At 39.1% G+C, this 144,179-nt stretch overlaps 1 protein-coding gene and 1 long non-coding RNA gene across 4 annotated transcripts; one reads left to right on the forward strand and one right to left on the reverse strand.

The window, feature by feature from the left end:
* Positions 1–1,084: 1,084 nt before the first annotated feature.
* MID1IP1 (MID1 interacting protein 1) lies at positions 1,085–3,585 on the forward strand. Its single transcript, XM_084870040.1, has 2 exons — positions 1,085–1,336; positions 1,575–3,585. The coding sequence occupies exon 2, from the start codon at positions 1,792–1,794 to the stop codon at positions 2,341–2,343; it is 552 nt and encodes a 183-aa protein (XP_084726166.1). The 5' UTR covers positions 1,085–1,336; positions 1,575–1,791; the 3' UTR covers positions 2,344–3,585.
* Positions 3,586–25,010: 21,425 nt separating this feature from the next.
* LOC311615613 lies at positions 25,011–97,964 on the reverse strand. 3 transcript variants are annotated; one of them, XR_014793774.1, is made up of 4 exons: positions 97,704–97,964; positions 73,042–73,164; positions 31,063–31,130; positions 25,011–25,293 (listed from the first exon to the last, which is right to left on the reverse strand). It is a non-coding gene; the product is annotated as an uncharacterized lncRNA (long non-coding RNA). The 3 variants fall into 3 exon arrangements; XR_014793773.1 differs by lacking the exon at positions 31,063–31,130; XR_014793775.1 differs by lacking the exons at positions 25,011–25,293; positions 31,063–31,130 and adding an exon at positions 63,847–63,971.
* Between the last annotated feature and the right edge of the window lie 46,215 nt (positions 97,965–144,179).

Genomic DNA, 144,179 nt, shown 5'->3' on the forward strand with positions numbered 1-144,179 from the left:
TTTTGTCCTGCAAGGAAATACTGTACTAAAACTACTCTTGGAAGGTTTTAGAGAAAAATGATTTAAAGTTAGAAACGAGTCTTGTTGAATTATTTGTAGGACTGTAGGAGAAGACTGGTAGATGAAGGATGTGACAAGGGAAGTGAGATTATAAAAAAACAAAAATGAAAACGGGCTGTGGTTTGGAATATCAAAGTGAAAAATTAAGGTTTGAGGCCCTTAAAAGTTAATCCAGTGATATGGTGCATAGCTTATTAAGGCCCTATTAAATGGCTTTGCATTTTAAGAGGTATCTTTGGAAAGAAATACTTCAAACACCACCACCACCCCCATTAACACATTATTGGAAATCTTCCTACTTTTCTGTTAAATGTTGAAAGATGCAACACCAGGCCTAACTACTGTCACCCTCTCCTGGCTCTCTGCATTGGGGCTGTCCAGCATCACTGAGTAGGGGGATTTGGACAATAGCCAGAAATTTAGTTACTTCTTCTAATTTCCATGTTTGATCTTTTGGGAAAAAATGAGCAGATTTGATGGTGGGTCACTCTATCCCTGGCAGCAACTATTACAAGAAAGACTGAGAGTCCCCAGCAACTGGCCAAGGACAGGGCCACAGTGGAAGCACTAAGAGTCCACGTGCACCCCGACCGTGCCCAGCCACCCTTCTTATGTAAGAGTCCCGGGATAGAGTTGCGGGTCGCTATTTCCCAACAGCTAATAATAAACCAGGACAGTAGTTTCCCGGTTGAAGCCACTATTGGTGAGTGGTTTAGAGGCTCATTTTGCAACCAGAGCGCGTGCATTTCGGTCATCCTATTCCAGGAGCACCGGCAAGGCCCACCCAACCCTGGCACTGCAGCCCGCCCTCTTGCCAGCCAGGATGCTGGCATTTTCTTTACCCGCGCAGTTCCTCGCCCTCCCTCAACTGGACTGCTTAGCTCTCGCGCTGGTGGGGTGCGGTTGTTCCAGCCCAACCCGGGAGCTGCGCCCTCCCTCCACCCCGGCATCAGGCGAGAGGCGGAGCTGGCCTGGCCGGCCCCGCCCTCGCTGTAGAAAGGGCCAGGGAGTGTTACTCCCGGTCATCCTGACTCGGGACTTTTATCTCGGCGCAGTTGGGAGGCGGGAGGAGGAGACACCGGGGGTGGCCCTGATCGCTGGCGACACCTTTCTGGGGCTCTATAAATTGAGCACCTGGGATGGGTAGGGGGCCGACGCCACCACCACCAATCCAGTCACAGTCCGGTCACTGACCACAGCAGTGCCCACAGGCAGCGGCCATCAGCTGCGAGAGGCTGAGCTACTCAGCGACAGGGATCCTCCAGGCCAGGACGAGGTGGGTGCCCCGGCCCCATCTCTGCTCCAGTCCACGTGTGTACTTGGACTCCGCTTTACCGGGGTGGGGAGCGACCCTTCCTCCTTTCCGGGGCCCTGGGCTGGTGAGGGGCGGGATAGCCCGGCTACACCTGGGCGAAGTCCCAGGGGAGCAGTGATCGCGGAGGGGGGAGTGTGCGGGCGGGGACGCCGGGTTCCCTGGTAGAGTGAATAATCTTCTCTTCGCCCCCCTCTCCCAGCCAGGTCAGGGCTCGACCCACAGACCACGCGCCGCCATCGCTAGCTACTGGACGCCGCAGCCGCACATCCCGCAGGGCGGGTCTGGGAGAGGGCGGAGGAGGAGCCGGAGTCCCGCCCGGACCCCGGCGAGGCTGTCCCAGAGCCCCCGAAGGCGGGCACCCCCTCGCCTCAGCCGGCCGTCCCGCGCTCCTGGGCTTCAGCATCAGCGAGGTCACCATGATGCAAATCTGCGACACCTACAACCAGAAGCACTCGCTCTTTAACGCCATGAACCGCTTCATCGGCGCCGTAAACAACATGGACCAGACGGTGATGGTGCCCAGCCTGCTGCGCGACGTGCCCCTGGCCGAGCCCGGGCTGGATAACGACGTCGGCGTGGAGGTAGGCGGCGGTGGCAGCTGTCTGGAGGGGCGCACGTCTCCGGCCGCTGGCGAGGGCAGCGCCAATGGCAGCTTCTTCGCGCCCTCCCGGGACATGTACAGCCACTACATGCTGCTCAAGTCCATCCGCAACGACATCGAGTGGGGGGTCCTGCACCAGCCGCCACAGCCTGCGGGGAGCGAGGAGGGCGGCACCTGGAAGCCCAAGGACATCCTGGTGGACTTGAGCCACTTGGAGGGCGCGGACACCTCCGAGGAGGACCTGGAACAGCAGTTTCATTACCACCTGCGCGGGCTGCACACTGTGCTCTCCAAACTCACGCGCAAAGCCAACATCCTCACCAACAGATACAAGCAGGAGATTGGCTTCAGCAATTGGGGCCACTGAGGAGGTTCGCCCACCGCTGACCAGCACCCTTCCCTGCCCCATCTCTTACCCTCTCTTTTCTCAAAGCTGTTTTCTTTTTGGCTGTAGGGCGTGATGGGCCTAAGGCAAATTTGGGGGGCTGAGTATGTGAAAGGTGTGCAGCAGGGCTGCAAGGAGGAGGGGGCCTCTTTTGGGAGAAGAGACCAGAAGAGAAAGAAGGTAAAAGAGAAGAGAGGAGAGGAGAGGAGGGGAGTCGAGGGGAGAGGAGAGGAGAAGAGAGGAGAGGAGGGGAGAGGAGGAGGGGAGAGGAGAGGAGAGGAGAGGAGAGGAGGGGAGAGGAGGGGAGGGGAGGGGAGAGGAGGGGAGGGGAGGGGAGGAGAAGGGAGGGGAGGGGAGGAGAAGGGAGGGGAGGAGAGAGGAGGGGAGAGGAGGGGAGAAGAGGAGAAGGAGAGGAGTGGTGACTGAGAGGGCGGTTGCTCAAGGACCTCATTGCCTCCTGTGGGACTGTGAGGGGAGGAGAAGTCTGTTCTACCTTGGTGGGAATGCAACTGGGCTGACGCCCTGCATTCAGCCTGTGCCTTTCCTGGAATTTCTTTACTGTTCTTTCCGGTGGAAGAGGGCCGAGAAGGGGCCAAGCCAGGGCGCGGCTCTGGGTTGCCACACTTGGGAGCGCCGCCCAGAAGAGCTGGGCGCTGGGGAAGGCGGGGCACGCAGCAGCTTCCCTCCTCCCCCGCGCTTGGGCGCTTGGGCGCTTGGGCTGTTGGAGGCTGCAGCAGTTGCTAGGATTGCATCAGTCTTCCTGTTTGCACTATTTCTTTTTGTAACCTTGGCCCTTTCTTAAGTATTTCAAACCTCCTCCTTGCTCTGAAACTTCGGTGATTCCATTGTGATAAGCGCACAAACAGCACTGTCTGTGGGTAATATTGGTACTACTTTGTTTTAATTATTTTCTTTTCCACACTATAGTCGTCCTGTGGCACTCTACCCGTGCCTTTCTGGCCACCCCTGTCCCCATCCTAGTGAGTTTAAGTTGGCACTGTGCCAGTTTGTATGAAGCTTGCCATTCAGCCAGTGGAAATAATATTATTATGAGAAAGTGGACTTGTCTGAAATGGAACCAACTGATGTTCTATCAGTGTTGTACATAGAATGATGAAGAGTTCCACTGTTGTTATATGTCTTAAATTTATTTAAAACTTTTTTAATCCAGATGTAGACTATATTCTAAAAATAAAAAAGCCAAATGTGTTAATAAAACTCCACAAAAGTTTGTTGCTCTTTAATCCATCAATGAATGACTTAGTAGTTAAATGAAAATAAATTATTTTTAGCAAATTTTATTTTCCTTCTGATATTTTAAGATAGTGGATAATCATCTCTGTAAGTATTCAGTTTTATTTGCGAAGCAGCTCTGGACAAAATTTACTTCCAAACTTTTTATTTCTAATTCAGTACCAAGATAGGCCCATAAACCTCAACAAAAAGTTCATAAGTATTCAAAGTATTTAGAAAGGTACAAATATAGTACTTCTGAACAAAGTTGACCAGTTTATTGGAATGTTTAATTAACATTTTGATGTTTTTTAAGAACCTTAACCACAAACAAGTTTTGAGGCATAAAAACTTACCTTAAGGTGCAAATCTCTCTTGACTACTAAGTAGTGAAGAATTAGAAAAGAAATACAAGGTAAATTAGTGCATACACCTTGCAAGTCTTTATTTACGAATGTCTTATGTTGGTCTTAAGAGTTTCTTAAATGTGTGATAACACGTGCTCTGGTCTCTCAGCAGTTCCCAGTGAATTGCTACAGTTTGTCAGGCAGTGTCCGCAATGCTTCCAGTTTTTCAGTGGACACTATGCAATTGTGGATAGCTGATGTGGTCAAGGCTGCAGTAGGACTCTTGGGAAGGGAAAACTTAGATGCCATTCTGATGCTTTCCCAGGATGGTGGGATGGGTGAAATCCATTGCTCTGTGTTTTCTTTTTATTTCATTATGGGGAATACGTGGGGAATATGTGTTACATCAACTTCAGTTTCTAAACTAGCAGTCATGAGACCTCTCTAAGCTTATAGACCTTGAATTTAATATACATATAACTGTTGCAGTTTTTTAAAGCAAATGTCTGTCTGGTATGGACAATTCAAGTGTATTACCAACTTTTAGCAGCAGTGACAAAATGGGAAAGTGTTGAGACAAGGTGCTTGCTGATGTCAGAGAAAGTCAATTGTTAAATATAAAGATAAGCTGAGCAGCACAAAAAGTAAGATATAGAGCTTATTGCTTTGTATTCCTATAAACATCAAAGTGCAAGCCCCCCCCCCCAAAAAAAAATACAAAGAAAAGAAATTACAGAAGCCACCAAGAAAGGAACACGGAGACTTTGAAACCTGAAAGTGTATGCTCAGATCCTCTTGTTCCTACTTCATAATTACAAGTATTTTAGCATCCAAGCTTGTTGCTGCATTTGAAATTAGGTATAACAATAATTATAATGCTTACTTCATGGAATTACAGTGAGAATTAAATGAGATGATATATAGTCTGTCAAAGATTTATAGAGCTCAAAGTTTCTTTGAGAACTACTCAAGGATTTTACATGTTTCTTTCTTCCTGTCTTAATGTTGGCTCATGTCTTTGTTGACCCCCTTGACTTCTCCAGGGATATACAAAATGTCCATTTTAGGGAAAACTAACATTTCAATTACAGACATAAAACAACAGGTAAACTATTTATTTTCTCAAAGTCTAAAAGAAGAGCCTGAATTAAAACAAAAAGTCAAAGTTTAAGCAATTAGAAGAATTTTATGAGATGCTAACTGCAAGCTGTTTTCAGAATATTCCTGTGGTATGTAGAATACAGTAAAGTACATGTTGATAGCAAACATAAACTACAAGTAAAAAGTTATCCATGTTAACTTTATTTCTGAAAATGTCACACTATGTAAGAATATTTTTAAATATATTTTATTCTAACCTAGAAGTAATGATGATCACTGTTGAAAAGGATTTTTTTTTTTTTAATGAACCAATGAGGTTTTCCAGGCCCAATAAGCTATTCTACTGATAGTGAAATAAAACTGGAAATTCCCCAACAGACTCACCAGTTAGAACTTTTCAGGCAATTTAAAATTTTGCTTGATATCTGAGGGAGGTAAAGTGATAAGGGACTTTATTTTCAGAAGGCCTTTTCTGGGTGAGCTCAAAGTACCATATAGATTAAAAAGGTACAAACAGGAACAAAATAGGTCCAGAGGCATGGATGCCTAGAACCCAGGGACAGATCTCAGAGGGGAGGGGTGTGGGAGGCAGGAAGAGATTAACCAAAGAATTTGTATGCATAGCCCAGGGATGCAGATGATAGTGTGGGGAAGGTCTGGGGTTGAGCAGGGCTGGTGGAGGGAGGGAAGTTCCCGGAAGGGAGGCGAGGGGAATAAGGGACATCTGTAATACTGTCAAAAATAAAAATAAACTTAAAAAAGTTACAAACATTGTGTGGCACCTCCCTAAAGAGCTCTTAGAGATCCTAGTCACCTGACAGTGCTCATCCCAGAGGCAGTTTGTGACTAAAGAGAAGGCACAGATAGATGAACTAGGCAAAAATTAACAACTTAGAATGCATATAATTACCACAGGGATATTTACATTTGATAAGAATTTCCTACATAAAAATCTCACACCAAAGCCTCTGAGAAGATCTGTTTTGGCCCCTAAAATAGCTTTCTGCTTTGCTCACATTGGCTTTTTCATGTTTTACATTCACAGTGGTCTGGCCTAATTTACTCTTTCTCTGAACCTGAACCTAATTGTTAAAGAGCACCTCATGGCAGCTGGGATTATTATTCTTTGGACCAACTTGAAAACTACTCTAGTTAGTTTTTTTTTAAAAAATTTTTTTTTAAAAAATGAAAGTTATTGTCAGTTCATATGCTTCATAATTTTCCCTTACTTTAGTTGCTGAACAAAATTATTTTGGAAAGAGTGTTTCCCTTTCTTTCTCCACCCTTTGCCCCTTACCCTACCCCCCTCCCTTTCTTCTGTGATTCTCAGATGTTCGAAAATTGGATATAGCTCTGGTGGAGGGAGGGCTCCAATCTTATACACCCTTTTTAAAAAATAATGTTTTAGCCAAAACTGGTTTGGCTCAGTGGATAGAGCGTCGGCCTGCGGACTGAAAGGTGCCAGGTTTGATTCTGGTCAGAGGCATGTACCTTGGTTTCTAAGGGCACATCCCTAGTGGGGGGTGTGCAAGAGGCAACTGATCAATATTTCTCTCTCATTGATGTTTCTAACTCTCTATCCCTCTCTCTTCCTCTCTGTAAAAAAAAAAAAAATCAATAAAATATATTTTAAAAAATAAAAATAATGTTTTAAGGGGACACCTAGTACATTTATACCATTACAACCTTGTGTGCTTTATTTTTAAGAGTTTTCTAGTAAAAAAGACAAAAACAAAGTTTTCATTGAAATTGTGGACGCAATTTTTAACCCCAATAAAAAAATGTTACCCTAAATCAAAAAAATCTGAGTCAGGAGCTTATGAAAACTTTAATCATGTAGACTATTGGATGGGTATCTTAAAATGATTAGTCTTTTTAAAATTTCAAACTTTATGTAGTTTCTGATCAGACTAAATGTTTTAATTAGCAACATAATTTAAACTTAAAATTCTTTATTTTTTTCTTTATGTTGTGTCCATCTTTTTTTTTTTAATAATTCAGAGAAATTTAAAGGTTGTTCTTGAGTTACTCTAAGTACTTTATTAGGTCTCCAGTTGGTTCATTTTGAACTATGTAGAACTTTCTTTAAGTGGTAGAAATTATGATGATCTACTACCAATAACCATTTTTTAAAATGTAGAAGCCAATACCAACCTTTGCCTCATACAACCAAGGCTCCTTCACTGCTCCTCCACACTTTACAGGCCCCCCCCCAATGTTAACTCTTGTAAGGCTTTGTGACTCCCTATAGTTCAAAAAATCTTCATAGCCAAGGGAAGGCCCAGAGCTTGAGCCCCTACTTATAGAGCACACTTGGTACCTGGGTCCTCAGAGTTCCCTATCTATATGCCCCTGAGCCCATTCCAAAGACTTCATAGGCATTTATCCTGAGATTATCCTCCTGGTGGTGGACATGCTTGGATGGTGGAAAGGGCTTGAAAAAGCAAGCTGAGTTGCCCAAGTATGGAGATTGGGTAGAGAGATAAGGGGCCATAAGGGGACAGAGCAGAGCGTAGGCTGGAGGAACCCCTGGGTTTTAGAATGAACAAAGGGTTTGAAAGCCAGTAGAAAGGACATGAGAGGTGAAAGCAGATCAATATTTATTTTAAGGTCTTGTCCAGTATTGGCAAATGAGGATTCTATGGGTTTTCTCCCTATTTCCCACAGTCCTGAAGAGTCTCCATGCTCCACTGAAAGTATGTCAATTAATTAATGAAGTATTGGCTAAAGAAAAGGAAAAACACATCTCTACACAGAGCTTTTCCAGCTGTTTGATATTCAGTGAGTGCTTCAATGGTGGCAATGATAATGAAGACTCAAGGAATACATCTTCCATAAAACCATGATGATTTTACCTCCTCAAATTTTCTTTCCTTTAAAAAAAAAATTGTTGGCTATTTTCTTTTTAGCATCAAAATTCAAGTTGGGATATAATAATAATAGTTGTTCATCTGTTTAAATAAAGCCTCCTAAAGCCACAACTATCTCCTCAACCCTTCCTGTTTGGGCATTCTCTATTTTTAAGAGAAGCATTTTTCCCCCATAACTTTCTATTCTTGTTATAATATTTTATTAGTTCTTTGTTTGTTACTTCAGAACACTTTGTTGAGCAGTTTTGAAAATTTATCTGTTGGTGTACCCAACTTCAATAATCTCAAACTAGTAAGAATTTTAATTGGATTCAACAATAAAAATTTTAAAATAAAATAAAATGTTTACCATTAATGAATATTCCTCCTATTGCAATAGCTTGATTAATATTATATCTTTAAAAATAGTTTGTCACCTTCAAAAATTTTTGATTGGAGAAAGTCCTTATAATTTAATTGAGAACAAGAAAATAGAAGGTAGTCTTTTGACCTTGAACTGTCTAGAAAAAGTGCCTTCTAACACAGATATGAAGACTGAGAAAATACTAGGGAGACATAGATCCCAGTTTTTTATTTTAGCAAGCCAAGTAAGCAATGTTGGGGGGTGGGGTGATTTTTAGACTCTGTTTTACTCTTAAATACCAACCATATTAGTGTTGATATGTGCACTTTTATCAAGCAGCATTCAGTTAACAGGATGAAACTGGACATGATTCATTTGATGTTTTCAAAGGTAGAAACCAACTTTGTAGTTTTTTTTTTCCCTTTTGAATACCACACTGCTGAGGTAAAGAATGTTATAGCTTGTGGGTGAGCTCAATAGGACCAATTAAAACCTGACTACTCTTCCACCATGTTGAAATACCTCACAGAACTTGCTGTGTCCTTGGATGATGGCATTTTTTCTTCTTCTTAGCAGACATATAATTGAGGAGAGTTCCTGTTTGGTAGTCAAGGAAATATGAAAATGAAAGTACTACATTGTTGGTTCTGACCAAAGTCTTTAACATTTTCCAGTTGATTACAATGTGATATTAATTTTAATACCTGCTTTAAAAAAAAACATACACATTGTGAAAGAACACCCATATGTTCTGTAGTAGCCAAACTATGTGTAGAATGCAAGGAGTGTAGTTAGTGTACTTTAGTCATTCAAAACAAGGTGTAGTATTTTGTGGCATGCAATTGACATTGCAGCTTATAACTCATGGATGCTTTGGGGGTATAATTTAATTTCTGTTGTGATATGTAATTGTTGATAATTTCTTCATAGCTTAAATGCTTGGAAGAGGAAGTGCCAGAAATTTAGATGTTTAACTCAGATGTTGAGGGCTAAGAAGAATCTCAGAAAACTATAGCTATTTCCCTTTAGTTGGTTTGGCAGCAGAGGAAAAGGCTCACTCCCTGCAGCCAAAATGGGCCTATTTGGGAAAAGGAAGGTGCTGAGAGAGCCCAGCATAATTTAGTCTTTCCAAATTTATAAAATGTCACCCCACTGTCCCTGGTTCTTCGTGATAAGGGGAGTGGTGGAGAAAGGTAAAGTATGTTTTGGGACACTCCCAGGAGTGAAGAGGTAATCATTCTCTTCTGATAGCAGGTTGTGGTGCCTTTTTCTCTGACTAGAAAGGCAGAAAATATTAAGTTGAAGCATGATATTGTCATTTTTGTCAGTCCAAGATGGTTGAATAATTCCCGAGTCCAGCAATTAGATGTTCCTCTATGTGCATATTATAGTCTTTTCCCCTCACCTTATGAAAGTATTATTTGCCAACTCAGGATTAACCTGGTTTTGAGGTAGAAGTAGTATGGGACAAAGAAAGATGAAGGGAGCAACTATATAAGAATAGAAAAAAGAGGTGACTTAAAATGAAAAGAAGAAATTGAAATTTTACAGAGGAGCTTTGGTAAACATTGCCACCTTTAATCAAGAGGTAGAATATGTCTTTTAAGATGCCTGTCCTTGGAATACAGATGCAATGCTGTGAGGAAGTCTAGCAGCCAGCCTCAATTCCAAAAATGTAAGAGAGTTTTTAAGCCACTATAGCTGACACCGAGTGAAGCAGACACAAGTTATTCCCATCAAGCCCTGACCAACTTTCAGGTTTGTGTGCAAAATTTTTTATTCGTGTAAGCCACTGAGTGGTTTGTTATACAGTAATGGATAATTAAAAGAGGCTTCTCTCCATATTTCAGAAGATTGAAGAACTAAATGAAAACAATTGAAAGTAGAATGTAATCTATGGGACTGGATCTATTTTAACACATTTACCTGAGTAACAAATAGCTTATAATAGACCTGAAACCTTTGGAAACATTCATGTGATGGCTGGTGTAGAGAAGATAAGAGTTAGAAGTGATGGATGATTAGACATATGCTATAAGTAACATTTTACTGCTTTGTTAAAGCTCAGCATTTAGGCAGAATAATGACCCTCCAAAGATGTCTGTCTTAATCCATGGAACCTGTGGATATATCACCTTACAAGGCAAAGGGTAATTAAGGTTGCAGCTGTAATTAAGGTTGCTAATCATCTGACCTCCAAATGGAAAAAATTATCCAGATTATCTGGATAGGCCCAATAAAATCACAAGGGTCTTTAAAAATAGAAGTAGGAGGCAGAAGAGTCAGAGTGATGCAGCATGAGGAAGACTCAGTTTGGCTTTGAAGATGACGATAAAAATGAAGATGAAGGTGGCAGTGAACAACAAACAAACCAACAAACAAACAAAGAAACAAACAAGGCAGCCTCTAAAAGCTGGGGAAAGCAAGGAAACATTTTCCCTGGAGCCTCCAGAAGGTATGCAGCCCTGCAGACATCTTAATTTTAGCCCAGTGAGACACATTTTAGACATTTGACTTCCAAAAACTGTAAGATAATAATTTTACATTGTTTTAAGCCACCAAGATTGTGGACATTTGTTAAAGAAACAATAGCAAACTAAACTACTTGGCCTCTCACATGTAGCACTTAATCAGTTCATTATCTTTGAACTGACTAAAATACAGAATTTCATGCACAACAACTTGTTGAAAACAGTTTTAAAAAATCTTCTTTTGTGAAAGAGACTTATTTTTCTTTTAAGTTCCAGTCTTGGTGACAGTAGCCCTGCATAAACAGACACTATGCATACAAGTCCTTTGGTTGATCTCTTACCACCTCAACCCCACCTTCCCTTTTAAGTTATTGACAATATGTTCCATGCTTCTATATTTCTGGTACTATTTTTGTTTCTGGTTTATGTTGTTCATTATATTCCACAAATGAGTGAGATCATGTGATATTTATCTTTCTCCAACTGGCTTATTTCGCTTAGCATAATGTTCTCCAGGTCCATCCATGCTGTTGCAAATGGTAAGATTTCTTCCATTTTCACAGCAGCATAGCATTCCATTGTGTAGATGTACCACAGCTTTTTAATACAATCATCTGCTGATGGGCCATCACGCTGTTTCCAAATCTTAACTACTGTAAATAACGCTGCTATGAAAGTAGGGGTGCATATATCCTTTCTGTTTGGTGTTTCTAGTTTCTTGGGATATATTCCTAAGAGTGGGATTACTGAGTCAAATGGGAGTTCCATTTTTAGTTTTTTGAGGAAACTCCATACTATTCTCCACAGTGGCTGCACTAGTCTGCATTCCCACCAGCAGTGCATGAGGGTTCCTTTTTCTCCACATCTTCACCAGCACTTGTTGTTTGTTGATTTGTTGATGATAGCCATTCTGAAAGGTGTCAGATGGTACCTCATTGTCATTTTGATTTTCATCTCTGGGATAATTAGTGACTTTGAGCATGTTTTCATATGTCTCTTGGCCTTCCTTCTGTCTTCTTTCAAAAAGTGTCTATTTAAGTCCATTGCCCATTTTTTGATTGGGTTTTTTATCTTTCCTTTGTTAAGTTGTAGGAGTTCCCTGTAAATGTTGGAGATTAAACCTTTATTAGTGATGACATTGGCAAATATGTTCTCCCATGCAGTGGGTTTTCTTGTTTGTTTGTTTGTTTGTTTATTTATTATTAATGGATCTTTTGCTTTGTCGAAGCTTTTTATTTTGATATAGTCGCATTTGTTTATTTTCTCTTTAGTTTCCATTGCCCTAGGAACTGGGTAGGTGAAGAAATTGCTTTGGCATATGTCTAAGATTTTCTGCCTATGGATGCTTCTAAGATTTTTAGGTTTCCCATCTTACGTTTATGTCCTTTGTCCATTTTGAGCTTATTTTTGTTTATGGTATAAATTGGTGGTCTTGTTTCATTTATTTTGCATGTATCTGTCAAATTTTCCCAACACCATTTATTAAAGAGACTGTTTTGACTCCATTGTATGCTCTTGCCTCCTTTGTCAAATTTAGTTGAGTATAATGACTTGGGTCATTTTCTGGGTTCTCTATTCTGTTCCATTGGTCTATATGTTTGTTCTTGTGCCAGTACTAGGCAGTTTTGAGAACAGTGTTTGTGTAATATAGCTTGATATCTGGTATTATGATCCCTCCAACTTTGTTCTTTCTCATAAAGACTTTTTAAAAACATAATTCAACATCAAAGCAATCATTCCTTAATTGGAGCTGACATTGGAAGGCAGCTAAAGGAACAGCATCTCTATCTATATATACATCTCTTTTGATATAAAGGACATAATTTGCTCAATTGGAAAAATCTGAGTGAAGTTTGTATATTAGATATTTGTTTTGTAGCAGTGTTAATTCTATGAATTATGAAAATTGTATTATAGTTATATATGTTGTTCTAATTCTTAGGAAATATACACTGAGGTGTTTAAAAGTAAAGGGGTATTATGTTTGCAATTGATTATCAAATGAGAGAGAGATAGTAAAATGGGATGTCTTGATGAGAAGTATATGGAAACTTTCTGTAAGCCAGAAATTATTTAAAACAAAAATTTTTAATATTTTAAATTTATTAGAGAGAGAGAGGGAGAGAGAGGGAGAGAAAGAGAGAGAGAGAGAGAGAGAGAGAGAGAGAGAGAGAGAGAGAGAGAGAGGGAGACATTAACATGAAAGCAAAACTTCGATTGGCTGCTTCCTGCTTGCACCATACTGGGGATCAACCCTGAAACTCAGACATGTTCCCTGACCAAGAATCAAACTAACAATGCTTTGGTGCATAGGATGACACCCAACCAACTGAGCCACACAAGCCAGGACAACTAAATTAAAAAATATATATCCATACTTAGCACTTTCGACTTATTCTGAGGATAAAAAGAAATGTGTTTTACAATGATGTCTTATTCTGCAGTGTAATGAATGGTTCAATCTGGTTGGACTCATCACCAGTTCATAGGCTCTTGTAATAATCCAGGTGGTGATGACGGTGGCCTCAAATAAAGATTGGCAATGGAGTAGAGAAGTAGATAGAAAAATGAGATACCTAGGAAGTAAAAATCAGAGGACATGATGGGATGTTATAGAGGTTATAGGGAGGGAGGAGTCAGGGGTGACCTTTGGGATTCTTCCTGAAATGTTTGAGTAGATGTTCATTGAATTTGTGAGTTAAGCACCAGAGGCAAAGGAGCACATTTTAGTGGTAAGGACGATTTTAGTTTTAGACCTTTCCAGCAAACTAGCTCTAGCTGTTGCCTTCCCCGTTTAAATTGATAGTAATGCCTTCCTTCCAATTGCTCAGGTCCAAAACTTTGGAAATACACTTGACACTTCTCATTTTCTCATATCTGACATCCCATTTACTAGGCAACCTTGTTGGCTCTGTTTTCACAAAATACCAAATATCTTACCACTTTCACAACTTTCGCTGGTACTGGAATTTTTCACAGCTTCTTAACAGGTCTCCTGCATCTACATTTTCTCTATACAGTATCCAGTTGGAAATTGTTCAAACACAGGTAATGCCACCCCTCTGATCTAAACTCTTCAATGACTTCAAATATCTCTCAGTATAAAAGTCAATGTGCTTCCAAAGGCCTTTAAGATTCTGCATGGAATGACTTCTAGTACTGCTTTGATCACATCTCACACTCTCCCCCTTGTTCATTCTGTTCCAGCCACAGCAACTACTTTGATTCTCCTTAAACTTGCAAGGTATACTCCAGCCTTGGGCCCCTTGCTCTTGTCCTCTCTTCTGGAATGCTCTTTCCTCAGATAACAATATAACAGAAAACTCTGAAATGATAAGGCCTTAAACAAAGTAAAACTATTTCTCTATATAGTATAAAGAAAATATACAAATAAGGTGTGAAAGGAAGCTATTGTGTCCCCACTGTGTGTCATTAAGCCTCAGGCTCAGACATTTTTGTTTCTATAGCTTCAACACCCTTCCCTAAGGGTACTTCATGACACAGGGTGCATACTGGAGTCCCAGATATCATGTTCATATTTGACACTGCCACCAGGATGGTAGACAGAAAGAAACTCTCAACTGAGTCAGTTCCATCATAAGAAGCAAATCCAGCCGAAGCCGGTTTGGCTCAGCGGTAGAGCGTCGGTCTGCTGACTGAAGGCTCTCAGGTTCGATTCTGGTCGGGGCATGTGCATTGGTTGTGGGCACATCCCTAGTAGGGGGTGTGCAAGAGGCAGCTGGTCGATGTTTCTCTCTCATCGACGTTTCTAGCTCTCTATCTCTCTCCCTTCCTCTCTGTAAGAAAATCAATAAAATATATTTAAAAAAATTAAAAAAAAATAAAAAAGAAGCAAATCTAGCCCTTCCACAAATAAATATTTGTATAGTTCTTTGATTATATCTTACTCACAACTTACCTTTAAAAGCCTTTGAAGGACTTTGGATTTCAGGTTGAAAAATCATATTTAGGTGCTAGGAAGGCTGGAAATGCAGTTGTTTATTTTAGGTGTCAACATGCTCAGCTAAAAAATAGAGTTCTTTTACTAAGGAGAAAGGGGTGAATGAATATTGGCAAAGTGAGATAGCAGGTTTTGCTGCAGATATCTTATTTCTAATGTCTATGAATTAATCATTACCTTGTCCTCTGAGAGCACAGCCATAGGGCCTGTTGCCACATTACCCATCTTCATTGTGGGAGGTGGGCAGTGAAGAGCATGGCTTTTAAGCCATACTAGTGAGGTGGTAAGAAGGAAGGACAGATTAGAAGAAATGGTATGATAGCCCTGGACATCCAGGAAAATGGAGTATTGGTCTTTGATGAGTCTATGACTAAAGTAAAGTTTGAGTCTTACTGTTAATTTTTATCCTTGTTTTTCTTTCCTCTGTAATCATTTGCACTCAGGGTTGTTTATATGTGATTTGGCATGAGATGTAAGTGTTCTGCTGGGCCTGGGTGTGAAATATGTCCATGTTCAGAGTTTCTCATATTTCCTATTACTTTTTCATTTTCATTTCTGTATAGGGCATTGGTAAAGCTTTTTAACCACATGCAATATTATCAAGTACAACTTGAACAAAAAGATGCAAGTATGAGTGAAGCTTTGCTACAGAGATAGATAGGACTTAAAGTTACAATAATATATTTTCTAAGGTGTAAACTTCTTTGTGAAAAGAATGTGTATATAAATTTAGCTGTTTTAATAAACTAGCAGAATTGAGGGTTTGCTAGAGTTTAAAATAAATAATTAAATACCAGGATATTATTTTTTAAGATTTGACAATATTAGAAATATCTTTTAAAAACAAGTTAGACAAAATATACATATTATAATATATTCCATAAAAAAGTATTTAGGAATATCCATTATTCTCCAGCTACTGGTTATCTCTGCCTGAGTGATGGGGGGGAGGCAGATTGTATTTTTCATTATCTCTTTTTATGATTGGTTTGTATACTTTTTATTGTTCATAAACCCTCACCCTCAACCCCAAGGCAAGACAAATAGCTTAGGAGTGATGCAGATTACTCAGTGAGGAGGTAGTCAACATATGAAGTTCCCATGTGACATAAGTGATACAATCTATGGCACTGCAGAGGTGGTACATGGGTTGGAGGTGGGGACAGCTCCTACTTATGCCAACTTCTGAGTTACCAAGAAACTGTTCTAACCACACAAATGAAAGTTCCTTTTGTGAGGTATATTGTAGTTTGGTAGTTTCCCTTCTTTTGTAAGGATAATGACTAAGCAAGAAGTCCCTGGGTTTGCTCTGTTCAGAAACCCAGGGTACAGTAATCAGACAATAGCCAACACAAGTGATTTATTCTAAAATCTCCAATTCATATCAAGATTTACCATGTTGTATATTTCCAGGTGGATATTGAAAATGCTACAGAAATTATTTGGTAAAATATATGATTGTCTAACCACTATCTGTACAAGTGAAACATATAAAATAATATTGATTGTAAAATGTAATTAAAAAATAAGATTTTTAAAAAGGAAAAAGATTTACCATGCAAATATCTATCTGTTTTGGGGAATGTTGGAGAAAAGATCTTTTATGTGTGAAATACTGGGAAATACAGGTTATTTAAACTTTTCAGCAAATAGTGGTATGGATACTTGGAAAAACATTCAAATGTATGTTGCATATACAGCAAAGGGGAAGGAAGGGATGGGGGCTTAACAGTGGAGGAGTGGAGCCAAAAAAGATGAGATAGTATGATCAATATGGAGGGCAACTCTGATGGTGACAAGGAAACTATTGATAAGAGGAGCGTGGCACAGCTGGGCAGGACAAGCCAGCTATTGAGGAGAGAGTGAGTTCACATGCAAGGTCAGAGTCAAAAGTCTATGAGAAGAGAAGGCAGGAGGAGTCAATCAATATTTTTTCCTCTGTAAAATGCCTCAGAAAGATAGAAATAAGTATATTATTATCTGTGTTTTATAATATGAAATGAATTTCCACATCAGCAAGCTAATTTCCCCCCAAAATGTATCTGTAAATCTGTAGAAACAGCTTAATTCTCTAATATAAAGCCTGTAAGAATTCTAGCCTCTTTTCTATAAAGCTCAATTTCTTCCTAATGACTCATTTCTCGTGGAAACACAGTATTGTCTAAGATTAGTTACAGAGATCTAATGATTATTCCAAAAGAAAATAAGTGTCTACATTTTAAAAAATAAATCTTTATTGTTCAGATTATTACAGTTGTTCCTCTATTTTCTCCCTATAGCTCCCCTGCACCTGGTTCCCACATCCCCTGTCCTTATTGCGCCCCCCCCCCACTGTCGTCATCCATAGGTGTAAGATTTTTGTCCAGTCTCTTCCCACACCCTCACACCCTCTTCCCCCCAAGAATTGTCGGTCCACTCCCTTTATATGCCCCTGATTCTATTATATTCACCAGTTTATTCTGTTCCTCAGATTTTTAATTCACTTGATTTTTAGATTCACTTGTTGATAGATATGTATCTGTTGTCACTTTGTTGTTCATAATTTTTATCTTTACCTTTTTCTTCTTCTTACTCTTCTTAAAGAATACCCTTCAGCATTTCATATAATACTGGTTTGGTGGTGATGAACTCCTTTAGCTTTTTCTTGTCTGTGAAGCTTTTTATCTTCCCTTCAATTCTAAATGATAGCTTTGCTGGGTAATCTTGGTTGTAGGTCCTTGCTATTCATCACTTTGAATATTTCTTGCCACTCCCTTCTGGCTTGCATAGTTTCTGTTGAGAAACCAGCTGACAGTCCTATAGGTACTCCCTTGTAGGAAACTAACTGTTTTTCTCTTGCTGCTTTTAATATCTTCTCTTTGTCTTTTGCCCTTGTCATTTTAATTATGATGTGTCTTGGTGTGGTGCTCTTTGGATTTCTTTTGTTTGGGGTTCTCTGCACTTCCTGGACTTGTAGGTCTATTTCTTTCACCAGGTAGGGGAAGTTTTTGTCATTATTTCTTCAAATAGGTTTTCAATATCTTGCTCTCTCTTTTCTTCTGGAACCCCTATAATTCAGATGTTGGTACACTTTAAGTTGTCCCAGAGGCTCCTTGCACGATCTTCATATTTTTGGATTCTTTTTTTCTTTTTGCTTTTCTGGTTGGGTGTTTTTTGCTTCTTCATATTTCAAATCTTTGACTTGATTGTTGGGATCCTCTAGTCTGCTGTTAGATCTCTGTATATTATTCTTTATTTGAGTCAGTGTATGCTTAACTTCTAATTGGTCCCTTTTCATATCCTTGAGGGTCTCACTATATTTCTCAGAGGTTTCTTAAATGTTCTTGAGTAACCTTATAACTGTGGTTTTGAACTCTATATCCAGTAGTTTGCTTTCCTCCATTTTTTTCATTTGTGACCTGTTTCTTTGTCTCCGCATTTTGGCTGCTTCCCTGTGTTGATAGAGTGGCTTTGTGTGCTAGGTGTCATATAGGGCCCAGTGACTCAGCCTCCCCAATTACCTGAGGTGGACCCTCTTGGTGCACCCCTTTGTGGGCTTTGTGCACAGTCTTGTTGTAGTTAAGCCTTGATTGCTGTTGGTATCACTGGGAGGAATTGACCTCCAGGCCAATTGGCTGTGAGGACCAGTTGTGTCTACAATGGGAGAACTTCTGTGCTGGAACACCCTTATGAGGCAAAACTTGCTTCAGTGGGGCTTTGGTGCTCACTGAGTCTTCCCTCTGAGTGTGTCTCTTATGGATATGTAGAGTTGTAATCTGGATGGTCTCACTCTGACCACTGGGTACACTGGCTCTTGAATCTCCAAGGAGATGCAAAGTCAGCCACTTCCTAAGCAGGAGCTATAGAGAGATCTGCAGATTCCTCCTCTTTGTTTGGGGTTTGGAGATGCCCAGATGAGGCCCATCTGTGAAGCAATGCAAGCTTCTATGGAGCTCTTGGCCTTCTTTTGGAAACTATGGGGCTCTTTCACCCAGCTGCAGTTTGTTTGGTTTTAGATTGCAAAAGGCCAGTCCATTCATATGCAAAAGCTTCTGCATATAGCTTGGGTGGGGTTGTAAATTAGGTAGGGTGAGGTCTCAGGGAATCATCAGTATGGAGCAAACAGCAATTGGTGCCTGTCAGCCCTACCCCGAAGAGGCCCCCAGGCCTATGTGTCCCCAGGCACCAGGTAGGCACAATGATCACTGCAAGCACCTCTGAGAGAAAGCTGCCCTCGCATTCCTGCCCAATGCCAGACAGTCCAGTTTTTCACCATATAAGTCTGGGTCTCCAGAGTCTCACCTGGAACTGGAGTTCAGAGCAATTGGGAGCTTGTTTCTCCTTCCTGGTTGAAAAAAACAAAACAAAACAAAACAACAACAACAAAAACAAAAACAAAACAAAAAACAGAGCACCCAGTTGCCAGCCTCTTTTGTGTGTGCCTCCTTACCTCCACACTTCCACACCTCCGCACCTCCTACTTGACTCAATGCATTTTTCTCTTTCCTTCTAGTTGTAGAACTTCCACTCAGCCAGCCTTCATGTAGTTCTGGATGATATTCGTTTTGTCTTTTAGTTGTAGTTTTGATGTGGTTGTGTGTGGCAGCAAGTCCAGGTGTTTACCTATGCTGCATCTTGGTTGTCCCCTACATTTGTTGATTTAAACCTTTTGCCAAAAGAAACCATTTCTTCTCTTAATTGAGTAAATAATCTTATCTAAAAAGAGTAAGTTCTTATTTATGGTAGAAATTCACTATTCAAGTTGAGCCTATGATTCTATGTATTCATGGTGTCCAATGCATTATAAGCATCACTGTTAAAATGTAATAGTGGGTAAATTTTACTTCTTGACCCAGGTTACCTTGATAATGTTACCTTTATATCAATGTCAGGGTAATTTATTTATTTTGGTCATTTAAACAATATATCTCTACTCATTATGAACATCATGGTTTTCAAAATATGGTTCATTCACATATGCTTGCTGCTATTGTATTTGGATTTTGTTAAACTTGAAAGGACAGTGCCTTTTGTTTTTAAATCATATATATTAAAATGCAGAACATAAGCCACTGTGATACTCAATATGATATTTTAATCATCCAAGTCAAAGGAAACAAGGTTCCATTTTCATGGCAAATATAATTTGCAGATGACCTTATTGTTCATTTGCATTTGTCCCTCAGGTGAATAAAGTGTCTTACAGAAGTCTTCACATCAAGAGAGTTACTGAGGCTAATACTAGTAGCTTAACACCAGAAGTGTCCCTTACAATAGGTTTTAGCCTAGTTGAAAGCAGACGATTTTATGACCTGAAAACAATCATCTGAATAAGGATAACTCACTGAGGGATATTGTGTGGGAAGAGAAATGTCAAGTACTGAAAGCCCAGATATAAAAAGAGTAATGTGATTCATGAAAAAGTTGCAAAATGGTAATCCTGATTACATAAAAAGGAAACACCTAAGAGATGACCTTAATTGTTCCTTAAAAATAGCTTTGGTGTACTCTACTGAAAGCTTGCTCTGACAACAGTTGAACATCTCAGCTCCTCATGATGGTTTCAGATTAAGGTGGCATGTATTTCCTTTAAAGTTAACACCATCTGTACGTACCTTCTTCCCAAAGCAATTTCTTTCCGTTTAAATAACCCAGGCTGCCTTTAAGAAGTTTCTCATGAGAATTAACTTGCATATGATACTAAACTAGTTAGTAAACCTGAAAGTGTCAAATGAATGCTTAGTCTTACACCAGGGAGGCATAAATATACCTCAAAATAGAGTTGTAAAGGCAATGCAAAATTTTCATCAGATTGTAATTTACTAAATTAATGAAGACATTTTGGTATTATAATTCTTGTAAGGTAAATGTAACTCTATAAGAAAATAATTTAACAAGTGCCTCTAATCTAATGCTCCACCTTTCCAGCGTTACTATGAAGTGAGTTAAAACACTCTAATGAAAAGGTTACTTATACAAATGCATGTCTATTATTTATGTATGTATTGAATACTAGACAATGAAATTCATAAAAGGTTAGAGCTGAAATGAACCTTAGGGATCATCTAGTATATTTTTTATTAACTAGTTTTTGACAGAGGCAAAACTAGAATTTTGGCCTTTCAACCTTTAGTCTTTGTTCCTTTCATTACACTGAGTTCTTTACTGCTCTCATTTAAATTACTTATTTTTTTTGAGAAAATTAATAACTTCACCAATGCTCTTCAAAATTTTATGTTTAGATATGAATTTCTAAAATTTGAAGTATGCCCTTAGCTTTTGTGGAAAAGATTATTTGGTAATGTATATTATAAATAATTTTTAAACCTAAGACGTAGCTTTCTCTACCTCAAACATGGGTTAGGAATGCTGATTAGCAAAATAAGTCTTTACTTTCAACCTTGAAAAGACTTCATTTCTCTTTCATGAATTCTGTAACTTTTTCTTCTTTGATAGTCATATTGAGCTGCTATATAAATCATAGTTTAAATTCCCAAACTCATTGTAGGAAAGCAAACATTCAAAGTTTTGGCAGAAAAATTTAAGGAAAATTTAAAGTCCTTGCTTTGTCGTTATCTCATTCAGAGCATCATAAATATTTCATTCCTAATCTAATGGATTTGGCTTGGAGTTACCTTACATAGCCATATTGTGATGTTAGGGTTTGGTTTGTTTTAAAAATTTATAGCAGTTCCAAGCTGAAGTTAGAGCTATTCTCACAACTGCCAATAGTGCAGGCCATTTCCTATAAACATCTTTTTAAATAAAAATCAAACACACATTATCCAAAGAACCTAAGACACAGCTGTTTCTGGTTCTGATCTTAAGAGACATCAACTTTTGCTTGACAAAGTGTAAGTGAGCAGGGAATTGATGAAGTCTGATCACCTATTCCAAGGAATTCTGCCTGGGGATGGAAAGAATGGAAGAGGATGTCATTGACATCATTTTCCTGTTTAACTAAAAAATTATTTCCTAGCTGAGATGAGAAAGTAAAAGTAATGAGAGATCCATATAGTCCAAAATGAGGTATTAATCATTTATTTTGTCTTTTTTTAATTTAAAATTTTTTAACTCATTCGAGTTAAAGTGTACTTACTATATGACCTAGCAATTCCATTCCTAGGTATTCATCCAAGAGAACTAAAATCATATGTTCACACAATGACTTCTACATAGTTTTCTTTTTACTTCTAAAATCCTCAAACTGAAACCAACCCAAATGCCCATTGATAAAGTATAGTATAGTCATACCAAGGAATACTATTCAATAAAAGAAACAAACTCTGGCTACATAAAACAACATGAATTAATGTCAACATTTTGCTGAACAAAGGAAGCTAGAGACAAAAAAGAAGTAAAGTCTTATTCCATCTATATAAAGCTCAAGAACAAGCAAACTACTATATGGTAGAAAAACATCAGAAGAGTAGTTTCCAAGGATGGGTAGTGTGGGATTGACTGCAAAGAAACACAAAAGACTTTTGGAGTGCTGCTATGACTTTATTGGGAACAGTCTTTATATAAGTGTACATCAAGGTTTTGCAATCTTGTTATTATTGGTATTTTTGGGCTAGATAATCTTTCTTAAGGAGGGATGCTTTGTTTATTATAGATTATTTAACAGTGTCCCTGGCTTCCATTTTCTATATGCCAGTAACACCTCCACTTATGTCAGATGTGACAACCCAAAGTGTCTCCAAACATTGTCAAATGTCTTCTATGTGACAAAATTAACCCTAGTTCAGAATCACTATTGTGGTTCAGCAATTATTATCAAACTTTATACTTGAAATGAGTGTACTAATTTTGCTATATAAACACATTATGTCTCAGTAAAGTAAATAAAAATAACCCCTTTGAGAAAAAAGAATAACTTTACAGTGCAGAAACATGACAAACACTACATCAACTAAGTAGTCAAGGTCAACATCAACAATGATAAGTCATGTTGATAGTATGAACTCTAGGTATAAATGTAATGAGGATTGGTCTTTCTTCCAAAAACACATGACCCCAATGCAATCATGAGAAAGACATCATACAAATTCCAATAAGAGGAACAATCTATAAAACCAGTATTCCTCAAAATTATAAAAAAAAAAAAAAGAAATCTGAGAAATTTCACAGCCTAGAGTAGCCTAAGGGGAAATTATAATGAATGTAATGTAGGATCATGGATGGGATCCTGCAACAGAAAAAGGGCAATAGGTAAAAACTAAGGAAATCAGAATAAAGTATGGACTTTAGTTACTAATAATGTAACAATATTGGTTCATTAATTATGACAAATATACCACACTAATGTAAGATGTTTATAATAGGGAAAACTGTGTGTGGGATATATGAGAACTGTTTGTACATTGATGCATTTTTCTATAAATCTCAGTCTTTTCTAAAATAAAGCACTTATTTAAAAACTAGGGGCCCAGTGCATGAATTCGTGCACCTTGAAAGGTACTGTGGGCTGCCAGGCTGCGGTGGGCACAGGGGCGGGTCTCAGCCCATCCTCCATGCCCCTTCCCAGGCCTCTTGCCACGCCCCTCTTGCCACGCCCCCTCTTGCCACGTCCTCTATCCCCCCTCTGCTGGCAGCCACACTCCATCTTCTCCCATGTGCTGACTGCACAGGCCTCACTCATATCCACTGATGGCGCAGAGTGAGTGGGGCCAGTGTCAGCAGTGGGTACAAGTGGGGCCAGTGCTGGCAGCGGGTGCAAGCAGTGGCTCCGGCACCGGTAGTAGATGCGAGAGGCGGCTGCCACCCTGATCACCCCTCAGGAGCAGGGGAGCAGGGGGAGGTGGTGATGCCCTGACGGGTGATTGGGGCCAGCAACTGCTGCTTGCACCTGCTGACAGTGCTGAGTGATTGAAACCGGCGCTGGGCGCCAGCAGCAGGTGCAAGTGGTGGCGCTGGCAGCAGGTGTGAGTGGAGCCAGCGCCAGCAACAGGTGTGAGCATAGGGTGAGACCACGGCGTGTGGGAGCAAAGAATTTTTAGTAACCATTAGAGGCTTGCACATATGATAGCAACCAGTGCTTTGCCTTGGTCTGGCGCCCCTGCTCACCTGCTCCACCATCCAGCCACAGCAGATACCTGCCATGTTCTGCGCTCTGCCACCAGCTGCTGACTCCAGCCATGTTCCAAACGCTCCCCCTGATGGTCAGTGCACTTCATAGCGACCAGTTGTTCAGTTGTTAGGCCTTTAGTTCTACTTGTATTTTAGGGTTTTATATATAACTTAGTATTGACACTAAGCTTATAGGGCACAAAAATCTACTTATGTTTTTTGTTGATTTTTTGGATTTAATACTGTTAACCACAAACATGCCAAAGACATTTTATTAACTCACTGCCATCTACCTCTAGACCTTTGATCTTATAAGTGACCTTAAAATCTGCTTGGGACATGTTGGGGCCAAGTAAGATTTAATTAAATAAAAAATATTTGAGCACTTTCTATATGCCACACATTGAACTAGTTATTGGGAACGGGAAGATGGATGAGATTTGGTCCCTGCTCTCCAGGAACTCAAAGTCTTGAAAGAGGGCACCATCTGGTGTAATGGTGGAGTTATTTATTACAGGAACATCAAGGTGGAAAAGATTATTTTATAGTGGCAGAGCCTTTTTCTCTCCCACAAAACAGATTGTAGTGATTCTGTCCTAGGGAGGGCCCAAGCCTGGATTAAGATGTTAAAGGGCTATTTTTAAGAAGAGGGGAATATCAGTCAATAAGAGGTAGGAATATTTCTTTAACATGCTTCACCATCCTCACTACTCTTTCAATGTTGGTTTGTTGAAACAGTTTTGAGAATTTTGTGAGCCATGATATTTGCATTCTGTATTAATAACAGCAGAACAATTGAATTCTGCCAGATAGGCTTTTCTGCCTGATTGTGGACTGACCTCTAAGTCTTCCTATGGATGTGCTTATGCCCGAGTTTCCACATCTGGACAGATCTGAGGAAGGTTTAGGCCAGATGTTGGATAAATTATGGAAAGTTTCTGCATCTCCATTTTCTTATCCGCAAAGAAAAGAAACCCCAAACCTCATGGGATGGTTGGGGTAGGATAAATGAAAATTCTTTATAAATGGTTAGGTGCTTCCCAGATGTTGGTGGTTTTTACTATCCAGATCTCTATCTTGACCTGGAACTTATATAGACACTTTTATCTTGGGTTCCTTTGCAGTTTAGAAAATTATGGTATGTCACATGAGGGAGATGGTGTAGCATAGTAATTAAGAACACAGACTTTAGAGTCAATGAGATCCTGCTTTTGAATCTCAGTTTGGCAATTTACCAGCTGTGTGATAGAACTATGCTACCACTGGAGGTTCTTATGAAGATTAGAAGAAATAACGTACAGTTAAGTACCAATTGTTGTGCCTGATGTGCAGCAAGCACCTGATACTAACGTTGTTATTTTTATCCCATTTTTTAATCTATGTTTCACCAAAATGTAAACTCAATGAAGCAAAGAATTTTTTTTTAATTTACTGATATACCCCAAATACCTGAAATAGTGGCTATCATATGGGAGGTGCTTAGTAAATACTTATTAAATAAATGAACAAATCTGAGCTTCACTCCAGGCTCTGTCTGCCACACAGTATTAAAGACATTCTGAAAAAAAAGACATTCTGGTAGGAACAGAAAACTCTGTAGCTCAAGAATATCTTTGTAATTTTCTAATTTTTAAAATTTATTTATTGATTGATTAAGGTATAACATATTTGTCCGCAACCCCCCATTCCAATCCCCCACCCCTCCCTACTCATGCCCCCTCCCCCCTATTGTCCTTGACCACTGGTTACGCTCATATGTATGCACACAAGTCCCTTGGTTGATCTCTCCCTTTTATCTCCACCTCCCTTTGAGGTTCAACAGTCTGACTGCAATTTTCTAATATACTAATAGTTCCATTGTTTCAGGCAGGCAGATGATCCACTCAAAATCCAGCTATGGTGAACTGAAGATGACCACTTTTTTTTATACTCCTCCCATGGTGAGATAGGGTCCATGTTCTTGCATTTTGAATCTGGGCAGGCTCAGAGTCAATAGAATATTACAGAAATAAGGTTGTGTCAGTTTTCATGCCCAGACCTTCAGATGTAGCCTCTTCTAATCCAGCTAGCATTTAAGAAGTGTGATTACCCTGTGACCATCGTGCTATGAGAAGCTTAAGCTACATGGAAAGACCTTGAAGAATGATGTACCATGTGGAGGGAATCAATAAGTGGGACACTCACTATAGAGAAATATTTTATCTATGAAGACAATAAAACTTAGAATCAGAGAGATCAATTGCTAATTTTCACCTTTACCTCCCTTTGTTCCCAGAAATAAAATTAATGGCCTGATTACTTTGAGCAGAGAAGAGAAAGGGGCAACTTGCCTCATCAATAAACACAACAATTTTTTCTTTGGGATGACATTATTAAACAGGTAGGCCTATAAGGTTATCATAATACCTTTGATGGCCACTGTAGTATCCAACCACCAAGGTACTCCAATGATCCTCATCTGCTAGTATTCACATACTTCTATAGTCTTTTCAAAAAATGAGTAGGGCTGAGTAAACTAATAAGATAGTATGAGAATGATGGAGTGTAATTCCTGAGGTTAGGTCATAACGTTGCTTCTTCCATCTTGCTTCTTTTGGTTAACTTGCTCTCATAGAAATAAACTATCATGTTTTAAAGACACTAAAAAAGTCCTATGGAGAGGTCCACGTAGTGAGAAACTGAGGATTCTTACCAACAACCAGCCTTAACATGACAGCTAAGTGAACCATATTAGCAGTGGATCCTCCAGCCTCATTCAAGCCTTCATATGAATGCAACCCTAGTTGTTGACATTTTGACTGCAACTTCATCAAAGATCATGACTCTCAATAACCTAACCAAAATGCCTACATGTTTCTGACCAACAAAACCTGTAAGATAATATTATTTAAAAATTTTTAGGAACTGTGTTAGACAGCAATAAATAATGTAGCCACTCTCCTCATCCATGCTGCATTTATTTTTATTTGCTAGTTTGTTACTATGTTCACTCAGATTTAGCTGGTATTTGAAATTCAGAGCTTAAACACAAAATTGCTTTCTAGTTCTATGGTATCTGAGGAAATTTATTATCTTCTTTAATAGTAGGCACACTCCATCTTGTCATGTGCCTTACAAAAGCTCAATTCTTAGAGGTAGTGACACTTAAAAACCAGCCCAAAGTTGCCTAATGGGCCCATGTTTTTTGAACCATATTACTGTTATTTTCATATAATTCTAATTATGAAAAAATATTATTTATATGGGAAAATTAATGCTGAGACCCAATTAGGCATATTTTAGGGCGTGTCTCTCCCCAGCACATGCATACAAAGAAAAGAGGTGATGGAGAAGTAAGAAAACTAAGACATATCCTTAGTTACTAGCAGTAGAAATTCATAATATTGTGACTTAGGCCCTGTTTTCCCTACCTTCTTCCCCAACAGTATTTGACAGTGAAACCGGAACTTATCACTTAGGTTTTCTTATAAGTTACTTTTCTAGATGAATGGTTCTCTAAAGGTCCAGAATTAATTAATTAGAGCAGGGTTAGTTGTCTATACCATAGGGAGGGGGATGTTCATGTGGACTTTCTCACTCCCCATCTGCCCATCTGGCTGTGCTTTCAAAACTTGATGACTGTCTTGATATAAAGTGATCAGGGAGTAATAGAGAGGAGTCCTGAAAAGTTCTACTCCCTAGCTCTAGAAAGACAAGAAATAATTGACTTTGATAAGGCAGAGGATAATTTCATCAAGTCTAAGGGCTTTTTGTCAACTAGAGCCAGAGAACCTAAGAATGGGTTTCTGAGCTAAGAGTATGTTGTTACGTTACCACTCCAAAATAATTTTAAAAGGAGAGCTGGCAGTTATTCTACCTGAATGATTTATACTCCCTGCCCTATAAGTAGGACCCTGGATCATACAACCTCAAAATTATTTTGGTCCAACTCTAAAATATCACGAAGAGTCCACCTGGTATAGTTTCTTCTCCAGATGCCAAACTACATTCCCATTTATATGAGAGCTAGAAGCTTTAATAGTTACTGTCTTTTTCCTTGTTTAGTGTGGATGTTGTTATAGTAATGCAAGTTGTTTGTTTTTCTACATCTTCTCCCTCTTCATGGGATTTAATAAAGCAGGTTTATGCTCAACTTTAATATCTCATGAATATGTAGCGGAAAAGTAGTTAATTGCGTTTGCATCAAAATATGTTCAATAATGCTGAGCAGGAACAGCAATAGAGGTTAAAAGTAACTCCAATTCATGGACTAGAAACAGGATGAGAAGGGAGATAATTTATAGCCAACTGGCAGCTGCAAGGTAGTGAATTGATAAGGCCACAGTCACAGACCTTTAATTGATGGTTCTACCATCTGTAAAGAAACCATGTGTAAATAAGAATGAACAGTTTGGGTGCAGAGCTCAGTGTGACTGTGATTGTGTCATGGAAAAAGATGGAAAAAAAATTTAATCCTCATAGTTTATGTTGCTCAGTCTCCTACTAGTTGAGAATATTTTACCAGAAAGTGTGTGACACCTCCTAGTTTGAAGGAATGGGGAGGAGAAAGCATTAGGTCACCTCTCACAACCATGCTAAGTGCTATGCAGTCAGATACCAATTCTGGTCCTGATTCTTTCGGCTTCTAGTGTGTGAATGGGCAAATGGCCTCAGTTTTACCATTAATAATATGGGGATAACATTAACTACTTAATATGATTTATAAAAGGCCTAAATAAGATAATATATGCAAAGCAATGGCATAATTTCTGTAGATAATAAATGTGAAATATATATTACCTACTGCTGAATCATTGCTCAGTTGTTGTAATGGACCCTAACTGAAATATTTTTGCTCTTTAAAATATTGTCATATTTACCTACACTCAAAATTATTTATTTAGGATAAATTCCTAGCAGTGGGATAAAGGGCATAAACATTTTAAAGGCTTGATTTAGATGCTTTTCTAGACTGGTTATATTTATTTGCACCCACACTAATGTTGCAGAGTACTGGTCATTTGGCTTCATCCTTGAGAGCACTGTGTATCATCTTTTATAATTGTGCTAAGGCAAATAATACTTCATTTAAATGTGGATTTCGTTGGTTACCACATTGAATATTTGTTCATATGTTTGTTTTCTTTTGTGAATTGTCTGCCCATCAATCAACACATCATGTTCCACTTGTGTGCCAGACACTGCTAGATATATTATGGAAACAAATTTGTGTCAAGAAAGATATAATCCAAACTATGATAGCACACTATTTATTAAAGGTGTTCCTCATGTTAATGCACTGGGCTAAATACTTTATGATAATGTAAAATCCTTTGCATTTCCTGGTTAAAAGTTAAACTCCTCTGGTTAATCTGAAGTCTGTTTTGCAATTTACTTATTTTGACCACATTTTTCAGAGTTGAGTATGCTATGCTTACATCTTCTGCACAGGTAAACGGCTGTAGTATGAATTTAAATTTCACACACATACATACATAAAACAGAGATGGGGGATGAAATCACTGTAAAATGTGTAGAGAAGTGATGAATCAATAACATTTGGGTTGCCAGAAAAAGCTGAAGAATATATAAGCCATATAAAACAAACTAAACAATTTTAGCACATGTAAAGCCGGTGCAATTAAGATGGTGTTCTTTGAATCCTCAGGTTGAAAAGCCTGTCCTACATTTGACAATTTGAGTGGAAACATCTTGTGGTAGGCACCCACCCATCTGCACACCCATTGTTTAGTTATATCCTATATTAAAAGATCAACTTTGGCTTGACAACTGCACAGTGGCATATTTCTTGCCTGTGTAGGTGAATTAGAGCAGTCCAATGGTAGGTAGAGGTGAAAAAGTTTCTCCTTACTAGCAATGGTAGGTATAGGAGTCCCCAATACCTTACAGTACTTTCAGAAAGTTGTTATCAGGGATGTTTGTATCACCTTCTGGCTCACTGGAACTTTCCAGTTTAGCGGGGTATTATTTATTGCCTTCTGCAAAGTAATACACAGGAAAGAGGAAAGGCTGGCTCATGGTCATTCTGCCAATTCATATTTTCATTGCAATTCACAGCATTTAAATTATGTTCACATATATTATCACAATGATTCTGGGAGGTGTTGAAAGCTGATGCCCAAATATATATATATCTCAACACATAAGACAAAGCTGAGCTTCTTGCTTTAGCATTGTCTCAAAGGGACAAAGGTAATGGCAGAGTTTATTGAAAACTGGAAGTTTGGTTTAAAGCAAGTCTTTCAATGCATGGAGACTTCATTAGGATAAGGTAAGAATCACCATATGTCCAGGATTAGTGAAAAGAGCAAGATGAGAATTTTGAAGTGAAAGATTCAAAGAATGTTAGTGTATAAATTGTCTATTGATTCTATTGAAGAGTTAATGGTTCTGTTGGCAAAGTCCCATAATAAACAATCAAACCATTTGCTTGGGCAAGACAGTCCTGGAAAAGTAAAGTAATACTAATAAACACAGTGAAATAGCAATCATGTTAATGTAGCTAGTAAGGTGTGGATTAGGTTCTCAGTATCCATGCTGAGTGTGTGGTAGATGGTTTTGGTTTTCAGAGTAAACGTGGTCATATATCCATTTTATAGATGAGGAAACTGTGGCTCAGGAAGATTAAGTGGCTTTCCAATGTCACATGTCTAATTAGTTTTGGGGAGAGAACTAGCCCTGAGCTTTTTTCCCATCTTGTCCACTCAGCACTTGCATCTTATGCTGTTCACCTTGCCCTTTGTCTGAAGTCTTGCTGGACATTGATGAGTTGCTACAGCAAAAGGAAATTTCAAATGGATTTTAAAGTTTTAGCCACATGGTCTCCCTTGAACAAATGATAAAATGCTTGCTGAGCATAGGTTTGTGCAATGAGTCTAAGTACACTTCACTCTATGTTTCAAAGATAATTAATGGATGAAGAATAGGGAACTGAGTCCTTACTAGAAATTTGATGTGACATATTAATCATTAATATGGCACTGGCTGCTATATCAATAGTATGCCAGGGACAGAAATTATTTGCTGTTTTTAAAAATATATTTTTATTGATATAAGAGAGGAAGGGAGAAGGAGAGAGAAATAGAAATATCAATAATGCCCCCAACTAGGGATTGAGCTCACAACATGGGCATGTGCCCTTGACCAGAATCGAACCTGGGACCCTTCAGTCCGCAGTCCAATGCTCTATCCACTGGGCCACACCATCTAGGGTTATTTGCTGTCTTGAGAGTGGGTCCTATTGATTCTTTCTCTCTGGATTTTTTTTTTTTTTCATTTTAATGTTGCTGGCTCCCCTGTTCTAATCACCAGTTGAGCTCATACCCACCTCTTATGTGGTTCAGCTGCTTCTGTGGACATATCCCATGAAGATAAAATGCTTCCAAAGTAAAATCACTATAAAGAGAAATGTGGTGCAGAGGAACTGTTTATTAAATAATAAAAAGTTTATTAGTGAGAACCCAAGTCTTAGTGGGGTAAATTTGGCACCAATTATTTTTTTATAAGGCCACTAGAATATAAGCTTCAGATGTGCAGAGGTATAATTGCTTCAATATTGAATCTCTAGTGTTAAGAGCATATAATAGGATGTCCTGGCCAGTGTTTCTAATTGGTTAGAACATCAGCCTGTGTACCAAAGTATTGAGGGTTCACTCCCTGCCCCTGGTCATGTTGGAGGCAACCAATCAATGTGTCTCTCTCATCTCTCTCTCTCTCTCTCTCTCTCTCTCTCTCTCTCTCTCTCTCTCTCTCCCCCCTCTCCCTCTCTCTCTCTATCTCCCCCCCCCATTCTCCATTCTATTATCTCTGAAAAGCAATGAAAAAATATCCTTAAGTCGGGATAACAAAAATAATTTTTTTAAAGAGCACATAATTGGCACTAAAAAGCATCTGTTAAAAGAACAAATGAAGAAACAATGGGCAACAAACACTATTTAGCTTTTGAGAAAAATTCACAATGTAATTTGTTTTCCTAACTGATCCTGCATATGCTTATCAGCATGTAGTTCTAATGTCAATGGTGTGTGAATCAGGTCACTAACAGTGATAGAGTTTGGTGGTGTATTTGCTCCCCTGCTACTGCTAAGAGTGCCAAGTCCTGATCTAGGTGTGGATGGAGATGGGAGAATGGAAACAGAGGCTTGGGAAAGAGAAATTCTGGATAAGAACCAGAACACATACTTTAGCAGAGACCGAAGAGACAAACATAAAGGGATGGTATGACACTGGGGGAACAGAGCTAGTTTGATTGAAAACTCATTGGATTTTTGAGAGGTTAGTTGGTTCTAAGGTTTTCTATAGATTATGCTCTCATGTTCTCCATTAAATAATTTAGCTTGGACATCAGGTCCTTCCAACAACTGGTCACATCTGGAAAGGGAACTTTGACTTTTGAAGTAGTGTGTTATTAACTACGGTAAAACATTTTGAACTATTTTCTTTCATTTTTACAACTCAGCCTTCATGGCTTATAACAAAATTTTCAACTAGAGGAAAAATTCAAACTGTTAAGTTCATAGGGAGCTAGAGAGCTCAGTGGTAAGCACAATACAACCAAAGCTTCTTGTTTCAAAAACTCCTCTAAAGATATTTGCAGAAGTACTATTGATTTCATTATAAAAATTAACCCCTCAGGTGATTTAACAAATACTTAAAATTTTTACAATAGGGTGCTATATATTGCGACATATATGTTTCAATATACTTACTTCTATGTATATGTTGAGTCTAGTTAATTTTAACAGTTATGGGACACCAAATTAAATATAAAATGAAAATATACACAAAATGCAAATGCAGAAACAAATGGATAAAATTGTCAATTGCTCTGCCTTTCAAAAAACTTCTGTGTGGCAAGTGTACATAAAATATATTGCTAGTAGTTAAAAAGTTTATTTGTTCAAGGCTTGAGTAGGGATATAATCTGTTACATATACACATGAGAAGTTGAATTTTTGGAGACAGTGACTACCATGAGCATTTTTAACCCATCTTTCTGGTATTGTACTTAAATATAATTAAAAAGTAAATTATTATTTTCATTTTATTTTTAAAAATAGAGTCCTGAGATTGGCAGAATAATATAATAGCCAGTAAAATAGTATGATTTTTTTTGTTAATCCTTACCTGAGGATACATTTTCATTGATTATTGGAGAATATGGAAGGGAGGAGGAGAGACACACAGTGAGAAACATTGATAAGAGACACATTGAGAGAGAAAGTAACATCGATTGGTTGCTTACCACATGCTCCCCTACTGGTGTAAAAGTAGCATGTTTTAAACCACTATTTGGTAGTCATTATGTCTTTTTGAGTAACAGAGAAAATAAAAAGATAAGTAATTCTTCTGTTGGGGAGTTTCAAGGTAAACTGATCATTTAAAAAATTTTTAGACTTGTATCAACTTAGAATGAGATTTGTTGTTGTGGGATCCAGACTTCTAACCTTAGCCTTTTTTTCCCCCTTCACTTTTTTCAGCTAATTGAGTAAAGACCTAAAAGATACATGAAGAAGAAAATTTATAAATGAAGCAAAATTAGGAAAAATAGTTTGTGAGTGTTAAGTAATATGTTAGATGATTAAATGAAGATTCAAAGATAATAGTAATAGACTGGAATTGGGAAACAAAAGCAACAAGATTAAAACTAACAGATATGCAAAATTTTCATTAAGTATTCATACTTTAATTACATGGGCACAAGATGGAGGAGATCTCAGAAGTTCTTTTAAAAATGACCAGGAGGATTTAATTGGCTCTAAGTTTAATACAAGCCAATAAGTCTAAAAAGATATCTAAAAGTTGTTATTTGCTTATATAAATTACCAGAGGAATATCCTATTTTCCCTTCACCCTTCAATCTATATCTGGGAAGGAGGGGTATTGTTTTGGATTTATAAGATTCTAGGACATGATTATGCCATGTTTGCCAATGGGTAGGGTCATTGTGTGCTGACAGGTCAGTGCTAGGATGTAGCTGTCTTGTTGCTCTCCCTGAAACACTGCTAAAGTGGGAAAGATCAGGGCCTATCCTCCGTGGGAGATTCTCTTCTTTTCTCTTCATTCTCTGTAATCTATATGGCAGAAGTAATACTCTGACTCAAGGCCTACTGTCTCTTGGAGCATTTTTCTTTTTATTTCTCTTTTAAATTTTTAAATAAAATTTCTTTATTGATTACGGTGTTACATATGTGTCCTTATTCTCCCATTACCCCTCCTATCCCCCTCCTCATGCCCTCAACCCCTCTCCAGGTGTCTGTGCCCATTGGTTAGGCTTATATGCATGCATACAAATTCTTTGGTTGATCTCTCCTCCTTAACCCCACCCACCCCTACCTTCCCTCTGAGATTTGATGGTCTGATTGATATTTCTCTGTCTCTGGATTTGTTTTTGTTCATCAGTTTATGTTGTTCATTATATTTGGAGCATTTTTCTTTACAGGGGGCTGGATTATGTTTAATATCCAAAATTGAGGGTAGGTGAAGTATTAGGAGGCTTTACAACCTGCTCTCGGCTGAAGGTATTTAGACAAAGTAACTTAGGAAAAGATTATGGGCCACATGGCCACATGTTCCATATGGCCCATGTTCCACGTGACCCAACCTAAATATCAGGGTATCTTTTGGGGAACTTGGGGTCTAAGCTCATAAAGTAATAAAGACTTACTGAATTTTCCTTTTTTGTCTGTGTTTGTATCTTTCATGAATATTTTGAGGGAGGATATCTAGAGCAGGATACACATATTCTTCAATTCTTTTATCATAATACCACTTAAGAGCATAGCACCCTAATCCCTCTACTGACTATAACAGCAGGACTAAAAGAACAGTATAGTGGTTAATGTTCCTTTATACACCAGACAAATGGTTTACACACTATTGTATACTCCCATTTGAGTACCCCAGAAGCACCTAAAATTTTTATTTTCAAAAATTAACAGCTTTTTGTAAGCTCTTGCCTTGATTCCCACTACTGCCACTAATTTTCAAATGCATGTCTGTTGCTATTTGAGTTTTCCCTGGTTCTTTGAAGATATCACCACCTACCTTGTTGCTAACACCTTAGACTTCCATATTTAGGTGGTCACTAAATTCTGTTATTTAAATTTTAAAAAAGTGTTTTAAACATGTCTATTCCTGCCCTCACCTAGTTGGCCTTTATTATCTGTCACCTTGATTATTTTTAGTCATGACCTATGTTTTAATTCTTACCACAATGATTGACACGTAGCTTGTAGTGACTATAAAAAATATAGCTTTTGTGTTTATCTTCAAATGTTTAATAAAACATACTATCAAGAGACAATAAACTTTTTTTTAATTTTATTGATTTTTCTTTAACAGAGAGGAAGGGAGAGAGATAGAGAGCTAGAAACGTTGATGAGAGAGAAACATCGACCAGCTGCCTCTTGCACACCCCCTGCCGGGGATGTGCCCGCAACCAATGTACATGCCCTTGACTGGAATCAAACCTGGGACCTTTCAGTCCGCAGACCGACTCTCTACCACTGAGCCAAACCAGTTTCGGCGACAATAAACTTTTTTAGGGTTGCTTCAGATGTCAGAGTGGTAATTTTTTTTAAATTAATATTAGGTAGAACTTAAAACAGAATGACACCAATTGCAGAGTAAACTTTTATAAAGCTTTGAGCTCTTCATTATAGGGATTATTCAAGGAAAATCTGGGAAAGCATCAGCTGTTGAGAAGATTCTGGCTTTGGTATAATGTCACACAATAAGACCTCTAGGGTCCCTTTTAAATATAAAATTTAATGATTGCTATATTAACTTTACAGGTTTATGTAAAATCCAAAGTATTAATAGCATTGGTTCTGATTGGTAGAATTAAAGATAAACATTACTTTTTCCTACTGCTTTTCTGTATTTTTAAGTTTTCCAAAATAAAAATGTAATACTTTCATAATCAGAAACAATTTTATTATGAGTAACCTCAAAATTGTATATGTCAAAAAAAATTCTATCTCTTTAAAATATAAACATAACCTTTTATAATAGGTATCAAACAATTTTTTTGTATATATGCCAGCTGTTAGTTTTAGTCTTGGCTGCATCTACCAGAAAAAAATTAACAGTGACTTTAAAAAGCTAGAAGTCTAATTTATTTTATGTAAAAGAAGTTGAGATATAGACAGCCTTAGATGGTATGGTGGTTTCACTCTATCAGGCACCAACACTCTTTTATCTTATTCAGCTGTTTGTCCAAAATGGTCATTGAATACCAGCATTACATATGTGATCTAAACTGCAGGAAAGGAGATGAACCTGCTGCCATCATTTTAAAGATCTTCCTAGAAATACTAGATAGCATCCTATCTAATGAAAGAGTAATATGCAAATTGACCATCACTCCAACTCACAAGATGGCTGTCCTAATGTGGTCAAAGATGGCTGCCCCCATGTGGACACAAGATGGCCACCACAAGATGGCCTGCAGGGGTGGGGAGTTGGGAGGGACAAGGCCTGCAAGGGAAGGCAGTTGGGGGGGACCAGACCTACAGGGGAGGGAAGTTAGGGGCAACCAGGCCGGTAGAGGAGGGTAGTTGGGGGTGACCAGGGCTTCACGGAAGGGCAGTTGGGAGGGACCCAGACCTGCAGGGGAAAGTAGTTGGGAGGGGGCCAGATCTGCAAGGGAGAGCAGTTGGGGGGGGACCAGGCCTGCAGGGGAGGGAAGTTAGGAGCAATCAGGCTGGCAGAGGAGCAGTTAAGCATCAATCAGGCTGGCAGGGGAGAGGTTAAGAGGTGATCACGCTGGCAGGCAGAAGCAGTTAGGGGCAATCAGGAAGGCAGGCAGGCGAGAAGTTGGGAGCCACTGGTCCTGGATTGTGAGAGGGATGTCCAACTGCCTGTTTAGGCCCAATCCTACCAGGTTCAGGCCTAAACGGGCAAGTGGACATCCCTCGAGGGGTCCCAGATTGGAGAGGGTGTAGGCTGGGCTGACGGACACACCCACTCCATGCATGAATTTTGTGCACCAGGCCTCTAGTTCTATATAAATTTCCTTGGTGAGAATTTAGCCATAAGGCCATACCTAACTTCGAGGAATTCTGGGGAAGAGAATCAGGACTTTGTTTCTAATAAAGAAGAAGAGAATGGTTATTGGGAAGCTAATAGGTTTCTCTATTATACCTAATTACTAAGGGTAAGCATAATACAGAATCTCTTTTTAAAATGTCACTGGCCATAGATTCTTTGTTAATAGTTTTAGAAAATTTCAATTGGGCTCCATTTATTTACATAAGTCATCAGTTATTTACTAAAAACTTTCTATTTGCCTCAGTGTTGTTTTCATTTTTACAATTTGGTTGTACCTCCTAGAGAAGCTAACTGCTAGCCTACACCACCTTAGATTGGTAAATATATTTCTGGTTTTTAAAGTTTCAGGAAGAGATCAAAGGCTACATCATTTTATTTTATGCCCACTTGTAAAACTATTAGTAGTAAGTTGTTTTGTGTTTTTTTTTTTTTTTTTTAAGGACAAACACTCATGAATTAAAGTAAGAGTATTTTTTGCTTATTTTAAGAATATGCTATTTACTAAAAATTGTATCCATTCAGTGAATAACAACACAGGTACAGGTGAAAATGCATAATGTATTAGAACAGATATTGCTTGCTTTTTTAAAGAAGGGAAGTCTTTCCTAACCTTGCATTTTATTTTATACAGTACATTTGCTAAGAGAATTCAAAGGAAGAGATCGGGCCCATTGTCCTTCATTCCAGTAGTATTGAAGGCCCAATTTCATCTTTTGAAGTTCATAAGGAGCATACTACATAAAAAGGAATGGACTGCTTACTATTCAACCATTTCTGCAATAGCAATATCAATCATTATACTGTTATCTATTTGAAAAATGTAGATTTTACTTGGAAATGGTGTTTATTGAAGCCTGCAAGAAATCCACTTTCTGTATACCTGGCAAGAACAATCTGAAATGGAAATTTCAAGCTCAGAGATCAGTTAAAATTTGACCTTCTATATATTGCTGTGAATTTTTGGTATGATGATATATGCAGGGGTTGTAAGGAATATCCATTGGCTTCCAATCCTGTGCTGGGTTTGTCTTTTGCTGCACAATAGGGCAATCTAAGAGAAACCTTCTCTGGATTTATTAAAATGGGGGAGGGTGTGGGATGCTGGGGCTGATGCACTTAAAATGTGCTTTGAAGCATCATGGAAATTTTGCAGAAGACTCTTATGTAGCAATGATTCTATTGATAGAGTCAATGAGAGTTTTGTCTGTGCAAGAGCTGCAGGATAGGACCCCAAGTCACATGCTTTCAAAATTATTCTCCCTTTGTTAGATATCACAAAGGATATTTTCCCATGAAAACAAGATCTTTTGTTTCTTATGAATTCATTCTAATTGTGAAGCTGGTTGATAGGGTTACTTCATGTTCTTGCACTGGCAGGTGGCCTGAGGGAGCTGGTGAAAGGGGCTCAATCATCTATTAAGGCTTTTCCTGGTATTAATGTCATTTATTTCTCATCTAAAACCATATTCCTTGATGTTCATTTTCAAAGGTGCTAACAGTGAGGTCATGGATAGTAATTTGTTACTGTTTAGCTCTTAAAGGCAACAGGCAAGATATCTCTGCCTTCATGGTTTCCCTACCTTTTTGCAAATGTATAGGGCTAACAAAAATTGCATAGAAAATGTAGACAGGTAGGGAAACTTTAGACAAGTTTGAGTATCAGTTTTCAAAAGAAACTTATTAAATTGCATGTGCTAGTTTCTGTGCAGAAAATAAAACAGATATAGCTCCCTTAGGCTGAGAATTAACACTTGATCCATCCAGTGTGCTGTGTGAAAACAGCAATTTAGCAAACATTTATCTAAAGGATCGGTAGAAGATCTGTACAAACTACTGAGGATTTAAGACCAGTGTGGCTTAGCCTAGTCCCTCAAGAAAGTACTACAGAAAATGCTACATTAAGAAATGTGAGGTTATGCTTTTACAAGATAGGAACTAAGGATGCTGGAAAACAAATTAGTTTCACTAAAACAGAGATGTTGACAGGAAGCTAGGAAGGCTGGTCAACAACCTTAATTGCTCTAACCTTTAGTTGAGATATTGTTAGCGGAAGCAGCCTCCACCTTGTTTGTCCCATGTAAGTTTCTGTTATTTCCTGCCTAAGGGCTACATGTAAATTTCTGTTTATGTTGCCTAATATGTTTTCCCCAAAGCCTCAATAAAAGGGATGGCAGGGCCAGAGCAGTGAGTAGTTCTCCCACTAGAGTTGGATTACCACCTGGACCCCCATATCGCCAAGTTGAATTTCTTCAAGTCTCAAGTCTCTTCATTTGTGTGCCGCCTTTCTCCAGAACCTGAACCCTGAATTGGAACTCTTTCTACATGGGCTGTGAAAGAGATTCCTATATCAGGTGGTGTGGGCATCTTTAAGTAATAATAGTAATCTGTGGACTGTGCCTGTGCACATGCAGACACAGGACATTGTGACCACCAAACTTCTAGAGAGCATCTATGTGCAATAAAAGAAGATGACATGTAAGAGCCTCATCCATTCATTTCATATATTTGATTTGAGGGGATCTTAAAGCTTTTGTTTGGTGATTCCTCCCAGTATGAATTATCATTTTTGTCATTGTGCAGAATAGAGGACTTTTATAGGACAGAGTGGGGCAAGCTATAGCTAGAGGCAGAAATGAGTTGGCAATACAATATATAGACAATACATGGACTCCCTTTTGGATTGACAAAAGAGGACTTTGCAATGGATGGGATATGAATTGTTTTCTTGGCTGGAGAAGTGTAGATTTTTCCCTTTTCTGATGAAGGCATGGACAAAAACTGATTAACAGTGATGAATCGTAGAAGGAAGTATTCTTGGCAAATGTATAGGGGTCAGGTGGAGCATAGAGTTAAAGGCATAAAGAGCATTTGAGCAGTCATTGAGCCTGGTTTGACTGCAAGGTTTTTAAGAATAGGAATGCATGCACAATTGACAGGGGAAGCAGAAGATGCTGAAGTGAGACCTGGTTAAATGGTAGGATAACCATAGTCTTGAATCAGAAACAAGGAAAAATGGTCTCTGAAAGACTATTTGAGGAGGAATAGAAAAGAGGTGAGGTAAGCATGGCATGTGATTTTAGTAATGATGGTGATGAAATAATCACAGTAGGATTATAGTAAAAATAGGGATTCTAGTGGAGTCTGGATTTCAGAAAGAGAAATCTATTGCTTTATATCCATCAATCAGCATTTACATGAAAATTTCAAGGTATTTGGATTGTACAAACTGCTTATATAGTGCTATATAAGACTTCAGAATGCCCTGGTCACACACTAGCCTATAAATGCACAAAAGCCAAATTAGGTGATTAGTATGGGGGAAAGGTTCTTTTTTGCTATATCAGACTTCAGAAGGCCCTGGTCACATACTGACCTAGAAATGAATAAAGCCAAATGGGGAAAAGCTTTTCTTTCTCACGTGTTGTTTTGAAGAGGGTATTGATGAACTCAAATGATTCTCACCAACAGCCCTGCAGCTGTTTGGATTAGTATAGCCATAAGTGGACTGAAACCAGAAATCCACAGACTTAATCAAAACCCAAAACGTCAGTGGGCCAAATCTACCTCAATTCCTATGATAACCTTACCAAAGGCCAGATAGGACCCCCTATAACCCAGCTGACAAATCGGCAAAGGACAATATAGTCCTCAATGTTTGACTGGATGTAATGTTACTAAAAGTCTTTTTAGAGACTTACAGTCTTGCTAACCAATTAGTTGCTATACCTCTATATTATAGAATGTAATGCAATAAGGATGAACTGATTTTTTTGGTAGACCACCAGTGAAGGGTACTTATAGCTTTTGTTACAGTGGTTTGCTGGAGCCCGCTGGCTTGACTCCATTTCTAAAAACTACTAAGTGAATGAAAAAGCTATAGAAACAACATGGATGAATCTCACAGATATTATACTGAGTGAGAGAAGCCAGACACAGAATATCACATACTGTATGATTCCATCTATATGAATTTCTAGCACAGGCAAACTAATCTATGGTGAAAAAATGTCAGGATCGAGTTACATTTGGAGGGGGAAATTGACTGTGAAGGGGCATGAAGAATTTTCTAGAGAAATGAAAATATTCTATATCTTAAAGTGTGTATGGGCTACACAGGTATATACATTTGTCAGTCATCAAATTGTATATTTAATACCTGTGCAGTTTACTATATATAAATTTAACTTTAAAAAACTGCAAATATTGAACCCTAGTTAGTAGGTTTGCTTGGCACAATTATAAGGGTTGGCAATTTTGAAATTATCTGGGTTTTAGGTATGAGCAAATGAGTAAATATATTGAGGATAATGGGAGTCTTGTTTATCACTGCTGAGGAAAAAAATATCCCCATGTAGTGATTCCAGGATAGAATGAACACTGTGATGAAAATAATTTAACTGTATTACAAATGTGTGAAACAACCTCCCTATAAGGGATGGGAGAGAAGGTGCCAATGTAAATAATTTAGGAAATGAATATAATCTCTAATAAGATGAAAAGGCAAAAAGGAGGAGTAGCACAAAAGGGCTGTATCCCAAGAAATCAGAAACACCCATCAGAAAGGACATATGCACACCTTTGTTCATAGCAGCACCATTCACCATAGCTAAGATTTGGAAACAGTCTAAGTGCCCATCAGCAGATGAGTGGATTAAAATCTATGGTACATCTACACTATTGAATACTATTCTGTGATAAAAAAGAAGGAATTTTTACCATTTGCAACAACATGGATGGAACTGGAGAGCATTATGCTAAGTGAAACAAGCCAATCAGTGAAAGATAAATACCGCATGATCTTACTTATTTGTGGAATATAAAGAACATTATAAACTGATGAATAAAAATAGATACAAAGAAGCATCGAACAGACTGTCAAACTACAGCAGGAAGGCAGGGGAGGTTTGGGACTTGTATGCATGCATATAAGCATAACCAATGGATACAAGACATTGAGGGCTGTGAGGGCATGTGCCTGTGCTAGGGGTTAGGGGATACAAGCGGAAGTCAATGGGGGAAAAAGGAGACATATGTACTACTATTTGCAATACTTTAAACAAATAAACAAACAAAAAAACTATAGTCATGTGTATATATCCAAGATAGTATACACATGTATTTCCTTCCTCTTTTAGATTAGAGGGGTAGAATTGAGCCTGGAGGCTCTTGTGGTGCCAAAAATGTAAGAAAAAGATATTCCAATGATAGAAATATGCCAACGGGACACAGGAGCCAACTGAAAGAGTTCCTACTGGTTAAATAGGAAAAAAAAATTCAGAGGCAAAATAAAGTAGTATTTGATTAGTAGCAAATGTGTAAAATAAATATCCATGAGCCCATATTGATATAAATAAGTTGTTGAGCAAGTAAATAAATGGAGGAGAAGAAGAAAATCTCCAGGACATATGAATTACAAATAATTTATGTAGATACTCTGTCCTCAAGGAGAGGGAGCATAACACCCCACACCTTAAGTGTGGACTGCACATAAGTAACTTCCTTTCAAAGAGTGAAGTGATAAAAAGAGGAAAGGAATTACTGTACAGTGGAGAAACCTGACAATCACTAGCTCAGTCAGGTGATCAAAGTCAACAATAGTGATATGTCATGTTTATATTATGTATCCTGGATATGATTTTACAAGAATGACATTTTACCTCTGGTCTTTTTTCCTAAAACCCACAACCCCAGTCTAATTGTAAAAAAAAAAAAAAAAAATCAAACATATTCTATCTGAAGGACATTTTACAAAATACCTGTACTCCTCAAAACCATCAAGGTCATTGAAAGTAAGGAAAGCTAGAGACATTGTCATAATCAAGAGGAACCTAAGGAGTCATGGTGACTAAATGGAATGTGCTATCCTGGATGGGATACTAGAACAGAAAAGAAATATGAATAAGTTTGAGTGTTTGTTGATAATAGTGTATTAATATTAGTATATTAATTGCAACTATGCAAATGTACCACACTAATGCACAATGTTAGCAATAGGGAAATTTGGGTGTGGGGTATATAGGAATTCTGTGGACTATCTATAATTCAATAGCTACAATAATTTTGTAAATTTAAATAGCTCTAAAATAGTTTATTTTAAAAAATGAAACCCCTCAGATAGAGATTGCTTGCAGATCCATTACCACATGAATAATTCTAGGTTCTTTTCCTTGCTTACCTGTAGATTCCCAGTCCAATAGTATGTAGAGGAGAATGCAACTGGGATGTGCACAGGGCTGGGACAGCATCTGTGTCACTTGAATATCTGCAGATAGGACTAATCATGACTGTCCTAAGGTATCCTTTTGAAAGTTCTTCTCTGTCCAATGGTCTTTTCTTGGACAATTTGCAGAGCACAACTCCTAATCTTCTGGGAGAGAGTGGGCTCTGATTAAAGCCTGCATAGCAGCCTCAGGAGGGTGGCAAGTCCAAACAGGCCCCCAAGACTATTTGATGCCAAGCCCGGGGCACTTGCTCATATGGAGCTTTGCTGACCCAATAGGTGGATAATTTGCCTCTGTGTATGGGACAATGCTTGTTCCTGGGAAACATAATGATGCTGCCCCCAAACTCGGGCTGTTTTCTTGGGGTTCATAAGGATCTAACGGATAAATCAAGAAATTCTGCTTTGAGGGTTTCATTGTAGTCTCTCTCATATGATATAATCAGGCAATTTCAGCTAACAAAGCAGTCTTGGTTCTGGCAGACTCTCATCAGGCTGTTGCTGCTGTTTGTGGAATTTAAATAGTTAAACAAGAATTGAAGGTGCTATGTCTCAGTTTCTGGGGGAGTCATGAATATAAACAGTCTGTGTATGCACTCCACATGTGGTCTGGAGCATAGATTCCCTTGCTCATAACAATCTTGTGTGTTTTGGTCAGTGCCTGAGTAGTTAAGCAAGCTGACAGACCTCAAACTAGTCTGTATGCCTTAAAGCAGCCATGTTAAGTACAAAGTTGACTCCATATTCCAGGATACCAGCCACTTATAGTCGCTGGCTAATACTATTTGAGTGGCAAATACTTTCAGTTTTTTGTTTTTTGTTTTTCCAATTTCCCTTTTGAATTTTAAAATTGGGAGCCTGTTGTCCCATAACCAGAAGGTAAGGTGTTAGATAGCAATTCATGTAGACCAAAGGTTCTACCCCTTTTCCACATGAGTTTGGGAAAAATACTATTGAGTTATGTGTTGGGCCTACATCAGACCAGCATAAAGCTAGAACAATTAAGATGGAAATAAAACATTAATTAACAAAGAACATTAATGTCTTCTGTCTTGCACAGCAAGGGTTCCCCTCACCAACAGAAGGATTTCTCTTACCAATAGACCTCTAGAAAGGAACCTTGGAAAAAATTTTGTCTGAAATTTTCTTTAGTACATCATGGTAAGTAGATATAATCAATAATTGGCTTTGAGGTTCAGGGCCATATATGCATAAGCAAGCCTAGAAAAGTTGATAAGGATGCCCAGCTCTATACCTATTGATCTAAGGTTGGGATTTAATGCTGTCTAGAAAGTTCTACCCAATTTCAACTTCTGCAGTATACCCAGCAGAGGGAATGATAAATACCACTGTGCCATTGGGGCTCTCAGTTTACAGAGTGACATGAATGATGATACAAGACGAACACAAACTCCAGAAAAACTTGAATTGGCTTTCCTGTCAACATTACTGGAATGTGAGATGGAAAACTATTGATAGAAAGCACTGAGTGTCCCTGATAAAGTGTTATATAACAGTGACCATTCTGTGCAAATGTACATTTCACTGTCTCTGGAAAAACAGGAATGTGTGTTCCTTGAGGTGTCCTTAGGTGGGACAATTCTGAGGCATGTTCTACAAGATTCCTCAAAGGACCTCTAGCAGGATTGAGCTCTGGTTGTCCACAGAGGACACCCATTAATTAAAGCACCATTTTTGTATCTTCTTCCCCTTTGTTGTCTCACTTTCTCCACACTCTCAACTGTGCTTCTTGCAATCACCTCCTAAATAAATTGCCCGAGCCTAAGTCTTTTCTCAGAGCTTATTTTTTGGGATAATTAGAACTGAGAAATGTTTCCTTGGTCTTAACTGCTGTTGAGCATGGGAAGTGGAGCCATAAAAAACCGGTTTGGCTCAGTGGATAGAGCGTCAGCCTGCGGACTGAAAGGTCCAGGGTTCGATTCCGGTCAAGGGCATGTACCTTGGTTGCGGGCACATCCCCAGTGGGGGGTGTACAAGAGGCAGCTGGTCGATGTTTCTCTCTAATCAATGTTTCTAACTCTCTATCCCTCTCAATTCCTCTCTGTGTAAAATCAATAAAATATATATATTAAAAAATCATGGCACAAAATATTTTATTTGTAGCTACACAATGAGGTATCATCTAAAGCCTAATAGATGCATGCTGATTTTTGGATTTATAGAAATTGACCACAAATTTTGTAGCAACAAAAAGCAGGCTTTTGGGATAGTGACTATAGATAGAAAGCAAAGGAAAATGATGACATATACTCAAATGTAGGAAGAAGTGGTGGCTGCATTTTAACATGTAAGAAATTTCTATGCTTATGGGCCATAAACTTTGCTGCTTCTATCATGTTCCAGCATGGACTGGTAAACATATAGTATGTAATACAGTGGTCTGCAAAACTGCATTTGCTGAATGTAAAAAAAAAAAAAAAAAAAAAAAAAAAAAAAGGGAAAAAAATCTGTTCAAGGCTTTTAGTTGGGTATAAATTTATTCCTCTAAAGGAAAATGCCATCCTAAACATTTTTTACTTGCAAAATCATCTTCAAGCTATAGAGCAATTTATTTCACATGAAATTTACAGAAAATCAACAGAAGTAGCTTTATAATGTGTGAATTTACAAATCATGTTTCCTCACTATGGTTATGCATGGAAATCTCTTGAGATCTCCTCTCGTGCTGCCCCTGGGAGAAAGCCTTTAGAGATGATTGTTTCTTTTCATATAAGTATCCTTTTCTCAATGGAAAAATTATATTATTCCCTACTGAGGCACCACTGCTTTCTCCATTCCCAGGTCCTAGACAAAGGCAGTCATTTACAAGGGTTTCTACATTCTGTCTAATGCTTCCATTGTCTCCAAACTTTCATATGGTGCATTACTTGAAACAAGCAAAATTTTAAATTTAAAAAGACAAGCTGAATATAGGAACTCCATATTAATGTAATGCAATTCAAATGATATAAAATAATTTAAAGATGGAAATTTGGATGACTTCATTAATTATAATTGTAACGGGATCTAGGAAAATTTGGTGACAGCATTAGTGCCCAACTTTAGCAATAATTATTCCCAATGACCCTCCCCCTTCCCATTCACTCCCTTAAGTATTTGGAGGGTGGCTTTCATAATGTCAAAGGTAGAGTGAGGTCTCAATTTGGGGATGTATAGCCACAGCATCAACTCTCCAGCCAGGCTTTTGCTCTTTTCAATTTAATACTGGTCAACAGAATATAGATGGTAAGCAATTACTTTTTTTTTAAGTATTATACTTTGAAAAAATTTCTTTATTGATTACAGTGTTATATATGTGTTTTTATTCCTCCATTATCCCCCTTACCCCCTCTCATACCCTCACCCCCCTGTTGTCTGTGTCCATTGGTTAGGCTTATATGCACATGCAACCAAAGGATTTGTATGCATGCATACTAGATATAGATATAAATATAGATATAGATATAGATATAGATATAGATATAGATATAGATATAGATATAGATATAGATATAGATATAGATAGATAGATATAGATATAGATAGATATAGATATAGACAGACAGACAGATAGATAGATAGATAGATATAGATATAGATAGATAGATAGATAGATGAAATTTGTGCAAGGGTAGGCCCTCGAAGCCCCACCTGCCTCAGCCCTGCCAGCCTAGGCTTCATCTGGAAGGTTATTCGAATGGTCATAGTGCTGTTTGATCTAATTAGCATATTAGCTCTTTATTATATAGGATATCCTATATAATAAGAGAGGAATATGCTAATTATCTATATACCAATAGTGGACTTACAGAAAGAGAGACTAAAAAACAATTCCATTTACCATCACACAAAAAAATTAAGATACCTAGGAATAAACTTAAGTAAGGAGGAGAAAGATCTGTACTCAGAAAACTATAGGACACTGAAAAAAGAAAACCCTAAAGACTCCATCAAAAAATGATTAGACTTAATAAATGAATTTGGCAAAGTAGCAGAATACAAAATTAATTCCATGAAATCTATGGCATTTCTATACACATCTCCCAAACCCTCTCCTCTCCCCAGCTACTCCCCAGACTCTACAAGTCCGCACCTCCATCTGTACCTCAGCCACAGTTGAGTGTCTGTATTTGAAAGATCCTATGAACTAGGTTCAGCGAGCAAAAGCAAAGACCAACAGAGGGGAAAGAGCTGTACCTCTGCAAGCCCCTCTCCTCCCAGCATGGCACGGCCTAAGAAGCCATCCAGAATGCCCCCTCTGGGCTCAGTCTCTCATGACTATGGACCCAGATCTAGAATCCCCTCCCACCAGCAGTCCTGTGGACCTCCCTTCCACAGTCAGACACTATGCCTGTCTCAAGGGACCGGCCTCGGTGCTGTGCGATTTCCCTCTGATCCTCTAGACCCAGAGATCTCACAGTTCTCTCCAGCCCAGATCCCTGATTTTATCATTCTTCAGGTGTCCTCTGCCCTTCCTGGCTGTGAATTGTCTCACCAGATGTGTCTACTTCACCAATTCTGGGTAGACATTATTCTATTCAGTTGCTCATTCTATCTGCTCCAGGACAAAGCTCAGGACACATCTATATATTCAGACACCATTTGTCTCTATCAGGAATTACTTTCTGATAGATTATTTCAAAATAATGAGTATATTTAAAATTCTTATTGCAGATTTTTTCTCATTAAGTCAAGATCCTTGATCAGAAGGATTTACAGTTTTTGAACAAGGACACAATGGTAACAAAACAAAGGTAAATTAAAACTGTAACACTGGAGCAAACTTGCAAATGAGTAAGGCAGCATTGAAAGGACACAGGGTGTGCTGTCAATGAAATATAGGTGAGCACAAGGGTTGCTTTGAATGTATATTTATTTTTATTGATTTTGTACAGAGAGGAAGGGAGAGAGATAGAGAGTTAGAAACATCAATGAGAGAGAGAGTCATTGATCAGCTGCCTCTTGTACACCCCCTACTGGGGATATGCCTGCAACCAAGGCACATGCCCTTGACCGGAATCAAACCCAGGACCTTTCAGTCCCCAAGCCGACGCTCTATCCATTGAGCCAAACCGGTTTTGGCAGGGGTTGCTTTGGATTTGTTTATTTTTAAAAATATTTTTATTGATGTCGGAGAGGAATGGAGAGGGAGAGAGAGATAGAAACATCAATGATAGAGAAAAATCCTCCTGCACGCCCCCCAGCAGGGATTGAGCCCTCAACTTGGGCATGTGACTTGACCCAGAATCGAACTGTGATCTCTTGGTTCATAGGTCAATGTTCAACCACTGAGCTATGCTGACCAGGTAACTTTGGATTTATGTAATTTGTGTACAGCAATCAAAGCATCTGGATAATAACCAATAATGTCTTTGTCCATTTTGGTAGCTATAACAAAATATCACACACTGGTCCAGCTGGCATGGCTCAGTGGTTGAGCATTGACATATGAACCAGGAGATGACAGTTCAATTTCTGGTCAGGGCATATGCCCAAGTTGTGGGCTCCATCCCCAGTGTGGGACATGTAGGAGGCAGCCAATCCATGATTCTCTCTCATTATTGATTTTTCTATCTCTCTCCTTCTCCCTGCCTCTCTGGAATATATATATGTATGTATTTTAAAAAATACTTCACACAGAATGGCTTAAACAACAGGCATTTATTTCTTACAGTGCTGGGGGCAGGAAAGTCTAGCATCAAGGTGCCAGCCTACTCTTGTCCTTAGAAGGCTCACTTCCTAACTTGCAAATGATTATATCATTGCTGTATCTTCACAAGGCAGAGAAAGGGTTGTGGTCTCTTCCTCTCCTCAGAAGGGCACTATACTCAACATGAGGGTCCTATTCTCAAAACCTCATCTAAACCTAATTATGTCCCAAAGGCCCCACCTCCAAAAAGTATTGCATTTTCAGATTAGGATTTCAACATATAAAATGGGTGGTGGAGGGCACAAACATTCTTTCCATAGTGTCCTCAAGGAGGTTTTCTTTGACTGTCCACTAGCCCAAAGAAGGCAAGAGTCTGGCTAGATTCTCTCTTATCAGCTAGCCTATCTGGACTTGTAAACAGCCTCTAACATACAAAGCCACTCTGTGCAAGTGAATTAAGATTGCTTCAGGTTCCTTTGGAAGAGTTTGTACTCAAGAATTAAGTGAAAACTTTCCAATTTAGTTAGAGAAAAAAATGTTATTGATAAATACAATGTCCTTCTCAGGATGGTGAATTTTACTAAACCAAACAGGGGTGCTTTTTATAAATTGTGGTAAATTTCACATAAAATTCTTCTTTTTAAAACAGGGCTTCCTAATATTTTAAAATTATTATTTTTTAATTAATATTAGAGAGAAGAAGGGAGGGAGAGAGAGAAAGAAATATCTATATGAGAGAGAAACATCAATGTGAGGATTTAACCTACATCCTGGGCATTTGCCCTGACTGGGAATCAAACCTACCATGGGCCCCTTCTCAGATCCAGATTTTTAAATGCATAAAATAAAATATATAGAATATAAAAAGAAGACAATTATTTTAAATTTTTGTTATCAAACTTTTAAGAGCCATGTCTGTGAAAAAGCAGCATATGGCTTTCTTAATGCATTCATAGCAAAACTTAATAACTGGTATAATTTCAAAGTAATGATTTAGTTTCAGCTATCGTAATCTGGGGTGAAAATATCTGTTACTTTTCTTGATGGCAATAGTATCAGGTACCATGCTGTGCTTTGTTGCCTATATTCATAATAGAAGCAAATACTAAATGTTAGTTAGAGGTTCATGAAAATTAAGAAGTAACATTTGTTCTATCCAAGTTTGTGGAATCTCTGAACTCTTTTGTCTGGTTATCTAAGTTTAGAAGCAGATTCTTCTGCCAAGTTCTGGAATATATTATGGGAGGGAACTTTTTGTGATCCTTGAAGAATTTAAGCTCACTGATTACCCAGGCAAAACTAAGAGCCTGGAAAACTTCAGGCCTCTCAGGAGTCCCTGAACTCCCCAGGATGGGGGTGGGGGTGGGGTTTGGACTCCTGATGCACATAGATGGACTCCTGGGGGCTTGGGTTTACCAGGGAATAGGGGCCTCCAGTGATATGTAGTCATAATAGGTTTGTGTAGAACTGTAGAAGGTGTGAGTTTGACCCAGTGTGACCCAGAGCCCTCCCTCCTTTTTCAGCTGACTTCTAAAGTCTGGAGGTCTTCTGCTTTGGAGTAGAGCCAAGGGTTAGAAACTAGGATTCAAACTAACTGAACAGTAGCACTCTGCCTATTCTGATATTATGCAGAGGTCACTATTTGTCCCAGTACTAGGATCATTATAACTACCGTTTGTTTATTATCTCCTGTCACCATATTATAGATATATCTGGGTATGAGAAAGATGGTGACACAATAACTGGAGTACTACCATGGGTTCAAGGACCTGAATGAACAAGTCCCCATACCTCTCTGCAAAGCAACAATTATCTTGTTTTAAATAAGGAAAAAGTACACCTGATTCATGCAGCCTACATAAGAATTAAACCCAATATGTATGCAAAGATTTCTGAGGTACATTCATAATGTAATTGTTATTATTATTGTCATTATGCTAGAGGTCTGGTGCATGAATTTGTGCATGGGGGTGGACCAGGGGAGGTTATCTGCCAACCCCAAGGAGAAAACTGGCCCTTGACCCCCCTGGGAAAAAGGCCATGTCCACCACCACCCATCTCCAGTCCCCTATCACAGCCCAAAGGTAGGGTCAGGAGAGGAGAGGAGGTAATGGTCGCCCAGCCAGGCACTGAAAGAATGGATGCTGGATGTTGGCGCCCTGCTACCACATGGTTCCCCACCTTCCCCCTCCTCCTTCCCTTGCTGCCGAACCACCACCGTGGCCGGCAGCCCCCAGGGAAGGGAGAGGACAGTAGTGTGACAAACCCTTGTGTGGAGGGCTGGCTTTCAATAGATCACAGTGAGGGAGCTGCTCTGCTACATAGGAAACCCCAACCCAGAAGCAGGTCTCTATGAATGGTTTAGCACCAGGGGCCGATGGGGGCCAGCTGGCTGGGGGAGGGGCAATGGGAGGTTGGATGTGGGAAAGCACTGACCACCAGAGGGCAGATCCTTTTCCCTGGCGGTCAGTGTGCATCATAGTGATTGGTCCACTGGTCTTTTCAGTTGTTCTGCTCATTCAGTCCTAACAGTCACTTAGGCATACACACACACACACACACACACACACACACACACACACACCAGAGGCCTGAGATTTGTGCATGGGTGTGATCCCTAGGCCTGGCTGGCAATCGAAGCATGAGTATCTGGCATGGAAGCGCAGGTCCCAGCTGACCTCTGGGTCCTGGGCAGCACCTCGGTCCCCAGGCCCCTGCACATCCCTTTCCACCTGAGTCATAGCGCCTGAATCCCCACGTGGAGATGCGGTGACTATAGCCAGGCATCATGGGCTGGGATGCAGCCCGGGCCTCTGGGCTTCCCAACAGCATCACATGGAAGCTTGGTGGGCAGCATGGTCTCTTCCAGCCAGCCTCGCAGACAGCTGCAGCTCGGCTAACCTGGAAGAGTCCATGCTAGTATGGGACAGGCTCCTCACAGGTGCCCAGCACCTGAGCTTGGGGCCTTCCCTAGCGCATGAGCCCTGGTGTCCCGGGAGAGTAGCAGGAGGAGTGAGAGTGAGCTTGGCAGACACCCCACATTCTCGCTGCACCTCTGTCCCCATCACCCCTGCCCCCATCAAGAGGTCTCAGCCCCCCACAAGGGCGCCATTTGAGGTTTGTCGCTGTTACTCATCCCCAGTTCCCTGTCCCAGCTCAGGGCCTGGCCCTGATCAGGCGATCAGAGCCTGCTGGCCGCTGGTCACTGTCTATGGGATGATCAGTCAGGGCTGGGCCTCCTTTTCCAGCTCCCTCAGCACCTGGGAACCGAGTGGTGGCCCTGTCCCCCGCTGTTGCCATTGGTAGCCATCTGCAGGGCGATTGGCAGGGCGATCTGGCCCCCGCTTGAACCTGCCTGGCCTGGTGCCGCCCACTCACCTACTCCATGATCCTTCCACAGTCCCACTCTCGTCAGGGCCCATCAGGGCCAGCAGCACCTTCACTGCTGCCCACTGCTAGCACTGCGTCGCCGATACCTAACATGTTCCATGCCACCCCTGGTTGTCAGCGCACGTCATAGTGAGTAATCAAATTCCCAGTAGAGGGGATAATTTGCATATTAGGCTTTTATTATATAAGACTCCACTCCCTGTCATATACACGCCCACCATTTTACTTTATTTTCTCCCACTTTCCTTTGGAATGACACAGGTTAAATTATATTTCAGGAGGTTGGACAATTTCTTGAAAAGTATCTTCAACCTTTGTTTACTACTTGCTACCAATGTAAACATACACACACACACACACACACACACACACACACACACATTCTTTTTTCTTCCTGTAGTCAGAGAATTAAATCCAGGCCTCCTGCCTAGAACTGTAGAACATTACCATCAGGCTGGTCCATTAAATATCATTTTAAAGTCAATTTTATTTCAGAGTAGTAAATAGTATGCATGCTGATGTCTTCATCTACCTTAATTAGGAAAAGCAATTCGCTGCACATTTTTTTAAAAACAGAAAAAAATACTGATCAAATTTGAGCTCCTGATAGATTGAAACACAGTACATGGGTGCATTTGATGGTGGTAGAAAGATGTGAAACCACTTCCCACATCTAAAATATGGTTTGGTGTAAAAACAATCCAGCCTTATGACTTAAGTGTATTCTAAGTAACCTGCACAATTGCCTATAATTATGGAAATTGGGGATGTCTCCTAAAAGCCAGGCCCAACTCATTTTATTTCTTAACCCAGAACAGAAAACTCCATTTTGAGTCTATCACTGAAGGTGTTTTGATCCCATCATATCTTTTGTGATTCTGTACCATTAACAATCTCAAGACCATTTTCTCACATCTCCTTTTTCCAAAATGGTTGGAGTGTCTGAGAAGCCATAGCACTGTTGAACCTAGGTGTCTGCTTTTATCATTTATTCAATTAGGCCAGGCCAATTTTAGCTCATATGGGTACCTCTAACTTGAGTTCTGTTACATGGTGGGATGCCAATGGCACATGATATGGTACTCAGATGACCTGGGAGTGTCTAGAGGGCTGCAGGAGCAAGCCCATCAGAAGCCTCTGTGTTGAGGAACTAAAGAGTCTCCTCAGAGGGCAAACCCCTGAGAGAAGGATGAGCAGGGAAAGAAGCTGGGTATTATTGTATGTAAATTGTATATAAACATGACAAAGAAAGCACTTCATAGCCATGGCTGGTATGGCTAAGTTGGTTGGGGCATCATCCCAGTCACCAAGGGGTTGTGGATTTGATTCCCAGACAGAGTGCATACTGAGGTTTCGGGTTCAATCCCCAGTCAGGGCACACACAGGAAGCAGCTTATGGCTATGTCTCTTTCACATTGATGTTTCTATCTCTCCTTCTCCCTTTCTCTATCTCTAGAATAAAAAAATAACCCTTCATATTCTAGTAGGGCAACAGATACTAATGAATAAATATAGTGAAGCAAACTCATTTGGTACCTCCAAACATTTCCTGTTAGCCCACGTCTGATTTCACCCACTGCTCCAGGGGACAGTTCCCTGCAGACTCACTCATATGTCACAATTTTTTTCCCCACATTCTGCTCTGGAGCCTCTCTAACAACTTTGGACTATTCAATCCACAGGCAAATCACATGGGGTAAAGTCAGAATTACAGGAGTCATTCTGATTACTTTTAAGGGGGGAGGGGTGCATCCTAGTGGAGCTGAGACAAAAAGACCTGACATCATATCTTACTCTCCCCATTTCCACATTCCGGCTATGTGTAATTACTTCCCAAATATATTACTTGTGCTAGAGCACTTGTCTCAGATTCTGCCTTCAGGGAACATGGACTAAGACACATAATATCATGCCAGATGATGTCAAAGAAAATATATCAAGTAGAGGAAGGAGAGATAAGAATGTTGCTGCAGATTAAGTTAGGAAAGATTTTTATGAAGTGGGGATCTTTGAGTAGAAGCCTAAATTCAGCAAAGGAGTGACCCATGTGGCTATTTAGGGGAAGATAATTTTGAACTGAGGAAACAGCCTAAATATGGAACATTCTAGACATAGCAAGGAGTTCACTGTAGTTGGAGATCAGTGAGCAAAATATGAGGGCCTAGAAGTAGTAGAGCAAGATCATGGAGGATCTCATAGGCCACAGAAAGGACTATGGATTTTATTCTGAATGAGCAAAGAGGCCATGCAAGGTTGTGAGCAGAGATAAAATTATCTTATGTGTTTAAAAGGACAACTTTAGCTATTATGCTGGATGAGACTGTAGGGGTTAATGGTGGAAGTAAGGAGAATAGCCCAAAGCCTGTTGTAACCACGCAGGTAAAAAATGATGGTAGCCTGGCCAATATGGCTCACTGGTTGACTGTCAACCTATTTATGAACCAGGAGGTAACAGTTCAATTCCCAGTTAGGGCACATGCCCAGGTTGCAAGCTCGATCCTTAGTGGGATACATGCAGAAGGCAGCTAATCAATGATTCTCTCTCATCATTGATGTTTCTATTTCTCTTCCAATTTCTCTTCCTCTCTGAAATCAATACAAATTAAAAAATAAATGCTTTTAAAAATTTTGGTAGATGAAACCATGCTGGTAGTGGTAATTTCTTCTGATAAGTGGTTAGATTCTGGATATAATTTGCAGGTGTAACTGACAAAACTTGAAAGTGGATTGAATATAGAATGTAAGAAAAATGAGAAGAGTAATATTCCATTGTATCATGTACCACATCTTCTTTATTCATTTGTCTATTAATGGACACATAGATTGCTTCCATATCTTGACTAATATAAATAATGCAGCAATGAACATTGGTGTGCATGTGTCTCTTCAAATTAGTGTTTTAGATTTCTTTGGATAAATACCCAGAAGTGGATTTGCTGGGTCATATGGTAGTTCTATTTGTAAAATTTTGAGCAACCTCCACACTGTTTTTCATAGTGGATGCACCAACTTACTATCCCACCAGCAGGGCTTCCTTTTCTTCATAACCTCACCAGCACTTGTTGTTTGTTAAGTTATTGATGATAGCCATTCTGACAGGTGTGAGTTGATTCCTTATTGTGATTTTGATTTGCATTTCCCTGACGATTAATGATGTGGAGCATCTTTCCATTGGCAACCATAAAAAGAATGAAATCTTGCCATTTGTGAAAATATGGATGGAGCTAGAGAGTATTATGATAAGCAAGTCTAGGGTAATACATTCTGATATGTCTATAGAGCAAACCATTTGTTTTGACAAGGGAGTTTGTCTTCTGATGAGTTTCATGAAGACTTACCTCTTGGTTTGTATTTTAATGTTAAAGGCCATAGGCTAATACCTCCCAGGTATTGCCTGGATTATCCTGCCACAGCTGTCCTTTCCTTAAAGCATGTTATTAATTTAAACAGACACTTAAGTAATACAGAAGTTAAATTTCCCCTCTTATTCATAGTCACAGACAAATGATTTGGAATTACTTCCCTCACTTCCTCCTTCATTCACCTAGAAAATAAAGGTTCGATGGAATTATACAGCAGTCTTACATTGGATGTTGATTATTTTTAAGCTTGTTCTATTATTTAAAAGTAATGGAAATTGCAATTTATATGGTCTGATTTTTATTCATATTTGAAAGTCATTCACATCAAATTAAAATTCATTTGGGCCCTTTAAATGTCTTAAAGTTTATGATTTAATAACGAAAGGGTGCAGAGGAAATGTGAACTGACTTTCTGACACTTCAGTGATATGAAAATTTCCAGAAGATTCACAGACTCTCCAAATTAACGTTTCCTCTATTTAGCAGCCACAGTGTGATGGGGAAAGGATCCAGGATTGTAAGCGAAGAGTTTCATTCTAGGTTTGCTGAAAGTGAGTTAGAGCAAAGAACAGCTAAAATACTTAGTCACTGTCCTTGAGGAACTTAGGAAATCAGAGGACAAACATACAAGGGAAAAGAATTATAAATAAATGTGTAAAAGGCTGGTAGTATGAAGCAAGTCACAGTGAACACAAACTGCTGATGATTTCTAGTTCTAAGAGAAAGATTTTCCTCTTTCCCCTTTTCCCTCCTCCCTTCTACTTTCCCCTCCTCCCTTTCCCCTTCCTTTATCCATTTTTCTCCTTTCTTCCCATCTTCCTTCCTCCTCTACCCCTCTCTTTTATCAAGCAATTCATAAAACCAAGCAAGAGTTTATTAAGCATCTCTTAGTCCCAGGGATATGGGAAGTACCATCCATACTGAGACCAGAGCTACAGAGATATCTGCCCTTGGTACATGTCCCAAAGTCCTGAGCCTGTTTACAGGCCCCACACTATTTCTATAGCCAGTATGCATTCCTCTAGGCCTGAAGGGTGGCCAGGTGTCAATGCTTGGAGGGAAAAAGCAGAGAGGTCTGTGGAAAAAGCTTGGTAATGAGGCTGAAATATCCATATCTATGTGTCCATGGTAACTCAGTACAGATAGACATTCAGGTGGGGGGGAAAGGAGAATGTCTGAGTGCTGAATCTATGCTCCTCCAATGAGCCCCCAAATTCTAAAATCACATGATAGAAGGAGAGAAGCTTTTTAATTTAAACTTTTGGTAGTTTAATATATAATTTTCAAACATTCAGACACATGACATGTGGGCTTCCATTTGTACTCTTGGCTCAGTCCTGCAGATGTTGGAGAGAACCTGCTAGTGGTGTGGTGAGGGGTCTTTGAGGTTTTCCAGCACCACATGCCTTCCTTATCTTCCGGAAATACAAAGTTAGAGCAGTGCATCTGCCTAGCTGTCTCCCTAAAGCAGTATTTCTTTGTGAGATTGCAGACTATTCCTAAACCTTGAATCCTTCTATTTAGGAAAATTTTCTTCAGGATTTTCTTATAGGAGCTATTTGTCCATTCTTTTATTAAGTCTTCTTCTGGCCACTTTTTAATTGCTCTCTCTCTCTCCTCTCTCCATGACATCTTTATCTGATAATGAAATCCGGCATTTGTTCATTACAATTCTTTAGAAAACAAAACAAAATAATTAGAACAAATTAATTAAAAATAAATATTTAATTAACCTGTTTATATATAGCAGAGATAGCCTAGGCATCATCATCATTATCACCACACACACAAGAGTCAGTTACAGAATTAATAAGCTTTGGGGACTGCAGGAAGCAAACTCCATATTTCAGCAATTTTAAGATACCCCTCCCAACCCATGAAGTAAGGGTGCCTCATATAGCCAATTGGATAACAACTGGCTATATGTGTGGTTGGCAACTTTATTTTCCTTCTCAGGATGTCTCAGAAGATAACTCTGCATCGGCTGCTGACAGTGTCTTAGATTCAATGAGATTTCATCTATTTAGACTCAAGCTCATAATAGAAGCAAAATTTTTCTCTAAGCACATGCCCAATGCAGGACATAGAACACAGTTCCTCCAACTTAGTACCCAGCATCTTGGGCCCCATCCATAAAATTCTTATTTGCTAAGGGCAAGGTCCAAAGATCTGATTTTAAGCAAAGACTTTAGTAATTCTGATGGTTAGTGGATTACACTTGGGGAAATCTTGGCATAAAAAGAAGCTGGTCTAATAGTCCCTATGTGGCCTACTTCTGTTTATATACCAGGTCATGTCTGTCAACTAGCTGGTGATTCACAAGTGGCTTTGAACTCATGAAATCCTCTGCATTCAATTTAACAAATATTTATTAAGAATCAGCTCTGAATGGAGAAATATAATGGGCACCTACCAAATTATAAGACATAGAGAGTTTGGACACCTATTCTTTTTATTTACATTAAGTCAGGGCTGTAATCAATATAACTTTGGAATATCTATTTTGTTTGTATGTAGAGTCCTATGTTTGAGAGAAAATAGGCACAAAACACAATATAGATGAATTATGCAATATTGATTAGTTAAGCACTATGTATTGAATATATCTATAGTCACAAAATAAAACATTCTAACAATTCTAACTGCAATTACAATAAATATATGTTAATTAAGAAAACCCCATCAATTTAAAAATCAGTGGAAAAAAATTAAGCCACCAAAAATGAAACTTTGAGCTCATGTGAAATAATTTTTAAAAGACTTGTAAGGAGCTGCCTGTTAGTAAGACAAAGTATTTATAGCTATAATTATGTGAAATTGGGGAAAATATCCATTTAGGCTGTATTATGTGAAAAAAAGGAAAACTTTTATTTTTTTTCTAGCCTGGAATTACCCAATTACCTGATTATCTGTGTTGTTCCCAGAATTCAGGATAATTGTTTGAACTTTGCCCTCTTTAATATAGCTTGGGTATGGAATTAGCGATGTAAGCAATATTGTTTTTATGAATTTTCATGCTTAGCTTATGAGATTTAGCACACTGGTTGACATCCTTGGACAAAGCATATAAATCCACCTGGACACTGTTTTCAAAGTTTCTCTTCCACAGTTCATTGTGAAAGCTATGAGCCTCTGAGGAAGAGTTTTGTTAATTAAATGGCTTTTAGGCATAACGTTTAATGAGACTGCTTTTAAGATATATTTGGGGAATTAATGGAATATCTATTTCCTTTTACACTGTCCTCCACCTCACACACACACACACACACACACACACACACACACACTCCCTTACTACCATCTTAGAAAATAAATAACACAACAAAGCTGTATTTGTGATATATTATCAAACTGAAGCTAATGATTAAACTAAGTGCTGCCTCTCTAAGAAGTAACTCAACCTTGTGGTGTGTAAATGGTGTGGAGGAGTGTGATTTGGGATTGGGAGAAGGTACAATCAAAAGTCAACAAAAATAAAAATTTTCTCCCTCCACTTTATACACTCTTGTTTTCCCAGGCTTGTATTGTATGCGTGTGTGCATGCACATACCCACACTCCCTTCCTCCCAACACACAAATTTCCAGTGCAAGAATTCTCTCTATAGTAAGCTTTGTTGATGGCCATTCAGACACTGCTTAAATGCTTCCAATGATGGGAATCTCATTCTCTTGGGAGGTTGCCCATTGTAGTCTACAGTACAAATATCCAGATACCTACTTGTAGGCAATAAATTTAATGTTGTGAGTTAAGCCAACCCAGCCCTTCTGAGGACCACAGATCTGAACTAAAAAGGCTTTTGCCTTTAAAATGAAATGGTGAACCTACCTGTTCTCCAGGTCTATCATTCTTTAACCTCAAATAGCTGTTAATTATCAGGGAATCTAAAGCTATGATCTTTGTATGTTTATTTTATTTTTTTAAAACATATAGTTTATTGATTTTGTACAGAGAGGAAGGGAGAGAGATAGAGAGTTAGAAACATCAATGAGAGAGAGTCATCGATCAGCTGCCTCTTGCACACCCCCCACCGGGATATGCACCAAGGTACATGCCCTTGACCGGAATCGAACCTGGGACCCTTCAGTCCCCAAGCTGACGCTCTACCCATTGAGCCAAAGTGGTTTTGGCTCTTTGTATGTTTAATGTAAACAATTCTATTGTGCTTCAAATTCTGTTACAACCATATTTGCTTCTTTGTCTTTGCTGAAAATGATGTTCTCTTGGTATTTCTTTGGGTTTAACTACGCTAGGTAGAATATCTTTAAGCAACTCTGAATAAAGGGATGCATTTTCAAATGAAGGCAGGTGAAGTATGAGTCATACAAAAATATTTGAGTTGGATTTTCTCTGAGAGACTATAATACCTATTTGCGATGTTTTATGTTTATCTATTATACAGAAAACTTGATACTTTATTGGCTTGTTTGAGACATAATTATTCCTCTTTCACCTTTGTCTTGGTAGGGAGGGGCTTAACTCTGGGTTTTTGTTTGCCAGACTAACTACTAACTTGCAGTGTGACTGTGGACAAGTCACTTACTTCTCTGGGCCTCAGTTTCCTCTTCTGTAAAATAAAAATGACTGTGCCTTGCCTCTCTTGGCACATTATTGTGGAGATTAGACAAAATAATGTGAGATAAAACACTCTGTATGGAGAACTCCTTGTCATAATTATGCTTTGTATATGCACTTAAAAGCTTATCCTATATAATAAAACCCTATAATATGCAAATCAAAAAGCAGAACAACTGGTTGCTATGATATGCACTGACCACCAGGGGGAAGATGCTCAATGCAGGAGCTACCCCCTGGTGGTCAGTGTGCTCCAACAGGGGAAGCGCTGCTTAGCCAGAAGCTGAGGGCTCGGGGATGGTGAGTTCAGTGGGGGTGGCAGGAGCCTTTCCGGCCTATGCAGCAATCGCTAAGGACCCCTCAGAGGATGTCTGACTGCTGGTTTAGGCCAGCTCCCTGGGGGGCAGGGGTGTCCTGGACTGCAAGCAGGCATGTTTTGAGATTTTTATTGAAATATAGTACTCATACAGGAAGTGCACAAATTATAAATGTATAATTTGATGGATTTGCAAAAGTCAACACATCCATGAATCCAGCACTCAGATCATGAAACATTCTATTGTAGAAGACCCCCCAGACCCCCTCCTAGTCACCTCTCCCACCAAAGGTAACCCACTCTTTTGTCTTATAACAATAGATCAGTTCTGTCCATCTTTGAACTTAATATACAGTAGTCCCCCATACCTATGTTTTCCCTTTCCACAGTTTCAATTACCTGTGGCAAACACATTCTTAAAATATTAAATGGAAAATTTTTAAAATGAACAATTTATAAGTTTTAAATTATGTGTTGTTCTGAGTAGCATGGTGAAATCTCCCACTGTCTCTGTGCATCCCAGCCACTATGTGAATAATCTCTTTGTTCAGTGCATCCACACTGTATGCACTACCAACTTGTTAGATATCTGACAATACTGCATTGTCACAGTATTGCAGTGCTTGTGTTCAAGTAACTCTTATTTTGCTTAGTAATGGCCTCAAAACACACATGTAGTGATGCTGGCAATTTTAATATGCCAAGCAGAAGCTGTAAAGTATATGCATTCATAGGGGAAAATATTCTATTGGAGGTTTTGGTACTATCCACTAAGGGTCTTGGACCATGTCCCACAAGGATAAGGGGGGACTACTACAATTGGAATATTGTAGTATATACTCTTTTGAGCCTGGCTTTCTTGATTCAACAACATGTTTGTGAAGTAAATCAATATTTTTATATATAGTTATAGTTCAATTATTACCATTTCCATGTAACCATACATTGTTTGCATCTACCGCAGTTTATTTTTACTTTCTACTTTTCATGGGCATTTGGGTAGTTTGCAGTTTTTTTCTATTCCAACATGCTTTAAACATGTCTTTTGATGAACTTATGCATCTATTTCTACTGGGTATATTCCTAGAAATGGAATTTCTGGTTTGTGTATATCCCATGTTAGTAAATGCTTCTAACAGTTTTCCAAGTGGTTGCACCAATTCACACTCATATTAGCAGTGCAGAAGAGGTCTGGCATCTGTCATTTTACACTATCCTTCTGAAACCCCCTGTCTTGGGTAACTTTCAACTACCACCACTGTGACTATCTGAAAGTGTTCTGTGAGGGGATTTCACTTTAAAAGTGTGTATTCTGGAACTGTCTTTGCTATTCTCTTAAGTAGCATACTTTCTGTAGCCACAGCACTGCAGACTGCTTAACATCTGCTCAAATATGAAATTAATCTTTACGTAATGCTTGCTGGATAGGAGGGGGTGCAACTAGAGGAAACCATTCTGGTTATTGAGATTTGTTTTGGGGAATTATAGACTCAGAATGTCCCCGATTCCCTGGATATTGAAGCTTATAGAAGGAATGAGTGAGAACTAAATATGCTTTCTGAGAAGGAACATAAACAAATGTTAAAGAGCATTAAGAGAATCAGTAAGAGTTATAATTGTGGTTGGATTATGCGGGTTCAAATCCTGGCTCCATTAATTATTGTGTGATATTTATTACATAAATTATTTAACAACTCTGTGCCTCAGTTGCCTCAGCTACCGAGTGGAGATATTTGTAATATCCATTCACAGGAGTAGATTTATGACATATTCGTGAAACACTTAGAACTCCTGGCATGTGGAAATAGCTATAAAAGTGTTAACTGTACTAGTGCCTATCTGAAGTCTTGAACCCTAGAATCAGTGCCTGAGAGGAGAGTCTTATTCAAGTTTAATTGAAGGAGTATTCTCAGGAGAGAGGAAGAGAGGGAAGCAGGACAGAGCGGGGTTGGCGGGGGTGGGGGTGGGGGAGTGGAGCCTAGCAAGGATGTTGTCCAGTTGGAGTCTAGCTTTAGCCTAAACCTATGGAGACTCTTAGGGCAAAAATTGCACCAGAGTTGTCACACCTTGAAGCAAGGGGTTGGCTTTTTATACTTCTATTTCTGTCAGTCATTGGTTATGGACTGCCAGGGACAGAGCACTCTTGGAATGGAGACTCCACTCCTGTGAGCTGAGGCCAATCCTCCAGAGAAGGGGATAGCTGTGAGCTCTTTGCAGCCAACAGTTCACAACAGCTGTCTATTATTCCTAACTAGGCTTTTATTTGTAGTCAAGTCAGAAGAATCACAAGACCAGTGATAAAGAAAGACTTTTAGAGGAAAAGAAGGTAGCTTTCTGGACTTTTTATAGGGAGTAGGGTGTCAGGAACAAGATGTCCTCATGTGTTCATGAGCCATAGAAGTCTATTCCTGAGTGATGCACATGTGAATGTATAACTCCCCCATTAGTAGTTGTCTTGGTTCAAGCTTTAAGTATTAAGGCTCTTCATGTAATCTTGTTCTTTCCACTCAGCTGGCCCCTGCTTAGTGCTGTTTCTTAGGACATTTACCTTTCTAGACCACCACTTTTAATGTAAGTTTTTTTTTTTCTGCTTATGGTTATCCATCTGTTTTCCTGTGGGAGAAATGAAAAGAAATTACAGGAGGCATCATCTATTTGAGGCTCACTGGATCTGTGGGGCTTCATAGTGAAATGCCACCATACAACCAGCTCATAACTTAATCAGCATTTAGGTAATCTGCCCCTCTCTGTGGGAGATGGAAGCAAGTCAGCTCTGCAGATGAGTGTTTGGTTTCTAGGAGGTAGCTCTGCCAGCCATGGCTCTCTCAGCAGCCAGATTTCCACTCACACCAGACAACATTATAGCAAGATGAGTCACTGTGTGGACAAATAGGAAGCAGCTTACTTTCCTGACTCTGCACCTGGGGAATGCACAGGGATCCTGTGAATACCCTTGGGTTAATGGGGTGAGGTATTAATGTATCTGAAAGAGTCAATTTCACACTAGTGTGTTTTCTAAATTCAATCCAATAAATTGGGAGATATGCTACTCAGCCTGCCTGGAAGGTCAAATCTCATAAATGAAAATAGGATGTACAGTAACACTAAGCTAAAATCAGACACAGGTATCATTTCTAAGTATTTGCTTGTTGAATAGCAAGTAGTTCATTCATTCATTCATTCATTCATTCATTCATTCAACTTGTATTCAGCAAGTATCCTCTGTTTGCCTATTTCTGTGCTCCATAATGGACCTATCAAGGATTCAGCGACAAAATAAATAGCTGTAATTGTGATGAGTGCTAAAAGGCCAAACTCAGCAGAAATGGGAGGTCTAGCACATGCTCACCACTACCAGGAACAGAGTTGGGAAGTTTTTCTAGCAGAAGGATTGCTGCTTTTGACACACACGAAGCCTGTGCACTAAACAGAAGGCTAAAGCCTAAAACAAAATTAGATTTTGCATTCCAATGCTATGTATACAATGAATGACCACACAAATGCCTGACAGTTTGTTCACATATTTATTTGACAAATATCTGAACACCTTCAGGATGCACCAACTGGACTAATTTCTGATTCTTCAAGATTATTTTCATAATCTGTGTAGTGACTGCTCTGCTCAGATATACCAGAAGACCAGCTGGGTAGGTGAGAGGTTAAAAGGAAAGCCTAATGGAAAAATAAAATGATTTCATCAAGAAAAAATGCTAATTGTGGTTCCTAAGCCTTTCCCCAAGGACATTTTAACACCAAGTAGTGAATTTTCATGTGATACGCGGGAGATTTTGTTTATGTCTTTACCCCTGAGGAACAACAGAAGAGCTACCCAATGTTCCGTGTGATTATGGGTCACTATGTGACTCAGTGGTCAAAACAAAACCCATGGGACCTGACTACTAAGGCCTGTGCTTCACAATCAGTTACAACTTCCTCATTTCTTTTTATGGCTGGAGAATTTGGCTCTTTATAATTGCATTAAATGAAGTCAGTGCAGTCATCTGTTCAGTATATGGAGGAAGAATAGATCAGTTAGGCACAGCAGCAGCAAGAACTACTATAGCTACAACAATAGTGATAAGAATAGCATATCAGGAGTAATAGTAACAGTAATAGTAGGAATAGGAGCAGTAACAATTTTTTTGTAGGTGTCAAGAACTGTATTTAGCACTTGTCTGGATTATCTCATTTAATTCTCTCAATAGTTCCAGAATTAGTTTCTAGTATTATTCTCAATAGAGATAAACTAACTTGCACAGGGTCACAAGTTTAAGTGGCAGAAACCTTGTGTCAAGGTTTCTCTAAATGTAAAACCCATTATCTTAATTATTTTGTTTGATTATCTCTCAAAAAAGTGGGCTTTGACCTAAAAGAAAAATAAAAGTGTCAGTTAAAGCTCTATTACTGTGATGAGGCTATTTAAAAATTTTATCCTTTGATTTTCTTCTCTGAAAAATGCACACAGCCCAGAAGGGTGGTGAGAATTAAGTGGATTAATTAATTTAAAGTATCTGGCACACAGTAGGCACTCAGTAAATGAGAGTTCCCTTTCTCCCTGCAAAAGCCACTTGTATCTCTTTGCAAAATGGAAATCAAGGGAGCATTAGCTCAAATTAAAGCTTTCCAGAGGTCTGAACCTAACACTGCCTGGGTTTTCTCAGTCCAGGAAATAGGCTAGCAAATATCTTCAGCTAGGTGCCGACTCCTGAGTTAGCTCCGATCCCTGCCAGGTAATGGTGGCAGCTGGGAATACTTCTGTTAAATGGAATAACTGATGTGGAAACACAAGCAAGTTCATTGCCATCTGAAGATTTGGTCCATAACCATGTGTTTTTCTAGTTACTCTGAGAGAAGAATGCTAAAATACTAGAGCTGTAGGCCAATGAACATTTTCATTTTTGATAATAGAGCTCCTGACAGTTTGAGATGCCTTTCCCTGATGCCTTGTTGAAGCTTCCAGAGAGTGAGCTCAGTGTGACTTCTCATTTGTTGTTTTATGATTGGGCATTGAGTCACATTCCCACCCCCAACCCCTATAACACTCCCCAGTTGGACTTCCTGCCAGCTTTCCAAACCAGGGAACAGTCATATTCCCTGCTGAGAGCTTCCTGTAACAGAGGCTGCTTGAGGAGTGCTAGCTCAAGGCCTGCATTTAAGTCCTGGCTCTACCTCAGGCTGTGTAAAATGTTCTCAAATCAGTCTTGTCAATTGTATTTAGTCTTTTCATGTATCTGTCCAATTTTCCCAGCACCATTTATTGAACAGACTATATTTTCTCCATTGTATGCTCCTGCCTCCTTTGTCAAATATTAATTGAGTGTAATGGTTTGGGCTGATTTCTGGTGTCTCTTCTGTTCCATTGATCTATATGCCTGTTCTTGTGTCAGTACCAGGCTGTTTTGATTACAGGGGCTTTGTAGTATAACTTGGAATCTAGTATTGTGATTCCTCCTACTTTTTCTTTCTCAAGATTGCTGTGGCTATTTGGGATTTTTGGTTTCATATAAATTTTTGAAGTGTTTGTTCTAGTTCTGTGAAATATGGTGTTGGTATTTTAATAGGGATTGTGTTGAATATATTCATTGCTTTGGGTAGTATAGATATTTTAATGATGTTAATTTTTTCCAAATCCATGAACACAGTTGTGCCATGTGCAACATGGCCAAGGGTAAACCTGAGGGGTGGTGGTGAAGGATTAAAGCAGACAAGAGAATAAAGCTGGGGCTAGGTGGGGCACTTCTCTTGGATGGAGGGACAGTCCCACAGCCTGAAGGCTGTGTATTTATTTTGTAGGCAGATCCCACGAGGCAAAGTAAGGGCATGGTCAAGATGTTTACAATGTTCTGGCAGGGTTTCGAATCTACTCAATTACATGCACCTGAGCTCCATCAACTTTTTTTTTTTTTTCAGCAGCACTAGGTGCACCTCCCACAGCCTACCTCACTTAGCCATCTGGGACCACAGGTTCAGACCATAAGGTCAAGCTTACAACTACAGCCTTTGGCAATAATTGTGCTGGGAGGGCTTTGCCACTAGAGAACCATGCCCTCTCATTAGTCCGAGGCTTAAACCTCTCCAAACGCTGTAGCTGCTCTCTACACACATTATATTCTTCCACTTGTTTATATCTTCCTCTATCTTTTTTTAAATGTCTTATAGTTTTCTGAGTACAAATCTTTTACCTTCATACTTAAGTTTATTGCTAAATATTTTCAGTTTTTGTTTCAATGGTAAATGGGATTGATTGTTTAGTTTCTCTTTCTGAGAGATCATTATTGGTGTATAAAAAAAGCCATTGATTTCTGGGTGTTAATATTGTATCCTGTTACAGTGCCAAATTTATTTATCAAATCTAGTAGCCACTTCTGACTTTGCAGAGCTTCTCTATTGTACATATTGTTCTTTGTTTGGTCTTTATTATTTCTCTTCTACTTTATTTGAATTTAAGTTGCAGTATTTTCTCTTCTTGAGATAATTACTGAGGTCACTCACTTTTAATTTTAATTCATAGTTTATTAATTTGATTTTATAAAATTTCCTGTAAGCATAGCTTTAGCTGCATTCCACAAGTTTTGCTGTGCTATATTTATCATTATCAGTCAGTTCAAAGAACTTTCAGGTTTTACTGTGATTTCACTTTTTGGTTATTTAGAAGTATGATATTTAATTTCTAAATATTTTACAATCCTCTAGTTATATATATATTTTAATTGGTTTCTATATTAATCAACTGTGGTCATAGAACATTTTCTAAGTGATTTCAAGTTTTTGAAATTTATGGCTTTAATTTTGATAAATTTTATGCACACTTCAAATATACATGTGTGTGAATTTTGTTATTTGTGTGGTTAAAATCTTCCATATTATTTCAGATTTTTTGTCTGTTTTTTTATTATAAATTTTGAAGGGAAATAAGAAATTTATAATAATACTCCAATTCTCAGAATAAAGTATATACATGGAGTGGCCAGATTATTATGATCTCTGAACGCATAATAATCCGGCCACTCAGTATATATCCTATATAATAAAAGGCTAATATGCAAATTGTCCCCTCAACCAGGAGTTCATCCAGCAGGCAGGCCAGCCAACTGATAATGTCTCCTCCCCCTGGCCAGGCTGGCTGGACCCCACCCATGCACGAATTCATGCATCAGGCCTCTAATATATACAATATATACTGAGTGGCCAGATTATTATGCATTCAGAGATCAAATAATATGGCCACTCAGTGTATATACCTAGATTTTCATTCCTTGGAATTATTTTCCATCCTTGGAATTATTTTAGACAATTCCCTGAGAGATGTGTGTTTGGAAAATGGTAGTATATAAAATTGCTGATAGCCTTGGACTTTCAGCAATAAGGCAATTATATTAAAATTCTCCATCACGATTGTGAATATATCTGTTTCCTCTTTATTTCAGGCAACTTTTGCTTTGTATTTTGAGGCTATCTATCTACATATAACCCTAATATGCAAATAGACCGAGTGATGGAACAACCGAACAACTGGTCACTATGACGTGTGCTGACCACCAGGGGGTGCGTGTGGACCATAGAAGGCATCAGCATCAGGTGGCAGAGAGTGGAACATGGCAGGCATTGGGCATGGCGGGATGGTGGAGCAGGTGAGTGGTGATGCCAGACCGAGGTGGGGTGCAGGTCGCTGTCATTGGGCAAGCTTCTGGTGGTTACTGAAAATTCTTTGCTCCTGAATGCTACGGTCCTGCCCAGCACTCATACCTGCTGCTGGTGCTGGCCCCACTTGCACCTGCTGCCAGTGCCTGGCACCAGGCCTGATCACTTGGTGCCATCAGCAGGTACAATTGGTGGCTGCCAGCCCTGAATGCCCCTGAGGGCTTCTCCACCTTCCCCTGCTCCCAAGGAACAATTGGGGTCAGCAGCCACTGCTTGCACCCACGGATGGCACTGGCTCCAGTTGCACCTGCTGCTGGTGCTGGCCCCAATTGCTCTGTATCATCAGCAGGTCTGAGCGGGGCCAGTACCATCAGTGTGTGTGAGTGACAGTGGCAGGAACAGGGCTGCTAGCAGACAGGGGACTGGGGGGCATGGTGAGAAGAGCCAGGCAAAAGTGTGGAGGATGGGTTGAGACCCACCCCTGTGCCCACTGCAGCCTCGTGGCCCACAGTTCTTTTCAATTGGGCCCCTAGTATTATTAAATACATATATGGTTGTTTTATCTTCATAACAGACTGACCCCCTTTTTTAAATCATATGTCCTTCTTTATCTCATAATGCTTTTTGCCTGAAGTATACTTTTATTATTTGCTATTATTGTAGCTATGCCATATTTCTTTTGGTTAATGTTTTCATGGTATAACTATTTCTATCCCTTTACCTTCAACCTTGTTGAATCTTTATGCAGAAAAGATGGGTGTTATGTCAAATGCTTCAGAGAATCTCAGGCTCACTTCAGTATGTTTTCCCTCTTTCTGAAATCTTAGCTCCTCAAGTTCTGGCCTACTGGGTAGTCCTAAACTCCACTTTTTGTCTTCCAATATTCTGAGACTACAAAAGCTCCATTTGGCTTCCCAGTGTCTTAGTTGCCACTTTGTACTTGGCTTCTTAGACTCTTGGCCCCAAGTTGCCTATGAATCAGCAGATGCCTCAAGGTGGAATTTGTGTACAGAATGCCAGATTTTCCTCAATGCACTTTCTATCTCTCTTGGATCCTAGCTGGTGTAGACTGAATGTTTGTGTTTCTCCCCATCCCCATTCACTTTGTTCAGTCTTAATCCACTCAGTGTGATGATGAGATGGTGGGGCCTTTGAGAAGTGATCAGGTCATGAGGGCTGATCCTTTGTGAATGGGATTAGTGCCCTTAAAAAGAGAAACCAGAGCCATATTTCATTCCTTAAGCCATGTGAAGTTGCAGGAAAAAAAGATGGCCATCTATGAACCAGGAAGCTGGCCAGACACCAAATTTATCAAACCCTTGATCTTGGACTTTCTAGCCTTCAGAACTGTGAGAAATAAATAGTTGACATTTAAACAACCTAATATATTTTTTTTGTTATAGAAGCTCAAGAGGACTAAGACAGGCTTTTCAAGTCCCTGCTGCTTTGGGAGCTCTCTGAGGCCTTTGTATTTCAGTTTCACTCATCAAGTCATTCTCTGTGAAAAGGCTAATCTTCAAAAATCTACCCCAACCTTGTCAGAAGTGGATACCTAAGTGGACGTTTTGGGTGGCCATTTAACCTGGGTAAGCCTTAGTTTATTATTTAATAAAATGGGGGCATATGAAAGATATCTCCTGGGATTATTTTGAGGCTTATATACATGTTTAATTTACTTTGTAAGCTTAAAAGCTATGTGAACACAAGCTGGTATTATTAGGTCTTTAGATGATTGAGGTTCCTGATGAAAAATGGTGGTAGGTATCCACACAGTGCAGCTTTTTTATGTAGGCAGGTCTACATGGGTGGGAGATATAAAAGTTATTTCTGCTGAGAACTTTAGTTATTATGACTGTTGAATTTATCATTTTGTGTGTGTAATAAGTTACCTCCATATGGTGGTTGAAATCTTTACAACACTATCCCAGGCACTTTCTGAGAACTCACTTTTGAAAACCTGACTATACACCCTTACAGAGGCACACATCTTTTTTGGCAAGCAGGGGTTTATCTAAAAAAATTTGAAGAAATGCAAAACACAAGTATACATGCTTCATTCTGAGATCTGAGTTGCTGTTATAATTTCTATCCTGTTAATTATAATCTTAGGGTTCATCTTGGACTTCTCCCCTGAGCAGGTCTTGTTCAGCTCAGGTGATATAAGAGGGTTGCACAACTTGTGGGTCTATTCTGTGCAAATATTTGTATCAATTTCAATCATTTTTTAACTCTCCTGACAGTTCTCTATTTACCTACCAGTTGTGGAGCTCAATGGCTTCCCCCCTGCCTCCCCCCGCTTGTGCAAGGTAAGTACCATCCTTGCAACACAAAGATGCATTAACCCACCTTTTGAGTAGTCTTTTTGAGACTGCTTTACCTCTTCCCTACTGAGTCATGAATGAGAAGACCTACTTCTAGTCCATTCTTATACCCATTATTATGTCCACTATTCTGGGAGTCCCAGAATCCTGATATCTTTTTGTCTGCCATTAAGGTCTGTGCAATGTAGTCACTAACTGATCAGGTCTCAAACACAATTGACCTACAAATGTTAGCTTAAAGGGTAGCAGTGTGATTGAGGATCATCCATTAAAAGCTGAACTCCAACCAACCTTTTTAACTGGCTAACAAGTTCCTTAACTGTCTTGATGGACTAGAACATGAAACATTGCAGGGGTAAGTAAAATTAAAAGTTCTGGATGTGAAAGCCTTGGTTCTCATTTGGGGGATGTAGGAGTATTTACAAATAGAAATAATAATCTATGCCTTAGGTCTACTGAATCAGAACCGGGAATAGAAGCAATTCTTGCCCTCTCCTTCTTTCCCTATCCAAATAAATGCTATGGTGCCAAAGCACAGAGTGCGTTAAGGGGTGAGTTTGGCACCATTTTGATTGTGCTGGCCTTCAATAGATAGTCAAGAATGAAATTACTGGCCCTGGATGGTGTAGCTCAGTTGGATGAGCAGCATTCCATGTACTAAAAGGTCACTGGTTTGACTCCTGGTCCGAGCACATGCCCGGGTTTCAGGCTTGATCTCAGGTAGGGGTTATGCAAGAGACAGCTGATCAATGTTTCTCTCTCATATTGATGGTTTTTCTCTCTCTCCTCCCTTATCCTCTCTCTAAAATCAATAAGATATATTTTAAAAATTAGTTGAATTAGATTACTTAAAATAAGAAAATAATTAAATTATTTGAAAATTTCTAGGTTACAAGAGATCTTGTTTAGTTATACTATTCATTCACTCTGGAAGTAATCAAATTAATCTCTTAAACAACAATTTCTTAAATGAGATGAGCTAATGAGAATAGATGCTTCATAAAAGTTTTCTTCTTGACTGGTTGGTTTTTGTTGTTGATGTTATTGATGCTATCAGTGAAATTATGAAGAATTGGATATTATTATCTGCAGTGCCTTTGGAGATTCTAGCAAGGATCTACTAGAAAACTGGATGGCTAGTTTAAGGTTGATTTATAAAGAACAGTTCCTCCTTATGCTAACCACAAATCTCATGATCATTAGGTTTCCCTTTTCCCTGTTCTAAACATTTTAAGTATACTAGTTTACAATTTTTTAACTCTCTTGAAAAGAAGTTTGACAGCATGTATAAATGGGCTTTAAATGTTCATTCTCTTAATTATTTTTTAGATAGCTATCTGAAAAATAGACAAACACCTATTTTTTTCCCTTCAACTAAAATGTTATTTGGATGAAGTCAGGGGTTCTTTTTTGTTCACCATTAAATTCTCAGGACCAACACAATGCCTGGCACACAGATGGTACTCAACGTATATTAATTAAATGAATTGATAATTAAATGCTACATACATGTCTCTGGATAAGTCATTAACTTGTCTTGCAAACCATTTTTTTCTCCTATGAAATGGTACTAATAATATTTAATACTTGGAGTATTTGAAGGAAAATAGTTGTAGTGGATGCTGAGATATGCCTTCTGAATCCCCTCAGCTGAGTCTCACTTTGTTATTTGTCTTAGCTGCAGAGAGGCATCTATCTCAAGGTCATACTACATTCCCAAGGTATCCCATAACCAACAGATAGCTGTCACAGTATTCAAAGATTCAGCCCTCTTGTCCAAACTTAGGACAACTCTAATGAGTCATTTTAGCTAGAGCTCCCTATGCGATCAGCTGATGCCTTCAGTGAAACTGCTTTGCAGTCCACTGCTCACTCCTGCTTCTTGTCCTTCCATTTCCCAGTTGTGGATGCATAGAGCAATCTCTAATAAATTCCTTGTTTCCCCGTGAATTCAACCAGAGACAATAGAACATAGTATATGCTAAATAAAATACTTAGTTGTTCTGACAGTCAAAAAGAGGCAAGGATCTACTAGAACACATGGCTATTTCTCTCCGCCCAAACAAATAGGCTTTTGTTTTTGTGAGCTCTGCCAGTCCTAATAAAAGTGTTTTCTGTTAAATTTTTATTGGTGAAGGTCAGGGAAGGAGTGGCAATAGTGGCCTATAAACCTTTATCTGTTTTAATGAGAACAGTGTCATAGTTGAGTGAACTTTGAACACAAACAGCCTTGAATTTAGATGTTAACTCTGCCATTCACCAGTTATTTAACCTTTGACAAGTCATCTTTAGTGCCCTCAGTTGCTTCATCTAAAAAATGGGGATGTTATAAGTCCCTGTCTCTTAGGGTTGTAATGAGAATTAAATGAGATAAGGTAGGTACAACTCATAGCATGGGGCTAATCAGCACTTATAAAATGAGTTATTATTCTGCGATCAATGGAGATTTATAACATGATCTGGGCTGGAAAAATGACATGGAGATGTAGACAGATGGGCTATAATCACATAGTTAATTGCAAATATCTCTGTGGTAGACACAGGGGCACATGGCTTAGATCCCCCTCCAAGGAAGGACTTTGTATTATTGCTGTCAGCTTAGTCAGTGTTTGCCTTAGCTTCAGGGAACCACCTTAACCTAAGAGCAAACCCTTGCCATTGCAATGACTGATAGGGGATAATAAGTTCCCAACCATTTCAGCCCAACACAGTACCATTCTCAAGCTCTCCAGGAAAGGGGGTCTTGGCTGAGACTTTGTTCAGCCTGCACCACAGCTCACCTTCTTCCTCTGCCCAATCCTGCTTCATCCTCCTGCCTTCCAAGCTGTTGATCCTTCATACACAATCTTCTCCCCAAACTCAATTTTAGGCTTTACTTCAGAGAATCCAGCCTGTGACAAAGTCTGAAAGCACAATTGAAAGGTAATTCTTCAGGCTCCACAACTCCCCTCATTTCCTTTGTTCATTCTTTCGTCTTTTAATCTTATCCTTTTGTCTGTGTTTTGCACCCTCCATATTCAGAACATTTTGTTTTAATGGTCTGTTGTACACAACTTATCCACAAGCTGTCAGGTCATGACAGAAACCTATTTAGACAAGTTGTCAGGTTGAACAGGAGAGGGGAAAAATCGTAAATCAATGTGTTTTCACATGCAATCACACGTGGGCTAATTTATCTGCAGCCACGTTTGGCATAATGGTCCTCAAACAAGGGGGCTGCAAATTGGTTGATCAACAGAGTGATTTTTATTGGGAGGACAACACAATTGCTTTATAGTAATTATCACCATTTGAACTTGTGTTCACACTCATGGGAAGCTTAAAGAAAAGGCTCTCTGTGGATGATGAAGCAAGTTGAAACATGCACAGGCTACATATCTAAAACTATTAAGAATATTAATGTTCTCTACTTTATGAGTCCCTAGTAAGTGACATTTTGGCTAACTTTTTATTTTTTTATTTTTTTAAATATATTTTATTGATTTTTTACAGAGAGGAAGAGAGAGGGATAGAGAGTTAGAAACATCAATGAGAGAGAATCATCGATCAGCTGCCTCTTGCACACCACCTACTGGGGATGTGCCCGCAACCAAGGTACATGCCCTTGACTGGAATCAAACCTGGGACCTTTCAGACCACAGGCCAACACTCTATCCACTGAGCCAAACCGGTTTCGGCACATGTTGGCTAACTTTTTAAATAGTCCTCTTGCCCTGGGACTGAATTCAAGTAAGTTCCATTTCTAGAGTTGGGAAAACAGAAAGTTAGGTTACTAAGGTGATTTGATTAGCTATAACAGCCAAGTTCATATCAAGCCTAAGAACACAGCCAGTCTAGACCATTAAATGTCTTCTCTTGTACCTAACACAACGCCCTCAAAAACAATAACAAAAACAACAACACCTACAACATACACACACAGGAGATATTTTTTAGAGTATTCTGGCTGCGATGATTTTAAACTTAAAACATCTCATAAACCACAGAAAACTCCCCAGCTAAATTGAAAACTCCAACTGGGAAAATACAGACTTTGGCATTTTCTTCTTTGATATTTGATTGTTTTCTTTGTATCTTTGTCAATTCCTATTGTCATATCTGAGTTTAGGATAAGAAGAGTGAGATAAGTCTGTCACCACAAGGCAAAATGAGCGGAGAGCTGTAAAAATGTTTTGTAACTGGAAATAATTGTTTTAAAGGTATGTGGTTTATGATTAAGTTAAAAAACAGGTGCCACCCACTTTGTCTCCAATAAATCTCCATTGTTGCTTAGATTATTAAGAGCAAACTCTTTAGAGTTTTCAGCTGTATCTGTAGCTAGAATTAGAAGCACACAGTAATGGGCATAATGACTTTTGGAGATCTTCCCACTTCTACCACTTTCTCTGCCTTTCCTTTTTATTTCCTTTATAAGTAAGAACCATTAAATGATACCTCTCTCCTTGTGGCTGGAGCAGAAGGGCAAGGGCAGGGGCATTTCTGACAATCATTTTGTTAAGAAAACCCAGGCTCAGGAATCAAGGTAGCTTTCTTTCCCCCAAACAAAAAAGATAGATTCTGTAACTTCCACCCAATCAAGAAATGCTTAACCCAGAACAGAACATTAGAAAGTTGAGCTGCTGAGAGCATTTTTTTGAGCCTGCAGTCAGGCTACCACTCTGCTGCCATTTCTAGAATGTCTTAGAAAGAAAAATTTTATAATAAAAAATTAAAAATATGACATGAAAAAATAAAAGTTTATTTTTCCTCTTTGTAAGGCCACTGAAGATTTGTGCTAAGGGAGAGAAAATAAATTCTCTATTAAAAGAATATGTTTAAATTAAATAAGACATCAGCATTTGTTTCATAATTAATTATGGACTTAGAAAGTTGAAACTGGCAATGGGATATAGAACCAGACACTTCTCAGCTGTAGCTGCACACCTGATCGGATATTTTTTTTTAAATCATCAGCTGGTTTCTCTCAATTTGCTATTATTTTCTGAAAAATAAATTTTGGTTTCTGTCAAACTCACAAAATATCATTTATTTATTCATCAACATTAGTGGTATAGCCAGCAAGTGTCAGGCTCTGTACTAGGCACAGAAAACAGAGCTAAAAGGAACAGCCTTTGCTCTCAAATTGTACAAGTCTAATGGAGGAGTGGGCAAAATTATATTTATTGGGAAGTGTGGAGTAATGAGATCTTACTCTGCCAGCCACTAGTCTAAGTGCTTTTATGTATTAAGTCGTTTATTACTAGCCCCAGTTTTTATATGGAGAAACTGGGAGGCACAGAGAAGTTACATTATTTGCCCCAAATCACATAGCTAGTAAGTGGCTGACCCAGAATTAAAACTCAGGCAATAAGTTTAAAGTGTGTGTTCTTCATCCTGACATGGAGGATGAGGCAGCCAACTAGGGTTTGGGATGAGAAAGAGTCAAGGAAAGTTCTCCAGAAGACATGATATAATGGCCTTAAAAATACTTCCATTGGCCATGTCAGGATGAATATGCATGGAAATACAGAGTTACATGTATTAATGCAGTTATTAGTGATTTATGGTTCGTATCAAAGTTCTGAACCACCTGGCCAAAATTGGTCATATGTCTACTCCCTATGGGTTGAAGTGACATAGTTATTGTAAGGGGCATGTGTGAGGAACTTTGTGAAAGACTAGATAATCAATATATCATTCACATACACTTTTCAAATGCATGTATATTCTGTAGTGATTGATACAATGTTTGTAGGTACTATTGAAATTCATAAAATATATCTTAATTTATACTAAACTAACATTGCTTTTGTCATTATATATTTTTAAATCAATACACAGGACAAGTACTATTATCTTGTTAGTACCTATATATATTTTTTCATATTGAAAGGGGGTCCTTTATCTCACTTAAACTTCAGGCTTTGGAGTCAGTCAAACTTGAGTTCAAATCCCACTTCTGTAATGTATTACCTGGGTGACTTTGAGCAAGTTGATTAACTTTTAAAATATTAATTTTCCTATCTGAAAATGGAAATAATCATATCTGTTTCACGGGTTTCTACGAAGATTAATTGAAGTAATGTAAATCATCTAACAAATTGCAAGATTGCTCAATAAGTGATTATTGACATTGATATGAAAAAATATAGAGGAGGAAAAAGAGAAGGAGGAGAAATAAGAGAAGGAAGAAGAAGACAAAATTGCATTATCCATGAGAGTCAGTTACTAGAGGGACTGGGAATATCAGGGCATATTAAAAATAGTTTTCTCTGTCATTAACATCTCTTGCCATATCTTTGATTCTTCTGTGATTTAATATAAACCCATTAACTGAAATGTCAACCAGTATACTGCAAAGTATGCTGACCAACTATAGAAAACAGTTACTATATTTTGGATACCCCAGATATGAGCCCCTTTCCTGTATTCCTGAATGGAGATTTATTGGAGACAAAGTGGGTGGCACCTGTTGTTTAGCAATGACCTCCAGTGACAGTGGCAGTGCCCTGTATACTCTAACCAGGCTGATCATGCAGCAAGACCCTATCTGTGCTGGTAGTCACCAATTTCTTAGATGTGAATGTTCCAGATCTCATGGCTGAACCAGAAATTTTCTTCACAGCCCCATTTACAGAGATTGTGAAAGACACTCTTTCTTGGTACTGCAGTCTGTATGCCAAGGTGGTTAGTGGCAGAAAACTTATCACACCACATTTCTCCTCTGTCTATACATGCATGATTTTTCCAGCTGTCATGGGGTGAGGACAGTGGAGGAATGGCTGGGAAGGCAGCCTATGGCAATATGTAGTAAGGTCCTGATAGGTGACTCTGTCCCACTGCTGATTCATCTTTGCAGGGCCACTTCATTCCAGAGATGACAGCAATTAAACCCATGTATGGGGTGGGAGATAATGCTGATTCTTTCTTCTTCACCATCCCCACACATATTATACTCCAGGCATCAACTTTCCAGGGTGACCTCTGAATGCCCCCCCCCCTTCACTATGCCCCTCACTCTGTTGTTTGTTGTGAGAAAGGATAAGGTAAGGGTGAGTACTACTCTAAAAGCTCAGGCTTCCTGAAAGTACTCTAGGGATCGCAGATGCCTGAAAAGTGCTCTCGTTTTGTTTTCACATTTTAGATGTTAATTATAAGGAAGAGAATTAGGCATATAAAACAAATTACATTGGCAGTGTTTCCTTCACTTGTGCACAACAGGGCCCAGGCACCCCTAATGAGATGTGACTACAGATCATCGTGATTCTTGAAAACAGGCATTTGCTTCTAATATAGCAGAGTCTTCCTTGTGTTGCCTGAGAATTAGCCACAGGTGTAGCATTTGACTTTTTGGAACATCACCAGCTCAGGGAAGTGTGGTTAGGTCAACAGCAGGAAGAAAGGGGAGAGAGAGAAAGTAACAGATACCCAAGGCTTTAGAGCTTTCTCATAATTTCCATTAGCTGCGCCTTCTCCAAACACCACCTGAAACAAATGCATAATCCAAGAAAAAACAGTGCATCTCTGTTCTTTCTATAGAAAGCAATTCTGCAGCTAACACAAGATGAAGGCAACGAATGCTGTCTATAATATCAATGTCCCCATAAAACAACAACAACAAAAAAAAAAAACACCACACATTCTACAGTGGGTCAAAACCTGTTTGTGGGCTAATTTTAAAGTATTACTTAATGTTTTTTTCTTAATTAGAATTAATTACAAGACATTAATGAAGAAAGTACATCCATATGTGAAATTCTAAGGCCTTACACTATGAAGTTAAGTTTGCCCCATCAGAGGTACCTTTGGCAACCTACAGAATACATGTACCTAAATATCAATGTTCTTTTAGAGCACAAATCCTCCAACAGTACTGAGAGCAGCACAGGCAAATTGGCTTATTGGTAAACAAAAAGGAGAAGCATGATACTAGTTCTCAGGGGTGTAGAGAAGAGGTGTGATTCTGGGGGCCAATCAGCTACTAATGGTTATGGGATCTTGAGTTTCAGTTTCTTCATCTTTAAAGTAAAGGGGTTACACTAGAATTTTCTAAGGTTATTCAAGCTCAAGCACTCTGGGTTTCTCATTTCCCATACCCAAAATTTTGTCTTGAAATTGCTAACTGTGAGATACTAGAATTGAAATGAAAGGCAAGCTTTTTGAAAAAACAAAACAAAAACAAAAACAAAAAACAAACAAACAAACAAACAAACAAAAAAAAACAATGAGGCAGTCCCAGAGAAATGATGGTAATTGGATGTTCAACTTTGTTTAGTGATAGCAATGCATCTATCTATAGAAATGGACTTTTAACGAACAACAAAACAATTCATGAACTAAGTCAAATGCATAGTTCCTTTTAAAACAACTGGTTAGCAACTCATAGCTACATATTAGTTTAGATGAATCAAGCTATATCCTGCAAAACCATGTGTGCATGTAGACACAAACCATGTTCTGAGGACTAGAAGTGTTCTGTGATCTCTAAGTATGGATGCAATGGAGAAGAGGGGAGATCTATGGCTTCAAAAGCTTTGGAACTACTGAATCAAAGTTAGTCACATTTCTTCAAAGTAGGATCCTCTGAGAATTTATCATTCAAGTGGGCTTTGCAACTTTTCTGGGATTACAGTTTTCAGCATCGGATCTTATTTGACTTTGGAACCCCTTTTTTATTGGCATGCCAACAAATCATGGAATACCAGTGTTCTGCAGAATTGGTTTGAGAAATGCAAATTAGAACAGTTTATTTCAAGATTTCATCCAAAAGTAGTATAAACAAAACAAGCTTAGAAGAAAAAATAAATTTAAAAAAGGGAAAATGTTAACTTTGATTAATTTCCCTAGTGATAGAATTCAAATTAATATATGAAAGAATTTGACATTAAGAATCAGAATAATTATTAAATTAGATTAAGTACAATAAAATACTTTCTTACAAGTAGCAAGTGCAAAACCAATGATATATTAAATAAACTTGGTTTATTTAAAAGAAGCATTATTCTATTTTGCTTTTAGAAAGTTTTCAAGTTGTATGATTTTGGGGGATATAGAAAAGGTAGATGATTGATAGCAATTTTATTTTTCCATTTTAGTAGCTAGTAAATAAAAATCTATTAACCTAAATGAGGAATCATGTTTTTTGTGTGTACTAAAAAAACAGTAGTGGGTAAATTTCTAAGTGTTATGAAGGGAATTGTTCTTGCTATTATTAAAATGAGTTGGGTATGATATATCCAACAAAAATTCATTCTATTAATGACCATTAAATAAGACTCCTATGGAATAAGGGTGACCCCTGGAAAATAGTTAGCAAGACTTTATATCCCATAATAAGGATATTTCTTATGTAGGTGCTAAATTATTTTTCCTCTAAGTCATGAGGAATATATGTCTATCAACAGAACAGATGCCTTAGGAATAAATTTTAAGGTGAGTAAAATATTTCATTCTGGCCCAAACCAGTTTGGCTCAGTGGATAGAGCATTGGCCTGCGGACTGAAAGGTCCCAGGTTCGATTCCGGTCAAGGGCATGTACCTTGGTTGCGGGCACATCCCCAGCTGGGGGTGTGCAGGAGGCAGCTGATTGATGTTTCTCTCTCATCAATGTTTCTGACTCTCTATCCCTCTCCTTTCCTCTCTGTAAAAAAATCAATAAAATATATTTTAAAAATATATTTCATTCTGACCATAAAGATTTTTTTTATTTTTAAAATTAATTCTATGTCTTTTAAAATTTTCTTTATTGATTAAGGTATTACATATATGTCCTTATTCCCCCAACCCCCTCTCTAGTTCCCCAACCCATGCCCTCACTCATCCCCCCTGGTATCTGTGTCCATTGGTTAGGCTTATATGCATGCATACAAGTCCTTTGGTTGCCCTCTCCCCGTTACCTCCACCCTCCCCCACCTTCCCTCTGAGGTTTGACAGTCTGATCGATGCTTCCCTGTCTCTGGATCTGTTTGTTTGTTTGTTTGTTTGTTTATTTATTTATTTATTTATTTATTACTTATTTGTAAAATACAAATACAAAACTCAATTTATTATTTTTTATTTTAGTAAACAATAATGTCTTTGTTCCTCTTTCTTCTTTCCTTCACCATTTTATACAGGACCCATTATTAGTGATGTCAAAAGATGGAAGGAAGGAGAAAAAATAATTTTAAAATATCATGGAATAATTCATAAGAAGGAATACTTCCTGAATGTCCTGTAATTTCACTCTCAAGTAGGAATTTTAAAACTTCAATGAGTGAATCTCTGTCTCCTGGGGGAAAGGAGGTTTCCCTTCCTTAGTTGGTCAGATCTCCCATCTGCCTTACACCAGACTATTCCTCATCATAACTGCGACTGTTATGCTTCTAGTTGAAAAGACACTGGATTTATGTTGTAGAGCATGTGCAAATGGGACAATGGAGTGGAAAGTTTGATTGATTGTATTCGCAGGAGGTCTTCTGAATGCCACATGAGGCTTGTGGCTAGTGTTCTCCAGTCTTCACAGCAAGTTGCAGCTGTGGGGATAGGATGGGCCACCTTGGGCAGGCTGTATTTCTCAACCTCATTCACCTTAGTTGTGTTGACATAGGCTGTGGGCATCTCAAACTCTTTGGAACAGTGCACTAACCACAAATGACAGACACTTTTGCCACCAGCTTCTGTTTCCCAACAGCAGAATCTTAACTACCCTTTTATTCTAGAGGAGACCACAAAGGTGAGGCCTGACTTGTATTTCATATTATAATGAAAGGATGGTTACATGCCAGCAGTATATTAAAACCATAAATACTATAAAAGATGAGTTTGCACACACTATTTTCTCAGAAAAATCTTTTATTTTCCCCCAGACTAGGTGAGAGCCTTTGTTATATAATGTCCTGAATTCATCCTTTGTGGCACTCACAGTTGTTGTCATGAATTAATCCATTATTTGAGGAATTATTTGTCTCTTACTGGTACTCAAATATTGAATTTTAATTCTGTAAGTATACAAATCTCTCTTTCTCCCCAGCACTCAAGGAAAAATTTGGCCATAACTCTGCCTTTCCCTATCTTTTTCTCCCCTTCTCTCTCCTCCTCCCTTTTATTCATGAATAATTTAGTCCTAAAGCCAGTAAGTGAGGTAGAATGGGGTAGATGTCCATGGTTGAAAGGGGAGAGGGTGTAAAGTACTGGACCTGGATGTCAGAGTCCCACCAGGGTGAGGAGGGCATCAATATCCTCGTACAACCAAAGGATGGACTTATTTGTCCCACACCAGGAAACTCTTGGCCTATTCAGCCACTTTCATAAGGGGAGAGAGGGCCATCAAATTATGAGTGCAATTAGATAAAACATGTTAGAATTTTTTCATTGCTTTATCCAGTTTTTGTGGCATTGTAGAGACAGATTACTAGTTAATTTAGTTTGATGGCCAGTAGTGTCAATGCTAATTGAATTTTTGACTGGATGTTTGGGAGTCATAAAAATATATGTATATTTGTGTGCTTGTAGAAAGATTGTAGTCTTTGAAATCAGACAGATTTCTTCTGTAAGCCTCAATTTCCTCATTCATAAAGTAGCATTGATGATAAATCTGCTTATGGAGTTATAGTTATTATATAAAATAATCTACCATATTCATTTATTATAGACTCTTGATATAAGATGCTCAAAGATATGGGTGCCACATAAATTTTGAGCATAAGTGATATATTGAAAGAATCTGAACAACCTTAATGATATTAATGTAGCTGTGATGTTTATTGATGACAAAGACACAGCTACTACTAATAAAACTGTGGTTTGTTTCCTACATTCCTAAAAAAAGAAAATGCTCAATTTTAGTGAAGTTTGTGAGTATAATAATACTAACCTTTTCCCATCTAAGTTCACAGATCTCTGAATCCTATCCTATAATTTCTCCATGGAGTCCTATCCTACTTTAAACCCCACTCTAAGATAACATTGACTATAGAAATATTTTTATTCCTCTCACTTTCTCTGAAAGTTAGTAAGTAGAGTCTCTATATGATAGCTATGGAACTTTCTGCCCTCTTTCACCTGGGGATTCTTGAAACAATGTTTATAGCCACTTGCATGCCCTTATATCATATATTTTATGTGCCATGACCTAGAGGAACCTGTGTGTGCTTAAACTGGAGAAACCTTTCAAATATCTAAAATATAGTTTCCCTGCTTGCCTATTGAGGATGTGCGTGAGTCCAGCATCTTTCATACTTTCTAATTTCCATCACTGACCATGTTGGCTAGGCTTGCTTCTAATGAAACTAATGTAGCCATAGCCACTTGAGAATAAAAATATAAAATGAGCTCCCTTGCCTTCAGTAAGCTATTTGTCCTCTGAACTTTATTTATAAACACCCCACAGTTAAGGCATTTGTTTCTTCATGTTAATTTCACTGGCGTTGGTTTTCCCAGTAGGGAATGTGAGTTTCAACCTATGGGTAGGCCAGGTGAGAGAAGGAGCATGAGTTAGGCTGGGAAAGAAAAGCTCACCACAGGCCCCCATGGAACAGGAAGATGGAAATGCAGGGGGAAAGGAAAACTGCAAAGCCATGAAATGAGAACAGGCATGATTGTGCCTATTCTCAGGCTGCAGAAACAAATGAGGTAGAGAAATGAAGAATCTAGAAGGAAAATAAAAACCCAGTTACTATGTGTGTAGGGGGAGGAGAGCGGAGTAAGCTGCAAAAGTTGGAATAGATAACTGTCTTCTTGTTTTAATCACATTAAGGATAAATAATGTGTGGCTTTTTTTGCTTGGAAACTAGCCAGCCATGTCAACTCAGAAGAAAGTAAGAAAAAAATACAGACCTTGCAACTTTGTGCTTATTATTGTTGTTGTTCTAGCCATTTCTGTGTCCACTTGTCCACTTATCCATTTGCTGAGCATATCCCAAACTCCCTCATGCCTCTTTTGGAGATGAACTGTGAAATAAACTAGGTCACTTGGAGTTGAAAACAAAGAAAGGAGAGAATAAGAAGAAGCTTTCTGCTGGTTTTTGAGGTGAGCTGAAAATCACTAATGAGATGCCTGGGTAAGGACTCTCTTAATGGCTCCTTCATGTATCACATTAACAGTGGAAATTGTTTACTAAGAGAGCAGAGAGGGATGTTTTCTGGTAGGAGAAGAAAGAGATGGTGTACTAGATAGCTTTGATATTTGTCTAAGAAAAGGATTTCCCCCCTAAGATACCAAGAGCTATTAGTAGTTCCAAGCGCTTGGTTAGAAGAGGGCAGAAGGATGAAAGAATGATTCATTGAAAACCCAGGTGGAACCCACAATGATAAGATGAGTAATTATGAAAGCCATAAGCCTTCTTGGCAGAAAAGGAATTACACTAAATGCTTAGGAACTATCAGGCTAGTTTTCTTTTGTAGTTTGGCTCAAATCTACAATATAGTCAAATTTCAGGTCTTTAGGAATGGCAGTGTGCTTATCTGTGAGGTAAACTTTCCATAACAATAAGTTATAACTACACTCAGTCAATGACAAAACTGTGGGCCTTCTGTGATAGATAAATGGAGGGGGAGATTCTGTACCATTCACAGTGGTATCTTGCATCTATTTCTGTTTATTTAAATAATGCTGTTCCCCAAATCAGGGAAGTTTTTGACATTATTTCTTCAAATAGGTTCTCTAACCCTTGCTCCTCTTCTTATCATTCTGGCACCCCTATTATACGTATGTTGCTTCATTTCATGTTGTTCCAAAGCTCCCTCAGGCCCTCCTTCTGTATTTTGATTTTTTTTCTCCAATTACAGTTCAGATTGGGTGTGTTTTGTTTCCCTGTCTTCTAATTTTCTAATTCGGTCTTCTGCTTTTCTTAATCTACTGTTGAAAGCTTCCATAGTGTTTTTTACTGTAGCTATAATATATCACTATTTCCTCCTGATTCTTACATAGGTTGATTTTCTCATCCATCTGGTTTATGAACTGTATAACCCTTATTTTGAATTCTTTTTCTGACATCTTGCATGCCTCCTTTTCATTTAGTTACTTTTCTGGCAATTCCTCCTTTTCTTTCCTTTGGAGGTTATTCTGTCTCCCACTTTTGCTCTCAGTGAAGGCTCTAGGTGTCAAGTCACATGGGGCCTGTGGCTTCATTGGTGGGCTTGGTGATGGGTTACACGGTCACAGGAAGTGACCACTGCTTGCATGGTTATGGGTGGCAGATGCTGATCTTGTGGTTACAGTGTGTCCGCTGCTCCTCTGATGGTGGTGGTAAACAGCTGCTCACAAGGTTGCTGGCACATTCACGCTGCTCAGACTAAAGTGTCTGGCTGGTGGAAGTGGAGCATGCTCCAGAACTCTTGGTAACCCTCAACCAGGGAGGCTGGATTCCTGGTGTGTATGGGTCAGTAGTTGAGGCAGCAGGTACCTGGCTATAGGATCCTGGGTGGTGTCTGAGGGTTCCCTGGGTGGAGGTGAGGCTGGGTTCTCAGTCACAGCAGCTCTCCCCTTCAAGATGGCATGTCCTCTGCAGCAGAACCAGTGATCTGGGAGATATTACTACAGTAGCAGAGGCTGCCTGGCTATGCAAACCCAGTCCACCAGCCCCCAAAAGTCCTGTGAAATCTAACTCTCCCTCACTCAGACACACAAACACACACATACACACACACACACACACACACACACACACACTCCTTATGTCCACACACTCCCCTTTCACTCCCTCAATCACTCACATTCTCTCCCTCTCTGTCAACCTCTGGGCCACCATCTTTCAGGAAAAGCAATACACCAAAAAACTTCTTTGCTCATTTTTTAATTGGGTTGTCTTCCTGGACTGGAGTTGTCTTATTGTTTTTGAGCTCTTACCTCAACTGTGTGTATATGTAGCATATGGATCTCATGGTTATGAAGGCTGAAAAAGCCCAAGTGATGAAAGAAGGGGACTGAATCCAAGAAGATTCTATCCAGCAAGGCTATCATTCAGAATTGAAGGGGAAATAAGGAGCTTCACTGACAACAAACAAACAAACAAGGCTAAGGGAGTTTATCACTACCAAGCCAGCAATGCAAAAAATGCTAAAGGAACTGGTATAAAAAGAAGAAATAAAAAGGAGAAAGGAACACAGGCACAAAAAATAAAAATGGCTACAAACAAGTACCTATCAATAATAACTTTAAATGTAAATGGAATAAATGCTCCAATCAAACGACATCAAATGTTTACATAGATAAAAAAAGCAAGACCCATACATATACTATCTACAAGAGACCCATCTCAGGACAAGGGACTCCTACCATTTGCAACAGCATTGATGGACCTGGAGAGCATTATGCTAAGTGAAATAAGCCAGTCAGAGAAAGATAAATATCACATGATCTCACTCATTTGTGGAATATAATGAACAACATAAATTGATGAACAAAAATAGAACCAGAGTCACAGAAGCATCAATCAGACCGTTGAACCTCAGAGGGAAGGCAGTGATGAGGGGATAAGAGATCAACCAAAGGACTTATATGCATGCACATGAGCAAAACCAATGGACACAGTGGGGTGGGGGGGGCAGGACATGTGTTGGGGGGTAGGGTTGGCCAGGGAGAAGTTAATAGGGGCAAAAGGAAACTTATGTAATACTTTAAACAATAAATAATTTAAATTAAAAAAAGCCCTTTCTTTCCGCTGATGCTGAAACAGCATTTGAGTAAGACAAGAGCTGTGCTTTAGCCCAGGAGGAAAGGGATAGCACAGGGAGTTCGGAGTTTGAGTTTCAGTCTGAATAACTGATAAAATCACTGAAGTGTCTGATGCCTATTAGTGATCAGACTATATTTGCTTCATCGGGATGTTGGGAGCCTCAGATAATTTTACATTCAATTTATAGAAACATTTTTAAAAAGCTACAATTTTAATAAATTTGAGTCCATGACTATGAAATTCATTGTGTATGAACCATAATTGCTAGAATACACAAAGGCATCTGTCTTCTTTATTGACAGGTATATTGATAAAACACCCCTCCATGATCTGATATGATTCTCCATGTGAGGCAGGTAAGGCAGGTATCATAGTTCCAGTTTTACAGATGATGAAACTGAGGCTTGATGAACTATTGCCAAAGTCACAGGATTTGTGAGTGGCCATGCAAAACTACGCCCAAGACTTAGGACTTCTCTTTCAGTCCTTCCTCTATACCAGAACTTCTTCTAAGGATAGGCCTAGAAGTTCTTGCCATTCCCTTCAAAGTCTGTTTTAGTACATATCATCCAGATTATATAAACCAAGTTATATAATCTAATATATCCTTTGGCTTAATGTGCTACCAGTTCCTCTGATTTATTGTAGTGAAATAAGTGTGTGTGTGTGTGTGTGTGTGTGTGTGTGTGTGTGTGTGCTTGCATACCTGTACGTGCACTTTGGGGAGGGGATAATTAAAAAATAATTTTGAATCATTGGCTTTTCATCATCTGTCAAAATGCTGGATAGTATAGCAGCAAAAAGCCTCAATTCACTGTATAAGCCTGGGCAAGTTTTTTTTCCCATCCCCTTATAAAATGAGGATAATATCTATTTTGTAGGGAGGCTGATAAATTTAAATGAGGTCATTTGTATAAAGTACCCAGTCCCCTGATCTTTCTGTTGTAAGTGCACAACACAAGGTGGCTACTATCACCAACACAAGCAGAACCACAGGCAAAATTGGGAGAGATAGGTGCAAAAGCAGGGCTTGGGAGAGTTAACTGGCTAGATATAATGGAGAGTTTTACCTCACAAAAGTGATGGTTCTGGAAAAATCTGTTACTGTCCCCTAAGAAAGTTACCAGTGAGGACTGGGAGCTCTATATCCTTAGATTTACCTTTATCAAGTGGTAGTTACAAGTCTGCTTACACAGTGAATCCACCAGATCAGAGAGTACAGGGATACCCACTAAGAAATAAAGAACCTGGATACTGACTGACAATCAGGCCAATGAGTTTGGAAAATAGTTTGAGTAAAGCAAAGGTGACCTTTCAAGGAGATATACAGAGAAATGGGTCACTTTCAGAACTTCTGTTAAGATTTCATCCTTGTCACATTCTGGTTAATGGAAGAGATGCAACAAATAATTTTTGACACAACCAGTGAATTATAAGGACACTTCACAATGACCATCAGCAGATAAAACCTTGGTTAGGTTTACAAGTAGAATGGAAGACTGGGCCAACTCTGCTAATTTTCTTGAGCTAAATGGAGCTATGCTCCAAGAAAGAATTGACTTAGAAAAATGTAAACTATTATAAAATATACTATTTTTATGTTGCAATTTTTCAGGTGAATTAGGTCTACCAGCTATCATGATTTCAATATCAGAGTTTGGATAGTGTGGGGCCAAATGCATGGTAGTGCCCTTCTATGAAAATATCCTTTGCAGGATGAATTAGCTTTATATATATATATATATTTGATTTTTTTACAGAGAGGAAGGAAAGGGGATAGAGAGCTAGAAACATCTATGAGAGAGAAACATCTATCAGTTATGCAGGAGGCAGCAGATGAATTAGCTTTTTGGATCAAATGTTTTGCCGACAATCTACACTTGTGTTTTTTCTACAGGTCTTTGAATTTTAAGCATCTTTTGCTGTGGAAGGAAAAGTATGTTCCCCTGCTAAAGGGTCTTCTGACATCAGGGAGCTGGTTGGGAAGGTTTTGTAAGGACAAGGAATGCTGTGGAGTTTCGGAGGATGGGCTATAGTTGTCTACTATACCCCCATTACAGCTGGGGCTGGTCAACACCCCTGTGATATTCTCTAGGTCCTAGCAGCCCTATATAGAGCCCATGGATCTTTCTATCACCAGCTTTGGTTGGAGAAGACAATGCATCTGCCTTTGAACTGGTTAGCAGGATAAGAATAATTAAGTATAATATTATCAGAAGGGGCTGATTTCTCTATACCAGGCTCAGAATTTCTGAGTGTCCTTAGCAGAGTATGGTGACTGTCCTGTGATCTGCTTAGTTCTGTTCACCCTTCAGCCTATGGACCACACTTTGAGAATAAGCGCCCTAATAGACTCTATAACTGACTCTTTTCCAATAGCTTTTGAGGGAGGGCCAGACAGCTGAAAGTCCTTTCCCTGAACCTGCAGAAGTGATGGGGAGGATAATGTAAAGGAGGATGGCTCACAAGCTTGCTCCACCTCTCTCTCTTTCCCATGGAAGCTCCTGAGTTACCCCTGACGGAGGAGACCTTGGGCTGTGTGGACCTTTGGTCTTCTCTGCAAGCATCTCAGATAATTTTCAGGTCTGTCCTTGCCCAAAAGTAGTCATGACTGCAGCATCCCCAGAGTGCTTTCATGTTTCAAGTCTTGATCCCTAATGCCCCTTTCCACCCTCCTCTCACCTAAATTGCCTTTCCCTTTTCATATCCCTGATCTCTGCTTTTCCCTGTTTGCTGCCAGTTGCTTCCCAGAGCCCTGGTACAGGATAGATGGGCCTTCATAATAACCCTGGCAGGCAGCTGTGGGGCCAGGGCCTCCCCTTTGAGGCTGGTGTGTCTTTGATTTTTTGACAGATTGGCAGAACACAGAAGCAAAACCCGTGTAAAAAGCTGAAGTAAAACGCCCAGCTCGCCACATGACACATGCTTGTACTACACTGTGACTGGCAGGTAAGGGGGAAAGCTATTTGCAGTGCCCAGCAAGCTAGATGCTTGTTCTGAAGAGCCAGCACAGCCTAAAAATACCACAAAGGATAGGAGGGAGAGAAAGGAAACTTTAGCATGGAATAATATTAAAAAATTAAAAATAGAAAGGCTTTTGGTAAATGAGAATCACCAGTTGCTATTTTGCTCACCACCTGCAGGGCTTTTAGGATTTCCAGCAGACAGCCAGTAGCAGGCATGACAGAAAACAGTGAAATTATTTCTGGGAATGGAGTCAGGCCACCAATAGATGGAAGGTGGAAGCAAGTGTGGACAGACGGAAGTGTCATTTAGTGGGCTGAACTGATTGAGATTGACAATAACCCAGTATGGCAATTAATGAGATCCAATAGATGTGGGGTTTGCCTCCAATTTGATGAACCACTATGTCAGGCTTGTTTAACCTTGGCCTCAAATCAGTGAGATTGTAGAGTTTGCATCCTCCTCCTTCCCCAAATCCCCTATCCCTGCACCCAGCCTACCACCCTAGCCTCTTCATTTATTTTAGGCTCTGGAAGATAAATGATTTGGTTGAGCTTCATTATTATTATCTTTCTTAGAAAATGTCTGGATTAGCCAGGTAAATAAATATCCTCCCCACGAATAAGTTGCTCTAATCAAGGAACTCATATTGAATAGACCTGACGCAGCACTGGCAAGGTCTTTGGGGGAGGGAAGCTGAGGACTGTTAGCAGAGTTCAGAAAGTTTACCTTATACCTTTATCCAGAATTATGCAGAGAAGGAAACTTATTTTCCTGTTCTCCTGTAGCAGATGTAGCAGATAGGACCCTCAATAAATGTTTGCAGATTTTCAAATAAATGAGTGATGGTCTAGGCTGGCATTCATTTAAAACTGTGGGATTTAGTATCAAAGCTGTTGCATTTGACTGGAGTTCTTTTAGTGATCAGCATGATGAACCTTATGGTTCTCTAAGAACTAGTTGGTTATCAACCCAATAGTGCCATGTCAACCCCGCTCCCACCCCCTCAACACACATACACTTATCAAGTTACCAAAGGCATGCCAAGAGTCAGGGCCAGTTCCATCCAGAGAGACATTTGTCTGGGCCATTGTGTCAGCAATGTCACATCCCTGGATGTGACCTTAAGCTGATCTTAGAGTCAAGCCCCATTCTGCTTGGCTATGAGAGCTGTTATTAAGTCTATATGCCTTTAAAAACTCCTCCTCTAATAGGTGAATTTGGTTGCTAAGTATTATAGGTTTTTGAGTTTCCATGGCACACTGAGAATTTCAGAAGACTATTATAGATATCCATATGCTGTAAAATATATAAGATGCATCAAAAACCACTAGGAGTATACAGAAGTATATAGATAAACAGATACCAGATAATCTGGGCAGAAAAGACTCATGAAGTTGACCTTAGAGATGATAAAAGACTTGGGAGAAATTCTAGTGTCCTTTGAATAGCTTTGTTGGTGGGGATTCAAAAAGATGGTATCTTGGGTATAGATTTTTATTTTATTGATTGATTGATTATCTAAAGTTTTGCATATGTCTCCTTTTTCTCTGATTGACCCCCCCAGCCATTCCCACCCCAGGCAAGCCCCCACAGCCCCAGTGTCTGTGTCCATTGGTTATGCTAATACACATGCATACAAGTCCTTTGGTTGCTCTCTAATACCTCCCTCTCCCCTGCCATATGTGGGATAATGGAGATTATCCATTTGATATAATTTCATATGATCAACATAATTTGATGAACAATAATAGATCCAGAGACAATATTTTTGATCATTATATCCCACATATGAGTATAATCTTGTGGTATTTATCTTTCTTCCACTGGCTTATTTCACTTAGCATTATGCTTTCCAGTTCCATCCATGCTGTTGCAAATGGTAAAAGTTCCTTCTTTTTTATAGCAGCATAGTATTCCATTGTGTAGATGTACCATGTTTTTTTTAATCCACTCATCCGCTGATGGGCATTTAGGCTGTTTCCAGATATTAGCTATGGTGAATTGTGCTGCTATGAACTCAGGGATGCATATAACCTTTCTGATTGGTGTTTCTGTTTTCTTGGGATATATTCCTAGAAGTGGGATTACTGGGTCAAATGGGAGTTCCATTTTTAGTTTTTTGAGGAAACTCCATACTGTTCTCCACAGTGGTTGCACCAGTCTGCATTCCCACCAGCAGTGCATGAGGGTTCCTTTTTCTCCATATCCTCACCAGCACTTGTCATTTGTTGATTTGTTGATGATAGCCATTCTGACAGGTGTGTGAAGGTATCTCATTGTTTTGCTTTACATTTCTCAGATGATTAGTGACTTTTAGCATGTTTTCATAAGTCTTTTGGCATGGGTATAGGTTTTGTAAAGCTACACCTAAGACTAGGAAGCATATATTGTAATTCAATATATTTATTTTATTTTTTTAAACATATTTTTTATTGATATTTTACAGAGAGGAAGGGAGAGAGATAGAGAGCTAGAAACGTTGATGAGAGAGAAACATCGACCAGCCGCCTCCTGCACACCCCCCACCGGGGATGTGCCCGCAACCAAGGTACATGCCCTTGACCGGAATCGAACCCAGGACTCTTCAGTCCGCAGACCGACGCTCTACCACTGAGCCAAACCGGTTTTGGCTAATTCAATATATTTAATAGCCAAGGTTCAGAGAAGTTAAATGACTTTCTCAAGCATCATCAGTAATTTTAGGCCTCAGTGTTAAAATTAGCAATATGGGCTTAAGATGAAAGATAATTTCATAGGTTTTTTCATAGTACCACATTTCAGTTCCTTTTTATAACTGAATATTCATGATTTCAGAAACAGCAAGGAAGGAAGATTAAGGAAGAGAATGTTATTTTGCATTTTTTGTATGCTTTGCATAGTGCCAAGTACTTTATATACATGAGCATATCTAATTCTTAAAATGTACTTTTGAGGTGGGTAGTGAAAGCTAGATTTTTTAGTAAATGAAACCAAGATTCACTAGCACACTGATTTTTGGCATATTAATTTGACTACAAAGGCCACACTTAGTCTACATTACCACACATCAGACTGCCAACCAGATTAGCTCAGAGGCCTAAGTAGATAGGCCAGTTATTTTCTGGTCAACTGCCAAAATCAAGGTCACACTAAGTTATGAAAAGGGAGGTGTCACCCTGGACTTGATACATGGTAGAAGAGTGCACATTTATTATTTGATGATCAATGAAACAATAGCAAAATTATAAAAGTTACTATAATAGAAAATAGAAAAGTTACTATAGGAAACAATTGCAAATTATAAAACCTAACTCATGAAAAAGCATTTTCCTCATCCTAAACCTTTAGCTGCTGCTTCCATCCTTCTTAAATTTATCTATTGAATGAGGACGATGTTTTTTCAATATTAAAAGGGATTCTATAATATTTACAGAAAGGCTGAATGAAAAAATATTTTAAAATCTCAGAGTAAAAGACTAAGACCAATAGGTGGAAATTAAAAGATGGCAGGTTCCCCCTAGCTGGTTTTGCTCAGTGAATAGAGCAGACTGAAAGGTCTCAGGTTTGATTCCCATCAAGGGCACAAGGCCTGGTTTGGGGATCAATCCCTAGTAGTGGGCATGTAGGAAGCAGCCAGTCAATGATTCTCTCTCCTCACTTGTTGTTTCTCCCTCTCTCCATCTCCCTTCCTCTCCTCTCTGAAATCAATTATATATATAATAAAAATTGGAAGCTTCAAGCTAACAGGAAGAAATTTTAGGCAAATGGGTCTGTGTGACTATGAGATTGGTTGCTTCAGAATGAGCTAAGTTTTCTCCCTTGGACATGCTTAAACAGAAGTTTGAAAATACTTTGGGGATTTGCCATAGGACAAATATTATATTCGATGATCTCCAAGGGCCTTTAAGGATCTGAGAGTCCATGACATGTGACACTAACAGAGGATCAGTAGCTAACTGGACCCATTGACTTTTCTAACCTGTCATTATGCAAATCTCTGCTTAGTTTGCTCATCATCACCATCAATACTGATCACTAATCAAAACTGTACTGAACATTAATCTATTTTCAATTAGAAACACATTTTGCGCTTATCTGAGCCAACTGTGCTCTAATATTCAGTGCCAAAAGAAGGATTTGGGGAATGAGACCCAAGTCAAATGAGTATGTATGCTTCTGTTTGAGTCATGGAAGATTTAAGGGAAGAGTAGATGGAAGCCACAAGGAGGCAAAACTGGCCAAATCCTTTGGAGGAAGTAGCTTCTTCTTACTGAAGCTGGGCCTCATTCAGGTCAGCTATGACTAGAGCCAGGGTAGGAATCAGATGTTATTTGGGAGACCAGATCATTGCCTCTTTAAGGTCCCTTCTAAGCAAAGAATCTTTGGAATTTTTTGTTTGTTTTGTTAATCCTCACCCAAAAATACTTTTCCCATTGATTTTTAAAGATAGTGGAGTGGGACAGAGACAGAGAAACATCAATGTGAGAGAAACGTATCAATTGGTTGTCTCCCACATGTGCTCCGACCCAGGGCTGGGAATCCAGCCTGCAATCAAGGTATGTGCCCTTGACCTGGAATCGAACTTGAGACCCTTTGGTCCACAGATTGATGCTCTAACCACTGATCAACAAACCAAAGCAATCTTTGGTTTTTAATGAGGAGCCATTTAGGAACCACTAATTATGGAAGATAATATGACATTTTTAAAAATATATTTTTATTTATTTCAGAGAGAAAGGGAGAGGGAGAGAAAAATAGAAACCTCCATGGATAGGCTGCCTCCTGCATGCCCCACACTGGATGGAGCCTGCGATCCAGGCATGTACCCTGACTGGGACTTGAACCATGACCTCTGGTTCATAGGTCAATGCTCAACCACTGAGCCACACTGACCAGCCAATCTGACATTATTATATAGATTTAAAAATGTTCTGAATCAAATTTTGGCTCATAGACCTGTGTTCTACTTCCAGGTCCAGCACTAATTAGCTGTGTGTAATCAATATGTTTTTTTTTAATCTTTGAGGGACTCAGTAGCCTCATGAATAAAAGGGTAAGTCATTCATTTATTCATTCAAGGCCCACCATATGTAAGGCACTGTGCTAGGTGTGTGGGGGGAACAGATAAATCAGACTCTCATAGAGTTGAAAGGCTCAATTGAGATGCTACATGTAAAGTTGCATCATGAAGAGAAAGAGCTACAGAAACAAGAGTTTAAGACATGACAGTTATGGGAAACAGCCGATTCAATGCAAAAACGTAATTCTTTAATACAGGAAATTAATAATTTTGCTAAAATATTATTCTCAGTTTTCTATATATAAAAACATTTGCATCTAATTGGAAAATTTACTCTACTGAGATTTTTCAAATTCAAAAGCTCCTTTAGATGTTAATGTGATATGAGTTGAAACAGATGTAGCATATAGTTTAGTAAGTTAGATATAATACAGTTGTTCAATTCTTGAAAATCAAATGTGTTTTATGACTGGTTACTTTTCTATGTGGAGGTTACTAATTACTTTTCTTGGAGTAAAGAAGCAGAGACTTAAGTTGGGCCCTGGAAGTAGGGTACTGCAGTATGGCTGCAGGCTGAAACCAAAGGTGTGCTGAGGGCATGTGACACACGGCACTAATTGCATCTGCTTTTAGTTCTTACCCCTGGAAAAAGAGGGAAATGAATGGGATAAGAAAGAGATAGATAGGGAGCTTCAACTGGACTGCTAATGTGTTATTTCTTAAGAAAACTTGTGAAGAAAAATAAGGCAAAATGTGAATTTTCAAAAAAGCTGGATGGTAAATGTATGCGTGTTTATTATATTATTCTTGAACTATTTCAAAATTTAAAAATTAGGTTGCACCAGCATTACTTTGTTTCAGGGGAGCTCAGATTGAATAATTATGCAGAGCAGTAATGTGTCAAATAGTAATATAATTTGCCACTAGATCTTAAATTAAGTTAATGTACCTAAGTATAATTTTGATGGAATTTGACTAACAAAATATTCAGTTTTATACCAAATGTCATGGTTTAATTTTTATTCTAGTTGAGAGATCTCACTTGATAAACTTTTGATTGTATTTCCAATTGTCTTATCAGGGCACTTTGTATACAGGGTGTGATTTATCCATTTTCTGGTTGGGAAACTGTAACTCGGAGGAATTTAGTAATTCATTCAAGATCACTGAGCAGTACAAAGGCAGAAAAACAATGCAGGAGCTCTGCCCTTTTATTTTAATCTATGATCCCCCTCCCTGTTTTACCCAAATATTTGCAAAATGATCAACAGAATCACCTAGGGAAGACACAATGGTGTAGGCACTGGGCAATTGGAGCTCTCTTGCATGTGATTTGATCAACAGAGGCATAAGGTGGGGAGAACATAGGGATTGCAATCTCTAAATTTAAGGGTTTTATAATCTAGTGAAGTTATGAACATATCAGCTGTATCAGCCCATTTGTCTCTCCCAAGAGTGAGGAAATTATCACAGTGGGTTTTGCCTACAGAATATCAGCAGCAGCCACCACCATTATTCACTGAGCATCCACTGTGTGCTGGGACTGTTAGCATTGCTAATTTCCAGACTATCCCAAGGTTACCGAGTTATTCTTAATCTTCCTTTAGATTTGTGTATGCTGAATTTTGTCCCCTGACAACAGCCCCTTGTCCAATGGCAAATTGTTTGTAGTAGGAGGTGTTTTCAGGAGCAAGCAAACTGGACTCAACAACTACAATAACAACCACAAAAAACAGTACAGCCCAATCCTGAAGAAATTCCCCTGATGTAAAGCTCCTTTTGAGACTTTATTGCTTACTCCAGTCAAACATTTCAAGTGGTTGAACTTGGAACTTGGACTCAGAATCTTGTTTTAGGAAGGAACTTGGTTTGCTGGTTAAATGGTCAGCAGAATAATAGCTGCAGACCTCTTGACTTTTGACACTTATGACGAATGGAAATGTCTTTTGTACCCCTTGATTTACATGAAAGAAACCCAGTGCAAAATTATAGCTGAAGGGTTTGTTTTTCTTTGGGCCTCTTCTAACTGAATGGCATTTTAATTGAGGCATTCTTGTGGCACAAAAGCAAGTGGCTTGGCCTCCTCTACATACTTTCCAAACCCATCACTAGACTGGTGAATGATTAACTATCTCCTTCAATACTGACCCCCTAAGAATTGCACCCTAATTTCCCAAACTGCTCTCCAACATTTGGCAATCTTAGTTTTCCATTTGGTCTTTGAGTTGTCAGAACTGGGTAGTTCAGAGTTACAACAGAAAATGCAAGCTCACTGACAGCAGTTGAGTTCCTCAGTGCCTCTAGTGGGGACCCAGTTGGAGGAAGCTGGGTAGCCTAGATGTCTGTTATTTTGATCACTTCCCACTTTTGATATGATACCAGATTGTTTTTATTTGCTTCCTACTTCTCTGGCTATGCTTTCTGCAATCTTGGTATTCCTCAGTCCTCTATGGAAACAATTCTTAACCAGGAATATGAGTCCTGTGGCTGATCTTGGTGCCCTAAGTGTGTCTTCTAACTCTCACCACTGGGAGCAATCTGATGGTTTCTTACTGTAAAATATGCACCTCTCTGCCTGCAGGTATTCTTTGACCATGGGACCATATTTTTTTTTGGAGTCTGCAAGGGGTAGAGATAGGGTTTACAATGGGACTTAGGTAATCAGAAATGCCAGAGATTTAATGCCACCAGGATTATGTTCAACCAATGATGGATGGGGATGGTAGACAAATCCCTTAGCTTCTTTGCTGGTTGGGTGGAACAATTCTAGGATGTGTTCTTCAGAATTGAGCCCCAGTTGCTCACCTGCCTACTGATGTGTGTGTGTTTTTTTTGTAGGCTTTTCTCCTTTCTCTGCTTATTTCTCCATTCCCTCTTCATTGTTCCCGAGATCACTTCTCAAATGAACCTCTTGTCCCAGGGTCTGCTTTTGGAGGAACCCAAAGTAAGACAAGTTCCTGAAATTTTATGCAAAACTTTTGTTTGGAACTTTTAAAGGTGCCTAAGAACCAAAAGGGACCAAGACCAGCATCTAGCCCCTTTTCTCCAGTTTATTTTATCTACTCCTGAAATTTAGACACAGAGAAGCAGGTGCTTTCTGTATGTCACTACAAGACTAGCAAACATTTAACATTTAAATGTCTGTGATGTTGCTGTGCTCTGCTGCTCAGCACTCTCATTGGGAAAGAAGGACCTGCTCCTTCAGCAGCTATGAAGGTTGTTAGCTGATGGCTCAGCTATCAATTCCCTCCCACAATTGTTTTAAACTGAAGATGATATGCTATTCCCCAGAGTAATATGCACCAAAGACTGGCTGATATTGGTAGACAACTCTTGCAGGACCCTTTCAGTTCTACAGCTCCCCATGAGTTTGACTAAGTGAGATTTTGTTGAGACTGCATCAGAGTCCAACTTTCTTCTCTTTCCCTAACAAGAGTCAATCCTGAGAACCCATTCCATTCTGTATTACAATTACCAAAAAAAGGCCTGATTCCTGAGTACCAGACCTGTGACACTCAGAATCATTTTTACTTTCTCTTTTTTCTTACCCATCCCCATATATCACTCATTCACTGTCCCAAGTAGATCCCAGGAAAGGATCTGAAGTGTTTATCTAAGGTGGCCCGTTTGATAAACTTTGTGCAGGAGTTGGGACATTCAAGTAGTTGCTAGCGAAGAGGCTACTCTACACCAGCAGGACCAAGGGCAGGCCTAGGACCAAAAAGACCAGAAGCTTTAATTTACATTTTAAGCATATGCAAAATAATTCAATTAACTGCCAGAGAAATTACACCACACGAAACAGATGCAGTTGCAAGTCACACAGCACTTTATTACTCACACAAGTTCCTGATGCTGTGGGTACAAGCTTAATTGGGTATCCCAGAGGTGCTATTCTCTGGGGTCCTGCAGCTGGTCTGATCTGGTCCGGATGCAGGATTCAGGGGGCTGGCATTCCTCACCAGAGAGCTCAGTTGCGTTTAGATGGGGAGTGACTAGCCATTCTTCTGTTGTCTGGCAGGAAGAGGAGCATGTAGTAGCATCACTTGCCGGACTGACAAAAGGACATGCCTTTGTGGCTGCCTGGACAGACAAGCATTGTTAGCTGGTCAGGATTTATTTTTGAAGCCTGTTTGTACCTGCAGCAGTTCAGGTGGCTATCAATGAATTACGTCAGTGCACACATGTTAATCTCAAACAGGGTGAGGGGCTACATGTGGTTATCTAGGGAGAGTACGAGTCACTCTGAGTCAGTAATTGAATTTAAAATCCTTATCTCTGGGGTACACATGCTTCAGGGCAATGGGGAATGTGTCCTTAATATTGCACTTTAAGTTTCAAGGAAAGTTAACTCAAACATTTAGAAACCTTCCTAATGGTTTTAGGCATTCTTTAAGCATTTTTAAACATTTCTATATTTTACTACAACACTCACTCAATCAAAACTTGAGTCCTCATGATTGTAACTTTGGAACATCTCTTAAATGCACTCACATTCTTCCACTCCATCTATTATAGATGATCCCTTCTCAGCTATGCCCAGGACATTTGAGAAAGCCTCGTATCTTCTCCCAGGCTCCTGTTTTGCTCCTCTCAAACATGTTCTTCCCATAGCAAACAGAATAACCTTTCTAAAGATCACTTCCTTACTCCATAGGGTATGACTTCTCAATGATTCACTATTACCCTGAAGATCAATTTTTTAATGTTGACTTAGACTTTCATGACTTCCATCTCTTACAGCTAGTCCAGCCTCACGTTTCCCCATGTCCCCCATGTATACACTTTCCTCCATTTAAATTGGACTCTGCTGTTGCCCAAATTCACTTTGGCTCTGAGGGATCCTCCCACGCATACAGCTTTCTTTTCCACCTCCACCAAACATATACATACACACACACACACACACAGGCACATACCAATGTTGCTCCTTCTTAGAAGATTGCTCTGACCTCAGTGCACTCCTATGGCTCTCTAAGGCCCCACTTTGGTATTTCACAATTGGAGCATGTTTTACATTGGATTTCCCAGAAGTGAATGCTGAAGTGAGGATTCCTGGGAAAGCAATTTACTAAGAAGTGTTTCCAAGAATAACCAGTAGGCAAGTGGGGAAGCAGGAGATTGAGGGAAGGAAGTTAAACGAGAATGAATTCTTAAGCCAAATCTTTCAGAGAGTAGGTAAAATGATTCTAGTGCTAATTCTAAAGTGTGGGGATTTCCCCAAACTATCAAGCAATTCTCCTACACCAGCTGGGTGTCCCAAAATTCAATGTAATTCTGGAACTATATACCAGGATATAGTATCAAATTCCACAGATTAAGGGCTCAGCCCCACAAGACTGCCCTGATTTCACAAATCCAGGTTCTTACCTGTGTTTCTGATCTACTGGCTATAAATCAGAGGTTTCCACTACCACTTCCTTGGGTTTGATTAATATGCTAGAAAGGCTCACAAAATTCAGAGAAACATTCTACTTACTAGATTGCCAACTTAATATAAAAGAATATGACTCAGGAAAAGCCAGATGGAAGAGATGCACAGGGTGAGGTATGGGGAAAGGGCACAGTGTTTCCATGTTCTATCCAGGTGTGCCACTTCTCCTAAATACATTCTTTCTTTCATTACCTAGCCATTATTGATTGATCATTGGCAATTGGTGATTGATTCATTCTCCATCCTCCTTTCTCTCCCCAGAGGGGAGGGTGGGGAGGGAATGAAAGTTCTAGCCCTCTAATCTTTGCTCCACTGGCAAGGAGCCCTCATCCTTAGGTGCTTCCCAAAGGTCATCTCATTAACATAACAAAAGACAAATTATAAAGGCTTTAGGAGCTCTGTTCAAAATAAAAGGGGACATCCTTTAACACCTCCCCCCACACACACATTCCCCTTGAAATTTGACAGTCTGTTCATGCTTGTTTCTCTCTCTATTTTTGTTCATCAGTTAATGTTGTTCATTATATTCCACAATGAGTGAGATCATGTGATATTTATCTTTCTCCCACTGGCTTGTTTCACTTAGCATAATGCTCTCCAGGTCCATCCATGCTATTGCAAATAGTAAGCATTCTTTTTTACAGCAGCATAGTATTCCATTGTGTAGATGTACCACAGTTTTCTAATCCACTCATCTGCTCATGGGTACTTAGGCTGTTTCCCAATCTTAGCTATTATAAATTGTGATGCTATGAACATAGGGGTACATATATGCTTTCTGATTGGTGTTCCTGGTTTCTTGGAATATATTTCCAGAAGTGGAATTACTGGGTTGAATGGGAATTCCATTTATAATTTTTTGAGGAATCTCCATAATGTTTTCCACAGTGGCTGCACCAGTCTGCATTCCCACCAGCAGTGTAAGAGGGTTCCTTTTTCTCTGCATCTTCTCCAGCACTTGTCGTTTGTTGATTTGTTGGTGATAGCCATTCTGACAGGTGTGAGGTGGTATCTTATTGTTGTTTTGATTTGCATCTCAGATGATTAGTGACTTTGAGCATGTTTTCATATGTCTCTTGGCTTTCTGTATGTCCAATTTCAAAAGGTGTCTAAGTCCTTTGCCCATTTTATGAGTGGATTGTTTATCTTCATTTTGTTAAGTTGTATGAGTTCCCTATAAATTTTGGAGATTAGGTCCTTATGGAAGATAGCATTGGCAAATATGTCCTCCCATGCAGTGGGCTTTCTTGTTGTTTTGTTGATGTTTTCTTTTGCTGTGCAGAAGCTTTTTATTTTGATGTAGTCCCATTTGTTTGATTTTTTCCTTAGTTTCCATTGTTCCTTTTTATTTCTAGTAGCATTTCATTGTATGTGTCAATTCGTTCATGTGTTCATGGACATTTGGATTGTTACTAGTCTTTGACTAATATGAAGAAAGTTCCTATATATGTCCTTTTACAAGTCATTTCTTTTCGGTAAATACCTAGAAGTGAAACAGCTGATTCATATGGTGTGTGTAAGTTAAACTTTATAAAAATCTGCCAAACTGGTTTCTAAATTGGCCATCCCTTTTCACAGTCTCAACAAGAATGTAGGCAAGTCCCACATGCTCTACATCCTTGATAACACTTGACATTGTCAAACTTTTCAATTTTAGTCATTTTAGTGGGTCAGTAATAATATCTCATGGTCTTAATTTGCATTTCAACTAATATTAGTACTTTTTCATATATTTATTGGCCATTTATATTTGTCTTAGTGGAAATGTCCATTAAAATACTTTGCCCATTTTTAACTTTTCCTATTATCTGTAAAATGGCAATAATAAAATCTACCATGCAGGGCAATTGCCAGCATAAAGTAAGAGAGTGTGTATAAGAACACACTTAGCAAGGTCTGCCTCAATGAGATCCTCACTGAGCTCTCCTCTTCATTCTAGCTCTACTCTCACTGTCACTGCTGTGGTTGCTTTCATATTATTTGAATGCCACCCAGATGACCTGGTCCAGGTTTTTGTAAAATTGTGCTGATGATTGTGGTGATGACCCTTTGCAAGCTCATTTGAAACTTTTTAAAAATAGGGAAACTTCTATTTTTAGATAGTCACTGCTCTGGTATGAAGGGTCTTTTAGGGCCACACTGATGGAACAGCTGATCATGGCTCAGAAGAGACCAGCAGTGAGCAATGAGTCAGGACACCTTTTGAATGCTCCTTGCAATATTTCAAAAATTAGTCCATGTGCAAATGTTCTGTTTATTCTGGGGAGCATGACAAATGGGAATTATTGGAAGCCTTTATTCTTTGCTCTGGCAGATTATGTGGTCACACACATCATTTCCTCCCCAGCCTTTCACAAAGTCAGAGATTGCATCCCTAAGTGTAATTAAATAGAGCAAATAGGACATAAATACTTATGAGTACATTTTAAGGCTTGTAGTTTTATGCTTTGGACTAATTTTCCCCTTAAACTTCACCTGTGCAGCTGAATATGCTTTCTTTCCATAACTGCTCTGGAAAGTGATGTTTTAATGTAAGAATTCTAATTGAGTGCCTGGTTTAGTTAGTCCTGTGCATACAACAGCAACATAAAAATTCATAGTCAGCTTATGGCATCATCTGTGCCTTAGTTTTCTCATCTGTAAAATGGGGATGATAGCAATGCCTTGTGTATTTATATGAGGATTTAATGGGTAACTATAAATACAGTGTTTTTGAATAGTGCCAGGCAAATGGTAATAGACACTGTAAGTACTATTATTATTATTTCATTTTATTTAAATTGCCCTCTTTCCCCCTCTGTGTGTATGTGGGTACACTTAATGAGTATAGGGTGAGTGTTTGGTAGGGTCATATCTGCACTTACATTTTTCTTTTGATCAACTGAGTGTCTATTTTGAAAGTCCTTAACTAGTAGGCAATTAGCAATTAACAATAGTCAAGATTCCTCTTAACCTTTATTTAATGTCTTGAAATTCTTCTTGTTTCAATGACATTTTGTGGTTTCCTGCCCCAACTCCAATTTTTTTGAGAGCTTGAGGAAGTTTTGGTTGAATAGACCATTGAAACATTAATTCCTGTCATATCCTGATAACAAGTACCTCTTGAGCATTCTCAGCACTCTATGTCCTCCTACTTATGTTTTTCCACTCCTTACTTCCAGTGTCCCATTCTCTCCATCTAATCACCTAAGTCTAGCTCTCCTCTTCATTCTGTAAAATATTATACAAGCCATCATCCCTTAAAAGTAGTTGGAAAAGTAGGAAAAGTTAGTGTGTGATGGGAGTGGGGTTGGAGGAGGAGAGTGGTAGTTAATTCCCAAGTGTCCCAAGTAATGGTCATGGTTACCTTCTAATTTATTATCAGTCACCTGTACTCAGATTCCTGATCCACAGAAACTGGGAGATAATGAATGTGTGTTGTTTTATGTTTCTAAAATTTGAGGTAATTTGTTATGCAGCAATAGAAAAGTAATACAGTCACATATCTCGGTTTTAATCTGGGGTTTACCTGGAGTCTATTGACACTGGTAAACTTCTAGTGTCAAACAGTTATTCTAAAAGATAAATGCGTTTTTTAAGTGTTTCTGGTTCTCATGTGCATTTTTAAACCATGAACTTCTACAAAAATTGTCATATCATGCCTCTCTGGTTACTTAAGCCATTATTTACTATGAAGAAACTACTATATGATGTTGAGAATCTGTTAGGTTTGGTGTTTGAATTTGTTAAAGAAAGTCTATAAGAAAAAACAACAGGAAGATGTAGACAGAACTGAAACAGGAATGTTGAATTCCAAATGATCTAATCTGAAGAAATCTAAGAATGTTCTACATCCACTTGAAATACATAAAAAACCAACAGTACTCAATAACAAGGAAAATCTAGCAAAGTTATTTGTGACTTCAGTTTTAAGAGCTGAGTTAAGGTCTGTGGATACAACAGGAAGCAGCCTGTAGACAACAGAGAGAAAAAGAGAAGTAAATATATTTGGAAGGTCTAGCAGCAATAAGTTTACAATCCCTCAAGACAACTGTTGACTGCATTTGGGGAGAAGCTAACCCTTATGGATGGAACATTTTTAGTTCCTCATCCAGTTAGCTTCCTACTGACTCCATATCTGAAACTGAAACCATATCGCTCACCCTGCTTATAACAAGTGTTGCTTTTCCTGACAGAAATATTTCATTTCCATATCTATATTGAAGAGAGGGGAGTTAGAAAATCATGGCTACCTAATTTAAGAAAAGCAAAAAAGGGGCATACTTCATACTGAAGTGAAAATTGGGTGTTTAAGAAGTAGATTCAAGACCTGATGCATTCATTATTGTTACCTACCTGATCCCAGAAAGTATTTGATTGGAAATCCTTGATTTAACCTTTCTACTCTTAACTCTCCTGATTTAATTAAAGGGATTAAGCTAGTTAAACCTTAAGGTCTATGGTTGCTGTAAAGTTTTATGACTCAACAACTCTTATAGTGGAAATTTTATGCCAGAAGGAAAACCCATTAAAAGGTTTCTTTAAGAAGAGAAAGATGGCAGATTGCAGAAAAACTTTATAATTAACTTGAATGATGTCCTCTAGGGCAAGTTGAAATTGTGCTAGATGATGATGATTCATCTTAACTGTACTTTTAATACAACCCTGATATCATTCTTGTTTTTCTAAGCAAAAGCGAACTTCCCCTGTTCTGACAGCTGAGCTTAGTCCTAAGAAAAGATTACCTGGAATCAGCCTCTTCCCCAGTGACTTGGCTTTTCTCAAGTGCTGAGTCACTTGGAAGAGACTGAGGTGCTGAAAATATTCAATCCATTAGGCTTTGAAATATCAGAGTATCTAATTTGATACTCATCTATGAACAGATTCCAACATGAGTTATTCTTCCAAAGGGATTTTGTTAAAGTGTCTGTTGGACCTTTTGATATTACCACATTATCCATGCTCCTTTAAAAAACTATCAGACTATTTGATTTTTAACCTCAGTTTTGGTTTTGACCTCTCCAAACAGCCTATATTCACTGATATTTAGACATAGAAAAGTCTTTTAATGTCCATAATCACTTAATTACCAAGTATAGAATTAATGACATTACTTTTATCATTTCTCTTATTATTCAGTATACTTCCTAAGTTTCATTTGCAATCTATATACACTTAGATAGTTTCTAAATGTATCTCTTCTGTCACAGATGTTAAAATCTACCTCTATTTAATGACCTTCAGGCCCCTCAAACTCAACATACCTCAGAGCAGAATTCATCATCTTCCCATTCAAGCTCCTCTTTCTGACTTCTCTTTTTTGGTTAATGGCACCATCATTTACCAGGATGTAACACAAGGTTCATCTTTTTACCATACTCTTTAAACCTAGTTATCACACTCTGGAAACGTTTTTTTTAAACCACTTCTTGTATCTATCAATAATAACTTCCCTTAGTTTCCACTCTTCCTTCTTTGCTTCAATCTTATGATTTCTGACCTATATCATTGCAGTATAGCTACAGTGTTCCCCAGGATGAGGCTAAAAAATAGCCAGGATATTTGTTATAAAACTACCCTTTTCTTGCTCTGCTTAGAACCATATCCTAGAATTCCAGATATCCTTAGATGGGTTCTAAATTGTTTGGGTATTCTCCAGGGAGTGTTTTGTATGCAGTTTGAGAAGTTCCTGGCTATTCCACAAGAGTTGCCATATTGCTATTCTCCTACTTTTTGACTTGCTTTAATGATATGCATTGTCATCATTGTAAAAAACAACAAATGCCTCACTGCTACTGTTGTCCACCAATGCTCAAGGCTTTGGCCACTATACCTAACTGTATTATAGCAAAGAGATTAAGAACATGGCTATAGGTTCAGATGTGCCAAGAGTCAATTCCCACCTCTGCCTTTACCAGCTGTGTGATTTTAAGAAAGTTACTTAACCTTTGTAAGCCTCAATTTACATATCTGTAAATTGGAGATAATAATAATGCCTGCAATATGGGGTTGTGCTCAAGCATAAATAAAGTTTAAATATTTTCATTTTGCCTTTTTATAGTGCCTCCAAAAGGGAAATCTTCATTGCTTGTTTGGCTGCTGAAGCTTCTGCTGGATACTCAGTGTAAGAAAGGGTGGAGATGCAAATGTTAGCACTATTTGTGAGTACCAATGAGTTTGAGAAAGGAAGGGAGAAAAAGAGATTAAGACAAACCAGCAATGGGACAGTTTGGAAATAGCAGTGAGTGAATTATGCTTTAATTAGTCTTTCTGTATATTTCATGGTAAAATTCTCCATTATCGCCATTTCAAGAGATCTTTAGTGCTTTTGTGTTACATTTAAAATAATCAGTTTAGTCAGGGCTAGAGGGTAAATGACCAGTTTCTCTCCAGGAGAGTCAAATTATGGTGGAGAAGGTGAATATAATTCATATAATTTTCTCAATCAATTTCAGAAGTTGTTTTTTTCATTAATGTAACAATTTAGGATGAGAGCCAGACTTCCTGTGTTCAGATCCTCACTCTTCCACTTAGTAGTTGTAAAAACTTGAGCAAAGTATTAAGTCTCCGTGTCTCAATTTTTTCATGTGTAAAATAGAAAAATAATTGCTTATACCACAAAGGGTTGTTGTATGAATTAAATAAGTTAAAACATTTAAAGAGTTTAGAACAATTCTTGGTCAATAGTAAGGATGCTACAGAAGCAATTATAGTATTTTCATCTATTTTCCAAAATAAATAACTCAGTTCAGAGTATATAGAAGGCATTAAAGTTTATAGATAATATTTATATATATGTGTTTGTGTTAATGTATATATATACCATATACACACACACACACACACACACACATTAATACACACAAATATATATGATGAGAAAGACAGCCAGAGACACACACATACAGAGAATGAAGTTATATTTTATTAATTACCCCAATAGATAATTCCAACATTTATTTACTCATTCTTTCAATATTTATTTGTATCACCCCTAGTATTATGATCCTGGCTTAAAAAGCAAGACTTTGAAGACATACTCATAATGCATTGCTGAGGTCAGCACTATCTCAGACCCTAGGAAAAACTTGGTGATATTAACAGAAAAATGAAGAAAGATCTGGGGAGAGAATGAAGTGAGATGATTCACTCAGAACCATATGTTTTTCTAGCACAGTTTTGAATACTACAGGTCAACCTTCTAGTCCTTTATTCTCTCTGCTTCTCCACCTGTGCAATAGAAATAATCACAGCAGCTTCATAAAGGGATTGAGAGGATTTTTGAGTTAAATATGAATTCTGGCTAGCTCAAGGAATATCATCTACATAAACAACCTTGATTTTAAAGCAGAAGGATAATGACAGAGGACATATTTTCTATGTGACTTGCATACATGTTATAATCACATCATGTTTTCTGTTAGCACTCACTTGGGAGTGTCTTTGGAACTCTCCTGGCTGGTTCTGTAGTTGAGGTGGGCTATGTTAGGGAATAGAAATCTGTAAGTAAAACTTGAAGGTGAAGAGAAAAAAAAACAAGACTGAGAGTTCTACTAACTATTAATATACTAGAGGCCCAGTGCATGAAAATTTGTTCACTGGGGAGTGGAGGGTATGCCTCAGCCTGGCCTGCACCCTCTGGCAGTCCAGAGGCCCTCAGCAGATGTCCAAATGACAGCTTAGGCTTGTTCCCTGTGGTGAGTGGGCCTAAGCTTCAGTATGGCCTTCCTCTGTGGGAGGTGACCAGATGGGCCATTTAGGGGATGGCACCAGGTGCTCCCCCCCACTCAATTGCTGTCTCCTCCCTCTGCCTGATGGCACACACCTTGGCTGGCCTAATACTGCCTGCTTGCTGGCCCAGCCCCCTGCCAACCAGTTGTTCCATAGTTCGGTTGATTTGCATATTATGCTTTTATTATATAGGATATATGGAGGAAACCTAATCAGATAAGTCTCTGGCATGCAAGTCCTTTGTTTATGAGAATTCTGTCTCTTGGTGTGTTTGGGAAAATATATATGAAAGTCATGTGTACTCAGAATTCTTGCTTTTTTTTAAAAAAACACACACAATCTTTATTGATTTCAGAGAGGAAGGGAGAAGGAAAGAGAGATAGAAACATCAATGATGAGCCCTCATTGGTTTGGCTCAGTGGATAGATTGTTGGCCTGCAGACTGAATGATCCCAGGTTCGATTCCAGTCAAGGCCATGTACTTTGGTTGTGGGCACATCCCCAGTGGGGAGTGTGCAGGAGGCAACTGATTGATGTTTCTAACTCTCTATCCTTCTCCCTTCCTCTCTTTGAAAAATCAATAAAATATATATTTAAAACAAGAAACATCAATAATGAGAAAGAATCATTGATTGGCTACCTCCTGCATATCCCCTACTGGGGATCAAGCCTGCAACTCAGGCATGTGCCTCTGACTGGGAATCAAACATGGGATCCACAGGCTGATGCTCTATCCACTGAGAAAAACCAGCTAGGGCCAGAATTCTTGCTTTTTCACAATAATATCTATGTCACTCCCAGCCCTGTTTCATTGAGAACCAGGTTCAACACTCTGATAACAAAGGTGGGGAGTGAAAAAATAGAGAACTATTTTTATTAAATCTTGATCATGGTATCCTCCTGAAAAGATTGCATCCAGGAGAATACAACCAATACTGCTTTTCTAGTTTCATACCTGTTATGGGTGTATTATATGGGAAAGAGTGGGAGGGGCAGTATTTGCTTTCCACTGAAATTGATAGTGACATAAGTTCATTATTTCTCTCTACTTTCAATCAACCAGGTCATTGTTTCCACTTGTCTTCCTAAAATTAAAATCTCACCTATGTCATTGCTTTGCATATGAACCTTCAATGGGTACTTAAAAAAATATTTTGTTGATTTCAGAGAAGGGAGAGAGATAGATAGAAACATCAATGATGAGAGAGAATCATTGATTGACTGCCTCCTGCACGCCCCCTACTTGGTATTGAGCCTGCAACCCAGGCATGTGCCCTGACCAAGAATTGAACCATGACCTCCTGGTTCATAGGTCAATATTCAACCACTGAGCCACACCAGTAAGGCTCAATGGCTCCCTTTTGCTTTTCACAGACTACCCTTTCAGTATTATCTCCTGAAATTTATACTCACACACTCCATAATCTAACTAGCCATGATAATTTGGGATTAAATAAGGAAGTCCTCGTGGTGGCTCAGATGGTAGGTTTTGGGTCCAGACTCTGGGCTTGAATCCAATATCTCACTGCTATTGTTTTAGAGAAGTTATTTACCTCACTCTGCCTCAGTTTTTCCATATATAAAATGGGGGAATTAATAGTATCAAAAGGCCACTATGGTGAGAAAATGGGTTAATAAAAATAAAGTGTTTAGAGTAATGCCTGACACAGCAAATGTCATAAAAGTTTTGGTAGCATTATTATTATTTACAATGACTGGAATGTAGCATTTTCTTTGACCCCTCTGTGCCTTTGTACATATAATTCCATAGCCTATAATTCCCTCTCCCTTTATATGTATAAAGGCTGACCTTTGTCAAGTGTTACAACTTTTTTGCACATTCCACTGTCTGGCACTTATCACAGCAAATTATTGCAGCTTTTGAGAATAAGTCTTTCTTCCCTTATATGATTGTGACCTCCTTGAGGCCAATGGTTATCTTCATTTTTGTGTCTCTAGTTCCCAGAAATTTTTGGTGTGATACATAAAAAATGATTGATGGGCCGAAGCCGGTTTGGCACAGTGGTAGACTGAAAGGTCCCAGGTTCGATTCAGGTCAAGGGCGTGTACATTGGTTGCAGGCACATCCCCGGTGTGGGGTGTGCAAGAGGCAGCTGGTCGATGTTTCTCTCTCATCGACGTTTCTGGCTCTCTATCTCTCTCCCTTCCTCTCTGTAAAAAATCAATAAAATATAAAAAAAAATGATTGCTGGATCCACAAAAAAATCTTGTGTAAAAATGTTTGCAGCTGCATTATTCACAATAGCCAAATATTAGAAACAACCCAAACGGTTATCAACAGATAAATAGATAAACCAAAGATACAATATATCCATACAATAGATCAGTGTTTCCCAAAATGTGGTACATGTAGCCCCAGGGGTACAGGAAGAGTTTGGTGGGGGTACGCATTGCACCGGAGTTTGGTGGGGATATGCACTGCACCATGCTTAGCTGCGCCTAATTCTACATTCTCATGAGTATGAGGGGTACTCAGTGTTACGAAAATTATAAAAGGGATACACATATGTCAAAAGTTTGGGAAACACTGCTATAGACTATTACCCATAAAAAGGAATGGAAGACTGACATGCTACAACATAGATGAAACTTGAAGATGTTTTGCTGAGTGAAAGAAGCCAGAAACAAAAGACCACATATTATATGATTCCATTCACATATTATATGAAATGTTAAGGATAGGCAAATCTATCCCTGGTTGGTATGGCTCAGTGGTAGAGTTTTGGTCTGTATACCCAAGGGTAGCAGGTTCAATTGTCAGTCAAGGACACGTACCTGGGTTACTAGTTTGTTCCTGGTTGGGGAACATGTGGGAGGCAATCCATTGATGTGTTTCTCACATCAAAATGGGGAAAAAATATCCTTGGGTGAGGATTAACAAAACAAACAAAAAAGCGATAGAAATTTTAAAGAGACAAAAAGTAGATTAGTGGTGCTTGGAGTTAGGGAAGGGATGGAAGAATTGGGGGAATAGTGAAAGAGTTTCTTTTTCGGGGTGAGGAAAATGTTCTAAAATCGAGTGAGGTGATAATTGCACAACTCTAAATACATGAAAAATCATTGAGTTGTATGTATACTTTAAATGGGTGGATTATATAGTATATGTATTATCTATACTTATAATAGGGTAATATGCAAATTGGTCAGGACGCCATCATGTAATGACCAATCAGTAGGAGGGCGGGACAGTGAGCTACAAGTGGCAGAGAGCTACAGAAGGGCAGGGCAGCGAGCTATGTGCAGCTTAGAGCTATGAGCAGCAGTGGGCAGGGTGGCCAGCTGAGGCAAGTGGCAGAAAGCTACTCATGCATAGATTCTTGTGCAGGGCCACTAGTATCTCAATAAAGCTATTACTAAAAAAGGAAGAGTATTGATTAAATGAATAAGCAAATAAAGGGAGCTGTTTTGCCTTTGTGTTGAATGTACACACATCCAAGAGCCAAATATCAAGTTTCTGCCTCCCTGAGCAGAGGCTCCTCATCTTCTGACCTTCTTGCTACACATTCTACTTTGCAAGCACTTGCCTCTTTGCTTACTCTCCTCAGTTCCTCATTCTCTTCCAGTCTTCCCTTTTCTCTCCTACTTAGATTTGCTTTTCTTCCTTCATGTGCAACCCACCCCTTGGTATAGTTTATGGGACATCATGAAGGAAATGGGGTTCTCTTTGGGGAAACAGGAATATGATAGCCCAAAGGGACTCTGGATATGCCCTTTGTAGGAACACTGTTTTACAGTGGAGACTTAAGGGGGTCAGGATATTGCTTAACTTCACACACTAAGTTAGTACAGGAACTGAAATTAGAACCCAAGTTCTCTGTTCATCTGCTCAATGCAATTGCCAGCACACTGCCTGCCTTCCTGACCTCCAACACACTTACTACCCTGAAACTGGAATGATCTGGAAACCAAAACAAGTGGAACTAATGAGGATCCCAAGCCACATACTGAATGGCTCGATATATGTCAGGCACTTTATTTTATTCTCTTCCATGAATATTCCAGATCAAGCTAACATCCCACCACATTGAATTCCAAGATTTTAATTTTTCTTTCTTTCTTTCTTTCTTTCTTTCTTTCTTTCTTTCTTTCTTTCTTTCTTTCTTTCTTTCTTTCTTTCTTTCTTTCTTCCTTCCTTCCTTCCTTCCTTCCTTCCTTCCTTCCTTCCTTCCTTCCTTCCTTCCTTCCTTTCTTTCTTTCTTTCTTTCTTTCTTTCTTTCTTTCTTTCTTTCTTTCTTTTGCACGTTAGTTTTAATAGTACAGAATATGTGATATAGTAGAGAGACCACAGAATTGGGAGTCTGGAGGTCTAGATCCCAGTTCTCATTCTGGCACTAAGTAGTTATGTGACTTGAGCAAGACCATCCTGGGTGTCATGTCCCTCACTGTAAAATTAAGGTTGGATTAGCTTGTTTCTTTGCTCCTTCCCATGCCTCTCTAGATTCTTTAATTTGATAACTGAAGGTTGAAATAAAGAGATTACTAGGGGCAGTAGGCACCATCATGAGAGTTGAGACCTGCTACAACAAAGACTGAAAGGTTCAGTGCAAGGAGCTAAAAACCAAGGCATCTACCTAAGGCAGTTGGTCAAGCAGTACAGGTTTCTGGCCAGCCTAACCAACTCCACCCAAGGGCAGAGAGATGTATAGACATTTCATCAAAGCCCAGGAACTCCTCACAGCTATAACAAACCTTAGTTATCCTCAGACTGGAAGTTTGAGTGCACAGGAGGCCAATAGGCCAGCCACATCTACAAAAACTAACCCCTGATCCTACCTTGTTAATAAAAATATTTTGGATAAAAAAAGGGATTATTAGCAGACTTAGAAGAGCTCTTTTTGATGTAGATATTTTCTTCCAGAGAAACTTGTGGTAATTGAATCTGACCAGTATGAGGAGTTCTTCAGCAACATACAAACACAGGAACAATTGAAGAAGTAATTTTTGTACAATCTGAGTATCATTATGCTATTTCAGGACATGACAGTTATGATAATAATAGAATTAGAACCAAGATACACTAAAATAAAGGCAAAAAATATGCCAGGCACTTTCATTTCTCATTTGAACTTTCACAATATATATATAAAGAAATACCCACTATACACATGTGAAAAGTGAGGATTTGAGATATAACCTAACTTTCCTAGAATCATAGAGAATTAGGAATGCCACAGGGTTATGGCACCAGGTCTTCCTGACTCCCTGAGTTACATTTTTCTTTCTGTCCTACTGGCTTCCTAAAACAACAACCTTTTAAATAATAGGTCAAGGATGGGAAAGACACCTATTTTGGAGTCTAGATCACTGCTTCTGACATAACTTCTAATGATTCAGTCCTTCCTATAAGATACTTAATTGATTAGGCATGTTCCTTGGTCCCAGCTAATTTCTAATTTGAGATAACCTCTCTGTGGCATTGATTGACCTAGTTTGGCTAGACAGAGTTTGTGGTTTAAATGGGAATTGAAAGAAAACTATTGGATGTAATCATTAATTAGCATCTGGAATCCTGCCATCTGAAGCTTTGGGCTTACTGCAGTTGTAGCCCTAAAATGAGAACTGCCAGTGGGAGACAGATCATATCAATAAGAAGGGACCCTTTCTAGGGGAAGTTTTGAAAAATTAAAAATTTTTTTCTAAAAGTTCCAAAAATGACGATAAACACGTTTTTTGTAATTCCTGTCACCTTGCAGCTTAATCTGATATCAACAGAGGGGCTTCAGGTGACTTGTGGGGTTCTTAAATAATAGGTATTATTTTGTGCATATGGGATTATTTCAGGGGGAGAGAATCCATGGTTTTTTATCAGAGTCATATGGACTTGATCAACTAAGAAAGGCAAAAATACCTGGCTGGTTTCATGACTCCTATCTCCTAGGGCCATTTCTCTTGTAGACCTGTCATGTGTTTCCCTTTCTGGAAGGTAAATCTGGGTCTGCATCAGCCATAGCCCTCCCAGAAGCCACCTAGTAGATAAAGAAGTTTGAAATCAGCACATTCGTGTGCTCCAGTCCCTGTTGCACCACTTTCCTGTGTGTCTGTGGGTACATAGTTTAATTCAGGGCTGATGCTTAGCAGATGAATATTGGAACAGACTCTGTTAAAGACTGTTAAAACATTGAAATACCTAGGCTCTGGTTGTAAATAGCTGTTTTCCCATCTTCCTGGACTACTTTGGCTCTTCCCAGGACTCCCTCCTCATCCAGAATATATGATGTTTTGTCACTGAAATCTAATTCTAAGGGTAATACAAAAAACATAGTTGTGGACTAGAGAAGTAAATGTTTTTATAAATCACACATAGCATATTTCCTTGCAGGCCCTGCTGGTAGGACAAACTGGAAGTGCTAGGGCCTTACCCCATTGGGAACACTCCTCAGCCAATATTAAATGGGTAATAATTGTAAGTGCTCTAGCTTCTCACCTCCATTTTCTCATCTCCCAGAGGACTCTAACAGGGCTGTGCCCTGGTTTCCCATTGTGGTCATTAGTGAGCCCTGTATTGGCTATTTTCCTCTACCCATCTCGCTTTCCCTATTCTCAACCAGTGCTTTCTGGAGTCACTTCCAGAATAAGCTATCTGCACCCACATCCTTGTTTCAGGGTCAGCTTCTGGGGGAATCCAGCCCAATACACTTGAAATAAATATTTACACATATGTTAATGTGCATATGATATTTTATAAATATTGGGAAAAGAAAAATTTTCATATACAATCTCTTCCACAACATCAAAAAAAGGCACATTGAGAAATGTGAGATTTAATATTCCACAGTGGACTGTCAGCAGTTTCAAAGCCCAAAGATGCCTGATAAAACATGTAATTTATTCAACCTCATTTCCTATGATCCTCCAATATTTGCTCAACTGTATTAATACTATGGGACTCATCTGCCTTAGCTGGAATCCCTCTCCTTAAATTATTTTTAAAATTAACTAACAAAATTTTCTAACAAAAAAATCCCCACTCTGTTTCTGAAATGTGTATCATCCTATGTCGTTTTATGCTCTGGAAGGAACTTGTGGAACAAATAGTCCCATATGTCTCACAACATGAGATGGATTTTCCTTACCATTTTTTCACCATCCTGCTTGCCCTTTATGAAGTCTTTCCAGCCTTTCCTTAGCATTTATCGCATTTATCTAATATATATACATTTTTCATCCCTGACTTAAAGTTCGGCATTGCCCATGGTTGCAGGATACTTTGCAAAATTTAGCTACATCTACCCAAACCTGCTCACTCTTCCTAGGAAATACATCTCTAGATTTTTATGGTTGATGAGGCTGCTATGACTACATTAGAATTAACATTAGGCATGCAATTTTCTGAAGGAGCCACTGATTTTAGGAAAGAGTGACAAGAAAGGAGATGTGGATTTGATGAGATTTGAAACTCTATATCTCTCCTCTCTTCTCTTCTCTCTCTCTCTCTCTCTCTCTCTCTCTCTCTCTCTCTCTCTCTCCCTCCCACCCTCCCTTCCTCCCTCTCTCTACCCTCCTCCCCCACTGGAGATATGCAGGAATGGTTAATACATGGAGTCTGCTTTGCCGCAACACAATCCAACCTGTTTATAGGATCAGCAATGGCAAGAATCCTTACAACCCTTCTTTGGGGTACATGCCTCTGTGTTTAGTAGAGGGATTATGGGAACAGAAAAGGGTAGTATACCAGCCAAAGAGAGCCACAATAAAATTCTCTCTATTCATCCCTGCCATATCTATCATGACCTATCTCAGACAGCTATTGCCACAATGCTGTATCAAAAAACACCCTAAAACCTGATGAATTAAAACAAAAATTTGTTTCTTGCTTATGTGTTTGTGCATTGACTAGAAGTTAGCTGATCCAGGCTTCTGTTCACCTGGGTTTAGCTCCAGGCTGCAAGTTGGATTCAGGTATGTTCCTATTGTCTCTCAACATCCTTGGATCTGCAGAATAACCACTGTATGTTCTTTTAGTTGTAATCAAAAGTATAAGACGGAAAACTTATTTCAAGCCTCTGCTCATGCCATATCTGTCAATCCCACTGGCCCATATTATTCACATAGTGAAGACCCAAAGTCAAGAGTCAGGGAAGTACTACACCCACAATGAGGCCATGGCAAGGTTGTATATGTAGTTGTATAATAACAGAGTAGTGTGTAATAGCAGAGTATTAAGAATTTGGGACTAATAATTTTATCTACCATGTATCCTCATCTGGGCACCCCAGCACTTTAGATAGGCCATCAAATGGCACCACAGTGTCAAGTTTTAGTTATTAATATTTCTGAATTATCTACTAGACTCAGAGGCCAGGGCTGTGCTTTTTCATCTTTGTATTACAAGGACCTAGCAAAGTATTTAGCACATAAAGACCAAAGTAGTCCAATGTGTGTATAAGGATGCTCAATAAATTGCATCTTCAAACTAGAATAGAATAGCCTGGCCAGTGATGCTTAGTGGTTATGCATCATGGTTCAATTCCCAGTCAGGGCACATGCAGGGGTTGTTGACTGGTGTGAAGCATGCAGAAAGTGGCTTATCAAAGGTTCTCTCTCATCATTGCTGTTTCTCTCTCTCTCTCTCTCTCTCTCTCTCTCTCTCTCTCTCTCTCTCCTTACTGAAGTCAATAAAATATATTTTTAAAAGAATAGAATAGAATTGTAATGACTTAAGGAAAGCCTTCAGAAATGTGCCTTTTATCTACCCATTAGATATTTTTCTCTTAATACAGTATGCATAAAGTACTTATAAGTTTCATTTGAATCTTCTTATGCTTAAAGTAAGATGCAATTTTAAATTATCTATCAACTAATCTTTCTTTTTAAACATGAGATATTTGAATGTCAACATAAAAGAGTAATAGTGAATATTGACCTTCCATTCTTATCTCATTGTTGAATTTGGCCCCCAATTCTGTTTTATTCACCTTTGGTAAGAACTATCATTCCTCACTTCTTAATTGTCAAAATTCTATAGTTCATCCTTTTTGCTAAATTTTTTTATTGTGCAAATTTGTTCTAGACCATGCACTGCTGTCTATCCCAGAATGCTTTTGTACCCAGTGTAATCTATACTAATAAAAGGGTAATATGTTAATTAGACTGGATAGACCAGATGTCTTCCAGACATCCTTCTGGACAAAGCCACAGTGGCAAGGCCAAGATAGAGGCAGTTAGGGCAATCAGGCATCAGGGGAGAGTGGTTAGGGGTGATCAGGCCATCAGGGGAGAGTGTTTAGGGGTGATCAGGCTGGCAGAGGAAAGCAGTTAGGGGCGATCAGTCAGGCAGGCAGAGGAGTTAGGGATGATCAGGCTGTTAGGCAGAGTGGTTAAGGCCAATCAGGCAGACAAGCAGGTGAGTGGTTAGGAGCCAGTGGTCCCATATTGGAAAGGGTACAGGCTGGGCTAAGGGACTCTCCCACTCCCATGCATGAATTTGGTGCACCGGGCCTCCAGTGATTATATATAGTTCATCTACTCCCATCTGTATTGGTTTGCATAATTCATATACATTAAAATTGCCTTAGCCAGTTTGTCTCAGTGGATAGAGCATCTGAGTGTGGACTGAAGAGTTCTGGGTTTAGTTCCAATCAAGGGGACATACCCACATTGCAAGCTCGATCCCCAGTAGGAGGTGTGCAGGAGGCAGCAGGTCAATTATTCTTTCTCATCGTTGATGTTTCTATCTCTTTCTCTCTCTCTCCCTTCCTCTCTGAAATCAATATGAGATCTATGTGACAGACACTGAGCTTCATTATATGTATTATCTAATGCAGTATATCAGGTACCTCCCCCAGCCACGTTGTCTGATTTCAACCTCATGCACTTAACCACTAGTCTATATTTCCTCTAGAGTTTTGATCTTCAGAGCATTGGCAAGGGCATGGACCATGGGCAGGAGACTTCACCTCAAGCCTTTCTTTTCTGCCTCCCTTTGTGAACATAGGAGGAACATTAGACATTTGTGAGCCTTGGTTTCTTCTTGTGTAAGTGGGAGCTCTTAATTACCATATTGACCATGTTAAGGGGGTTGTATGTGGTTATATTTTAGAAATGTGTCATTCTGTGGAAATTCTAGGGAATCTTTATGTATTCATGTCTAGTGTCCCTAACCCCCCAGCATTGACCATTCTTCCATCAAAAGTGACTTTTGCTTCTTTGTTTCCTCTCCAAATGTGCTGACAAGGCACATTTGTTCTTCAGTCCTGAGAAATTTCATTTCCCTTGAGCCTTTCTATTTGTTGAACAAACCACACATCACTAGCAAAGTCATAATCCCAGGCTTTCTTGATATTTCTTGATTCATTTACCCCTTGTCCTTGTGGCTTCACTGTTTTCCCGGGCTCACCACTCAAAAGAACTGCAGATTGTGTCTGTTATGTCTACACTTGCCAAAGGCCAAATGAGAATTTGAAAGCTTCAGTATTTTTTAAATCTGTATTTTGTCTAATTGGCCCCAAATATTTTATTATTTTGAAAACATGTCTCATTTTTTTAAAGTATTTGACCCAATAATTCAACTTTATAGCTTATGTTTAGGGCTTTTTTCCCCTCTTTATTCATCAGTTACTGGGGATATGATGGTGAGACCAAACAACACAGTTTTATATGTAGTTCCATTTAACTTGTGTTGGCCTAATAAAGAAACCACAAAGGCAGACCTCATATGTGAATGAAGCATTTGTACCCAATGCTGATTCCTGAGCCAAGATTTCTGAGTAATTAAAAAATAATTTGCAAAGCACTGGGAAAATTGAGATATTGTTTGACCTGCAGTTGTATAGGCATAATATCTCCTCTCATATTTTTAGTGCCAGTTGCAGGTCAGTTTCAGCAAATCGTTATTATTCATTATTTTAAATCACTGTTGTTAACTAGAATTGTACTGGCTTTATAGTTCCAAGTTACATTAATTTATAAATATTTAAAGGTGGACATCCAAAAGAAATGTTTTTCTTTAAAAAGGCTCATACATTACTCAAATTTGAAAAACACAAAAGTTTCCGATTTTTTCTGAACCATCACAAATGCCAGTTATTAATGAAGAAATATCCCTCCCCCACCTCTGCCATCACTACTTATTATATAAAATTATATTGAAATAATATTGTTACCTATTATTCTAAACAATATATATACATGCATATTACTGTATATACTATACTGCATACCCATATGTTACAATATGTGTATGGTACTCTGGCTAATGTCTTAAGAAATTTTTCATGGGAAATGACTATGGTTAACATATTGGATTTTGAACTCCACATATGATATGGCTCAACTCAATTTGCATTTACTTTAATATTAATTACTGCTAGTTATAATGTAAAATGATAGAACCATTTCAGAAAAGTTTGGCAGTTTTTTATAAAATTAAGCATAGACTTATCATAAAACCTAGTAATCCTGCTCCTAGATATTTACCCAAAAGAAATGGAAACATAGTCTTATGAAGACTTCTACACAAACATTCTTAGTGACTTTTTCATGATAGCCAAAACTTGAAACAACTCAAATATTCACCAACATGAGAATGGTTAAAAATAATTCTGCTATGTTCATACAATATAATACTATCCAGCACTTACAAGGAGTGAAATGATGCACAAAACATCATGTATTCAATATAAATCTCAAGGCCCTTTTGCTGAGCAAAAGAAGCCAGACACACACAAAAATCACATACTGTCTGATTACATTTATATGAACCTCTAAAAAAGACAAAACTGACCTGTAATGACAGGAAGCACAAGAAAATTTTGGGAGATGATTAAAATATCAATATTTCTATCTTTGTTGTGGTGGCATTTATACAGGTATATACATTTGCTAAAACTCATGAACTGTACAATAAAATTTTGTTTTTTGCTACTTGTAGCTCACAAGGTTGATTTTAAGAAAGGAAAAACAGTTACCAAATTGAAAAAAAAAACATTTAAAGTATCCATCATCAAAATCAATTCATTTGAAAGATATGCTGTGCTTATCCCTGTGGTTCATGCACTGACATTCCACTTGTTTCAGAAGTGCTTATGTGTCTGTCTTTTTTCAAGTAACAAAACTCATGGCCAAGGTCAGTCTAGGACCCCTGTCACTTTGCTTTCAGCCTGGTTCCTGGATTTCTTATTGCCTCTTTTATACTAATAAGTGGTTTCCATGATTTCTCAACTAATAACAAAATAGAGCATCAACTATCTATTCTTGGGACTAAGGTTAAAATGTTCCCTATTTCAATTCAGAGCTGTCACCTAAAGGGTACTTGTATATATGTGTATGCTTAAGCCTAGTCTTTCATTAGACAAATTAATTAATATTAATTAATATTAATTAATTTTCTAGAATTCCTATTCTATACATGCCTTGTTTTGTTGGAATCTTAGACCCAGGGCCACTTACTCCAGTGTTCCTTGTTGCTGGGTTTGTCTATGAGGCCAGTTATAATGGAAGCTGTTATAATGTTCATATTTCTGGCTAGGGGAAGGGAAACTGCTCAGAGAATCATGTGCCATGTTTTCTTTGTTTTCCATCTTCTTCAGCAGGGAGGACTTCTGACTGCTAAGTAGACTGCCTCATTAGAATTCATTGGGTGAGCTGATTCTACATTTAACTGATGAGGGAATTCTATACCAAGGGGGTGTGGAAGTGGTTTATCCTTTCAGAATGCTGCTTTTTCTCTGCTTTGCTGTTAGTGGGAGGGGATGGCTAATAGACAATCTAAAATAGCCTGTATAGGAGGTACCAGGAAACAACAAACCATTCTAGATCAAGAAAGAGTAAAAATAATTTCCCAAGATCTCCTTATTTCACATATCACACTTTCCTTTTGAAAACAGTGACTACACTTTATTCCCCTTAGAGAATAGAAAGTTTATGCCAAGTTGACATTCTTTTATCCCTAAAAGCTCCTTATGCACAGGAATTCTGGTTTTTCAATAAAGGGAGTGGAAGAAGGAGAGAATGTTCTGTTAGGTCACATTGAAGCTTTAGCATTCTGCCTTTGAACACACCATAGGAAAAAAACAAACATTTTTCCATTATTGATTTGTGTGACATGTTGCAGAACAAGACCTGAGTTTCTACTTCAGCTTTAAGCATTAAACTTCAGGAGGTTTTCAAGACCATCAAGTCAAACCCCTTTGTTTCATGAAGGCAGAAGCCAAAAAGTGGCATGTAAAATCCTTCAGTTGACACTCTGATGATCCTTATGATCCAAGATCCTAAAGACCACACATTCTTTTTTTTTAATTTACTGAGATAACATTGGTTGATAACATTATATAAATTTCAGGTGTATAACATTATAATTCAATATCTATATACACACTATATTGTGTACTCACTACTGAAAGTCTAGTTTTCATCTGTTACCATATATCTAACTCCATGTATCCATTTCACTTTCCCCCACCTACTTTCCACTATGGTAACCATCAATCTGTTATCTAAAGATAATATTCTTATACAGAAGATTGGCCCTCTCTAAGGTTGGACCATGGTGATTCCAGGTAATAGATTCTAAAGCAATTGCATATATATATATATATATATATATATATATATATATATATATATATAATTTTTACAAAGAGGAAGAGAGAGTGATAGAAAATTAGAAAGATCGATAAGAAACATCGATCAGCTGCCTCCTGCAGCCCTCTATTGGGGATTGAGCCTCAACCCAGGTACATGCCCTTGACCGGAATAGAACCCGGGACCCTTCTTCAGTCCAAGGTCTGACACTCTGTCCACTGAGCCAAACCGGTTAGGGCAGCAATTGCTCCTCTTTGTTTGAATCAAGTCAGTTTGTGATGATGGTATGGGAAACTGAAGAGTGTGGGAATATGTGCAAAATTATCAACCCCGAAGGAGAATGAGCTCTTGTTTCTGAATTTCTGAAGGGCTTTTCCCTGTGCTTGCAGTTGCTTGGGACAGGATTTATTTTCCATGAGATGACAGGAGGCATCAAATGGTAGGGTATTTTTTTTTAGAGGAAGGATCTGAATAGCCTATGACAATCCAAGTTAAGTGTAGAGTAAGGGGAGTCTTTTGATATTAAAAGAGTACAGGAGATTTCCTCTCTCTTTTTCAAAAGCCTTTCTTCTCATTTTCTCTTTAATTTTTCCCTTTTATTTTCAAACTATAAAAGAAACACATGCTGGTTGTAAAAATTTGGACAATAAAGAAATGCATTTTCTACCAGTTATGTATTGCTATGTAACAAACCACTCCCAAACTTAGTGACTTAAAAAACTACATGTTTTTTAATTTTGCTTTTGAATCTGCAATTTAGGCATAGACAACCTGATTCTTTACCTCAAGATGCCTGGGGCCTCAGCTGGAAATGACTGGAAGACTTAGGAGCTGGCTGAACATTTCTCTTTTTGTCTCCATACACTAGTAGTCTCAAGGCATCTGTGTGGTCACTTCATGTGTGCTTTCCAGTATGCCATCACCCTGGTAGTTAATTTCCTTACCTGGTAACTGACTTCCCCACAGTAAGCATCCTCAGACCTGGCAGAAGCTACAAGGCTTTTTGTGATAGTCTTGGAAGTCCCAGAACATCATTTATTCTTCATGCTAATGTCAACTAAGTTACTAAGGTGAGTCCATATACAATAAATTGGGCATTGATGTTTCCTCTTGATGGGTAAAAAACTAAGAATTTTTTAACATCATTAATTTATCACATGGTCATACTTACAAGTGCTTATTAACATGTCCTAGTGATAATTTCTAACACTTTGGTACGCATTTGAGCATGTGCATGCTCCAAAAGTATATATACCATTCTTCTACATATGAGAATCTATGCATTTGGATCTGGGTTAGATTTTGTTTTTGTTTTGTTGGGATGTGGCAAGGGGTAGGAGGGGAATATGTGCTGTAAATTCTGTAATTCTGCTGTGTGCTTCTGTTTCTTCCAATCCTAAAACCTTGCTTCATAGTTCAGTTATCTTAGGAGCTTTATCTATGACTGAGCGTCAGAAAAATCAGGCTATTTTCAGTAGTCTTCATGGTGCTTTGAGCAACTCAGAGAGTTATAATTCCATACAACATCTTGTTTTTACTGCCCAGCTGCCCCATGAGGTCAGCACCATAGAATTTCATTGTTTCTACTATTATCAACTGACACATCTAGCCCTATTTTTCAGATGAGTTCAGAGAAGTAAAGTTACTCAGTGAGGTCACTTAACTAGTAACTGGCAAATCCCAGCTTCAAATTCAGTAGGCCTAATGCTCAAACCCATGCCTCCAACCAATCCCTTCCATTCATCCTAACTTTATAAAAGGAAAAACTAAAAATCAGAAAGCCATCTGACATGTTTCATTTCCCAGAGTGGGTCAATGGTCACAGAAACATAACCATATGATTCTGATATCCTGGAGTGTTAACCTCTCATAAAGTGTGTTTTGTGTTGCCTATAGCAACAGGATATTGCTACTTCCACTTGTGGGAACTACTTCCAAGGCTTAGCATCTTGAACAATCTAAGAGCAATGGGAACATTATTGAATGTAGAGGGCTGGAAAAATTCAGTGCATTTTCTAACAACCTAAACTATAAACTGAGAACAATGAATACTAAATTTGAAGTGGAAAATATATACAATAGTTTAGGGAAATATAATAGTTAAATTAAGCATAATCACAAACATGATTTAAAGCTACCATAACAGGGTGAGTTTTTATATTTTTTAATTATTATTATTATTATTATTACTAGTTCTCTTTCAATAGAGCTATAAAGAAACTATGAAAGCGTTATTGGGATAATGCTGGAACATGTCCCATTTATCTTTTGTCAACTATTTCTTCATAGAAATTTCTTCATTGTGCTTTGATTTTATTTAACATTCACATGGCACTAGTTTCATCCCTACTGACAAGTTAAGCCATTGAGAGCAGGGAGGTTTCCAGCCTCTGTTAGCAACTGTGAAATGTTCTGACCAGAGACCTTCTGCTTTGTTCTGTGTGACTTTCCCAGCTGTGTTTCTATTGCTTTGGCTCTTTCTGTCCTCGCGAACTCTTGGTTAAATCCATGCAGGACTGAAGTATGGCTCTCAGTACAGCCATAGTCTACAAAGTAATGAACTGAGGTGGGGCCAGCTACAACATGCTTTCTATAAAAATGCCTCTTGCCTCTGGATTTCTATAAATGAACTTGGCCCATGACTGTCTATCATTGCTAAATTGGAATGAGTTTGGGTATATCAAAGGCTTTAACAGAGAAAAGAAAAACTAGTCCAGAATGCTGCATGAAAGAATTTTCTGTATAATTCATTAATCCTTTTATCTGTATCTGATTATTTCCCCCCTGTATTCATTCAACAAGCAGTTGTTGAGGTCTTCTATGTCAAGGATTGGGAGAATAAATATTGGACATTGAAGTTTAAATAGAAAATGGTTCCTGGACTCATACTCTGGTAGTTTCATGGCTTCCATACTCCTGCTTTTAAGTGTTTCCTTGTTTCTTTCCCTTTTTCTCACCTAGTCTCTTTCTGATGCCCATTTTTACAAAAATTACCTCTCACTTAGGTTTTGATGTTATATTATTAAATTCACTATACATTTTCATCAGTTTGTAAAAATTATTATTACTACAAGTTATTATTAGTATAATATTTCAAGTGAAGTTGCACTTTATTCATATTCTTTAATTTCATTGTGATGTCTATGTATTCTTTTCTCTTTAATAATTTTCATATCTATATTTTATACTAGGGGCCTGTTGCAGGAAGATTCCTGCAGCCAGCCCTGCTGGAATCGCCTGACCTGCCCCGCCCCAACCTGCCCCACTCTGCCCCACCCTGCCCTGCCCCGCCCTGCCCCACCCCACCCACTCTTTCTCTCTGGCAGCTGCCTTGCTTTCTGCTTTCCCTCCCTCTTACTCCTATGCTGTCTTCAGTCTTCAATCCTCCCTCCTTCAGCATATGCAAATTAACCACCATCTTTGTTGGGTTAATTTGCATGCTCATTCTGATTGGCTGTGGGTGTAGTGAAGGTATGGTCAATTAGCATTTTTCTCTTTTATTAGTGTAGATTCTCTTCAGATTTTTCTATTATTTTCAGTGGCCAGACTACATTCTTCCTCTTTGTTGCACCTGTCAGCTATTCCTTATGGGTAGTTCACTTCCTTGTGTAGCTCATCATTATTTTAACTGTAAGTCTATCTCTGGCTTTTGTTTTTCTCTCTAGGATCTGGATAGCTTCAGAGTGATTTCAAACTTACTTGCACCAAGGCTCTATAGTCTCTCCCATGACTTGGAATAGTTTTTATGTTAATTTCTCATCTTGAGTTTTCTATATCCAGAGATACCATTAACTCAAACTTCACATCTACAAGAATTTCCCTTTTCATTGGCCTGAGGCCACTTGCATACAACTTGGAACAGACTAACAAATCTCAGAGAGAAGAGAGGGTAGGAATAGATTAATCAAAGGACGTATATGCATATATGCATAACCCATGGCCACAGACAATAATGCAGGGAAGGCCTAGGATGAAGGGGAAGGAAAAAGGGGTCAGTGGGTGGGAAAAGGGGAAATCTGTAATACTTTCAACAATAATGACAGATGTTTTAAAAATGGGGAATGATAATGCTATATTTTATCCAGACATTCTATGTATTATGGCAGGAGAGTTTCTTTTATTTACTTCAAAACATTTTAAAACATTTTGAGTACCTATAATATTCCACACACTGTGCCATTTTTAAATTATCATCATTTGGAGCCTATCTACCTCTTCCAAGATGTTTCATTAAAAAAAAAAATTAGGAGATGAGATGGCCAGTGCTGCTAGAAACAGGTACAATGATATGGACAAATAGAGTTGAGAACTGATAATAGCAAAGAAGTGAGGAAAAAGCTATTAAGAACAAATACAGAAATGAAATAAAACAAAAACAAACAAATCATGATGTTCTGGAGTCAAATAGTGTGGTGGTGGTGTAGGGGAATTACACGTAACACACCTATATGACATAATAGCATTATCTTATTATATCACAATGTAATAGCTGATATTCATAAAAATGTTCCTGTTGAGGAATCTTCCCCTAGTGGAAAGTCTAGCTGCTGTTGTCACTATGTGTTTAAAACATTTTGATGTTATGTATCAGACATGTGAGGACTGTGAGAGCTCATACCACTAAGGCTCTGGAGATAGGGATTAGGTAGGTATGAGAGTGGTAGAGAAATTTAAATGGGTTACCAGGATTAACATGAGTGAAATATGATCTGTCAATGATCATTCAGTAGACTTCAGTTGTATTAATTATATCCGTCCCACATATGAACTGAGAACTAGATGTTTAACACTACCTAGTAACTGGAATTGAGTGGGAGGCCCAATTGGGACACTAGTTTTAAAATGGGAATCAGAGGTAGATAGGGATAGTGCTATAAAAAATAGCCTAAGACAACCTCATGGATTCCAGGGAACATTGGAAAGTTTCCATTAAAGTCTTAGGCTACCAGCAAGCAGGGCTGGTAGCTTAAAATAATAACAAGAAGCCCAGTCTCACCTGAAGCCAGAAGTTACCTTGGCAATTTGCTGATAACCTCTCTTCAGGCAACAGGGACAAGCCAGACAGTACCTTTCTCAACTGGGCAAGGACCAGAGGAAGACACTCCAGTACAAGGCTTCTACAGAAGACATGATTGTGCTCTTTAGAGACTGGCAGATGACTAAGGAGAGTGCTTAGTTTCTTCCTCAGGCAGAAGTAAAGACCAAAGGTGGTGACCAGGCTGGGCTGACCCTAGGTAAACTTTGAAAGTGGGTGAAGATTTTTCCGGCATCTTTCTTTTCAGTACCAGCTGCTGTCTCATAGGATTCTCTCTTCCTATCCTTAGCCCAGTTCCCTCAGTTTTTCTCTAGCTATATAAAACTCAACCCCTAGATGCACTTGGGGGCAATTTGTTTCTGGAATTCTGAGCCCACCCCTAGCTGGGTTGCCACTACTGTCAGGCTGAGTGCTGCACATGTCTTCTGCCCCTTCTTTCCTTCTGTCATCATTATAGTATAGGTTATTCTTTCTATTTAGGCAAACCACCTTTAGCCAATTTTATCATCAGGCCTGCCTAGAGGTCATCTGCCCTGCCTATTCTTCTACTAGTGGAGTTGTCAATAACTTACAAATGTACAATTATTGAACAGAGAATATTGGGAAGCACAAACTTTTCTTAGAGGCTACCTATGATTACTCTTTTAAAAAAATTAATTTCATTATTGATTAATGTATCACATATTTGTCCTCAACCCCCCATTCCAATCCCCCACCCCACTTATACCTCCACCCCCCTATTGTCCTTGACCACTGGTTAGGCTCATATGTGTGCACATAAGTCCTTTGGTTGATCTCTCCCTTTTATCCCCACCCTCCCTTTGAGGTCCAACAGTCTGACCCATGGCTCCTTATCTCTGGGTCTGTTCTTGTTCATCAGTCTATGTTGTTCACCATTTCCCCTAGATGAGTGAGATCATGTCCTACTGGAAATATACTTATAAGAATAAAAAATGAGACAAGCAATAATCATTATGCTGAAAGGCATATGAATCAGTCTGTAGAGGGTTTCTTTCTGGGCCACCAGTTCTTTTGAGACCCAATTTCAATGTCAAACAGTTCCTTATGTGTACATGTCAGCAATGATATTTCAGTTCTGGATGGTGGGCAAATGGTGGTAATGCAGGTCCAACCCTCTCTGGTTTGGTCCTGGGCAACCTGCAGTAATACACAGCTGCTGACTGCTAGGTATCATCAGCGACTTCCATCTCTGGACTGCTTCTCTTCTGTCTTCATGGTTGGAGTAGTCCTGTCAATTTTTCTGTGTTGCCAGAATCCACATGGTCTTGGAGTTGTTTTCTGAAAATATGCAAACATATTCTCGACCAAAAGTTAATAAAGGAATATTTTCTATAAATTTGACTTGGGATTACTTTTGATTGCATGAAGACAGATACAAGGACTTAACCTTGATAAATTGGCAAACATTACTCCTTCTCCCCTCCTTTCGAGGCCCCTCCTCTGAACTCTAATTTGTAATGGCACAATCTTTCATTTCCCCAAATTGTTTTGTATAGGCAGAATACATACATTCTCTGGAATTGGAATTCCCATCTCATGACCTCATTTGGCCAGAGGTTCAGCTATGATTTTCCTCGAAGTTCACATCCTCCTGCAGGACCCACAACCTTCCCACTAATGCAATCTCTTGCACATGGACATTATACAGAACCCAGTACATCAGAGATGGAAGTCGCTGATGACACCTTACCATATTATGTATCACTGCAGGCCAAAAAAAAGGATACCAGGAAAACATTTTTTTTAAAGCTTCCTTCTCCATGCTTGTCAGCTTGAAAACAGAATATTGCATTTATATTTTTCTATTGCTGCCTTAAATCATTTGTCCAGGGAGATGAAGTATAAATAAATGAACACATTGGTAAATCTTCATTTTGAGGCAGATAATTGTGTAAGTTACCTCTTGCCTTAGTATGTAAAGTTATTTCTATCAAACAATGTAGTTAATATGGAGAACACTACTGTATTTGATCTCATCTGCACTAAAGGCACTAGGAAAAAAAAAAAAAGCTGATGGCATAAACGCTGACAGTTAAGATGTAGCCTGGAGTGCCTCTATTTCTAGGGTCAAAATTTGCCTCAGAAGAAAAGCCAGGTTTTCAGCAAGGCAGGCCAAATGCATTTTCAGTAAGACCCTAGAACAGACATGAAACCCTGTTTTTCTGTGGTTGGGCTGATTTTATTCATTCAATCAATAAGTATTTATTGAGCACCTATTTTGTTCTACACATGGTTTTTGGGCTCTCAGGTTCTTGTGTATGGTCTTTTATATAGCTTTATTATTTCTTTTTTAAAATTTTTTAATTGATTTTAGAGAGAGGACAGGAGAGACAAAGAGGGATAGAAATATCAATGATGAGAATCATTGATTGGCCGCCTCCTGCACATCCCCTACTAGAGATTGAGCCTGTAACCCGGGCATGTGCCCTGTCCTGGAGTCTAACCATGATTTCTTGGTTCATTGATCAATGCTCAGCCACTGAACCATGCTGGCCAGGCTGTTATTTCTGTGTAGTTCTCTGTAGTTCAGCTCTTCTTCAAGGCTTCAACACTTTTGTTTGTGTTTTTGTTATATTCATCCCAGCAGTTTTTTCACCTCTGTTGTATCACTGGGTAACTTAGCAGGCCCCTCGTGGTTGGTTAAATGCAGATGTTCTGTGACTGCAACAAGAGCTTAGAAATGGCCCAAGTGACAGACCACGGGAGGGTGGCAAAACAGCAGCTGTGGGCCCAGGCTCCTGCCAGTTGGCAGCTGTTAACTCTCCCTTGGAAACCCAGGCAGAACCTGATGGGTGCCAATCCAAGGGATGCCATACCCTGGAAAGAGATGTATTTTCTTTACTATAACCTTGAATTGTGAATAATTATCCACAGTTGGCCAGTCAGCTCACATCCCCATGCACATATATTGTTGGCTTACTCAGGTGGTGGGTGGTGTCCTTTGTGCCTGCTAGCCTGGATGAAATGCCTCAGGTTGACTTGTTGATAGCAGTTTGTTGGCAGAGGCTGTGGGACTGCGGTCCTATGTGCAAGCCGGGGGTTTGGAAATGGCCAGACTCCCAGATGAGAATCCTTTACTCCTTATTGTTTTTCCATCTCCTTTCTTTGCTAATCCACTGCAGACTTCCCCACAAAGACCAGTCAACAATGATGTAAAGGCCAACCCTGAGTTGACTGCAAATTACACCCAGAGTAATGTTTTAAAGTCTTCCTTGAGAAACTAGCTTCTCTTCAAGCCAAATTTATGTACTTAAAAAGTTTTTTTTTAAAGTTTGTGCCCTTTCATTTCCCTGAGTTTTAAGTCTAAAGATGCATAAGTATCTGTGCATATTTGTATGTGTGCTCTAGTATATGGCTATGTGATTGTATGAGGAATTCATGTTGTGTGAAAAAGGACAGTTCAGCATAAAATAATAATAACCATGAAACACCAGAAGCACTGATGATGGAATAATGCTATTTGTAGTAGTTACTTTTTGATGTATAGCAAATCAACCTCAGATTTAGTGGTTTGAACCAACAATCATTACTTGCTAAAGGTTTTGTGGCTTCTGCTTTGAGATGACTCAATAGAATTGGATGGTCTAGAATGGATTCACTCAAATGTATGGAGCTTCAGTGGCAATGGCTGTGACTGTTGGGTTTGCTGGAGCTTATATAATCTATATAGTCCCTCATTCTCCAGTAGGTTATCCTGAGTTTTTTCACATAGTAATGGAAGTATTGTCAGCTGTAAGAAAGAGCAAGCCTCAATTTGCAAGTATTTTTCAAGCCTCTATTTACATCATATTTGTCAGTACCACAGTGGCAAGAGCAAGTCAACTGACCAAGCTTGCAATTCAATGGGTGATGGGTGAATAAAAGACTCAATTTCTTTAGAGGAGAAACTGCAAAGAATTTGTGGCCCTTTCTTTATACACTATTACACTGTGGATAGTGGCATAGGAAATAAGAACAGGATTTAGAGAACAACCAAATCACAGGTTGTTTGCTTAATGACTAAGTAACCTTAGATAATTAGTTCTCTTCTGAATCCCCACTGTATGAAATATTCCATTTATACATTTTTATCATATGCAAGTGCTATGCCTATGTGCTAGGCCCAGGCTATGCCAGGCAGGAGATACAAAGTAAATGTCATGGTCTCACTCTCATGAAGATGCCAATATAGTAAATATTATTTGCCAAAGTGTATTTAAAACTACAAATCTTGGTTCAGATTGTCAGTGGTGTGTGTCACATGTTGGTGGCTTCCTTTCCCCCTTTTATCTCTTGGTGACATTTCCTCTTCTATCATTCCTGGTACAACTAGAATCATAAGGGTCAACCTTGCCTTAGCAGGCAGTAGCCTAATATTACAATGTTGTTGATAGAGTGTGGACTGGTTCGACACTGCTTTTATGGGTCAATTCATCCATCATTTTTGTAGGGGAGGTGACCAATCTGTCCAGCCAGATTTCAGTGGTTTTCTGTTTGTGTCTGTGCCTCCCTCTTACAATTTTAGCTTCTGTTTTCCCCTCAATCCTCTCTCTCTCTCTCTCTCTCTCTCTCTCTCTCTCTCTCTCTCACACACACACACACACTGACATATATCCACACACACCCCTACATGCACATGCACCCCACACACAGAATTTTAATAAATAGTTAGAAAAGTTTAATGAATAGGGAAATATGGGGTCTCTTGCTTCAATTGCTTTTCTATTTTATTTAAATTTATCTTCATTTTTTAAAGTGCGACAGATGTCCCCTTTGTTTTTGTTTTTTTACCCCTTGACCCTTTCCACTCTGCATCCACCCTTCCTAGGCTTTCACCACACTATTGTCTGTGTCCATGGACTATGCATATCTATAATAATAATGGCCTAGGTGTCATTGCATTGTCACAAGATGGCCCCATGCACAACAGAGATGGGGCCTAGCGGCCACTTTGCACAGTGAAGCCTGTGGGTCCTGTGGCTCTGTGTAGTGCAGAGAAGGCTGGTCCTGGAATTCCACTGCCTGGTGTGGAGGAGGCAGGTCCTGGTGGAGGAGGCAGATAGTGGCAGGGGAGGGCAGTTGTGGGAGATCAGGCCAGAGGGGAGGGTCATTGGGGGTGATTAGGCTGGTCAGAGAGCAATTAGGCATCAATCAGGCCAGCAGAGGAGCAGTTAGGGAGTGGTCAGGCTGGCAAGCAGAAGTGGTTAGGGGCAATCAGGCAGACAGGTGAGCAGTTAGGAGCCAGCAGTCCCAGGTTGTGAGAGGGATGTCTGACTGCCAGTTTTGGCCCAATCCTGTGGACATCTCCTGAAGGGTCCCAGATTGGAGAGAGTGCAGGCCAGGCTGAAGGAACCCATACATGCATGAATGTCATGCACTGGGCCCCTAGTATGCATATAAGTTCCCTGGTTAATGACTCCCAACCCACCCACCAGCTGGTTTTTTGAGCAAATTTTAAATTAATTGGCTATTTTGTTTGTCTGGATATTTTGTTACATGTAGAAAATACCAGAACATCTAGAAAAGTTTGAGTTGTGATTGTAAAGCCTAACTAGAATCACCTCTCATCAGCACAGGCAGGATATCATCTCTTGGGGGAAAGATACACTGATGATCTGGGCTGACCTTGTTGTACCCAGTAGTTCAGTGTTTCTCAGTCTCTAATATATGCATGAATCCCCTGGGGTGGGGGGGTCAAGATTTATGTTAAAATACAGACTCTGATTCAATGGTCATGGGTAGGGCACAGGATTCTGCATTTCTAACCAACTCTCAGGTAAAGCTAATGCTGCTAGCCAGTGGGCCCTAATTGGGTTAGAAAGGCATTAGACTCCAAGTGTTTCAGGTAAACTTACCTGTGCCTCAGTTTCCTCCTCCACAAAAGATTGTAGTATTATTTTAGGCAAAACAAAACAGTTTTAATACAGGTAAAATTTAAAACTTAAAACAGATATGGTAAGCATTCCATAAATGCTAGTTATCGCTATTATTAATATTTTATGCTCTTGCATTTGTCTTTTTAAATTTTATATCAGCTTATATGTACAGGCTACCACATATGTGCTCCTTACTATGTAACTGGTCATGCCAGGCTGCCAGCAATCCCTGTCTTTCCCACCTTACTATAGCTCCTCTTCATATGTTCATGGATAGTAGAACCTTAGATTTAGAGTAGGTTAGGTGATCAGTTAATTCCACCTAATAGGAAGGACTTCATGCCAAATTTGCAACCTACCTAAGAGAACCAGACCTAGGGAGGGAGAAATAACATAAGAATCCTCCACAGGTAAAGACACAAAAGAGTTCCAAGCAAGCCCCTCTCTGCCCTCTTCTTTTTTTTTTTTTTTTTTTTTATAATATATTCTATTGATATTTTACAGAGAGGAGGAAGGGAGAGAGATAGAGAGCTAGAAACGTCAATGAGAGAAACATCGACCAGCTGCCTCCTGCACACCCCCTACCGGGGATGTGCCCGCAACCAATGTACATGCCCTTGACCGGAATCAAACCCGGGACCATTCAGTCCGCAGACCGACGCTCTACCACTGAGCCAAACCGGTTTCGGCTGCCCTCTTCTAATTTCTGCTAATCATGCTGGGACATCTCAAGTAAATCATTGTGCCCCAGGAAACTTTACTTACAACATAGAAAACTGCATCCTCTCAAAGTTGTGGATCAGGTATCTTTAAAGTGAGGCATAAGAGCACCAGTGGGTGTCAAGACAATATGTTGGGTGGAAGCAGAGAGTAATGAAACTCTATCACCTATCTTTATTCACCTAAAAAATAAAGAAATTAAGCAAACCAAGTATCACGTGATTTCTATGTAAACCTACATCTATTAGTAAATGGGCCTAAAATTTTTTTACCTTTAGTTGTGAAGGATCCAAACAGTTTAGAGATTGTGTCTAGAGACTAAAAAGTTCACTTTTTCATGAATAAGAAGAAAAGTTATCTCTGTGGGGTGACTATTGTGTTCACCACCCTTTCATTTTCTTCCCAGGAACCCCAAAAGGGTTCTTTTCCATCTCCCTTGCATTTATTAGAGATCATGTAACAAGTTCTGGCCAGCGTAATGTGGGGGGAAGTGATTCACCTGGCTCCTAGGTCTGGCTCCAATGTTCCAGCAGAGGGTAGAGCCAACAGTGGAAGGTGCCTGTGTCTGACCTAGATGGGAGATGAGCTCCCAGAAAAACAACCAACCTAGCAATACCAGTGATAGACTTTGTGGGGGCAGAAAATAATCATTCATTGTTTTAAGGCACTGAGATTTTACGGGTTTTGTTACTGCAACATATCCCAGCCATCCTGATTAACACAGGATAGAGCTCCCTCTTCTTTCCCAACTCCATTGTCTTCAGGGGCCAAAGACCTTCTTGATCCTGGGCATTTAACCTCTTAATACCTTCACTGCCAGTGATGTTGTAGCACAGAGTAGAAATTATTAAATCAAACTCTAAAATCAAACTACCTGATTCAAATCCCAGTTCTGACACTTATTAACAGTATAATCTTTTGAGAAACCATTTATCCTCTTTATCACTTTATTTCCTCATCCAAAATAAGAAATTATATTAACATTTTATAAGGTTCTTAAAAGAATCAAAAAGGAAAATCTTTGCAAAGTAAGTCAGCACAGTGCCTGACACATAGTAAATGCTTAATAAATATTAATTTTTGGTATTGATGTTATTGCAACTGCATGGTTACTTTCCTTCTGCAACCATGAAGGCTTTATCAAAATAAAATAAAATAAAAAACATGTGTGCCCTCTTTATGATTGTGTCACTCTTCCCCCACTGCCTTCTCCAAACCCCAAGCCTCCAGGCTTGTGGAGTGGTAGAACTGGTCTGTCAGGAGTGTCCCTCTCAGCCACCCCCAGTCCAAAATCTTGCAAACCAAAGATCAGTAGAAAATTTATGTAGGGCTTTTGCTACTCTGGTCTCTGTCTCCTGGATGAACTAACAATATAATAATCAAGGCATAAAATCCCAACAGAGGTTACCCTGCCTCTACTGGAGCTTTGTGAAGTAACCTCTCTCATTGTTAGGTAAACTTGTGGAGAAATTTTCTGTGTACTAAGTGAAAATCTGCCTTCTTCTTAACTCAAAATAAGCTTACCATTAGTCCAAGGCTTCTCAGACTGTAGCACACATCAGAATCCCCTGGGAAGGCTTGTTATAAAAGAATGCTGGGTCCTACTCCAGAGTTTCTGATTTGGTAGGTTTGGAGCAGAGCCCAAGACTTAGTATGTCTAACAATTTAAAGACAGGAGGAAGGGTCCCCCACTTCTTTCCCCAGCTACTTTTACAAGTTAAGAGGACTTGGCGAAGTAACTTTTTCCCCCCTATCCTGTGTCAGGCTCTATCCCTAATCCTGGTTATCCAAAGATGAAAAATACTTAGACTCTGTCCTTAGGGAGCTTACAATTACATAGAAAACAGAGAGAAAAAGAATCTACTACAATGACAACAGTAATAGACACTCTGTGTCTACTATGAGTTGTGGCTATCCCCAATGTTGGGTGATTGAACAGTGAGCGATATGACAAAATATTTGCCTCATAGAATTCTTTAGCCACTGGCAGTGATTGACCAGTGAACAGAAATTTATGGTTTAGTGTGAGAGAACAGAGCAAGAACCCCAAACTCCAACATGTGGTTTGAGTGTAGAGAAATGTTTCCTGGGGTAGGTGATAGCTAGGATAAAACACAGATGATAAATAGGAATTAAATAGGTAAGGGATAAGGTGGTTGATTCAAGTGGAGGGAAGGAATATACAGGAGGCTGGTGCAATTCAGGATTAGTGAACAGTGCTGTGTGGCCTAAAAGAGACTGTGTATGGCATCCAGCTGCCTGGGGGTAGGCTGGATGAAGAATGATGAGAAGTGAGGCTAGAGCAGGAAGAGACTGACACTTCCCAGATGAATGTTAATGGTCCCAGAGATCATCTTATTTCTTCCCTTAGGGTAGCATTTGAAATTATAGATTCAGATCCTACATTCAGTCCACTGTCCATTTGGGAAATGAAGACCAGTTTTGTTCTATATGTTGTCTGGACAGCTGGAACTGTGACATGCAATAGGAGATTAAACATTATTCAAAGACCCAGCAGGACATGTCTGGTCTGGGGACTTCATCTCTGCATTAAGGCCAAGTACTTCGCAATGGGTCATATGAATGCTACAGTGTGTAAGTGTGTGGGGATGGTGAGGCAGTTACGAAGAGATCATGGGGACTTTTGTGGACAAAATCTAGAGGAGGGGGTAGGAAAAAATGAAGCAAAAATGGAATTCAAAGGAAGCAAGAAGATGCTGAAAATAAGACGGGATGTGAGGGGAGAAAAGAGGAGATGAAATATGGGGAAAAGAGAGAAACAGTATTCCAAGAGGCAGAAATGAAGATGTGACTGTGTTGGTTAAGCTAGTGAATACTTTAGCAGGTTTTTAACAGAAACACTTTTTAAAGAAAGTAATCCTGAAATATGGGAGAATCTGATAGAGGGAAAGTACAACACAATTCCAAATGCAAACAGACCTGGTTTTGAGTCTCATCTTTGGCACTGACTTATTATGTGACCTTGGCAAGTTGCTTAAAATCTCTGTCTCAGAATGCACATCTGTGAAAAAATAATAATAAAGGCCAATTCACAGGGCTGTTAGGAGACTTAAATGAAGTTCAAATGTGCAACTCCTGATACACAGGGCATTCAAGAATTATATGATTCTGTGCTATGCCTTCACCTGAAATCTAAAGAGAAAAGTAACCCCCTTCTGATGTGAGGGCCAGCTTGAAGAACTGAAATTTTCAAAGCTCATGGAGCTTTGATAGCAGGAACTATTGCTGAGTGTGAAAAGGTTCAGTTGATCTGTAAACTGACTATGTGTCATGACTCAAAGAGGCATGTGGATACTGGAAGTTCTTTGAGAAAAGAAAAGCTAGCGCTCAGAGGAATTGTCTTTAATGAAGAAGATGTCCACATTTCCAGAGCAAAGGAGATGGGTGAGGGCATGTGCTGGGTGTAGGGGAGCCTGGGGGAAGGTAAACTGGAAAAAAAGAGACATACGTACTACCATTTGTAATACATTAAACAACAAAATAAATAAGAGAGCAAAGTTAAGATTCACTGGTAAGAAAACAGACCCTTGAGCTTTGTATTCAGCAAGAATATAAACAGGTTTCTTTGTTATCTTTAGTAGTGTGTACCATAAAAGTGAATGTAGTACAATCTCTCTATATAAAAGGCTAATATGCAAATTGTCCCTGCAGGAGTTTGACCTGGAGACTGGGAGTTCGATTGCTCCCTATGACATGTGCTGATCACCAGAGGGTGGCACAGAACAATGAAAGGCCCCAGCCAGGAGCCAAAAGGCCCTGATGGGCTCTGATAGCCGGTCAGGCCTAATTACCCTACACATGTACAAATTTCATGCACCAGGCCTCTAGTATATTATAGACAGGGATAATGATTTGTACATCATTTTATTGTTTGAGATTATTTTCATTGGTATCATATGTTCAGTCATTCACCAGACATATATTGAGTGTCTAGGCAATACCAGACACTCATCTACTTGGCTATTTACCAGCAGTGCTTTTATATTGACTTTCCTTTGGGGATTCTTCTTGCCTTCTACTGATTTGAGTAATCAAGAGTAACACTAATTTTTTTTCCACTTCTGCCAGGCCTGGGGAAACTTCCACTTACATCCCTTCCCTTTTGGTGATGCCTGAGTGGTTAGCTAGCTGTGGTTAACCAATTCAGTTGGTTAACAAACTGAACAAAGAGGTTAAAATCATAGTTTTGATTGCCAGAGACTGATACCATGCCATTTGGGTGCATTGCCATTCTTTCTATTGCCTTGATGGATAGACTTCCTCCCACCTAAATAAAGACCTTTGTACAATTTTTTCGCCTTACCAAGAGCCATCTTTCTCTAGCCCCTAGTTCTCGAGATTCAATATCATTACTCACCTCTAGCCCTGATCAGATGCCTGATTTTACTTTCCCATGATGCCCTGTACTTTTCTAGTATGGTATTTATTAGTATTTTTATATAAGTTAGTGTATGGCTCCTTGTGTCAATTAGGGTAGTGTTCAAATGCAAGTAATAGAAAACTCAACTAATTTAAACATATCAGGCTTTATTTATCTACCATAGAAAGATAGGCCAGTCCTAGTTGGTTTGGCTCAGTGGATAGAGTGTCAGCCTGCAGACTAAAGAGTCTCTGGTTTGATTCTGGTCAAAGGCACACGTCTGGGTTGCAGGTTTGATCCCCAGTGCAGGGGATGGGGGTGTGCAGGAGGCAGCCAATCAATGATTCTCTCTCATTATTGATGTTTTTATCTCTCCCTCTCCCTTCCTCCCTGAAATCATTTTTTTTAAAGAAGCCATTCAGCATAGGTCCAATGGCTCAATTATGCCACATGGGACTCAGACTCCTTTTCTCTTCTTTCTCTGGTGGTGTCTATAACAAGTATGTTTAGTCCTAATGCTTGCAAGATGAGTGCAGCTACTCAGGCATAGCATATGTATTCCAGTCAGAAAGAGGGGGAAGAGAAAAAGTTGGCATCAATTGACTACTACTTATTCCTTGGGGCCAGAAGTGGAACACATGGTAACTTCTAGCTGCAAAAGTATCTGAAGTTAAGTTGTTTTTGTTGTTATTTCTGTTTAGCTTTTATAATGTATTTAAGCCAACTAAAGTGGACCAACCTATAGTACCTTCCATAGACACTTATTGAACTTCAATAATCAAGAGGGCAGGGACTGTGTTTACTTTGTTCAGCATTGTAGACCCAACATGTACAATATCTGTCCCATTGTAGGTACCTGGTAAGCATTTTGTTAAATTTAAATAAATAAATTCTTGTGAAGAGCACCTCCCACTTTATGCCTTAATCAGATCAGAAGAGGATAGATGGATTGATACCATCTTACAAGTATGAGTAAGAAGAATTTAAAATAGATACTATCTGGGGCCCAAGGAGGCTTTACATTGCCTTTGTATGAATTAAGAACAGGCACCCATTCCTTCCTTAAGACATGTTTCTGCCATCCACTGGAAAATTATCTTAATAAAATACTTAATCTACTACCATGTTTCCCTGAAAATAAGACATCCTCCGAAAATAAGACCTACTTACAGGTTTCCTTCTGAGTGAAATATAAGGCATCCCCCGAAAATAAGGCCCCCCTAGGCTCTGTCTCAGAATGCTATTGATAAACATGAGAGATTTGGTCCACTGATTCTGAAAGAAATGGAGTCACAAGAAATTCACCAGGAAATTCAGGAATTGGATTGTTATGATGATGTTCCAGAAGATGATGACATGATTGTCATTGAATAAATGGGTAAATTCTTGACACTGTAGGATTCACAGTTTGTCTGGTTTGTGTTGACAACTACCGTACTACCGTACCGTATACAGGTAATAAATTTCCTTTATTTTCATTTAACAATAAATGTGTATCATATTCTTCTTCATGGAAAAATAAGACATCCCCTGAAAATAATACCTAGTGCATCTTTGGGAGCAAAAATTAATATAAGACACTGTCTTATTTTCAGGGAAATAGGGTATATAGTCAGTGTGAATAGTGCCCTATATCATGGTGAAGTAGTAGACTAAACAACCTACCCAGTTATGTGTGGCCACCTTGCATCACCACTAGAGTGAATATAGCCAATAAAGCTGCCATTACACCTGTCTCTGGAAGCAGAGGAGAAGAGTACTTCCTGTGGTGCAAGCCTAAAGACTTTACTTGGACTTATGAGACCTTGCCATATGCAAATACTTGTTATTCTGAGGCAGCAGAGATATGGTAAGAAGATCTGGAGGTGTGTTTGATTTTTGCCCTTCACTTTCTGCCTCTATAATATTGTGAGAATCACTTAATCCTTCCAAATTTCTATTTCCTCATTTTTAAATTGGGGATAAGAACTCCTGCCTCAAGAGATGTGTTTGAGTATCCAATGAGCTAAGGCTTTAGAAATCTGCTCAGCATTTGAAAAATCTAAGCTATTGTTGACATGGAGAGCTGACAGAAAATAGATACTGAATGAGTATTCAGATCTCTCTTTCTCTCTACCTCAGGCATGTCTTCTCATCTGTAAACAGGTCTGATGACATTAGAACATGCTGCCCAGAAAAGCTATGAGGGTTAAAATTAGTAATAAGTGTTTAATAAATATTAGTGACTAACTTTGAAGCAGTTGTGCCTTGCATTATGCGCTACATTTTGTATTCATTATTTTATTGAAATTCTTTAAAAAGCCACATTTGGTATTTTTTTTTGGGTGGGTGGGAAGAAAATGAAATGAAACAAATAGTTCCTGGGCCTTTATGCAAAAAAAAAAAAAAAAAAAAAAAAAAAGAGCCAAGAGTGTGGGAAAAGAACAATTCAGCACATTTATATGACTCTGATTCTTGTATGATGTCTCTGATGTGTTTAAAAAAGGAAACCTTTTCAAAGATATCCTCTCCTCCACACTCCATACCACCCCCAACACTCTTGGCCAAATCTGGAGGCTGGTCATACTAGGTTCTAATTAGAATATCTCACTAAGTGGCTAGTAATATTGAGTTCTTGGAAATGTCACTATTTACAAAGCAAAAAATGAACAGAAGGAAAGAAAGGGTCAACCAGGCAGGCAGGGTGGGTCAGGTCAGCCAGGAAGTATCTTGGTTCCTATATGTTCTGGTTCTATCCTGAATACCCCTCCTTCCTGCATTCCTTCTGGGATAAAGGTCTGTGACAGCTGAGAAAATTAATTCAGATACTGGATTAGTGAAATAGAATGGCAGAGGGTTTTGAAATAGAAAGCAAGCATCAAACTGGTTAATTCAAGTGCTGTTTAATGGCTGACATCCTCCGAGGGCTCTTTTGGTCTAACTGTCTATGAACAATATTTTATCCTGTCCTCCTTTTCATTTGTCTGCTCTTCACTGCCAATGTCCCTTTCTCTAATCTCTTCAGGGTATAGAGTTATAGGTGAAACAAGATGTTTTCTCTTTATTTCTCACATCACATTTCACTGGAGTAAATAGTACTTTATTTACCTTCTTTCTGCCCCATAGAAGGAAAACTATGATGAGTATCCAAGTTACTGGGCTGGTTGATATTGTGGCCTGAATCTGACATCTTTTGTGCATGTCACGATTTACGGTAGAGTGCTTAAAAATCAGCTCCCATTCTGGTGACTAAATTTTATTGACTTTTCCAGGGCCTGTGGTGGGATTGACATGTCCCTCATTTAATTATTTCCTCCTTTTTGACAGCAGATTGAGCTAACCAGAGGACACACAGGTGGCTCAGGGGCCAGGGAACTTGTAGTGGCCATGAGTAGGCAGCTGAGAAGGGGCTGGGGTGAGCAAAATCTGGGATGTAACAACCTGCTGGCAGTTGTGAACTGTGGTTTTATGATTGCACGGGGGACAATAACCAAACAGTGGGGCTTTTAGACTAATTTGAAGAATACTTTGCATAAATCCCAGCTGCTAGCCATATGTATAATTCTTGTAGAGGAGAGGGTGTGTTTCCCTGAGCTCTTGTTTCCTTCCTCTGAAGTCAAGACTAAATGTTCATCCTGGGTCTTTTCGGCAGAACAGCTAGCCACAAAAGCTTGGGCTGATTTAATCACAACCTAAATATATATTATGCTTTACCAGATTTTCTCTTCTAATAACTTTCTGTCATTGTGTCCTTATGAAACCTCATAATATAGGTCAGGTAGGAATCCATTTATAGACCAGAAGACTGAGGCCCAGATAATAAAAGCAAACATGAAGCTCCTAGGTGTCAGGCACTCTTATCAACCTTTCAAAGAGATTAATTCAGTTCATGCTTGTATTGGTCCTACAAGGCAGGTACCATTATTAATGCTTTACTGGGGAGGAAACTGAGCTCAGAGAGTTTACTTAACTTTCACATTGTCACACAGCTAGTAAGTATGACATGATTTCTGGGACCTGTGGAGCTGAGATGTAAAGCCAAAGTAGTCTGGCCCCAGAGTTTCTGTATTTATAACCACTACTAGAAATTCGTGCACAGCTCTGGTTCCTAGGCCTGGCCTGTGATCATGGCCATCTTTCCCACCCCCCAAAGCCACCTACTCCCAGTTCCTGTTTGCCATCAGGCAATTGAACCCTGCTGGCTGGGAGCAGCTCCTGCATTGAGCATCTGCCCCCTGGTGGTCAGTGTGCAACATAGCTACCAGTAGTTCTGCTGGTTGGTTGATTTGCATATTACCCTTTTATTATATAGGATACCTGCTGCCAGCTGGCTTGGCAGTGACAGAGCTGGAATTCAAAAGCAGGTACTCACACTCCAAATTCAGGTTTTCCCCTAGACTAGGGGTGTCGAACTCAATCAGAGAAGGGGCCAAAATCTAAAATCCAGCCTAAATCGCGGGCCGAATGGTTTACTGAACAGTCATAAACTGACAATGTCATAAACTGACAGCGGAGTGCAGTGATGACAGCGCGGTGCGGGCCACATTGCAAGGCCTGGCGGGCTGGATTTGGCCCACGGGCCGTGTGTTTGACACATGTGCCCTAGACCAATGGTTGGCAAACTCATTAGTCCACAGAGCCAAATATCAACAGTACGACGATTGAAATTTCTTTTGAGAGCCAAATTTTTTAAACTTAAACTTCTTCTAACGCCACTTCTTCAAAATGGACTTGCCCAGGCCGTGGCATTTTGTGGAAGGGCCACACTCAAAGGGCCAAAGAGTCACATGTGGCTTGTGAGCCATAGTTTGCCAACCATGGGTCTATTTGCATATTAGGGTATTATATAAAGAGATTATTGATAATATTGCAGATATCTCCCAACCCTCCTTTTCCCCTCTCTCCCTACCTGTACCCTTCCCCCTGCCCCCAACTATGCATATAAGTATGTAAGTTCTTTGGTTGGTCTCTTCTCATTCTCCCAACCCCACATCGAGGTATGTCAGTCTGTTCCATGCCTCCCTGCTTATTTTGTTGTTCAATTCATTTTGTGGAAGAGCCACACTCAAGGGGCCAAAGAGCTGCATGTGGCTCGCAAGCCACAGTTTGCTGACCACAGCCCTAGGCCATATCACTCTTCTGACACTTGCTCTTGAAATATCCTTAATTCCTGGCAGCATAAGCTGTAGCAATTCAGATTTGAACCATTTCACCTAGTTTTGCAAAGTCTTTCACTTAAATTTATTTGATTAATCCCTCCCTACCTACTTGCTAAGAAGTCAGAGGCCTTACCAATCCAAAGGAGCTGTAATGTGTTAGGAAATTACTCCCAAACCAAGTCCTTGGAGAAATACAGGTTTCTAAGTGTTGGAAGTTGTAAAGCTTGGCAGCCTAATGCCTGGAACAGGTATTTACTCTTCGCATTTCCTGGGAAGAAAGGGTGTGGTTCTCACAGCACTGGCTGGTTTTGTGAGCCAGCGCAGTTTAAACTTTCACACACCTAGAGAGTGGGCCTCTCTCTCTTTGGGAAAAGGTCATTCCAGCCCTGACTTCCCCAACAATTATAGGTTTCTTAGCTAAGGTGTCTCCACCAGCCCACAGTTAAGTATGAACAAACCAGGTGGAGATACTGTCACATTAAAACAATTACCTCCCTTCCACCTGGTTTGTTTTGCATTCACCGGTACCCCAAAGAAACCCTCTGGTGTTCTCTGCTTAAGAGCAAAATCACTTTATGGATGAAGACAGGAAGATATGAAGGAAGGTAATGTATTGAAATTAGAATTCTTTTGGTTGCAAGTGACAAAATCCTAACAAAATTTAGCTTAAGCAAAATTAAAAGTAATGTAGCTTCAGGTGCACAAATAGTACTACCAGCATTTGATCTTTTGTCCATCTCTTACTTCTGCTTTCTCTTGTGTTGGCCTTATTGTCTGTCTGGCTAAGAAGATAATGTACAAGATGGAAACTCTAGGTTTACATGATCCTTATCCTGATTTCAGAAAAGAGCATTTTCCCTAAAAGGTCTGGCTAAAAACTTGAGGAGACTTTGATTGGCCTATTGTAGATCACATGCCCATCCCTGAACCAGATGATGTGGCTAAGAAAATGGACCAGATTTAGGTTATGTGTTGGGTTGGAGAGGATGGTGTCATCCTACACAAACATCATAGACCAAGCAGGATTTCTGGGACCTGTGGAAGGGATTGTTCTAGACATGTGCTGATAAACCAGATTTCCAACAAACAAACAATGCAAGGCTCTGATATGTAGCTGATTTTCAGGGTGTAGATACTCCCACCATCGCAAGCTCTACTTCACCTCTGAGTAATTCCCATAAAGAGTGACACAATATGTCCACTACAGCTGTGCAATAGAAGGTCAAGGTCTATCTTGTGAAGCCTTGGTAGCCATGAAAGCCAAGATTAAGAACTGACAGGGTAGTTCACTTTGTTTTGAATGTATGATGTTTGGGATGGACTGATATATCAAAACAAGTGTATTCCTTCCCCCACATTCTTCATCTTGTAAACACCTCTAGGAAACACTTAACCTACAACTTGACAATTTTTAAATAATCTTTAGCAACATGTATTCTACTACTATGTAAGCTCCATGAGAGCAGGGATCTTTGTGTGGTCCGTTCAGTGCTATATCCCCAGGGTTTAGAAGAGAGTTCAGAAAAACAGAGGCACTCAATATTTGTTCCATGAATGCATGAATGACTGGTCAGTTCATGGACTTAGATGCATTCCCTAACACTAATGTACCTACCTCATGAGTATCTACCCCCTTGCTTGTGATGCCCAAGTATGCAGACCTCATTTTATATCTCACAGTTGCCACCACAGGACCTCCAAACTCTCCTGTTCTAATCCTGGGAAGGACCACAGTTAGTGACTGATGCCCTTAATCCTCATGCCACACTGCTTTCCAGTGCAAGGAAAGTATGATGTTGGCCCTTTGTTCTGTAATTGCCACTTTGTTGTCCTTGCTCTATTTCTCTGATTTGGTGGCATTTGTTGTTGTAGGCCAGGAGGAATGGCTCTCCTATCCTGCCTTGGGGCTCAGGCCTTCCCAGGCAGGGGCAGACCATGATGGCTCCTTCTCATTAAGTCAAGGGAGCCTGCTGAGGGTTCCTCTGATTAGAGTTTCCTTTCACATTGGTACATAGAACTTTCTGCCTTTACAGTTCTTTTGTTTCAAATAAAAAGCATAGCTAGGAAGCTGTAAGGTTGGAAAGTTGTTAAACACACACACACACACACACACACACACACACACACGCATACACACACACACACTCACACCAAACCAGATTTGCTGATAAGAGGAGAATGGAAATGCCTGAAGCTAAGGGAGCATTTCAAGGTCACAGGCAAGGAGGGGCCTGCGGTGGTGATGATGGAAATGATTAATAGACAACAGTTGAATGCATTATTTAGTATGTTCCACATCACAAAGCCAAGAATGGTTCCTTCGCACCAGAAGATTTGATGTATCAGGCTGGCTGTCTCCTCAGAAGACACCCCCTGGTCTCCTCTTGAGTTCATGGAGACATGGTTGTCTAGGTGACAACTGTCAGGTAAGAAGCTGCAAACTGAAGAATAAAATCGCCTTAGCTAATAGACCAGTGTGCT

This window comes from Pipistrellus hanaki, assembly GCF_964339955.1.
Source record: "Pipistrellus hanaki genome assembly, chromosome: X".
Lineage (NCBI taxonomy): Eukaryota > Metazoa > Chordata > Mammalia > Chiroptera > Vespertilionidae > Pipistrellus > Pipistrellus hanaki.

Bases quoted from the DNA above. Each gene is read 5' to 3' on its own strand.
- MID1IP1 (XM_084870040.1), top strand. From the start codon at position 1,792: ATGATGCAAATCTGCGACACCTACAACCAGAAGCACTCGCTCTTTAAC.